Source organism: Eschrichtius robustus, chromosome 10 (assembly GCF_028021215.1).
Source record: "Eschrichtius robustus isolate mEscRob2 chromosome 10, mEscRob2.pri, whole genome shotgun sequence".
In the NCBI taxonomy this organism is placed as follows: Eukaryota; Metazoa; Chordata; class Mammalia; order Artiodactyla; family Eschrichtiidae; genus Eschrichtius; species Eschrichtius robustus.
The window spans coordinates 88,973,375-89,117,553 of record NC_090833.1 but is presented as its reverse complement, the minus strand read 5'-3'; the positions used below and the strand labels follow the sequence as shown (position 1 = coordinate 89,117,553).

At 39.2% G+C, this 144,179-nt stretch overlaps 1 protein-coding gene, 1 long non-coding RNA gene and 1 pseudogene across 3 annotated transcripts; 2 read left to right on the top strand and 1 right to left on the bottom strand.

Annotated features, from left to right (window-relative positions):
- The first annotated feature begins 8,544 nt into the window (after positions 1-8,544).
- On the top strand, positions 8,545-14,423 carry CTSV (cathepsin V). 2 transcript variants are annotated; one of them, XM_068553047.1, is made up of 8 exons: positions 8,545-8,649; positions 9,826-9,962; positions 10,595-10,717; positions 10,814-10,960; positions 11,059-11,283; positions 11,737-11,902; positions 12,601-12,718; positions 13,469-14,423. In XM_068553047.1, the coding sequence occupies exons 2-8, from the start codon at positions 9,837-9,839 to the stop codon at positions 13,566-13,568; spliced, it is 1,005 nt and encodes a 334-aa protein (XP_068409148.1). In that variant the 5' UTR covers positions 8,545-8,649; positions 9,826-9,836; the 3' UTR covers positions 13,569-14,423. The 2 variants fall into 2 exon arrangements, with proteins under 2 accessions (XP_068409148.1, XP_068409149.1); XM_068553048.1 differs by lacking the exon at positions 8,545-8,649 and adding an exon at positions 8,677-8,817.
- A 42,875-nt stretch (positions 14,424-57,298) lies between these two features.
- On the top strand, positions 57,299-92,236 carry LOC137770089 (uncharacterized). The gene is made up of 4 exons (XR_011075123.1): positions 57,299-57,686; positions 61,078-61,201; positions 62,290-62,384; positions 89,877-92,236. It is a non-coding gene; the product is annotated as an uncharacterized lncRNA (long non-coding RNA).
- A 12,403-nt stretch (positions 92,237-104,639) lies between these two features.
- On the bottom strand, positions 104,640-108,323 carry LOC137770028 (homeodomain-interacting protein kinase 3 pseudogene; annotated as a pseudogene).
- Positions 108,324-144,179: the final 35,856 nt, after the last annotated feature.

The window sequence follows — 144,179 nt, the reverse complement described above, 5'->3', positions numbered from 1 at the left end:
CCTGACATAAAATGGACTCAGTAAGAATTCCTAGAATGAATACCACAACATCACTTCCTGAATATAGCCATTGTGCTGTTATTATCCCAAGGCTCCTGCCCTTCCATTCCAATACCTTATACAGTATCTGTAGGAGGAACAGAGTGGAGAAGAAATGGAGCCAACACCCAGTCCTACAGATCTGGCTAAAGGGCTGGCAGTAAAGGCAAGACTCAGTCATTCGTGTCACTCTAGATGCAGGCCTGGCACTCTAGGCCAGTGTTGTGTGCATGAGGCCTAAACTCCTCAAGAGCCTTTGTCTCATGCCTACCACTCAATTTCCTCAAATGAAACTGGAGGCATATTTTACAAGTCTATTGCCCTCTTAGAGAATTTCAAATCCACTCATAGGTTCACGTGAGTCCCTGGAGGGGAGACTAGGACAATAACGTAGAAAAATGGAAGAGATTTGGCAGAGGACTGTGCTGAATTGGAAGGGTGCCAGATCCCATGGTTTTATGGTGATTGAGGACTGCTTCCCAGAATCAAGTTACAAACTTCTCTACTGCCTTACAGTAGGGTTCTAGATGAATGGTAAAAGCAATGACATGATCAACAGACAGTATCTCAGTGGCAACAGAGGTCACTGCAATGTTAGTGTGCCTTTGGACTGAATGTCATTTCTCAAGGACATGTTCATTTTTGAGGGAGAAATTCTGTAAGGGGCTGCTTATATCAATACTCATGTTATCTCATTTAATTTTTAATACAGTCTTATGAGGTGATTAGTATTATCCACATTTTATAGTGGATGAAACCAAAGCTTGGAGACGATAAGTTATTTGTACAAAGTTTATGACTACCAAAGATGGGATTGGAGTTATCTATATTTTGAAGGCAGTGCAATTGGGTAGTAAATTGGGTCAAGAGGTAATGAAAGTTGTTGCTTTTATTGGTTTGTCATTTTTCCACTGACTATTTTAATAAAGACACGATTGTAACATAGAAAGGTTTTAAAGTAGAAGTTTTGGAATATTCTGTAATTTGGTTATCAAAGTTTAGTATTTTCAGCAAAACATTCTTATTTATCAGTTCTCTCCTCCATCTCAATCAAAATAGTAAACAGGAAGAAAAGAAAGTATAAATGATTTTCATAGCTTCTCCAATCCAAAAGAAAAACCAGAAAGATAAAACAGAAATGAAAGTTCACAAGTCCGCAATTTGCTACCTTTTCATTAATTGGACAAAATGATCAAACTATCAGTTTTCAAGTGGCAACTCCCCATTGTGCTTACAGAACGGTTTCGCTGTCTATTGGATTCAATGTCTAGATCTTCAGAGTGTTCAACAGGGGGAAATGCAACATTATACCAAATGAATTTATTATGCTAGTACAGTGTATTCTTGGAAATCACTAGATCAAACACTTGATTAAGATGAGTCTTACGTCCATGCTTGTTTTTACCGTTTCTCTCATGTACCTCTCACTATTTCTTTTTCCTTAATGTCCCTTTAGGGTACCTCCTTGGGATCAGGCAGGTAATGATAGCTACTTTGCTCACTATCCAAAGAGGCCACCTGCAGTGACCTCCTGGACTGCCTTGGTAGATTCCAGCAGAGTTCTGGAATCTACCAGGACTCTGAGGATGAGGTGGTGAGGCCTCAGGGCACCTTTGCTGACTAGCTCCTGGTCTTGGAGATGCTTTAAGGAAAGAAGTAGTTCTAAGCTCCCTGTGGCATTTCTAAGCATCTCAAGGACAATGAAAAGGGTCTAGGATTTCTGTGTCCTGGGAGCAAGAGAAGTTCCCCAAGTCCACCTGAGACCCACTGATTTCTGGACCAAGTACAAGGGTCCCCAGGAAATTGTAGCCAAACTGGCAATAATTCCTCTCTTAGCCCAATAATTGTCGTTCTGCAGTGATGCTTATTGCATGTCTGTCACACACTGGGGACCCCAACACTATAAAACAAAGTCTCTGTCCTCAAGATGATTTTGTTGGGGAGATGAGATATGAAACTTAGCTTTGCTTCTCCTCCTTGTGTAACTAAAACACTTGTTTTCATATCAAATTATCATTTAGTTCCATTTCCCTTTTTGAACTTGGAGAAAAAAACTCTTCTTTTACCACTTCCCAAATTTTCTTGGTCAAATTCCACTCACTTTCCATAGAGTCATGCAACTATCACTGGACACTATCACTGAGCATTGCATGACAATAACTTTTTACAATGAGCCCATGGAAATTTTTTTTAATTTATTTTTTTCTTATTTTTTACTTTACTTTACTTTTATTTTATTTTGGCCGTGCCACACGGCATGGGGGATCTTAGTTCCTTGACCAGGGATTGAACCTTGGCCCTCAGCAGTGAAAGCACGGAATCCTAACCACTGGACAGCCAGGGAATTTCCGCCCATGGAAATTTAGAAACTGGGAAAATGTGTGTTAGGGGTAGGATGCTATGCAGAGGGGTGGGTGCATTTAAATTTTATTTATTTATTTTTGGCTGCATTGTGTCTTCATTGCTGCGTGCAGGTTTTCTCTAGTTGCGGCGAGCAGGGGCTACTCTCATCGCGGTGGCTTCTCTTGTTGTGGGGCATGGGCTCTAGGCGCAAGGACTTCAGTAGCTGTGGCACATGGGCTCAGTAGTTGTGGCTCCAGAGCGCAGGCTCAGGAGTTGTGGCTCATGGGCTTAGTTGCTCCGTGGCATGTGGGATCTTCCCGGACCAGCGCTCGAACCCGTGTCCCCTGCATTGGCAGGCGGATTCTTAACCACTGTGCCACGAGGGAAGCCTATGAGGGTGGGTGCGTTTAGAAAACACACATGCCATATCCACAGTGTAGATGCTAATTAGCCTTGGAATGGCCAACTTGTGTGATCCTTGTTCTCTGGACAAGAAACCTGGCATGATGGGAAGGAAACACTCAGGCAGAGCAACCAGACTGCAAGCTTACTAATTCAACGTGTGTTGGAGCTACAAGACTGGGGGGACCTGTGCATTCTGCCATCTGCCTGATTTCTCCTCCAATAGTGGGAGAACACCATCTGAGCAGGGGATGCTGTTAATAAAAAAATGCATTTAAAAGAAGCAGTTGTTGCTTCCTTCAACCAGAACTGTGTGTTCTATACAGAACTCTAACGTGCTATTTTATCTGGCCATGTTAGCAACGATCCCCAAGAAAGATCAGATTCCATGTTCATAGGAGTGGGTTAGTTCTCAAAAGTGGAAGCTGGGTTCCTCAGTGGATCCTATGGATATAAGGATGAAGTTTAGATGTGATTGAGACCACAGCGACAGAACTGATTTGATAACAATGAAACCGAGAGAGAGAGGTAGCAATCACTGGGGTTTTTTTTTTGGGGGGGGGGACGGGGGGAGGGGTGGACACTCAGGACACAAGAAAAAAGCATATGTAAATCACCAGAGTGGAGTCAGTAACTCAGTAAAATTACCAAAGTTTTTATTGAAAAAATTTCCCTGGTTTTGGTTTTTGAGGTGATCATATAGGGAACTGGCAATACTTAATTATATGGTTCCATTTCCTTTTTGTGGCCTCAATTTTTTTAAAAGGAATATTTCATGTGTGTGTTTTTAGAATTGGTGAATGAATGAACCTCACTTTTTTAATACCTGAGCTTCTCAAAATCATGAATCACTGAAGCATTGTCATCGGAAGTAGGCTTAAAAATCTGACAATGACTTGATCATAGGTAAGATGTAGAACTTTTGTCTCTGAGAAATGATCAAACAAGGAAACACCCAGGAAGCACAGGCAAAACACCCTCCTAGAAGCTGATGGGGTGGGAAGAGGCCCAGCCCAGGGCAGGCAGCATGCCTTCTGTGTGGCTCACCTGTCTTTTCCTCCTTTCACATGACACCAGGTAAGCCAGCATCGGCACTGAAGTCCAGAGCCTGGCCCTGGGGAGCTTTGGTTCCCTATCTCACCGTGTCCTCAGTGCTCATGTTTCACTCTCCTGGTGCCTTCTGGTACCCCAGAGTCCAGTTTGCCAAGTGAGTGATGGGGGCTGGGGGTGAGAGACAAAGGCAAAGTCTCCAAAGCTCAGCTTCCTTTTCTAAGCTCTGCTGGCCTGAAGCACATTTATTTCTTCACTTTAGAGAGGAATCTGGCACCACTCTTGATTTTGTATACCTCACTGGTATGACCATATTCATCTGTAAAATGGGGCATACAATAGCACCCATCTCCTGGGGCAGTGGTTCTCCAAGTGGGTCCCCACTGGTAGCATCTATATCACTTGGGAACTTGTTAGAAAAGCAAATCCTGGAACACCATCCCAGACCCACTGAATCAGACACTTGGGGGATAGAGGTCAGCAATCTGACCCCCAGGTGATTCTGATGCACCCTCAAGTTGGAGAACCACTGTCATAAGGCTGTTGGGAACAGTAAATGGAGGAGTATGTATAACATTCTCAGAACAGTACCTGGCATCTGTGTTATTTAGCTATTAGAATCATCATTATCATCACAGGAACCTTTTCTAATCATGCTTTAATTACCAGGAGTAGCAGGTACTCACACATGGAGATGCCTTTCCTGTGGAACACTGCTCTCCCCATACCCTCCCCCCCATGAATATGTATGCAAGTTCTATTAACAGCACAAAGGTCTTGACCACTTCACATAATGATACAGGTGTCAGGGGAAAGACTTTATGCAAGTAAAGACTTTATGCAAAGAAAGACTTTATTAATGGGGATGACTGCAACAGGGAGATGCTCAAAGCCTAAACCAGAAATACCTCAGGGCAGGAGTGGGTGAGCAGTGCTTTTATATGCAGAGACCATGGAATAGGTGGTTGTGGACAGAGTAAGGAGGGAAGGGGAGGTAATAAAAACTGCTGCGTGGGAGCCCTGGAACCTAAAAAACTGTGTCAAACATTGCACTAGCAGGAGAGTCAGGGCAGGAGCTGTTGTCTGTAATCAGGCACATGAGCAAAGAAGTTACAGAGCAGGAAGGTCATATAGAGGGCTTAGCTGTACTAGTGAAGCCAGCCTAAAGATATGTTAAACACAAGTTTGAAACACAGTCAAGAAGCTGGTTCTTACTTATACCATGTGCAGTAGGCTAAATAATGGTCCCCAAACATATCAGGTCTTAATTCTTAGAACCTGTAAATGTTACCCTATATTGTAAAGATTTTGTAAATATGATTAAGAATTGTGATATGGAGCAATTACCCTGCATTATCTGGGTAGGCCTAAATGCCCAAGTGTTCTTGTAAGAGTGAGGTGGGGGGAAATTTGACACAGACTGAAGAGGAGAAGGCAATGTGACCACAGAGGCAGAGATGAGAGTGATGCAGCCACAAATCAAGGAGTGCCTGGGGGCCCCACAAGCTGGAAGAGGAGAGGAACAGGTTCTCTCCTAGAGCCTCTGGAGGGAGTACAGCCCTACCAACCCCTGGTTTTTGGCCCAAGTGATGCTGATTTTGGACTTCTGATCTCCATAACTGTGAGAGAATAAATTCTTGTTGTTTTAAGCCACCAAGTTTGTGGGAATTTGTTACAGCAGCCATAAGAAACTAATATGCCTTGTTTCATGAAAAGACTTTTTCAGATTTTAGGAAGAGATCCTTTATAGTCTTAGGGGTGGGGAAAAAAATCCCTCAAGTTCAGCTCCTATGTTACCTACTGCACCAATATGCTTTGCCATAATCTCATTTAAATATATTGATCATGGCTGTGTTCATATGCTGTAAAATCAAGATTACTGTAGTTAATTTCAGATTTTAAAATGGAAAGGCTGAGCTTCAGAAAAGCTGCCAGGAAAGTTACATGTAGAATGTGTCTAAGTAAATGCACAAACTCACAAGGAGCGGTCAATGAGCACAAAGTAAGAGTTTAATTCTTGTAGATTGATTTACTAACTTAACAAATTGGCTGACTGTTTAACCCTATAGGAAAAGCAAGTTTACAGCTTAGAAAAATAAATTATTTCTTAAATGGCTTCATATGAACATCTAATCATAAACATACTCTTTTCTATAAAATTATAAATGGTAATAAACCACTTTACAAATGGACTGGACAATGTTTCTAAGAGTGATTCGTGGCTCACTAAAGTTAAACAAATTGGAGGGGGTTGTTATATTGGGGAGAGGTGTTTAGTGGCCTCAGGGTCTTGAATACCACCACACAAGATTTGTTCATTCCCCCATGGTTTAAAACTTACAGAGATGGGGTAAAGAATTTATATCCTATTTCATTAGTGAGCAAAAGAAATCTAGACAAATGCACACAAAAATATACTTTTGCGGGTACTGCATTTTAAATAGGAAGTGTTAAGTTCTACCAACGCATTTTATCAAAGGCAAAGCTAAGGCTTGGTTACTTGGCTAAAACGTGACCATTTTAATAATTAACACTCATCTAAGTTACTTTGCAAAGAAATGGGAATAGAAGAAAAGGAACACAATGGTTAGTAATAACCTCTCTGTAATGCTATTATTTAACAGATAATGTATAAGTAGATTTCATGAGTTGGAGCAATAATCCACTCTCTTGTTTAAATGGCTTTCTCCTGAATTTAGATATTTCTTGATTTAATTTTAGGGTTTGAGCATATTTCTAAAAAAGGAGTCCATTTTTCCTTCCACTGTGTTTGTATAACATTCCAAGAAACAAAGGAGACACTACTCTTGGGAGCAGCACCAGCCACACAGGCTCCAGTCACAGATGGTCATGAAGTAGCAGGTTTTTCCACCCTCCGCAATCTTAAAGAGCTGCGACCCAAGGGCAACTGTAAAACCCACATGTTAGAATAACTTAGATTTCTTGTGATAGACTAAGTAAACAAACGGACAATGGCTAGACTTTATATGACAATAGAACGCTGACCCCCAAAAGAAAATTCTGTAGCAACCACCTCAGAACAGTCAGGACTTCCTGAATGACTAACAACTTATTTTTGCTTCCACTTCCAGGACAAACCAGAGAAATCCAACTATTCTTCCCAAACCAATCACAAAGGGTATTCCATTTCTAGTTATTCCTCTTCCACCTTCCTCATAACAGCCTCTAATCAGGGTTTATGGAAACTTCTCTGTTTTCTCATTATAAAGCTTGTCCTCACCCAGACAAGAATTGTCTCCCTCCTCATAGCAAATTGCTCCCATGTAGGTGGTTTTCATTTATTTCCATGTGTGAATGATACTTGTGTTGACTGCAATGACTACTTCTAAAAAAAGACTACTTCTAAAAAAAGAAAAGAAAAAAAAAAAACCTCCAGCCATATGCAATACAATGTACTTCTGTAACCACCTGAGAACTTCTGGCCCCTAGTTGTGTTTGAGAGGAAAGGGATTCTACTTGAAAGGACACAAAATAGAAATTTTTAATAAACTGATTTTTAAAAATATTTGTCTGTGCTTCTATGAAGGTTACCAATTTAATTTTAACTAAGAATTTACAAATCGACAAGCACTATGACTCCATTTTTGTTTTATATACATATATATACAGAGAGAGAGAGAGAGAGAGAAAGATGCCTATAAAGGAGTTATGGTTGAGGGCACGGGGATGTTTACTTTCTAAAATATATTTTCTATAACGAATGTGTTTCTTATATAATTTTTTAAAGTCACTTTTAAAAAAGTTTCTGAATTAATTTCCTTAAATCTTTAGCTCTCTATTTTTTCCTCCATCTAAAACATTTCTTCGAACCATGTAAACCTAAATCCTGACATTAAATGTGATTAAACTACTCTTTTTAGAAGTACATTTCTTATATCTGAAGAGAAGCACTTTGGATATTGAGGAAGACTTAATGATCCATAATGCAGAGAGTGAGGAAGCAAAAGCGGTTTCTGCTCTTTCTCACCCGCTCTTCTTTTAATTAAGACAAATTTTTCTGTAAATAACTCGTTTCTGTTGGTTTTGAGGAAAGCTTGAGAGGCGAGAAGAACCCCTGACCGGGGAAGACAGGAAAGGGACATTACAAAATGCCATGCCTTCTCTGGAGACCCACCCAGCCCGTCCCCTTTCCCTCCTGGAATTTGGGTAGCGACCAGCGCGTCACGGGCTTTGAGGAACTGCCATTCCGCTCCGATTCTTCTCAAACTCAGCTGGTACCACCCTCAACCCGGGAGGTAACGCCTCTGCCGGAGGGCTCCGCATTCCTCCAGCCCTCCCCACCTTTGCTGTGGAATAAGCGGGAACCCCTAAACTAGACAGTTCTCAGCCCTCCCACAGACTTTCACCAAAAACTCCAGGACTAAAGGAGGCACAGGGTTACGCTGAAAATCCGCTTGGGGCTCCCTGTAGCTTCTTTTCGTGAACCACCGGCCGAGTGCAATCGAGGTAATTAATTGATCCAGGTCCCCAGAGACGCCGGACTCCTCCTCAGCGCTGCCCAGGGACCCCCAGCTCTTCGTCTTCGGTTCCATTGAGGCTAGCACTGCCTTCCCTGGGACAAGTTGGGACAGAGTCGCATCACGCGCGCAGAGCACTCACGCCCGGAGGCCCTGCCCACTGGCCAGCTCAGCCAATCGCGGCGCGGGCAGGCGGTGGGGGCGGGGTCGGGCGGGCCGCAAACCAGGGCCTTAAAGGCAGAGTCAGGCATGACCCGGCCAGAAGCTTCGGCCTCGGAGACCTGGGGAGAGCTACGTGCGTCCGTGGAGTGCGCGTGCGCAGCTGTGGCAGCTGCAGGTCAGCGACCTAGTCTGGGGCCGAGGCGGGTCAGGGACAGGGACTGGAGGAAGGGATATCCAGGGACTCGGGCGAGGGGGCAGGCGCGACCCCCAGGAACGACAGCGTCTGCCCGCCGGGAGTTGATGAGGCTGGGTCGGCGCTCCCTCAAGCTTTGGCAGCCTTGAGGTGGGGAAGGGGGCAGGGCTATTTGGGAAACCCAGGGCAGAGCTGACACAACCCGTGGGGGGGGGCGGTCCTAGGCCGGTCAGCCTCTGGGAGGTGGCAGGCACAAGTCCGGGTCGGTCGCGGCAGTGTGACCCCCGAACTCCGGGCTAAGGGGCCCGTCACTCCCTGCGCCGCCGTAAACAGCCTCTGGAAGGGACGGGCGTGTGCGGAGGGCTGGGAGCTGGGCAACAAGTCCCTGGCCTGCCCCCGCCTACAGCGCGGGTGCGGGCCCAAACCAGGCGGGTTCTTTGAGCCCCAGCAGTCTGGCCCTAACCGGGCACGAGAACTGGGGGTTCTGGGCGCCGTCGTGCCACGAGATCGCGGGCCCGGTCTGGAGGGCGAGGGAGGATGTGTGGGCTACACAGGACAAGGGTAGGGACGGTAGAGCGCTGTGTGCACTCCTGCCCACCTTCTCCTGGGAAGGTTTTTTAGAAAGGTTTCAGTTTAGGTAGCAGAGATTCGAAGGCATATCTCACCCCCTGCTGTTTATTAGCCAAGAAGAAAGGTGTGAGGTAACCATCTAACTCTTTGAGATCCATGTCTGTCCCTACTTAGGATCAGGCGTCCTGATAAATAAAATTCTTGGGTCACCTCCATACGTTCAGTAAATAACCTGGACCAACGGCTTCCTAGTTGTTGCCTTAAGATTCCGATACATAAGTTGTGGCAGAAATTCTTATCAAAACCTAAATTATCATTGCACTCATAGTGAAGTCTGTTTCAATTCCTATAGCCTTGTCAGCCTGTTTTTCATTTTGATGGCTGAATCAAATACCTCCACTGTGTAAGTCTTTGACCTGTTTTTCTCCACCCATATCTTTAGCCTTCTTTCACAGACTTTCCATAAATATTTGAGAAGATCATTTAAATGTTCTTAGTCCACCATAGTGGCTATAACATCCAGGAGAAAGTAGGATGGCTTTTTTAAAGCATTGGCCTCATCAAATACTAATTCTTTTTCCTTCCTAGGTTTTTGAAACATGAATCTTTCACTCTTCCTGACTGCCCTTTGCTTGGGAATAGCCTCAGCTGCTCCAAAACTTGATCAAAATTTAGATGCACACTGGTACCAGTGGAAGGCAACACACGGGAGACTGTATGGCATGGTTGGTAACATCTGAAAATGTCCAGAGGGACCCCACAGACAATGGTCCATGCTGTTGGAGTTTATAGCCAGAGAGTAGTTTCTGGAGTAGTTGTTTTAGCTTTTATCAAGGCAGTAACTTAATGGCACCTATTTCTGAACACAGCATGGGCATATTTTCCTGTGTCAGAGTTTGGAGAACAGCTCCCAAAAGTATAAAGCCATCCCTGACAATAGTTTTTCTTTTTCTCTGTCTGCAAATCCATTTGGTGAACATGCGTTGGGTTTTGTTTTTTTTTAATTCCTTTATTTTCTTTATTTTTTAAATTTATTTTTGGCTGTGTTGGGTCTTCGTTTCTGTGTGAGGGCTTTCTCTAGTTGCAGCAAGTGGGGGCCACTCTTCATTGCGCTGCGCGGGCCTCTCACTGTCGCGGCCTCTCTTGTTGCAGAGCACAGGCTCCAGACGCGCAGGCTCAGTAGTTGTGGCTCATGGGCCTAGTTGCCCCGCGGCATGTGGGATCTTCCCAGACCAGGGCTCGAACCCGTGTCCCCTGCATTGGCAGGCAGATTCTCAACCACTGCGCCACCAGGGAAGCCCCCATGCGTTGGGTTTTAAATAGAAGTAAAAATGACCAGTTTTATGTTTGCATCTAGAATGAAGAAGGATGGAGGAGAGCAGTGTGGGAGAAGAATATGAAAATGATTGACCTACACAATCAGGAATACAGCCAAGGGAAACATGGCTTCACCATGGCAATGAATGCCTTTGGTGACATGGTGAGTGTGGCATGAGTTGCTGAACTTTTTGTGCCTCCTCTTCTCAGTACTTTAGCAAAATAACTTCTTCAACATTTTATTTACTTTTCCTTAAAGACCAGTGAAGAATTTAAGCAGGTGATGAATGGCTTTCAAAACCAGAAGCACAAGAAGGGGAAAGTGTTCCATGAACCTCTCTTTCTTGAAGTCCCCAAATCTGTGGATTGGACTAAGAAAGGCTATGTAACTCCTGTGAAGAATCAGGTATGACAGTATTCAGATTCAGATCTTCTTAAGAATGTTTAGGTATATGGGCTGTTGTTGGTCTTTGTCTTGTAAACTGATGGCTTTTTTATTTTCAGGGTCAATGTGGTTCTTGTTGGGCTTTTAGTGCCACTGGTGCCCTTGAAGGACAGATGTTCTGGAAAACTGGCAAACTTGTCTCACTGAGTGAGCAGAACCTGGTGGACTGCTCTCGGCCTCAAGGCAATGAGGGTTGCAGTGGTGGCTTAATGGATAATGCCTTCCAGTATGTTAAGGACAATGGAGGCCTGGACTCAGAGGAATCCTATCCATATCTTGGAAGGGTAAAAGGAGCTCCTTATCTTGTCATTACAGCTCTGCTTTTGAACACTTTCAGAGATAACAGACATCTTATTCAGCATTCATATTTTAGATGTAAACTGTCAGAACTGTCATTATAAATTATCAGCTGTTGCACAGGTCTCTGATTAGATGGTTAACATAGCTTGTCTTACTTCTATGTAACATGGAGAATATGTACACCATTCTGCATATAATGCATATTTCTCCATAGTGAAAAATTTCTTATGGCCAGGTAGACCTAAGTGGTCTTACTGAAGAAATATCTACTAATTTTTCAATTTCAAACCAATCAATAGCATTTTGCTGGGCTGCTTTATAACAAAATTGACTTAGAAATTATTAAGCTGCAAACTGCTGAGTCTTATGGTCCTATAATTCTGTTCCTCATAAGGTGGATGGTAGTAATCAGGTCTCTTTCCCCTTTATCTTTAAAGGAAACAAATAGCTGTAACTATAAGCCCGAGTGTTCTGCCGTCAATGACACTGGCTTTGTGGACATCCCTCAGCGGGAGAAGGCCCTTATGAAGGCAGTGGCAACTGTGGGGCCCATCTCTGTTGCTATTGATGCAGGCCATACATCCTTCCAGTTCTATAAATCAGGTAGGTGTTTGTCTTTTATTATAGAAATTCAGGCAGGCAAAAGTGGAAAACACCACCATGATTGACTCTGGTATGGAGTCCTGTTTTCTAGGACTGTAGAATTTTGAGTGTATGCCTTTAATAACAATGATGTTTCCATTTGACATTACACTTTAAGCATTTTCTCATGATGACAAACTTCATAAATATTTTTAAATGGCTATGTAATGTAATTCTTTGTATACAACCTAATTTATGTAACTATTCTTCAATTGTTGGTCCCTTTTTCCAAAAGTTTTTTACTATTGTAGTTAGATCTGTAAAGAACCCTGTGGTTCAAGTATTTTTTTGTTTTGTGCTGTTTTCTTAGCTGGCATTCAAGGAGTAGAGAGGATTATGCTAATTAATATTAGTAGTTAGTAGTTGAATGCCTAAATCACCTTAACCTTGATAACTAGGTCTTATTATTGGAAATATTTTTTAGGTAGAAAATATATCTAAGATTTTGTTGAATTTTGTTGCTTTCTAGTGAGTTAAATTTTTCTTTTTCCTTTTCATCAGCCGTTACTATTTTTGGTCAGATATTTAAGTCTTATTTGGAATTTGTTTATGACATTTCACTGAATTTTGAGATGCTTCTCTTAACTGGTTGATAGCTTGGGTTACTGTCATGTGTCACTTGGAACTCCTCACCCTAACATTGAATTTTACTCTCCCAGGTATTTATTATGATTCAGACTGCAGCAGCAAAGACCTGGATCATGGTGTTTTGGTGGTTGGCTATGGCTTTGAAGGAAAAGATTCAAATAACAATAAATTTTGGATTGTCAAGAACAGGTATAAAACTCCAAATGTTATATTTATATTTTAAATTGAAAAGGGAATCCTTATTTGGAATCAGTATTTGATTTCAGGTCCAAAAAAGCTCAATTTTGAAATCCCAGAAGTCTTTCTCCCACTTAAACACAGAAATACTGATATGTGATTATAAGATTCTGTAGCAAGTTTGTTGGGGTATTATGTATTTGTAACACTGCATTTCTAAATTCTGAAAATTTTCTTAATTCAGAAACACATCCAGCCCCAGGGGTTTCATATAAAGGATTTTGCACCTGTAGAGTTGAGGGCTGGTTTCCTTTTTCTGTCTCTAATTTTTGAACAAGGAGTAGTGGTCAGAAACATCTGCCTCTGCTCATTCTTTAAGTCTGAAAGATTGTCCAAGAGTCCAGTGGCCTTGTGCATCCTTTCTGATATCATTTGATATCCTGCCATTGCATTCTACTCCCAGCTCTCAGAGGTCTTTGAGGGTTGTGAGGATCAATTTTCACAGCTAAAGTTCTTTAACTGAGATGAGCCTGAGGAGACAGACTGCTACATTGGAATGCCAGTTCTGCTTCAGTTTCCTATCTTAAAAATTTAAGATAAGGACCCACAGGAGTTAATATACTTATAAATATATGTAACAGAACTTAGAATAGTACCTGATACATGCTAAGCACTATTTTAATTATTAGTTGTTATTATTATTAATGAAGGTAATGTGTACTTGATGCTTTGTATAAAATGGAAAACATGTTCTTCTTTCAGTTGGGGTCCAGAATGGGGCTGGAATGGGTACGTAAAAATGGCCAAAGACGAGAACAACCATTGTGGAATTGCCACAGCAGCCAGCTATCCCATTGTGTGAGCTGATGGATGGTGATAATAGAGGACTTGAGGACAGCATACCTGGAGGAATTTTATCTTAAAACTGACCAAACCCTTATTGTATAAGATAAGATACTTGAACCATTGAGGATCCAAGTTGTGATTTGAATTCTGTGACATTTTTATAAGGGTTAGATGTTACCACTACTTTAATTACTGTTATAAATAGCTTTATAATGTTGAAGACTCATTGCTTAACTCTAAGACTTTTGAATTTTTATTTTTTAAAAGGATACATAAAACTTTACCTTTTACAATAAATTTTAATCCAATACGTAAAGGTGGAACTTTCTCTTTTTAATGCATTAACTTGTAGTAGTTGGGGTATATAATTGGGCTATAAAGACATAACTGAATGTGCCAATGGTTCATTAGGAGAAAGACACTGGGTGGCTCTGAAGATATTCTAGTTCTAAATATGCAGATTTTATGTCAACCATGTTACCTAGTGTTCCCAAAAGTAAATTTAATGGTTGTGATTAACAAATTTCAGGTGCTTGTTAGTAACTGGAGAAATCTGTTCAAGATTCATAAGAAATGAGGTTGGCCTAGAAAAATAGTCCTCTGGCCTCAGAAGATTGATGAGCGATCACTAGGCCAAACTTGGGCTTAGCTAACTAATCTCTGAATTAAAAAACTCAGAAAGGAACAAAACAGCCTAAGCATATGGTTACACAGATAGTGAATACAAATAAAACAGTATTTTTGTATATTTAAAAGATGGGAAGGAAATATGCCAAACTTCTGGGTGAATTAGGGATGATTATTTTCTTTAACCTGTTCTGCAGAAACCATGTATTTTTATTAGAAAAATAAAAGTAAAAATATACCTACATTCTGCAAGCTAAAGAAGCACGTGTATATGTTTTTAAAAATCTCATGTTCCCAATCAAGGAAAAACAAGGAATAAACTGCAGAAATATTTAATCCAGCCATAATCCCTTGTGAAGGGAATGAGTGATGGAGCACAACTGGAACTTTATATCCCACAAAACCTTCACTAGCCTTTGTCCACAGCCATTTTTGCAAAATACAGTGTACCGCATGCAGTCAGGGATTCCTTCATCTTACATTACAGCAGCAGGCTAACTCAGAGTGCTGTGTACAGCATCCTGGAACAACTAAAGACTAAGGAAACATCTAGGTGCTAAATTGAATGAAAGTATGGTGGCTTTTTATTTAATAAAAGTTTCAAGTCTGTCAAATCAGAAGACCCCCTGCAGTCTAAATTATATTTTAGTATATTTGGTGTTTCTCTAACTTTCAAATATATTAAGCTTGCAAAAAGTTCCAAACCACATCTATCATCTAACAGGATTTTTCAAAGGAGCCAATAGACTTGAAATAAGTAGAACTGGAAACAAATTTGATCATCACAAAAATCTGAGGTACAAACTTAACTACCAGTATTACTTATAGTCCAGATATCTAAATAGTTCCTTATTATAGTTAAATTGCAAAGGAAATAAGGAAAGGTGAGAGAGAATTCAGCAAATGTGAGGAAGGAATTGGCTTATATGGGTATGTAGCTCTAAAACTTGGGCACCTTAGGGGAGGGAAAGGGCTCTGTAATAAGGAAACCTCCATTCATAGCACGTATTTCAATCAGTATCTCCAAGGTATGTTTACAAAATCTTAAAAGCAATTATAGCCTGCCTATTTCTGTTAATGGTTGGTGATTGATGAAAGTTAGAGTAATAAGACCACATTAGGTGTTTTGCCTGTAAAACTTTAATTTGGCCATGTTTCCTAATCTCAGTTACCTTTTGACTGATATAAAAGTCTGAAAAGCAAAAAAAAAAAAAACTTCTGGGATTTAAAAAAGCAAATATTAGTGGTATCCCATCACTTCACTTTAAGCATGGAATTTCACAAATGTCCGTGATCATCTCTATTTTTAAATAAGTTAGTAAGAAACTATTACCAAGAGCTGCTCCATGGTCTCATTCCTTAGTACTACTTTTTAAAACTTTTGTAGTTCATATATTTACTCATTCAAGTTTTCGTCACTTTTTTTGTTTTCTTATTTATTTATTTTTGGTTGTGTTGGGTCTTCGTTTCTGTGCGAGGGCTTTCTCTAGTTGCGGCAAGTGGGGGCCACTCTTCATCGCGGTGTGTGGGCCCCTCACTATCGCAGCCTCTCTTGTTGTGGAGCACAGGCTCCAGACGCGCAGACTCAGTAATTGTGGCTCATGGGCCTAGCTGCTCCGCGGCATGTGGGATCTTCCTGGACCAGGGCTCGAACCCATGTCCCCTGCATTGGCAGGCAGATTCTCAACCACTGTGCCACCAGGGAAGCCCAGTATTCGTCACTTTTATGTGACAGCACTGTATGGGCTCTAGGGACACAAGAATAAAGCAAATAGTCACAGTTCCTCCCTTATGGAGCTCACATTCTCATGCTGCTGAGCCGATGCATAACCTCCATCCCTGCCACAATGGCCACTTTGTTCATGAGCCCATTGGCAATGACAGGAGTGGCTGGGAAAAGAATCTGACTGGTATTCACAGAACAGGTTGTCCTATTCACTTGATTTACTGAGGTTACCCTTAGGTGAGCATTCACATGGGACACAAATATACTCATGCTTTTTGCCCATTCAGAGAGCTCTATCCACATACCTCTTCTCCAGACCTCTTTGTCAGCAACTTTCCAATTATGTTCCTTCCAAGTCTCAGACCAGCCAGCCAAACCATGGCCACAGCCCATGAATCAGTATATAATCACACATCTGGCCAGTTTTCCTTCCAAGCAAAATGAACAACCAAATGCTCAACGTTCTGCTCACAGGGAGAATTATCCTTCACCCCTGTCCTTCAGGGGTGTCCCAGAAAGGGGCTTTAGTGCTGCAGCTGTCCACTTCACTTGGTGCCTGTATATCATGCAAAACCATCTGTGAATCAGGCCGAGTTTTTTCTTCCTCAGGCAACTCATTGTAGAGAACTCCACATGAGGCCGTAGGTGCAGGCTGGGAGAGAGAAGGCAGAAGTAGGGGCTACAGGCATTTGGGCAACTCCTTAACGTAACTTACTTTTGCCTTTAGGGCCTGCTCAGGCCGTCTCATATATACCACTTCTACTTGATGATGGAGTGCTGTTTTTTGGCTTGATGGGTCGGGTAATACCCAGTTCATGATGAGCAGCTCATGAACTTGGTAGCCCATGGTTAAGCATTCATTCTCTACTAAGACCCAGTAGCAAGCTAAAAACTGTTTCTCAAAAGAAGAGTAGTTATCCACAGAGGATACCATAACTTCGCTCCAAAAGCCTAAGGGTCTGCATTATGATTTGCCTACTGGAGTCTGTCAATGGCTCCAAACAGCATCTCTCTTTGCCACTGACACTTAAAACACCATTAGATATATTGGATCATCTGGCCCAAGTGGAAGAACAGCTTGCATGGCAACCTGGACTTGTTAGAGAGCCTTTTCTTGTTCTGAGCCCCACTCAAAACTAAGCTTTCTGGGTTGCTCAATCAATGGACCAAAGTAGCATGCTCAAATGAGGAATATGTTGCTTCTAAAATCCAAAGAGGCCCACTAGGCATTGTGCCTCTTTTTTGGTTATAGGAGGGGCCAGATGCAACAACTCACCCTTCATCTTAGAAAGGATATCTTGACAAGCTCAACTGAAAACCTAGAAATTTTACTGAGATGGGAAGCCCCTGAATTTTTGTAGTGTTTATTTTCCACCCTCTGACATGCAAGTGTCTTACTAATAAGACCAATAAGTCTAGGGTAGTTGCTACTTCTTGCTCACTAGTTCCATTTAGCATAATGTCACCAATGTAATGGATCACTGTGATGTCTTGTGGAAGGAAAAGACAAAGACAATCATGATCCATGCAGTCTAAATTATGACATAGGGCTAGAGAGTTGATATACACCCAAGGCAAAACAATGAAAATGTATTCTTGACCTTGCCAGCTGAAAACAAACTGCTTCTAGTGATCTTTACTAATAGGTATGGAGAAAAAGCATTTGCCAGATCAATATACTGCATACCAGGAACTAGGGAATGTATTAATTTGCTCAAACTATTTCACCACATCTGGAACAGCATCTACAATTGGAGTTACCACCTGGTCATGTTTATGATAATTTATTGTCATTCCCCAAGATCCATCTGTTTTCTTCACAGGCCAAATAGGCAAGTGGAATGGGAATGTGGTGAAAATCACAATCCCTGCATCCTTCAGGTTCTTGATAGTGGTACTAATTGCTGCAATCTTCAAGGAACGAGTCATTACTTTTGGTTTATTATTTTGCTTGACAGAGGCAGTTCTAGTGGCTTCCACTTGGCCTTTCCTACCATAATAGCCCTCACTCCACATGTAAGGAACCACTGTGGAGATTCTGCCAGTTGCCGAGTATGTCTATTCCAATTATCTGTTCTGGAACTGGGGAAATAACTACACTGGAACCACTGTGAGATGGACCAGAGCAAAAACTCCATTGATCATTTGACCTCTGTAAGCCCCTACTCTAACTTGCAGACCACAGTGACATTTTTGGGTCTCCTGGAATTAGTGTCAGTTCAGATCCAGTATCCAGTAGTCCCCAAAATGTCTGATTATCTCCTTTTCTCCAACGTACAGTCACCTTGGTAAAGAGCTATTGATCCCTTTGGGGAAGGCTGGGAGAAAGATTAACAGTATAAATTTTTGGCAGTGTAGTGGGGTCCCAGTATTCCCTTCATTTAAGGGTTTGGGGATCTGTAAAAGTTCTCAAGTCTGGGAATCGATTGAGGTGCTGTGACTCTGGTTTATTATTATTATTTTTTTATTATTATTAAAGTTCACTTACTTGACCTAGAACTCTTCCACTTACACAGATCAAATAAAAATTTAGTAGACTGCCCATTTGTTTCTCTTCTAGGGACACCATGATCTCTATTGAACTCTAATTAATGATATTCATGCTAAATTATTTAAGAGGAAGTACTGATATTTTTCTGCAAAATACTATTTTTTTCATTTTATGGTGCAAAATATACATAATATAAAACTTACCATTTTAACCACATATAATTCAGTGGCATTAAATATATTCATGATGTTGTACAAACATCACTACTATCCACTTCTAGATCTTTCTCACCATCCCAAACAGAAGCTCTGTACCCATTAAACAATAACTCCCCATTCTCCCCTCCTACCAGCCCCTAGTAATCTCTATTCTACTTTCTGTCTCTATGAATTTGTCTATTCTAGGTACCTCTATAAGTGGAATCATACAATATTTGTTCTTCTGTGTCTGATTTATTTCACTTAGCATGATGCTTTCAAGGTTCATCCATGTTTTGCATGTATCAGAATTTTATTATTCTTTAAAGCTGCATACTGTTCTGTTGTATGCATATACCGCATCTTGTTTATCCACTCGTGTGTTAATGGACATTTAGGTTGTTTCCACCCGTGGACTATTATAAAGAATATGGTAATTCTATATTTGACTTTTTAAGGAACCGCCAACTGTTTTCCACAGCAGCTGTAACATTTTACATTCATACCAAAAATATGACCTGGATGAAAGAAAGCTAAACCATGGTACCAAAATACTGTTGTTACTATCAATTTGCACTTGGTTCCCAGTGGCAAATAAGCAGGGTGTGTCTCTGACTAGATCTCCCTCAGTGATTTTTATCAGCCATTTAAATCAACACAGTAACAGCAATGACACATAAGGAAGCTTATGGGAACTTTCTTCTAACATAAGTATACACACAAATCCATCCCACCCCACTAAACCACCCCAAACACACATGAAATACAAATAAAAACAATGTTTGCTGGGATTTCCCTGGTGGTGCAGTGGTTAAGACTATGAGCTCCCAATGCAGGGGGCTGGGTTCGATCCCTGGCCAGGGAACTAGATCCCACATGCATGCTGCAACTAAGAGTTCGCATGACACAACTAAGGATCCAGCGAGTTGCAACTAAGGAGCCCACGTGCTGCAACTAAGGAGCCCAAGAGCCGCAACTAATGAAGACTGTCAGCCACAACTAAGGAGCACACGTGCCACAACTAAGGAGCAGGTGAACCGCAGCTGGGGAGCCCGCGAACCACAACTAACGAGCCCACCTACCGCAACTAAGACCCGGCACAACCAAATAAATAAAATTTTTTTAAAAAGTATCTAGATAAGGTAAGAATATTTTAAAAGAAAAAAAAAACGTTTGCTATGGAAATGCAGCTCTGAAACGAATCCCCTGGGCCCCAGGTCACCACCAACCCCTCCTATGAGGAAATGATTGACAAAGCTGCAGTGACAAACTTTTCAGGGAGGGTCTATTAAACAAAACTCTTGACTGCAAGTGACAGAAATCAACTTTAAACTGGCTTATGCAAGAGGACTTCTTGGCTGCAGACATGGCTGGATCTAGGACTCAGAGAATGTCTCCAGCACTTTGTTGCTCCTGCCTCCAGGATCCACTTCCTCCATGTTGGTCATGCTCCGAGTCAGGCTCTCCCTTTTACCCTCTGTGGAGGAAAGTGTTTTTCCCAGTTATTTCCAGGGCTGTTGTTGCTAGGCCCTGCATGGGTTACATACCTTCCTCAGAATGTGGGGGTGGTCTACCCACCAAAATCACATGAATTGGCATTGGAAGAGTGGTGGTTCCACAGAAAAACCAGGGTGTCTTCACCAGGCAGGCAAGAATAACATACGCCCATGATAGAGAGTGTATACTCTGAATTAAAAAATCAGTATTTAAAAAGAGAGAGAAAGATAAAATATATTTTTTAAATAAAAATTAGTAATAATAAAAATACAAAAAAAGAAAAGAAAAAGAAAGAAAATAGAAAGAGAAAAGGATTTCCAAACCCCAGACAGACTAAAACTAATAGAATGAAACTTACAGTCATAAATGTAAAGTTCGATGCTGAGATTAAATATGTACACATGTTAAATTTTATTAAAAAGTATATGTACATATATATAAGGCAAGTATAGAATAAAAGAGAAATGGTTTAATAATACCCTTTTAAAAATACTAGTTTTTGGTTACCAATAATTTTGATATGATTAACAACATGATTTGAGCACCCCAAAAGTTTGCAATAATGGAATTAAAGGTCTGGATAAAGAAGATAATGACTAATTTCTACTTCATGGCATTATGTCTGGTATATTGTCTTCAGGCCTGGGAGCCACATTTTAAGAAGGGTGCTGGTGAGCATCCAGAGAAGGATCAGTATCTAGCTAAGAACTGTGTCTTTGGTGAAGGGAAATGCTTATTGCTATGAGGCAGGAGGTGTAATCCAGAAAGAAGACAAGAAGATGACATTATGGAGAGAATTCCTGCTTTGCATAAGAAGGATGGTGTCTTCAAATAGGTCGACCAGGTAGGCCTAATAGGCTTCCTGCAAAGCCCCATGGCCCCACTCAGAAACTGCAGGTCATGCTGCAGACCTCAGGTGACTTTCTAGACCAGTGTTAGAAAGGGCTCTCAAAGATCAGAAGTTTCTGGAACTCTGGTACCACCTGATTTTGCAGAGAGCAACAGTCTCTGGCAGGTAAAAATGAGGCATCTACAGCCTCCAGGGACTTTGGGGGATCTGGGCATCATGGCAGGTGTTTTTCCTGGTCAGCTAGGTACACTGCCCAGGCTGCAGAGCAGCACTTCCCACACATGAATCATCTCTTCTGCATGGTCTCCGAGAGCAGGAGTGGCCTGAGCACCTGCAGAAGGGCAAGGCAGCTGCAGCTGTGGACACAGATTATGACTTTAGCTCTGGACCACACCCAAGCTTGCGAAGGAAGGAGTACACTACCGGTATTTCTAAGAAACACACTGGTTATTTGTTTTCATGTTATTCAGTCTATTTTTCTTGGAAAAAAGTGAATACAATTTTTTAAAAATTATGTCTACTAGTTCTATCAATTACCGAGAGTGGGTATTGAAGTCCCCAACTATAATTGTGGATTTGTCTATTTCTCCATTCAGCCTTGTCAGTTTTTGCTTCATGTATTTTGATGTGTACACATTTAGGATCATTGTGTCTTCCTGGTGAATTGATCCTTTTATCATTATGTAATATTCCTCTTTGCCTCCAGTAATTATCTTTGCTCTCAAGTCTACTTCAACTGATGTTAATTTGGCCCCCGTGCAACCATTTAAATTAAAGTTTGCATGGTATGTCTTTTCATCCTTTTACTTCCAACTTACCTCTATCCTTGTATTTGAAGTGAGTTTCTTGTAAACAGCATATTGTTGGATCATGTTTGTTTGTTTGTTTTTTAATCCACTGTGCCAATCTCTGTCTTTTAATTAGTGTATTTAGACTATTTACATTTAAGGTAATTCTGATATTTTAGAGCTGAAGTCTGCAATTTTATTGTTTGCTTTCTGTTTGTTTCCTATGTTTCTTGTTCTTATATCTCTTTTCTTACCTTCCTGTGGGATATTTGAATATTTACTAGGATTCTGCCGTGATTTACCTAGAGTTTTTTGAATATAGCTTTGTATAATTTTCTTAGTGATTGCTTTAGGTATTCCAATATATATATATGTAACTTATCACAGACTACCAATATTGATGTTTAACCATTTCTAGTGAAGTATAGAAAACTTATTTCGATTTGAGTCCCTTTACCCTCTCACTTTTTGAATATAATTGTTGTATTTCCTCCTTATACTTTGAACACCATGTGGGATGATGTTTTAATTTTTGTTTCACCAATCAAATATGATTTAAGAAACTCGTGAAAGACTGGATAATCTTTTACATTTACCCCTATTTTTACCCATTCTCATGTTCTTTCCTTTCTGAAGTTCCAAAGGTTTCTGTTAGGGAACTTCCTTTAACCATTTTTTAAGAGTATGTTTGCTAGCATAAAATTCTCTTAGTTTTACTTCATCTGATAATATTGTGATTTCGCCTTCATTCTTGAAGGATATTTTCACTGGATAAAGAATTCTGGGTTGACATTTTTTTTTCTTTCAACACTTGAAAAATGTTTTCTACTTTCTTCTGGCCCCAGGGTTTCAGATAAGAAGTATGTTGTCATTAAAATTGGTGTTCCCCTATAAGTAATGTGTTGCTTCTCTGGATGTTTTCAAGACTTTTTCTTTGCCTTTAGTTTTCAGAAATTTAATTATGATGTGCCTTTGGCATGGATTTCTTTGGATTTTTCTTCTCTTGGAATCATCCAGTTTCTTGAATCTGTAGATTTATATCTTTTCCCAAATTTGAGAAGTTTCAGACACTATTTTTTCCAAATGCTTTTTCAGTGTTACTCTCCCTCTTGTCTCTGGGTTTCTGGTGACATATATGTTAACCCTTTTGTTACTGTCCTACAAGTCCTTGAGATGCTGTCTTTTTTAAAGTCTATTTTGTTGTTGTTGTTGCTGCTGTTTCTCACATTGGGTAAATTCTACTGGTTTGTCTTCAGATTCTTTGAATTTATCCTCTGTTATGTCCACCCAACTATTGAGTTTATACAGCAAGTTCTTCATTTTGATTACTGCATTTTTTCAGTTCTCTAATTTCCATTTGCTTTCTTTTTAGAATTTTTATTTCTTTGGTTAAACTTTCTATTTTTCAGTTGTTTCCAAAAAATATGTAACTGCTTGTTGAATCATTTTTAAGATGGCTGCTTTAAAATCCTTGTCAGATAATTATGTCTGATATATCTTGGGATTGGTGTCTGTTCATTGTCTTTTCTCATTTGTGTTGTGATTTTCCTGGTTCTTGGTAAGATGAATGTTTTTTTGTTATATCCTAGATATTTTGTGTATTATATTATAAGATTATGGATTCCATTTAATATTCATTTTAGTAGTCATTGTGCAAGAGCCAGGTGGGTATATTTGTTCAGCTTCCTGCCAGGCTCTTACAAACCATCCTGGCCAAAATGTGACACTGACTCACACTGCTTTGTTGCAGATGGGTAGGACGAAAGTTCAGGTCCCTCATCACCTCATTGTCACCTTCCTGGCAAAGGTGGGGCACTGACCCACACCACCTTATTGCCGCTGAGTGGTGTTGTATGACCAGCTCACTGCTTGGCTCCACTGCCTCCAAGGTAGGGAAGGAGGGTGGGCAGAAGGCTGACTGACACCACTTTGTTACTGTGGGCAGGGGTGAAGCATCAGCTCCCCACAGGGCCCCTCTGATATCAGGGGAGGGGAGAAGTAGACTGTCAGCTACCCCTCCTTGCACTACTCCCTTCTGCCTCATTGATGCCAGGTGAGGTGGAGGGTTAGCTTCCCAATAGGCCTTGATGACAGGGGTGGGAAAGGTGAAGCCTAGTTGTAACTAGCTCTACCTTGTACAGCCTTGTGAAGTTTCATTGCTGCCACGTGGGGGTGGAAGATCGGTTCAATGCTTGGCCCCACTGATGCTCTCCTGGAGGAGCAGGGGGAAATCAGACCACTGCTTGCTTCCAGGAAAGTATGGAATCCCAGCCCCTTTGACACTACTGTCTCTCTCTCATTGTTTGTGTCTGGGTTTCAAAAATATGGTGGTTTTGCTTTCTGAGATGTCCTGCTTTTATTCTCCTCCCTAATTTCAGTTTAAATCTACTCTTTTCATCATCTCTGTTTTCGCTATCATGCTTGATTTTGATTCCACTGTAAGCAATTTCTCTCATTGTGGGGCCTTGTCCTAAAAGTGAACCCCAGCAGGTCAATTCAGAGTTTATAGGAGCTATACTGCTCTTTCCCTTTTAGTCCATATTAACATAGGCTCCTTGCACCCAAGTGGTACTGGAGACAATTAACTTCCTTTTAGAGCTGCTGTTCTCAAACTGTCCCATCTCATTGTTTTCCTTTCTTTCTCTTGCACAGATGCTACTAGTATGCAGGTCGTTTGTCTCCACATCCATATTTTGGAATTTGTGGGGATATCTTGTCATCTGTTTTCCTTTTTTTGGTAAATTTGTCCCTGATATTTGATGTTTAGTTTTGTTTTTTATTTTTATTTATATTTTTTTCTTCTTATTTTTTATTTTTTTATTTTTTTATTTTTTAAACATTTTTATTGGAGTATAATAGCTTTACAATGGTGTGTCAGTTTCTGCTTTATAACAAAGTGAATCGGTTATACATATACATATGTTCCCATATCTCTTCCCTCTTGCAGCTCCCTCCCTCCCACCCTCCCTATCCCACCCCTCTAGGTGGTCACAAAGCACCGAGCTGATCTCCCTGTGCTATGCGGCTGCTTCCCACTAGCTATCTATTTTACATTTGGTAGTGTATATATGTCCATGACACTCTCTCACCCTGTCACATCTCACCCCTCCCCCTCCCCATATCCTCAAGTCCATTTTCTAGTAGGTCTGTGTCTTTATTCCCGTCTTGCCACTAGGTTCTTCATGACCTTTTTTTTTTTCCTTAGATTCCATATATATGTGTTAGCATACTATATTTGTTTTTCTCTTTCTGACTTACTTCACTCTGTATGACAGACTCTAACTCCATCCACCTCACTACAAATAATTCCATTTCATTTCTTTTTATGGCTGAGTAATATTCCATTGTATATATGTGCCACATCTTCTTTATCCATTCATCCGATGATGGACACTTAGGTTGCTTCCATGTCCTGGCTATTGTAAATAGAGCTGCAATGAACATTTTGGTACATGACTCCTTTTGAATTATGGTTTTCTCAGGGTATATGCCCAGTAGTGGGATTGCTGGGTCATATGGTAGTTCTATTTTTAGTTTTTTAAGGAACCTCCATACTGTTCTCCATAGTGGCTGTATCAATTTACATTCCCACCAACAGTGCAAGAGGGTTCCCTTTTCTCCACACCCTCTCCAGCATTTATTGTTTCTAGATTTTTTAATGATGGCCATTCTGACCGGTGTGAGATGATACCTCATTGTAGTTTTGATTTGCATTTCTCTAATGATTAATGATGTTGAGCATTCTTTCATGTGTCTGTTGGCAATCTGTATATCTTCTTTGGAGAAATGCCTATTTAGGTCTTCTGCCCATTTTTGGATTGGGTTATTTGTTTTTTTGTTATTGAGCTGCATGAGCTGCTTGTAAATCTTGGACATTAAACCTTTGTCAGTTGCTTCATTTGCAAATATTTTCTCCCATTCTGAGGGTTGTCTTTTGCTCTTATTTATGGTTTCCTTTGCTGTGCAAAAGCTTTTAAGTTTCATTAGGTCCCATTTGTTTATTTGTGTTTTTATTTCCATTTCTCTAGGGGCTGGTTCAAAAAGGATCTTGCTGTGATTTATGTAATAGAGTGTTCTACCTATGTTTTCCTCTAAGAGTTTGACAGTGTCTGGCCTTACACTTAAGTCTTTAATCCATTTTGAGTTTATTTTTGTGTATGGTGTCAGGGAGTGTTCTAATTTCATACTTTTACATGTAGCTGTCCAATTTTCCCAGCACCACTATTGAAGAGGCTGTCTTTTCTCCACTGTATATGCTTGCCTGCTTTATTGAAGATAGGGTGACCATATGTGCGTGGGTTTATCTCTGGGCTTTCTATCCTGTTCCCTTGATCTATATTTCTGTTTTTGTGCCAGTACCAAACTGTCTTGATTACTGTAGCTTTGTAATATAGTCTGAAGTCAGGGAGCCTGATTCCTCCAGCTCCATTTTTCTTTCTCAAGATTGCTTTGGCTATTCGGGGTCTTTTGTCTTGCCATACAAATTGTGAATTTTTTTGTTCTAGTTCTGTGAAAAATGCCAGTGGTAGTCTGATAGGGATTGCATTGAATCTGTAGATTGCTTTGGGTAGTAGAGTGATTTTCACAATGTTGATTCTTCCAATCCAAGAACATGGTATATCTCTCCATCCATTTGTATCATCTTTAATTTCTTTCATCAGTGTCCTATAATTTTCTGCATACAGGTCTTTTGTCTCCTTAGGTAGGTTTATTCCCAGATATTTTATTCTTTTTGTTGCAATGGTAAACGGGAGACTTTTCTTAATTTCACTTTCAGATTTTTCATCATTAGTATATAGGAATGCAAGAGATTTCTGTGAATTAATTTTGTATCCTGCTACTTTACCAAATTCATTAATTAGCTCTAGTAGTTTTCTGGTAGCATCTTTAGGATTCTCTATGTATAGTATCATGTCATCTGCAAATAGTGACAGCTTTACTTCTTCTTTTCCAATTTGGATTCCTTTTATTTCTTTTTCTTCTCTGATTGCTGTGGCTAACACTTCCAAAACTATGTTGAATAATAGTGGTGAGAGTGGGCAACCTTGTCTTGTTCCTGATCTTAGTGGAAATGGTTTCAGTTTTTCACCATTGAGAACAATGTTGGCTGTGAGTTTGTCATATATGGCCTTTATTATGTTGAGGAAAGTTCCCTCTATGCCTACTTTCTGCAGGGCTTTTATCATAAATGGGTGTTGAATTTTGTCGAAAGCTTTCTCTGCATCTATTGAGATGATCATATGGTTTTTCTCCTTCAATTTGTTAATATGATGTATCACATTGATTGATTTGCGTATATTGAAGAATCCTTGCATTCCTGGAATAAACCCCACTTGATCATGTTGTATAATCTTTTTAATGTGCTGTTGGATTCTGTTTGCTAGTATTTTGTTGAGGATTTTTGCATCTATGTTCATCAGTGATATTAGCTTGTAGTTTTCTTTCTTTGTGACATCTTTGTCTGGCTTTGGTATCAGGGTGATGGTGGCCTCATAGAATGAGTTGGGGAGTGTTCCTCCCTCTGCAATATTTTGGAAGAGTTTGAGAAGGATAGGTTTTAAGTCTTCTCTAAATGTTTGATAGAATTCACCTGTGAAGCCGTCTGGTCCTGGGCTTTTGTTTGTTGGAAGATTTTTAATCACAGTTTCAATTTCAGTGCTTGTGATTGGTCTGTTCATATTTTCTATTTCTTCCTGGTTCAGTGTCAGCAGGTTGTGCATTTCTAAGAATTTGTCCATTTCTTCCAGTTGTCCATTTTATTGGCATAGAGTTGCTTGTAGTAATCTCTCATGATCGTTTGTATTTCTGCAGTGTCAGTGGTTATTTCTCCTTTTTCATTTCTAATTCTATTGATTTGAGTCTTCTCCCTTTTTCTCTTGATGAGCCTGGCTAATGGTTTATCAATTTTGTTTATCTTCTCGAAGAACCAGCTTTTACTTTCATTGATTTTTGCTATTGTTTCCTTCATTTATTTCTGATCTGATCTTTATGATTTCTTTCCTTCTGCTAGCTTTGGGTTATTTTTGCTCATCTTTCTCTAATTGCTTTAGGTGCAAGATTAGGTTGTTTATTCGAGATGTTTCCTGTTTCTTGATGTAGGCTTGTATTGCTATAAACTTCCCTCTTAGAACTGCTTTTGCTGCATCCCATAGGTTTTGGGTCATCGTGTCTCCATTGTCATTTGTTTCTAGGTACTTTTTGATTTCCCCTTTGATTTCTTCAGTGATCACTTCGTTATTAAGTAGTGTATTGTGTAGCCTCCATGTGTTTGTATTTTTTACAGATCTTTTCCTGTAATTGATATCTAGTCTCATAGCATTGTGGTCGGAAAAGATACTTGATACGATTTCAATTTTCTTAAATTTACCAAGGCTTGATCTGTGACCCAAGATATAATCTATCCTGGAGAATGTTCCATGAGCACTTGAGAAAAATGTGTATTCTGTTGTTTTTGGGTGGAATATCCTATAAATATCAACTAAGTCCATCTTGTTTAATGTATCATTTACAGCTTGTGTTTCCTTATTTATTTTCACTTTGGATGATCTGTCCATTGGTGAAAGTGGGGTGTTAAAGTCCCCTACTATGATTGTGTTACTGTTGATTTCCCCTTTTATGGCTGTTAGTATTTGCCTTATGTATTGAGGTGCTCCTATGTTGGGTACATAAATATTTACAATTGTTATACCTTCCTCTTGGATCGATCCCTTGATCATTATATAGTGTCCTTCTTTGTCTGTTGTAATAGTCTTTATTTTAAAGTCTATTTTGTCTGATATGAGAATTGCTAGTCCAGCTTTCTTTTGATTTCCATTTGCATGGAATATCTTTTTCCATCCCCTCACTTTCAGTCTGTATGTGTCTCTAGGTCTGAAGTGGGTCTCTTGTAGACAGGATATATATGAGTCTTGTTTTTGTATCCATTCAGCCAGTCTGTGTCTTTTGGTGGGAGCCTTTAATCCATTTACATTTAAGGTAATTATCGATATGCATGTTTCTATTCCCATTTTGTTAAATATTTTGTGTTTGTTATTGTAGGTGTTTTCCTTCTCTTGTGTTTCTTGCCTAGAGAAGTTCCTTTAGCATTTGTTGTAAAGCTGGTTTGGTGGTGCTGATCTCTCTCAGCATTTGCTTGTCTGTAAAGTTTTTAATTTCTCCATCAAATCTGAATGAGATCCTTGCTGGGTAGAGTAACCTTGGTTGTAGGTTTTTCTCCTTCATGACTTTAAGTATATCCTGCCACTCCTTTCTGGCTTGCAGAGTTTCTGCTGAAAGATCAGCTGTTAACCTTATGGGGATTCCCTTGTGTGTTATTTGTTGTTTTTCCCTTGCTGCTTTTAATATGTTTTCTTTATATTTAAATTTTGGTAGTTTGATTAATATGTGTCTTGTCGTGTTTCTCCTTGGATTTATCCTGTATGGGACTCTCTGTGCTTCCAGGACTTCATTAACTATTTCCTTTCCCATTTTAGGGAAGTTTTCAACTATAATCCCTTCAAATATTTTCTTAGTCCCTTTCTTTTTCTCTTCTTCTGGGACCCCTATAATTCGAATGTTGGTGCATTTAATGTTGTCCCAGAGGTCTCTGAGACTGTCCTCAGTTCTTTTCATTCTTTTTTCTTTATTCTGCTCTGCAGTAGTTATTTCCACTATTTTATCTTCCAGGTCACTTATCCGTTCTTCTGCCTCAGTTATTCTGCTATTGATCCCGTCTAGAGTATTTTTAATTTCATTTATTGTGTTTTTCATCGTTCCTTGGTTCCTCTTTAGTTCTTCTACGTCCTTGTTAAATGTTTCTTGCATTTTGTCTATTCTATTTCCAAGATTTTGGATCATCTTTACTATCATTATTCTGAATTCTTTTTCAGGTAGACTGCCTATTTCCTCTTCATTTGTTAGGTCTGGTGTGTTTTGACCCTGGTCCTTCATCTGCTGTGTGGTTTTTTTGTCTTCTCATTTTGCTTATCTTACTGTGTTTGGGGTCTCCTTTTCACGGGCTGCAGGTTTGTAGTTCCCGTTGTTTTTGGTATCTGTCCCCAGTGGCTAAGGTTGGTTCAGTGGGTTGTGTAGGCTTCCTGGTGGAGGGAACTAGTGCCTGTGTTCTGGTGGATGAGGTTGGATCTTGTCTTTCTGGTGGGCACGTCCACGTCTGGTGGTGTGTTTTGGGGTGTCTGTGGCCTTATTATGATTTGGGGCAGCCTCTCTGCTAATGGATGGGGCTGTGTTCCTGTCTTGCTAGTTGTTTGGCATAGGGTGTCCAGCACTGTAGCTTGCTGGTCGCTGAATGAAGCTGGGTCTTGATGTTGAGATGGAGATCTCTGAGAGATTTTTGCCGTTTGGTATTACGTGGAGCTGGGAGGTCTCTTGTGGACCAGTGTCCTGAAGTTGGCTCTCCCACCTCAGAGGCACAGCCCTGATGCCTGGCTGGAGCACCAAGAGCCTTTCATCCACACGGCTCAGAATAAAAGGGAGAAAAAAATAGAAAGAAAGAAAGAAAGAGGATAAAATAAAATAAAATAAAGCTATTATAATACAAAATAAGAAAAAATTATTAAGAATAAATTTATTAAGAAAAATATTTTTTTAATTTTAAAAAATAGATTTATTAATTTTTTATAAGAAAAAATTTATTAAGAAAAAATTTTTAATTTTTTAAAATAAAAAATATGAAAAAACTTATTAAAAATTTTTTTTAATTTCTAAAAATAGAAAATATGGAAAAAATTATTAAGAAAAAATTTATTAGGAAAAAAAATTTTTTTAAGTAAAAAAAAAAAAAAAAAACGGACAGACCTAACCCTAGAACTAATGGTGAAAGCAAAGCTATTGGGACAAAATCTCACCCAGAAGCATACACATATACACTCACAAAAAAAGGAAAAGAGGAAAAATTAATATATCCTGCTCCCAAAGACCACCTCCTGAATTTGGGATGATTCGTTGTCTATTCAGGTATTCAACAGATGCAGGCACATCAAGTTGTTTGTGGAGCTTTAATCCGCTGTTTCTGAGGCTGCTGGGAGAGATTTCCCTTTCTCTTCTTTGTTCATACAGCTCCCAGGGTTCAGCTTTGGATTTGGACCTGCCTCTGCATGTAGGTCGCCTGAGGGCGTCTGTTCCACGCCCAGGCAGAACGGGGTTAAAGGAGCATCTGCTTCGGGGGCTCTGGCTCACTCAGGACAGTGGGAGGGAGGGGTACGGAGTGCTGGGCGAGCCTGCAGCGGCAGAGGCCGGCGTGACGTTGCAGCAGCCTGAGGCGCGCCGTGCGTTCTCCCCGGGAAGTTTTCCCTGGATCACAGGAGCCTGGCAGTGGCAGGCTGCACCGGCTCCCGGGAGGGGCGGTGTGGAGAGTGACCTGTGCTCGCACCCAGGCTTCTTGGTGGCGGCAGCAGCAGCCTTAGCGTCTCCTGCCCATCTCTGGGGTCCGCACTGATAGCCGCAGCTCTCACCCGCCTCTGGGGTCCGCGCTGATAGCCGCGGCTCGCGCCCGTCCCTGGAGCTCATTTAGGTGGCGCTCTGAATCCCCTCTCCTTGCGCACCGTGAAACAAAGAGGCAAGAAAAAGTCTCTTGCCTCTTTGGCAGCTGCAGACTTTTTCCCAGACTCCCTCTCGGCTAGCACCGAAGGCAGAGCCTCCGCTCCCAGCCCGCGCCCACCCCGGCGGCTGAGCAGACAAGCCTCTCGGGCTGGTGAGTGCTACTCGGCACCGATCCTCCATGCGGGAATCTCCCCGCTTTGCCCTCTACACCCCTGTGGCTGTGCTCTCCTCTGTGGCTCCGAAGCTTCCCCCCTCCGCCACCCGCAGTCTCTGCCTGCGAAGGGGCTTCCTGGTGTGTGGAAACCTTTTCTCCTTCACAGCTCCCTCCCACTGGTGCAGGTCCCATCCCTATTCTTTTGTCTCTGTTATTTCTTTTTTCTTTTGTCTACCCAAGTACGTGGGGATTTTCTTGCCTTTTTGGAGGTCTGACGTCTTCTGCCAGCGTTCAGTGGGTGTTCTGTAGGAGCAGTTCCACGTGTAGATGTATTTCTGCTGTATCTGTGGGAAGGAAGGTGATCTCTGTGTCTTACTCGTCTGCCATCTTGCCCCTCCCACCCTTTAGTTTTGTTTTGATACCTAGATGCTCTTTTTTTTTTAATATGATTTTTAAATTTATTTATTTTTGGCTGTGTTGGGTCTTCGTTGCTACACGCGGGCTTTCTCTAGTTGCAGTGAGCGGGGCTACTCTTCATTGCGGTGCAGTTTCTCACTGCATTGGCTTCTCTTGTTGCGCAGAACGGGCTCTAGGCATGCAGGCCTCAGTGGTTGTGGCACGTGGGCTCAGTAGTTGTGGCTTGCAGGCTCTAGAGTGCAGGCTCAATAGTTGTGGCACACGGGCTTTGTTGCTCGGCGGCATGTGGGATTTTCCTGGACCAGGGCTCGAACCCATGTCCCCTGCATTGGCAGGCAGTTTCTTAACCACTGCACCACCAGGAAAGCCCACTCTGTCTTTTTTTATGTAGCAGTTTAGAGTGATTAAACAACTTTTCTACCACTGTTGTTGTCTTCCCAGAATCCTCTCTTTCTTTCCATTCTTCATTTTCTATTGTCCATTCTTCTCAGAACAGTCAGTGTGATGTTCTCTCTGCATTGTTTCTTCATGGATAAAGTGGTATCACACGTGTTCACATGTTATCCAAATAGAAGAGAGAATTCTCATTTTGAGTCAATGACTGATTTAAGCCAACCCTCCTACAGGTTCAATGATGATAACTGCTGCAAAGGAAACTTCAGCTAGTCTTTTATAGCCAACAGTGTGGAAGGATGAGATGTGTTTTTCAAATTTAAAATTTCTGTAATGGCATTGACGTTTCATAATTAGACATAATATAAATATGCATGCAGTTAAAACAAATATATAACTCTTGCCACATGACTGAGACCAAGAGATAGATTCTTCCCTACTAATGTTTATGTGAATTTTTTAAATCAGAGGCTTTCTGGTTCCACAGTTTCCAAGGAATAGAGATTAAAATGAGTCTAAAAAAATCATCTTTTAAAATGAAATAGAAAATGTTTATCAAGAAATTAATATAATCTCTGTAATTGAGAATCAAAGGATAATTCAAAATACCTTATTAAAGGAAGCCTATCCTTCTTCTAGAAATGCCCAATTTTCCATTGGTGCTCAAGCTTAAAAAGAATTTATCATGCAAAATCTGCATAAGGAAATAATGAAAAACTTACTGGGTAAAGGCTACTTATATGGCCTCATTATGATTACTAAAAGATGAATATGCTCAAATTCTCAATAACTAAGGCTGCTTCCCTCCAATAACTCAGCAAATAGTTTTTATTTTTAAAAACTCAGATATAGTCACTTTTCTCATAGCCTTTAAAATCCCTCTCTTCACAGGAACTGTAGAATTTTAAAACACAAATTGACTTATCTTCATGAATTTAGGTCCTTTTTTTTTTTAATCAGTCATCAATTTTATACACATCACTGTATACATGTCAATCCCAATCGCCCAATTCAGCACACCACCATCCCCACCCCACCGCAGTTTTCCCCCCTTGGTGTCCATACGTTTGTTCTCTACATCTGTGTCTCAACTTCTGCCCTGCAACCTGGTTCATCTCTACCGTTTTTCTAGGTTCCACATACATGCATTAATATACGATATATGTTTTTCTCTTTCTGACTTACTTCACTCTTTATGACAGTCTCTAGATCCACCCACGTCTCAACAAATGACTCAATTTCGTTCCTTTTTATGGCTGAGTAATATTCCATTGTATATATGTACCACATCTTCTTTATCCATTCGTCTGTCGTTGGGCATTTAGGTTGTCTCCATGACCTGGCTATTGTAAATAGTGCTGCAATGAACATTCGGGTGCATGTGTCTTTTTGAATTACGGTTCTCTCTGGGTATAGGCCCAGTAGTGGGATTGCTGGGTCATATGGTAATTCTATTTTTAGTTTTTTAAGGAACCTCCATACTGTTCTCCATAGTGGCTGTATCAATTTACATTCCCACCAACAGTGCAAGAGGGTTCCCTTTTCTCCACACCCTCTCCAGCATTTGTTGTTTGTAGATTTTCTGATGATGCCCATTCTAACTGGTGTGAGGTGATACCTCATTGTAGTTTTCATTTGCATTTCTCTAATAATTACTGATGTTGAGCATCTTTTCATGTACTTTGTGGCCGTCTGTATGTCTTCTTTGGAGAAATGTCTATTTAGGTCTTCTGCCTATTTTTGGATTGGGTTGTTTGTTTCTTTAATATTTAGCTGAATAAGCTGTTTATATATTTTGGAGATTAATCCTTTGTCCGTTGATTCATTTGCAAATATTTTCTCCCATTCTGAGGCTTCTCTTTACTTCTTGTTTATGGTTTCCTTTGCTGTGCAAAAGCTTTGAAGTTTCGTTAGGTCCCATTTGTTTATTTTTGTTTTTGTTTCCATTACTCTAGGAGGTGGATCAAAAAAGATCTTGCTGTGATTTATGTCATAGAGTGTTCTGCCTATGTTTTCCTCCAAGAGTTTTATAGTGTCTGGTCTTACATTTAGGTCTCTAATCCATTTTGAGTTTATTTTTGTGTATTGTGTTAGGGAGTGTTCCAATTTCATTCTTTTACATGTAGCTGTCCAGTTTTCCCAGCACCACTTTTGAAGAGACTGTCTTTTCTCCACTGTATATCTTTGCCTCCTTTGTCATAGATTAGTTGACCATAGGTGCGTGGGTTTATCTCTGGGCTTTCTATCTTGTTCCATTGATCTATGTTTCTGATTTTGTGCCAGTACCATATTGCCTTGATTACTGTAGCTTTGTAGTATAGTCTGAAGTCAGGACGTCTGATTCTCCAGCTCCGTTTTTTTCCCTCAAGACTGCTTTGGCTATTTGGGGTCTTTTGTGTCTCCATACAAATTTTAAGATGATTTGTTCTAGTCCCATAAAAAATGCCATTGGTAATTTGATAGGGATTGCATTGAATCTGTAGATTGCTTTGGGTAGTATAGTCATTTTCACAATATTGATTCTTCCAATCCAAGAACATGGTATATCTCTCCATCTGTTGGTATCATCTTTAATTTCTTTCATCAGTGTCTTATAGTTTTCTGCATACAGGTCTGTTGTCTCCCTAGCTAGGTTTATTCCTAGGTATTTTATTCTTTTTGTTGCAATGGTAAATGGGAGTGTTTCCATAACTTCTCTTTCAGATTTTTCTTCATTAGTGTATAGGAGTGCAAGAGATTTCTGTGCATTAATTTTGTGTCCTGCAACTTTACCATATTCATTAATTAGCTCTAGCGGTTTTCTGGTGGCAGTTTTAGGATTCTCTATGTATAGTATCATGTCATCCGCCAACAGTGACAGTTTTACTTCTTCTTTTCCAATTTGTATTCCTTTTATTTTTTTTCTTCTCTGATTGCCGTGGCTAGGACTTCCAGAACTATGTTGAATAATAGTGGTGAGAGTGGACATCCTTGTCTCGTTCCTGATCTTAGAGGAAATGCTTTCAGTTTTTCACCATTGAGAATGATGTTTGCTGTGGGTTTGTCGTATATCATGTTTATTATTTTGAGGTAGGTTCCCTCTATGCCCACTTTCTGGAGAGTTTTAATCATAAATCGGTGTTGAATTTTATCAAAAGCTTTTTCTGCATCTATTGAGATGATCATTTGGTTTTTATTCTTCAATTTGTTATTATGGTGTACCACATTGATTTATTTGCGTATATTGAAGAATCCTTGCATCCCTGGGATAAATCCCACTTGATCGTGGTGTATGATCCTTTTAAAGTGTTGTTGGATTCTGTTTGCTAGTATTTTGTTGAGGATTTTTGCATTTATATTCATCAGTGATATTGGTCTGTAATTTTCTTTTTTTGCTAGTATCTTTGTCTGGTTTTGGTATCAGGGTGATGGTGGCCTCATAGAATGAGTTTGGGAGTGTTCCTTCCTCTGCAATTTTTTGGAAGAGTTTGAGAAGGATGGGTGTTAGCTCTTCTTTAATGTTTGATAGAATTCACCTGTGAAACCATCTGGTCCTGGAATTTTGTTTGTTGGAAGATTTTTAACCACAGTTTCAATTTCATTACTTGTGATTGGTCTGTTCATATTTTTTCTTTCTTCTTGGTTCAGTCTTGGAAGGTTATACCTTTCTAAGAATTAGTCCATTTCTTCCAGGTTGTCCATTTTATTGGCATAGAGTTGCTTGTAGTAGTCTCTTAGGGTGCTTTGTATTTCTGTGGTGTCTGTTGTAACCTCTCCTTTTTCATTTCTGATTTTATTGATATGAGTTCTCTCCCTCCTTTTCTTGATGAGTCTGGCTAATGGTCTGTCAATTTTGTTTATCTTCTCAAAGAACCATCTTTTAGTTTTATTGATCTTTGCTATTGTTTTCTTTGTTTCTATTTCATTTATTTCTGCTCTGATCTTTATGATTTCTTTCCTTCTGCTAACTTTGGGTTTTGTTTGTTCTTCTTTCTCTAGTTTCTTTAGGTGTAAGGTTAGATTGTTTACTTGAGATTTTTCTTGTTTCTTTAAGTAGGCTTGTATAGCTATAAATTTCCCTCTTAGAACTGCTTTTGCTGCTTCCCATAGGTTTTGGATCATCGTGTTTTCATTGTCATTTGTCTCTAGGTATTTTTTGATTTCCTCTTTGACTTCTTCAGTGATCTCTTGGTTATTTAGTAACGTATTGTTTAGCTTCCATGTGTTTGTGTTTTTTACGTTTTTTTCCCTGTAATTCATTTCTAATCTCATAGCATTGTGGTCAGAAAAGATGCTTGATATGATTTCAATTTTCTTAAACTTACTGAGGCTTGATTTGTGACCCAAGATGTGGTCTATACTGGAGAATGTTCCATGAGCACTTGAGAAGAATGTGTAATCTGCTGTTTTTGGATGGAATGTCCTATAAATATCAATTAAATCTATCTGGTGTATTGTGTCATTTAAAGCTTGTGTTTCCTTATTTATTTTCATTTTGGGTGATCTGTCCATTGATGTAAGTGAGGTGTTAAAGTCCCCCACTATTATTGTGTTACTGTCGATTTCCTCTTTTATAGCTGTTAGCAGTTGCCTTATGTATTGAGGTGCTCCTATGTTGGGGGCATATATATTTATAATTGTTATATCTTCTTCTTGGATTGATCCCTTGATCATTATGTTGTGTCCTTCCTTGTCTCTTGTAATAGTCTTTATTTTAACGTCTATTTTGTCTGATATGAGTATAACTACTCCAGCTTTCTTTTGATTTCCATTTGCATGGAATATCTTTTTCCATCCCCTCACTTTCAGTCTGTATGTGTCCGTAGGTCTGAAATGGGTCTCTTGTAGACAGGATATATATGGGTCTTGTTTTTGTATCCATTCAACAAGCTTGTGTCTTTTGGTTGGAGCATTTAATCCATTCACGTTTAAGGCAATTATCGGTATGTATGTTCCTATGACAATTTTTTAATTGTTTTGGGTTGGTTTTTGTAGGTCTTTTTCTTCTCTTCTGTTTCCCACTTAGAGAAGTTCCTTTAGCATTTGTTGTAGAGCTGGTTTGGTGGTGCTGAATTCTCTTAGCTTTTGCTTGTCTGTAAAGCTTTTGATTTCTCCATCAATTCTAAATGAGATCCTTGCTGGGTAGAGTAATCTTGGTTGTAGGTTCTTCCCTTTCATCACTTTAAGTGTATCATGCCACTCCCTTCTGGCTTGTAGAGTTTCTGCTGAAAGATCATCTGTTAACCTTCTGGGTATTCCCTTATGTGTTATTTGTTGTTTTTCCTTGCTCTTTTAATATTTTTTCTTTGTATTAAATTTTTGATAATTTGATTAATATGTGTCTTGGCTTGTTTCTCCTTGGGTTTATCCTGTATGGGACTCTCTGCGCTTCCTGGACTTGGGTGGCTATTTCCTTTCCCATGTTAGGGAAGTTTTCAACTATAATCTCTTCAAATATTTTCTCGGGTCCTTTCTCTCTCTCTTCTCCTTCTGGGACCCCTATAATGTGAATGTTGTTGCGTTTAATGTTGTCCCAGAGGTCTCTTAGGCTGTCTTCATTTCTTTTCATTCTTTTTTCTTTAGTCTGTTCCGCAGCAGTGAATTCCACCATTCTTTCCTCCAGGTCACTTATCCGTTCTTCTGCCTCAGTTAGTCTGCTATTGAATCCTTCTAGTGTAGTTTTCATTTTAGTTATTGTATTGGTCATCTCTGTTTGTTTGTTCTTTAATTCTTCTAGGTCTTTGTTAATCATTTCTTGCATCTTCTCAATCTTTGCCTCCATTCTTATTCTGAGGTCCTGGATCATCTTCACTATCATTATTCTGAATTTTTTTTTTTCTGTAAGGTTGCCTATCTCCACTTTATTTAGTTGTTTTTCTGGGTTTTTTTCTTGTTCCTTCATCTGGTATATAGCCCTCTGCCTTTTCATCTTGTCTATCTTTCTGTGAATGTCTAGGTCCTTTTTGGGGAACCTATTTTTCAATCACATCAATCTACATAAATGTCAAGTAAATGACTAAATTCTGAACACTTTTAATATGAATATGACTTTCCATATTATTTGTTTACATCTCTGATAATATGTTGTTAGAATAAGTACACACACACACACAGACACACACACACACATTTCCAAACTATTTCATTTAATGCAATCCAAGCATTTTTTTTATTAAATTAACAAGAAAAGTTTAACATTCATGTGGAGACGCAAAAGATCTAAATAACCAAAACAATTTTATAAAATAAAAATAAAGTTGGAGGGTTATATTATCTGATTTTAAGAATTACTATAAATCTATAGTAATCAAAATAGTGTGATATTGGCATAAGGATGGGCATACAGAGCAATACAGTAGAATAGGAAATCCAGAAATAAACCAAAACATTATGGTCTGGTCAATTAATTTTCTATACAGGTGCCAAGGTACTTCAATGAACAAGGATAGTCTTTTCCATAAATAGTGATGGAATAAGTGAATATTTGTAGAGGGGAAGTGCTTAATCCTTACCCCATACTCCATATTATGCATAAAAATTAACACAAAGTGGATCATAGTCCTTACTTTAGAAGTTAAAAATATAAAGTTTCTAAAGGGTGAAATTGTTTTTATGAGTGTGAGGTAGGCAAGGATTTCTTTAACGTTAAGCAAAAAGAAAAAAAATCTATAAATTAGACTTCATCAAAATGAAACCTTCCGCTCTTTGAGAAAATCTCTTAAGAAAATAAAAAGCTAATCATGTGATGAAATGTTTTATATCTTGATTATCAATGTCAAATCCTGGTTATGATACTTCACTCTTGCCTTGCAAGATATTACCATTGGAGGAAAATGGGATATCTCTGTACATTTCTTACAACTGAATATTTATCTACAGTTACCTCAAAATAAAATACTTAATCTAAAAAGAGCACACCACAGACTGAGAGAAAACATTCTCAAAATATATATCTGACAAAGAGTCTGTATACAAAATATATTGTAAAATTTTAGAGCTAAAGAATAAGATGAAATCTCAATAAAAGGCAAAAATTTGAACAGACCCTTCATAAAAAAGTTGCATATAAATAATGACAGGAAAATACATTCAATATAATTTTCTAGCCAAGAGATGCAAGTGAAACCCCTAACCAATAGAGTGGCTAAAATTAAATGACTGATACTTTTCTGGTTCCAGACTAGATATAAGCACATGCTCCTATGTTCCCCCCACTATTTACAAAACAAACAAACAAAAAACCAAAATAACCCTAGATAAAATTTATAAAGCAACCAACAAAATACTCTGAAGGTAGAGAGAAGAAGACAGATTGTATAAAGATCTTGAGACTAGAGAAAAGCCAGTGGTGATTTCCTGTAGGTTTTTTGTTTGTTTGTTTTTGTTTTTTTGCCTCATATATCATAGCCTGGGCACTGAAGAGACCTGTGACCTGGAAAAAATAATGGGCACAGACAAAAAGAAAAACTTCCAGAAAAAGCCCACTCTCTCTAGCAAAAGGACCAGGAAAAAGGACAGAAACTATTTACCATTCCTTCCCAATTTAGGAAAACAGAAAAAAGCACACACACACACACACACACACACTCCCCTTAATTGTCACTGGGCACTGCAGCTGCAGAGACTGTAGACAGAGTCTTGTCTTCCATCCCCACCCTGCAATAACAGGGAGGCACCCCCTTGTCAGCCATGGACCCTGTGTATGAAGTCCTGACATTCATTCCTGACAAGTAATAATGAAGCAGCACTTTCCATTTACAACCATGGAGACTGTGGGCAAAGACTGATTTTCTATCTTTTCCCTTCAATAACTAGGTGGAACCCAACCCTCTTCAGATGACCAGAGACTGTGGGAACAGACTTGTCTTCCATGCCTGACCTGAAATAGCAAGGTGGTATCCCTTCCTCTCCACATGGAAGGCTGCAGCTGCAGAGAATATCAACAAAGTTCTGTCTGTGCTTACCACCCTTCAGAAAAAGGGATGCCCCTCCCAACTAGATAATGGGAAGGGGGGCACTATAGAGAGAAGTGAACTAGAGAGAGAAATTTTCTTAATCTGTGCATGGAGTCCTGGACAGAACTCTGAACAGCCCATGCATAAAACCAACAAGAAACAAGAAAAGGTTTCAGAACTGAACACTGGTGTGGAATTCTGCCCAGGTTTCAAATGGGTCTCTGGACAGCACACAGTGGAACAAATCTGGATAGCCCTGCAAGGTCTTTGAAAACTAAATTAATTTTTGAACCACAGCCCACAAAATTGGAACAGGAAGTGCATTTTAAACCAAAAAGTTTGCCTGCTAAAATGGAAGATTTAAATAGGAACCAGAATCTCAACCCCAAATTGCACATCACGTTGACAGGTTAAAAAATCTCAACTTAAATGAGAAATGTAAATCATAGACTAGCAACACTGATATGACACAGATGTTGGAATTATCTGACAAGGGTTTTAAAGTAGTTGTCATTAAAATGCCACAATAAGCAATTGTGAACTATCTTGAAACAAATGAGAAAATAGAAATTCTTAGCAAAGAAAAAGAACACATAAGGAAGTGGAAATCTGTCAAAGTGAAAAATGCATTAACTGAAATAAAACTTCACTGGATGGGCTCATTACCTGAATGAAGATGAAAGAAGAAAGAATTAGTGAATTCAAGGAAATATCAATAGAAATTATCCAATCTAAATGACAGACAGAAAACAACCTTAGGGACCTGTGGAACAAAACCCAAAGGTCTGACATTGATGTCATCAAAGTCCCAGAAACAGAAGAGAAAGAGTATGGAACTGAATAAATACTTGAAGAAAGAGTAACTGCGAACTTTCAGTATGTAGAAAAAGGCAAAAAACTAATGTCTGAAGAAGCTGAGCAAAGCCCTGACAAGAAAAATCCAAATAATTCCATATTGAGATATATCAGAATAAAATTTCTGAAAAATAAGCACAAAGAAACATCCTTGAAATCAGCCAGAGATAAATGAGGCTTAACGTATAAGAGAGTAATGATTTGAATGACAGAGGATTTATCATCAGAAACGATGGAAGCCAGAATGAATGGCACAACCTTTTTAAAGTGCTGAAAGAAAGAACTGTCAACCCAAAGTTTTATATCCAGAAAAAATATTCTCTGAGACGAAGATGAAATAAAGACATTCCAAAAGAATCAAAAGTAAGAGAATTTGTCATCAGCAGATCTTCTCTAAAAGAATGGCTAGTAGAGAAGGGAAGATGGCGGAAGAGTAAGACGCAGAGATCACCTTCCTCCCCACAGATACATCAGAAATACATCTACACGTGGAACTGCCCCTATAGAACACCCACTGAACGCTGGCAGAAGACGTCAGACCTCCCAAAAGGCAAGAAACTCCCCACGTACCTGGGTAGGGCAAAAGAAAAAAGAAATAACAGAGACACAAGAATAGGGACGGGACCTGCACCAGTGGGATGGAGCTGTGAAGGAGGAAAGGTTTCCAGACACTAGGAAGCCCCTTTGCTGGCAGAGACTGTGGGTGGTGGAGGGGGGAAGCTTCGGAGCCACGGAGAAGAGCGCAGTAACAGGGGTGCAGAGGGCAAAGCGGAGAGATTCCCGCACAGAGGATCAGTGCCGACCAGCACTCACCACCCCGAGAGGCTTGTCTACTCAGTCACTGGGGTGGGGGGGGTTGGGAGTTGAGGCTCGGGTTTCGGTAGGATTGTAGGGAGCAGACTGGGGTTGGTGGCGTGAACACAGCCTGAAGGGGTTAGTGCACCACAGCTAGCCAGGAGGGAGTCTGAAAAAGGTCTGGACCTGCCGAAGAGGCAAGAGACTTTTTCTTCCCTCTTTGTTTCCTGGTGCGCGAGGAAAAGGGATTAAGAGCGCTGCTTAAAGGAGCTCCAGAGACGGGCGTGAGCCGCGGCTATCAGTGCGGACCCCAGAGACAGGCATGAGACGCTGAGGTTGCTGCTGTAGCCACCAAGAAGCCTGTGTGCGAGCACAGGTCACTATCCACACCGCCCCTCCCGGGAGCCTGTGCAGCCCACAACTGCCAGGGTCCCGTGATCCAGGGACAACTTCCCCAGAAGAATGCACAGCGCGCCTCAGGCTGCTGCAACGTCACGCCGGCCTCTGCCACTGCAGGCTCGCCCTGCATCCGTACCCCTCCCTCCCCCCGGCCTGAGTGAGCCAGAGCCCCCAAAGCAGCTGCTCCTTTAACCCCGTTCTGTGTGAGCGAAGAACAGAGGCCCTCAGGCGACCTACTCACAGAGGCGAGGCCAAATCCAAAGCTGTACCCCAGGAGCTGTGCGAACAAAGAAGAGAAAGGGAAATTTCTCCCAGCATCCTCAGAAGCAGTGGATTAAAGCTACACAAACAACTTGATGTACCTGCATCTGTGGAATACCTGAATAGACAACAAATCATCCCAAATTGAGGAGGTGGACTTTGGGAGCAAGATATATTTTTTCCCCTTTTCCTCTTTTTGTGAGTGTGTATGTGTATGCTTCTGTGTGAGATTTTGTCTATATAGCTTTGCTTTCACCATTTGTCCTAGGGTTCTGTCAGTCCGTTTTTTGTTTTTTTACTTTAAAAATTTTTTTCCTTAACAATTGTTTTTTATTTTTTATTTCAATAGCTCTATTTTATTTTCCCTTACTTTATCTTACTTTATTTTATTTTATCCTCTTTCTTTCTTTCTATTTTTTCTCCCTTTTATTCTGAGCCGTGTGGATGAAAGGCTCTTGGTGCTCCAGCCAGGCATCAGGGCTGTGCCTCTGAGGTGGGAGAGCCAACTTCAGGACACTGGTCCACAAGAGACCTCCCAGCTCCACGTAATACCAAATGGCGAAACTCTCCCAGAGATCTCCATCTCAACACCAAGACCCAGCTTCACTCAACGACCAGCAAGCTACAGTGCTGGACACCCTATGCCAAACAGCTAGCAAGACAGGAACACAGCCCCATCCATTAGCAGAGAGGCTGCCTAAAATCATAATAAGGCCACAGACACCCCAAAACACACCACCAGAAGTGGATGTGCCCACCAGAAAGACAAGATGCAGCCTCATCCACCAGAACACAGGCACTAGTCCCCTCCACCAGGAGGCCTACACAACCCACTGAACCAACCTTAGCCACTGGGGACAGATACCAAAAAAAACGGGAACTATGAACCTGCAGCCTGTGAAAAGGAGACCCAAAACACAGTTAGATAAGCAAAATGAGAAGATAGAAAAACACACAGCAGATGAAGAAGCAAGGTAAAAACACACCAGACCTAACAAATGAGGAGGAAATAGGCAGTCTACCTGAAAAAGAATTCAGAATAATTATAGTAAGGATGATCCAAGATCTTGGAAATAGAATAGACAAAATGCAAGAAACATTTAACAAGGATAGAAGAACTAACGAGGAACCAAGCAATGATGAACAACAGAATAAATGAAATTAAAAATACTCTAGAAGGGATCAATAGCAGAATAACTGAGGCAGAAGAACGGATAAGTGACCTGGAAGATAAAATAGTGGAAATAACTACTGCAGAGCAGAATAAAGAAAAAAGAATGAAAAGAACTGAGGACAGTCTCAGAGACCTCTGGGACAACATTAAATGCACCAACATTCGAATTATAGGGGTCCCAGAAGAAGACGAGAAAAAGAAAGGGACTGAGAAAATATTTGAAGAGATTATAGTTGAAAACTTCCCTAAAATGGGAAAGGAAATAGTTAATCAAGTCCTGGAAGCACAGAGAGTCCCATACAGGATAAATCCAAGGAGAAACATGCCAAGGCACATATTAATCAAACTATCAAAAATTAAATATAAAGAAAACATATTAAAAGCAGCAAGGGAAAACAACAAATAACACACAAGGGAACCTCCATAAGGTTAACAGCTGATCTTTCAGCAGAAACTCTGCAAGCCAGAAGGGAGTGGCAGGACATATTTAAAGTGAGGAAGGAGAAAAACCTACAACCAAGGTTACTCTACCCAGCAAGGATCTCATTCAGATTTGATGGAGAAATTAAAAGTTTTACAGACAAGCAAAAGCTGAGAGAGTTCAGCACCACCAAACCAGCTTTACAACAAATGTTAAAGGAACTTCTCTAGGCAAGAAACACAAGAGAAGGTAAACACCTACAATAACAAACACAAAACATTAAGAAAATGGGAATAGGAACATACATATCGATAATTACCTTAAATGTAAATGGAGTAAATGCTCCCACCAAAAGACACAGACTGGCTGAATGGATACAAAAACAAGACTCATATATATGCTGTCTACAAGAGACCCACTTCAGACCTAGGGACACAAACAGACTGAAAGTGAGGGGATGGAAAAAGATATTCCATGCAAATGGAAATCAAAAGAAAGGTGGAGTAGCAATTCTCATATCAGACAAAATAGACTTTAAAATAAAGACTATTACAACAGACAAAGAAGGACACTATATAATGATCAAGGGATCGATCCAAGAAGAAGATATAACAACTGGAAACATTTATGCCCCCAACATAGGAGCACCTCAGTATACAAGGCAAATACTAACAGCCATAAAAGGGGAAATCCACAGTAACACAATCATAGTAGGGGACTTTGACAGCTCACTTTCACCAATGGACAGTTCATCCAAAATGAAAATAAATAAGGAAACACAAGCTTTAAATGATACATTAAACAAGATGGACTTAATTGATATTTATAGGACATTCCACCCCAAAACAACAGAATACACATTTTTCTCAAGTGCTCATGGAACATTCTCCAGGATAGATCATATCTTGGGTCACAAATCAAGCCTTGGTAAATTTAAGAAAATTGAAATCATGTCAAGTATCTTTTCCGACCACAATGCTATGAGACTAAGTATCAATTACAGGGAAAGAGCTGTAAAAAAATACAAACACATGGAGGCTAAACAATACACTATGTAATAACGAAGTGATCACTGAAGAAATCAAAGGGGAAATCAAAAAATACCTAGAAACAAATGACAAAGGAGACACGATGACCCAAATCTATGGGATGCACCAAAAGCAGTTCTGAGAGGGAAATTTATAGCAATACAAGCCTACCTCAGGAAACCGGAAACATCTCAAATAAACAACCTAACTTTGCACCTAAAGCAATTAGAGAAAGAAGAGCAAAAAAACCCCAAAGCTAGCAGAAGGAAAGAAATCATAAAGATGAGGTCAGAAATAAATGAAAAAGAAATGAAGGAAATAATAGCAAAGATCAGTAAAACTAAAAGCTGGTTCTTTGAGAAAATAAACAAAATTGATCAACCATTAGGCAGACTCATCAAGAAAAAAAGGGAGAAGACTGAAATCAATAGAATTAGAAATGAAAAAGGAGAAATAACAACTGACACTGCAGAAATACAAACGATCATGAGCGATTACTACAAGCAACTCTATTTCAATAAAATGGACAACCTGGAAGAAATGGACAAATTCGTAGAAATGCACAACCTGCTGAGACTGAACCAGGAAGAAATAGAAAATATGAACAGACCAATCACAAGTAATGAAAGTGAAACTGTGATTAAAAATTTTCCAACAAACAAAAGCCCAGGACCAGATGGCTTCACAGGCGAATTCTATCAAACATTTAGAGAAGAGCTAACACTTATCCTTCTCAAACTCTTCCACAATATAGCAGAGGGAGGAACACTCCCCAACTCATTCTACGAGGCCGCCATCACCCTGATACCAAAACCAGACAAAGATGTCACAAAGAAAGAAAACTACAGGCCAATATCACTGATGAACATAGATGCAAAAATTCTCAACAAAATACTAGCAAACAGAATCCAACAGCACATTAAAAGGATCGTACACCATGATCAAGTGGGGTTTATTCCAGGAATGCAAGGATTCTTCAATATACGCAAATCAATCAACGTGAAACACCATATTAACAAATTGAAGGAGAAAAACCATATGATCATCTCAATAGATGCAGAGAAAGCTTTCGACAAAATTCAACACCCATTTATGATAAAAGCCCTGCAGAAAGTAGGCATAGAGGGAACTTTCCTCAACATAATAAAGGCCATATATGACAAACCCACAGCCAACATTGTCCTCAATGGTGAAAAACTGAAACCATTTCCACTAAGATCAGGAACAAGACAAGGTTGCCCACTCTCACTACTATTATTTAACATAGTTTTGGAAGTGTTAGCCACAGCAATCAGAGAAGAAAAAGAAATAAAAGGAATCCAAATCGGAAAAGAAGAAGTAAAGCTGTCACTGTTTGCAGATGACATGATACTATACATAGAGAATCCTAAAGATGCTACCAGAAAACTACTAGAGCTAATCAATGAATTTGGTAAAATAGCAGGATACAAAATTAATGCACAGAAATCTCTTCCATTGCTATACTCTAATGATGAAAAATCTGAAAGTGAAATTAAGAAAACACTCCCATTTACCATTGCAACAAAAAGAATAAAATATCTAGGAATAAACCTACCTAAGGAGACAAAAGACCTGTATGCAGAAAATTATAAGACACTGATGAAAGAAATTAAAGATGATACAAATAGATGGAGAGATATACCATGTTCTTGCACTGGAAGAATCAACATTGTGAAAATCACTCTACTACCCAAAGCAATCTACAGATTCAATGCAATCCCTATCAAATTACCACTGGCATTTTTCACAGAACTAGAACAAAAAAATTCACAATTTGTATGGCAAGACAAAAGACCCCGAATAGCCAAAACAATCCTGAGAAAGAAAAATGGAGCTTGAGGAATCAGGCTCCCTGTCTTCAGACTATACTACAAAGCTACAGTAATCAAGGCAGTATGGTACTGGCACAAAAACAGAAACATAGATCAATGGAACAGGATAGAAAGCCCAGAGATAAGCCCACACACATATGGTCAACTTATCTTTGATAAAGGAGGCAAGCATATACAGTGGAGAAAAGACAGCCTCTTCAATATGTGGTGCTGGGAAAACTGGACAGGTACATGTAAAAGTATGAAATTAGAACACTCCCTAACACCATACACAAAAATAAACTCAAAATGGATTAAAGACCTAAGTGTAAGGCCAGACACTATCAAACTCTTAGAGGAAAACATAGGCAGAACACTCTATGACATAAATCACAGCAAGATCCTTTTTGACCCAGCTCCTAGAGAAATGGAAATAAAAACACAAATAAACAAATGGGACCTAATGAAACTTCAAAGCTTTTGCATAGCAAAGGAAACCATAAAGAAGTCCAAAAGACAACACTCAGAATGGGAGAAAATATTTGCAAATGAAGCGACTGAGAAAGGATTAATCTCCAAAATTTACAAGCAGCTCCTTCAGCTCAATAACAAAAACACGAACAACCCAATCCAAAAATGGGCAGAAGACCTAAATAGACATTTCTCCAAAGAAGATATACAGATTGCCAACAAACACGTGACAGAATGCTCAACATCATTAATCATTAGAGAAATGCAAATCAAAACTACAATGAGATATCATCTCACACCAGTCAGAATGGCCATCATCAAAAAATCTAGAAACAATAAATGCTGGAGAGGGTGTGGAGGAAAGGGAACCCTCTTGCACTGTTGGTGGGAATGTAAATTGATACAGCCACTATGGAGAACAGTATGGAGGTTCCTTAAAAAACTAAAAATAGAACTACCATACGACCCAGCAATCCCACTACTGGGCATATACCTTGAGAAAACCATAATTCAAAAAGAGTCATGTACCAAAATGTTCATTGCAGCTCTATTTACAATAGCCAGGACATGGAAGCAACCTAAGTGTCCATCATCGGATGGATGGATAAAGAAGATGTGGCACATATATACAATGGAATATTACTCAGCCATAAAAAGAAACGAAATGGAGGTATTTGTAGTGAGGTGGATGGAGTTAGAGTCTGTCATGCAGAGTGAAGTAAGTCAGAAAGAGAAAAACAAATACAGTATCCTAACCCATATATATGTAATCTAAGGAAAAAAAAAAAAAAGGTCATGAAGAACCTAGTGGCAAGACGGGAATAAAGGCACAGACCTACTAGAGAATGGACTTGAGGATATGGGGAGGGGGAAGGGTAAGATGTGACAAAGTGAGAGAGTGGCATGGAGATATATACACTACCAAACGTAAAATAGATAGCCAGTGGGAAGCAACCACATAGCACAGGGAGATCAGCTCTGTGCTTTGTGACCACCTAGAGAGGTGGGATAGGGAGGGTGGGAGGGAGGGAGATGCAAGAGGGAAGAGATACGGGAACATATGTATATGTATAACTGATTCACTTTGTTATAAAGCAGAAACTAACACACCATTGTAAAGCAATTATACTCCAATAAAGATGTTAAAAAAAAAAAAAAGAATGGCTAAAGGAAGTTCTTCAGACAGAAAGGAAATAATAGCAAAAGAAATCTTAGAACATCCAAAATGGAGGAAAACCAATAGGAAGAGTAAATATATAGTTAATACAATATACTATTCTTTCTGTCTCCTGAGTTTTTCAGTTTTTAGTGGGTCAAAGCAAAAATGATAACATTGTCTAATGTGATTCTCAATGTAAGTAGAAGTAATATTTAAGACAACTGTATTACAAAGAGGGTAGTTTAAGGGACCAGAAAGCTCATAAAGTTTCTACATAATCTTTGAAGTAGTAAGACATTGATACCAGTAGAAAGTGATATGTTTCAGAGATTGGAAGAATGGATTACAAAAAACAAAGACAAAACAAAAAAAGACCAAACTATATGCTACATACAGAAAACTCACTTGAAATGTAATGATGTAGGTATGCTAAAAGTAAAAGTACCAAAGAGATATAACATGCAAACTCTAAGCCAAGAAAACTGGAATAACCATATTAATATCAGACAAAGTAGATTTCAGAACAAAAAAAAAAAATTACCAGGGACAAAAAGAACATTACATAATTATAAAATAAAATAGTCACTTCATGAAGAAGAGATAATAATTCTAATTATATATGCATTGAACAACAGAGATTCAAAATACAGTACAGGCAGCAAAATCTGACAGAACTGAAAGGAGAAATAGACAATAGACTATAATTATAGGTGGGGATTTTAACACCTCAGTGATTGATAGAAGCAACGAACAGAAAGTCAGCAAAGATATAAAAGAATTGAAGAACACCATCAATCAACAGGATCTAGGGAATTCCCTGGTGGTCCGGTGGTTAGCACTCAGTGCTCTCACTACCATGGACCCAGGTTCGATCCCTGGTCGGGGAACTAAGATCCCGCAAGCCATGTAGCATGGCAAAAAAAACCCCCAAAAAACAGGATCTAATTGAAATTTATTGAATAACAGCAGAATACATCATTTCAAGTGCACCTGGAACACAAAGATAGGCTATGTCCTGGGAAATAAAACAAATATGTAAAATATTAAAAGAATTAAAGTCATACAAAATATATTCTCTGACCATGGGGGAATCAAACTTGAAAGCAATAACAGAAAAGTAATAGGAAAATCTCCTGACCTTGGAAATTAAACAACACTATTCTCAACATTCCAGTGGTCAAAAGGAAGCTTCATGAAAAAAAATACATAAGTGAAAGTAAAAATATAGCATAACATCTATTGGATGTAGGTAAAGCAGTGTTTATCAGGAAATTTAGAGTACTAAAGTTTTATATTAGAAAAAAAATGTCAAATCAACAATCTAAGTTTCTACCACAAAAAAATAGAAAAAGAAGGGAAAATAAACAGAAAGCTAGAAGAAGGGGAATGATAAAGATAAGAACAAGGATTAGTACAATTGAAAACATGAAAACAAAAGAGAAAATCAAAGCCAAAACTTTGGGTTTTTTGAAAATATAAGTGAAATTGATAAACTTCTAGCAAGACTGACAATGACAAAAGGAAGATACAAATTACCAACATCAGGGATGAAAGAGAATTCCTACAGAACCCACAGATATTAAAAAGGATAATAAGAGAATAATATGAACAAGTCTATACATAGAAATTCAACAAATTAGACAAAATGGTCCAATTCCTTGAAAACTACAAACACAAAACTCACCCAAGATGAAATCGATCATTTAAGTAATCTTATATTAAATAGATTGAACGAGCAGAAACACACACACACACACACACACACACACACACATCTGCAAAAAAGGAAATTTCCAGATCAGTTGTCTTCACTGGTGAGTCTACCAAACATTTAAAGATGAAATAATGTGTGGAATCTAGTCAAACTCATAGAAGCAGACAGTAGAATTGTGATAACCCAGGGCTGGGAGGAGGAGGAAATGGGGAGATGCTGGTGACAGGGTACAAAGTTTCAGTTATGCAAGATAAGTTCTGGAAATCTAATGTATGGTGGGCAATGTGACTATAATTAACAATATTTGAAATTTGCTATGAGATTAAATTGTAAGTGTTATCACAATAAAAAAAAGAAAAAGAAAATGGTAACTATGTGAGGTAGTGGATATGTAAATTAGCTTCTTTGTGGTGATCACAATATATATGTATAACAAAGTACCAAGTTATACACCTTAAATATAAATGATTTTTATTTGTCAATTAAACCTCAATGAAGCTGGGGGTGATATAACACCAATTCTACACAAACTCTTCCAGAAAACAAAAGTGGAGGGAACACTTCCCACCTCATTTTATAAGGCCAGTATCAAAGTCAAAGACAGTACGAAAAAAGAAAACTATATCAATTTCCCTTATGAACATAGACACACAAGTTCTCAACAAAATATAAGTAAATCATATCCATAAGTATATAAAAAGAAAGATACACTACAACCAGGTATGGTTTAGTCGACAAATGCAAGTCTGGTTCAATATATGAAAATTTACCAGTGTAATCTGCAATTTTGACAGGGTAAAGAAGAAAAACCACATGATCCAATCAGTTGGTACAGAAAAAGCATTGGAACAAAGCCAACATTTACTCAACAACAACTCTCAGCAAACTAGAAATAAAAGGGAACTTCCTCAATCTGATAAAGAACTACAAAATTACTGAAGCTAACATTACACTTAATGATTAAAGTCCTAATGCTTTTCCCTTAAAATTACTACCACGGCAAGGGTGCTCACTTTCCCCAAAACAACTTACATAGTACTGGAAGCCCTGGCTATTTCAATAATTTGAGAAAAGAAAAAGCAAGGCAAGTCATACAAATTGGAAAGGAAAAAATAAATCTACCCTTATTTGCTGATTGCATGATTGTCTACATAGAAAATTCAAGGAATTTACCAAAACATTCCTAAAACTATAGAGTATAGCAAGATCATGGAATACAAGATCAACACACAAATATCAGTTATATTTCTATACATTAGCAATGAACATTGGAAACTGAAATAAAAAACATATTATTATTTACAATTGTTCCAAAAAATTAAAAAGAATTTGACAAAACGTGCAGGATCTGTATGCAAAAAATACAAAATGCTGACTAAAAAGTCAAAGACAAATGGAGACACATGCCATGTTCATAGATTAGAAGCCTCAATACAGCTCAGGTTCCTGGGGTTTTGGAGTAAGTTATGCCTTTACCTCATGATAATCATCCTCCATTTGAAAAGCAGCTTCTGATTTGCCATTGGGTCCTGATGGAGACTGAACATGGGATACCAAGTGACTATGTGACCCAAAATATCTATCATCAACTTGTATAATCTACTTCACTGAATCAAAATATTGGATATGTGTAAAGCTATTCCTTTGTTAAATGGGATGGTAAATATAAGACCAGACTAAAACAGGACCAGAAGGTATAAGCAAACTGTATAATCAAGTGGTTCACAGTCACATGGTACTTACATTAGGGAACTGTTGACCAAAACCGCCTGCATATTTGGCCAGGTATAATGATAACCACTTGCATGAGATATCTCGCAATAAGAGATCCCGATAAGGAACACAGTGCTGTCACAAAAACTAACTGGGAGAATTCAGGAGGGGCCTAAAAGAGGGGGTAGACGCCAGTCCATGTCCTACCAACCTCCCAGAATCCTTCTCACTGGAATCCATCTTGGCTGAGATGCATGGGCCACCAGGAAGGACCATGAGTCAGACCGAATATGGGCCAAGAAAGATGATTGGCCAGAGACAACCCGGAAACTAATCACATTACCATAAAACCTGAGACTGTGAGCCACGTGGCAGAGAAGTTCTTCTGGGTTCCCTTACCCTGCTGCTCTCTGCCCGGGCACCCCTTCCCAATAAAGTCTTCTGCTTTGTCAGTACACGTGTCTCCTCGGACAATTCATTTCTGAGTGTTAGACAAGAGCCCACTCTTGGGCCCTGGAAGGGGTCCCCTTTCCTGCAACACTTACTCCTATTGACTCACCACATGACCTTCAATGCTCCTTGGAGTCCCATGGGGAGTCCACTATAAACATTTAACAGAGGAGGAAAGAGTACTCTCCTTGGGTGACAGATGTGTCTGCAAGGGATGGTGGCCCTGAAAGGCTGTAGTGAAGAGAAATCCTCCCTAGTGGGCAGAGTTTGGGGAGGTATATCTGATTGTCCACTTTGTGTGGAAGGAGATATGTTTAGAATCATAATAATTCAATATGAATGGCTCAATGAGCTCACTGGTAATCCGGGGCTGGTAAAGAATATAACTGGAAAATTAACAAGGAGACCTGGAGGAGACTATGTGGATGCACTTCTAGGAACCAAACAGAGTGGTAGGATGTAAATAGTCACTACCGGACAGGACATGAGAGGGTGAAAAACAAGTGAAGTTTGGGTATTTATTCCTTTGGCCTTCTATACTAAGCCATTCTAATGTTCCTCTTCTTAAGACCATAGCTCCTCTTGGGGCAGTCTTTCCTGCCAAGTTGTAGTTATACTCCCTGCACGCCTTTTGGTGATAATGTCTCCCTACAGTCACTAGTCACAGGGTGTGTCTCACCAACTGGGCCCTTATTTTATTAGATCTCCTTCAGTGTCCTGTTGTTTCTTAACAATTGACCACAGCAACCCTGATCATAAACTCCACAAGAGTAGGGACTTTTATCTCTTATATTGTTTGTTAAAATCCCAACACCTAGAATGATGTGTCACACAGCAGGCTTTCAATAAATGTTTGTTGAACGAATATATGTATGGTCCACTTTCTCTCCATTAGAACACGAATAGCAATTCCTTAAGCATCACTAATAATTACTTATCAAAAATGCATGCTATCTGGTGTTGGAATTGATGCGAGGAAACAACATAAACTGATACAGCCTTTCTCAGGACTATTTGTTAGCATCTATAAAATGTTTAACATGTACACTTTTTTTTTTTTTTGCCACGTGGCTTTCAGGATCTTGGTTCCTGGACCAGGGATGGAAACCGGCCCTTGGCAGTGAAAGCACAGAGTCTTAACCACTGGCCCGCCAGGGAATTCCCACTTGCACACATTTTAACTGAGCAAGTCTATCATTTTGGCTTTTGTGCCAAAGAAATAATCACACATATATGCAAAAGATGTATGGGCAATGATGTTTGCTATATATTATTTATAAAAGTGAAAATTGGAAACAAACTGAACATCAATAACAAAAAGATAGATTAAATAAACATGATATACCCCTACAATGCAGCTAAGGAAAAGAATGATTTAGCCTGACCAGACAACTGGATCAGGAGACAACTTGTACAAAAACAAGTTGTAAATAAGTAGTAACCATGCTTTTTGAAAAATGCAGTTAGCTGTAACATAAAGTCTAGAATTCAGCATCAGTTAATACTGGTTTTATATGGAAGATGGGATGGAGGGTAGAGGTAAATTCCATTATCCAGCATGTATTTATAATTTAAAAATAAACATTTAAATATACTTACATTAAAAAATAAACAGGAACAACTCAAGTGTTTAAAAAATAACAAGGCTTATTTAATAGCCTTGCTCAGCACATAATGTAAGGGTGATAAAATATCACGTTGCAAAGCTTATTGCCACACTAATAAATGTAGTTGGGTTGACCATCTACTATACTGTCACACTTAGCTTTCACAGTATGAGTTCAAGGATATTTATCTAGAAAGCTGCACTTAACAAAAAAGGGTATTTGATTATTAATAAACCAATTGCATTTTTTATGGATAATACGTTTTTTTGTCCTTCCCAAAGAGTCCACATGACAGAGTAGGGTTCATTTTTGCAAAGATGGAAAATTCAGTCTAATTAAGGGGACACACCTGAAGCAGGAGACAGATGGGCCCCAAGCTGAACAGTTTATCCCCTGTGGACAGAAACTCCACAATGGAGGATTATGGAGGAGGCTGGGATGATGGATGGAGGCTGGGATCTGCGCAGATAAGAGATAAAAGACCACATATTCCTCATTCTCAAAGTCAAGGAGACCTCCCTGACTACACACAGCGCAGAAAGGCTCCTTGGAGGTCAAAAAGGGAGGGGGCGCCACCCCACAGTAAGTGATGCCAACCTACCCATAGGCCTTTTCGCTAGAACCCATCCTGGCTAAGAGATGCCGCATGGGAGGACCCTGAGATATACCATATACGGACTCAGAACCAGGCAAAGCAAGATGATTGGCCAAAGGAAACCCGGAAGAAATGCCCCATAAAAGTGATTCAAACTACCGGGAGGGCGTGACTCTATCTGAGGCCGCCCGTGTGTCTCTCCACATATATGTACTGTTTTTCCTCCTAATAAACACTTCCCTTGTTTCACTACTTTCCGTCTCTATGTGGAAATTCATTTCTGCACAGCTGACAGGCCAGGGCCTTGTCACTGGCCACTGGTCCCTGGTGGTCAGGTAACTAGGATTCAGTGCTCTCACTGCCACTGCCCGACTTCAATCTCTGGCTGAAACCGAAATCCTGCTTAAAAGCCTCTGCAGGCCGAGGCCACCTGAGGTCATATTCATGACCATTGGGAACTGACCAACGTAGAAGACTCCTTTCCCAGCTGAGGTAAACCCAGACTCCTTTCACGCTGGCCCGGGGCCTGGAGGGTGTGGGTGCGGTGGCAGGAGCTAACCTCACGGGAGACGTGCCTAGATCCCGGCTGCGTCTGTCCCCCAAGACTCAGGCATCGGAGCACGCCAGCAGACCCGTCCTGGGCGGCTGAGGACGCGCCCAAACCCGCGCCGCCAGAGCCGCTCTGGCAGAGCTGCGCCGGAAGACGCCTCCAGATCCAGCCAAGCAAGGCAGGAGGACGCGTCCAGACGCAGGACTGCGGAGGATTCCCCAAGTGAGGTGGAGCTAGGCCGGAGGACGTGCCAAGGGAGCCGCGTCGGTGGCGGCGGGACCTGGGGAGCAGCGAGGAGAGCTCTTTAGCGCCCGCTGAACTGTGCCCGCCGCCCCCTCCGCTGGCCCCGAGCCCAGTCCACACCCACAGCACGCACTCTGAGGAGGCTGAGCTGCCCGGGGAAGGGGGTTCCCAGGCGTGGGCGGGGACGAAAGCTTCCCAGGAAAGCTGCTGAACCTCTATGCCCGTGTTCACTTAAATTGCGCTAACTTCTTGATGGCTGTATTCCTTTTTTCACCGTATGAATAAGACCAAACTTTAACAATCATTGTCATAGAAAAAATGATTGATGTGAAATAATATTGACCAGATACGTGCTCAATATATGTAATTTAGTTAAAAGATGTTCCTATAATATTATGCTCATATGTGCCTAATTTGGTTAAAAAAAAACAACAACAGGATGCTCACTAAGGCTGCAGTAGGGTCACCTCTGAGAAATGAGTGCTTTTCTTGATAATCATTTTCTTATTTTGCACTGTGTGTATTTTCGTACATTATGCATTTTTGAAATTTGCTCTTTTCCCTTTCCTGAGATAAATTCTGTTGGTCACAGATACTTTCTTTTATGGTACTGTTGTGCTTAATGTTCAAGTGTCTTATTTGCCTTATTCCCCAAAGATATTTGTATCTTGACTACTTTTGGCAACTTAGAGTTTTAACAGGGCATTGAGGGAAAGAGAATGCCTATCCTTTTCTTTGTATTACTAAAAATTTGAAAAACAGTGATGGAATAAAAGCTATGTCTTAAGGCAGGACAAGAAATTTTAAGCATACATATTCCTTGCCCCTATTAGGCCAGCCCTAAAGTGCTGTATGCATCTGCATTATACATTAACCAGACCTCCTCAAAGGCGGGAATGCCTGCTCCACCATAAAGATCAATGTTTTCTTTTTCTCCTTCTGATACCAGTAACATAACTTCTTAGAAGATTAATTTTTCCTTTCCTAATCCTGTAAGGGGTCATAGTGACCTACTTCTCCCCTTTTACGTGCAGGTCTGGACTATGTATCTTTAGTGAACTTTCTGTAAAATATAAGTGTGTCATTTTGATGTACCATCCTTTGTCTCAAAAATGTATATGACTATGACTTTGACTTCTAACAGGTGGAATAGTCCTCAGTTTTCTGAAAGACTGTTTCCAGGTCTGTAATCCACAGGTTGGCTTGAATAAAATTCTTTTTCCTTTAGATCAGCTATTAATTTTTCCTAGACAACAGAAAAGTAGAAAATGGTAAAATGAGTATCCATAAATAGCTATGCCCTCCATCAACTTAAGAAACCTAACCTTTTGCTGTATTTGCTTTAATTAGTTTTTGCTCAAATTTTATAAAATGAACTAACAAGATGACTTCAGTGCTAACCGTGTTATTATGCATGCCTTTACAAAATCAATACATTTCCAGTCAATCAATATAATTCCATGTAACAACTGAGTAACTAATATTCGCTGACATTATTATGCTCAATTCCTAATTGCCATTCCACATTCAAATTTCCCAAATTGTTCCCAGCGTCTTTGGCAACTGTTGTTTTCCCCTTCGGAGTGTGATGGAAGACCATGCGATGTAGTATTTGGCAGTAAAGTTCAAATTAACCCATAACGCCTGGGGTCTCTGAGAGAACCTGGGCAGAAGGGAACATATAGCACACCTTGCAACAGTCTAATACAGAAGAAACGCTGCAAAGAAATGGCAAGGCACAGAGACTTATGGGAAATGTAGTCTTGAATCTGGTTGGGTCACCGTGCAGCCCTCTGGGTAGTGTCTAGGCTACATTTGCGCGTGTGCAGGGCCAGCTGCGCGTTCCTGTTTCCGCACTTTCATCCCTGGTCGATAGTTGGTGCTGAGTCCTTGATTGTCCTCCTGTAGAGTGGATTTAGGGGGATGGAGACTCCGCGCCGCACGGGAACTTCTGGAGAGGAGTGGGCTTGTGACCCAGAGAGCGGGAGCAGAAAGTCCCGGGGGCCCCCAGGTTCAACCCCGTGTTAGACTCAGATGCGGCTGAGCCCTTATCAGAAGCAAGTGCTCGATGCAGGCCGGAGTGTACGGGGATCGTTTGCCTGGCCCCACCTGCAGCCGGACCGGAGAAAAGCCCCCGCGGCGGCCTTGGTAGGGAGCGTGGTGCTTGTTTGTTCATAATGCGGATGGTGAGCGTGCCAGAAAGCGCAGGCGGCGGGTCTGCGGTGGAGCCCGAGCTCTGGAGCCAGAAAGACCCAGGTAAATTCCAGCTCTGTCACCTTTAAGCAGGGGCGACAGAAGGAACCTGGATAAGAAGCAAGTTTCTCATCTGTCAGTAAGGACATTAATAATGACTGCTTCATGGCATTGTTTTAAAACTCATAAGTCATCACCTGTAAATCAGGTAGGCTAGTGCAGAGTACTAAGCCCTGAGTACGTGACAACTGCTGTTATATTTAGAAGACACTTCATTCTTTTTATTGGTTGGTGTATGTATAAACCTCAACCATTCTGTGAAGTCTGTATAACCATCTGCATTAAAAATAACCGAAGCTCAGGTTAGTGGACTGATGGCTTAGGTCACAAGCTAGCAATGAGGGAGTCTGGATTCAAGAGCAGGTGTGCTTTACTTCCAATCTCAGGCTTTGTCTAAATATCACATCTGCCAGAAATCAGCATTGCAGCCTTCACAGCACCTAACAGAGTAACTTGTCCCCAAATCTCCAGGGATATAGTAGTAAGTGAATGTAGATGGAATCCTACCATATGTCAGATGTACTCTGAGATTTCTGTTGTTTCCTCAGATCCTTTGAGTCAGACAGAGCCTCCTATCCCCTCATGCACTTCAGGCTGTGTTTTCAGTCTAAGATTATAATGAATTCCAAGAGAGTCAGCTTTCTGGCCTTAAAATTGTGGCCTAGGACTAGATTCCAGCTCCTGGGAAATTCATTTTAGAGCACAGCAGCTCTTGTGAAGTAGGAAGCAGGGGGACTCTGGTAAAGGAGTCTTACCTGGAAGAGAGCACCCCCTGACCTAGACATCTCTCCAGAGCTACAGAGTGGAGGCAGAAGAGCCCAGGAGCAGGTCTGCACAAGATCAAGAAGTAGTTCTTGATCCTTCTGCCAGGAATGAGCCAGACTTGGTAATGCCACCACATTCAGAAGCCACCACATGGTGTGACAGTTGGGAGTTTGGGCCAGTCTTGAAAAGAGCAAGGTGAGCTGGGATGGCCCAGGGGCAGGCTGCTCAGGAAAGGCCACTTTGTTGGAGAGCTAGTGAGGTTGAGGTCTGGGAGTAAAGGATAACCAGGCAGAGGGAGGAAATGCTGTCTCCACTCTCCCTAAATTGCCCTTTTACAGATGCTGCTGTCACACATGTGACACTATCCTGACTTCACAGAGTCCCACAGTGATGGTTCCTGAAACGTTTCTATGGTCATCTACCTCTGACTCATTTAAAACTTTAAAGAAATTAGACCTGAGAGTGTCAGTGAATTGTCCAGGGCCAATTATTGTGACAGATCCAGGAGTCAAAGACAGTGCCATTCACTCCGTCTCCAGTCCATGTTTCAGTAGTTTGTTCCTTTCTATTGATGAGTAGTCATCTGTTGTGTGGCTATTCCACAGTTTATTTACCCATTCACCAGTTGATGCATATTTGGGTTATTTCCAGCCATAAATATTCATATACAGGTTTCTTTGTGTGAGCATATGTCTTCAGTCTCTTGGGTTAATGTGAAGGAGTGAGTGGATTTCCTGGGTCTCATAATAATTATATGTCTAATGTCGTAAGAAAATGTCAAATTGTTTTCCAAAGTGGCTGTCCTAGTTTGCATTCCCATCAGCAATGTGTCAGGGTCCTGGTTACTCTGTATCTTCACCAGCATTTAACAATATCAGGTTTTTTATTTGAGCCATTATTTTAGGTTTGTAATGGTATTTCATTTTAGTTTTAATTTGAATTTTTCTAATGCCTAATAATAAGCATGTTTTTGTTCGTTATCCATTACTCTTTGGTGAAGGTGCCTATTTGATTGGAGACTTACATATGTTCTATAAAAAATATTTCCTCAGATACATGATTTGTAGATATTCTTTCTCAGTTTTATTTTTTTTCATATTCTTAACAGTATTTTTCAAAGAGCAGAGGTTTTAAATTTATCAATTTTTCATAACTTTTTCAGTTTCTTTTATGAATGTATTAGTCTATGTGGGCTGCTATAACAGAATATCACACATTGGGTGGCTTAAACAACAGAAATATTTTATCTTATAACTCTGGAGGTTGGAAGTCCAAGATCAGGATGTCATCAGTGTTGGTTCCTGGTGAACCAACTCTTCCAGGCTCACAGAAGGCCACCTTATTGCTCTGTTCTCACATGGCCTTTCCTCTGTACACACACAGAAAGAGAGAGATCTCTAGTGTCTCTTCCTCTTCTTATAAAGACATTGGTCCTATCAGATTAGGACCCCACCTATTTTAACTTCATTTAACCTTAATTACCTCCTTAAAGACCCTATCTCCAAATACAGTCACATTGGGGGTTAGGGCTTCAACATATGAATTTTGGGGGACACAATTCAGTAAATAACAATGATGTATGCTTTTTTGTCCTATCTAAGAAATATTTGCCTAATATGGCCAAAAGCATTTTACCTTTTTATTCCCCTTATATATGTTTGAAAATTATAGCACCATTTGTTGGGAAATATGTACTTTGTTCATTGGATTGCCATGGTACCTCTGCTGGAAATCTTTTGAGTATAAATATGAGCTCCTGAAATACAGCTCTGGTTCTGAGTATTCCTTCCAGGGCTTACATGCATCTATTCATTGATTCCCCCATTACCCCAGCAGAGGACTCTGGCAGAGGATGTGTGTAACCTAGAGAGTGCTCAGGTGTATAAGCCATTGGTGTATAAGAAATGATTATAGGAACCCTATTTATAATGACTTTATCTTTAAAAAGACACTAAGCTTTGGGACTCCTCTGGTGGTCCAGTGGTAAAGAATCCGCCTTCCAATGCAAGGGACATGGATTCAATCCCTGGCTGGGGAACTAAGATCCCACATGGCGCGGGGCAACTAAGCCTGTGCACCACAACTACTGAGCTCACACACCTCAACTAGAGGGCCCACGTGCTGCAAACTACAGAGCCCACTTGCCCTGGAGCTTGCACACCACAACTAGAGAGAGAAAACCCAGAGGCCGCAACTAGAGAGAAGCCCACGTGCCACAACTAGAAAGCAGCCTGCAAGCCACAATGAAAGATCCCACATGCTTCAGGGAAGATCCCCCGTGCTGCAACTAACACATGGCACAGCCAAAAAATAAAATAAAATAAATAAATAAAATGTTTTTTAAAAAAGGCACTAAGCTTTCTTGGTAGTATATTAACTGAGAGTATAAGTACATATTTTAGAAATACATACAAATGAATTAGGGCATGAAAATAATATTTGTGCTAATTGTGTGATGCCCCCAAAGTATAAGACAAAATTAAGGCTGTAATAATTTATAATTTTATTTATTATTTTACAATATTTTGCTTTAAACTCTCAGCAGTAAACATCACAAGAGTTTTCAAAAGTATTTTCTATGTTACCTGTTTCTAAACCCTTCAGATTAATCAGAAATGTGCTATTACAGGCATGAGTGTCATTCAAGGATGTGACTGTGGATTTAACCCAGGAGTGGAAACACCTGGGCCCTGCTCAGAGTATCCTGTACAGAGATGTGATACTGGAGAACTACAGCCACCTCCTCTCAGTGGGTGAGCAGACCTTACCATGTGAATGCCTCAAGAATGCAATCCTGTTTATTCTCTTGTTCTTAACTGCTACTTTTATCATATGTGTCATATCCTGTTGTTTCTTTTGATTGACTCTTCTCCTGGTTAAGGGTCATATGTGCCTTCTTTTCATACTTCATAATTTTTTATTGGTTGCTAGTTATGGATTTTAATTTGTCGGATGCTGTATTTCTTGGTATTTTAAAATATCTGGGGACTTTCTCTGGAATAAAGTTAAGTTATTTGGAATTAGTTTTATCCTTTCAAGATTTAAAGCTTTGTTCTCTTGGATTCAGAGCACTTTATAGTCTAGGGCTGACTTTGCTCCTGTACTAAGGCAGATCTTTCAGGTTATTCTACTGAGTTCTCCATGAATTAAGAGATATTTCTACTCTGGCTGGTAGGATAACAAGCTTCCCATCTCTGTCTGTGCTTTGGTGATTTATCATCCTACTCCTTCCCAGAGATTCTTTCCCCAGTCTCAGATAGTTTCCTTACATGCATGCACAAGTCTCTACTCAGCCAAAGACTCAAGGAGATCTTTCTGCAGATTTCTACAGCTCTTCCTTACTACAGCTCTTTCCCCTCCAGTATTTTGTCTTGCAGATTCTAGTTGCCTTGGCATTCCTAAATTACTAACTCTGTCTCCTCAACTTATGGAGAGTGTCAGGCTCTCTTTGGTTTCCCTTACTGTGTTGTGGCATAGAAATTTTCTATACTGTGGCAATAATGGGACTCACCTAATTTGTTTCCTTTTTCTGAAGAATTCCTGTCCTGCACTGCCTATTGTTCCATTTTGTATGACTTTCTACTTGTTTGACATGAGGAGGTAAAGTGATAGTCCCCATGAAGTCCCTTGTATAAAACCCCACACATGGACTATTTTTAGAATTTAATTATTTAGTCCTAAGATTCAGGGATTTAAGAAGATTCATTCCTTCTGTCACCTCCTCAAAAAGGTCAAATGAGCACCTTCATTGTACAGTTCCTGAAGCTGTACCTTCCTTTATATTCAGAAGTATTGAAGCCCATGTAGCTGATCCAAATTATAAATTCTTTTCCACTTACAGAGTATTGCTTTAGAAAACCAGATGTGACCTTCAAGTTGGAGGAAGGAGAAGATCCATGGTTATTAGAGGAAGACTGTCTAATAGGAGCTACTCAGGTGAGTTACTGAGTACTAGAAGAAGGTATCCAGGGAAAAGTAAATCCAAAGTGATCAGTTATAGGTAGGAATTTTAATTTTAATTTTATTTATTTATTGGCCATGCCACATGGCTTGCAAGATCTTAGTTCCCCAACCAGGGATGAAACCTGCACCCTTGGCAGTGAAAGCGTGGAGTCCTAACCCTGGAACACCAGGGAATTCCCTAGGTGGGAATTTTTAGAGGCCTGTGTCTTTGGTAGTTTACAAAGAATAGATCCAGTGCAATGTGGAAGATGAAGGTATAACATAACCAATGCAATACTAGCATACTGATTTTCTGATCTTTAAAGGCTGGGAGTCCAAGTGTATCATTTACAACTGACAAACCAAGTTATAGGATTTTTATTTAATTGTAAAATGATAAACACTAAGAAATATTAGAAAAGGCACTAAAATTGGGCATTAAAGGATGGTTAAGGAGAGAGAAAAAACACTGATTTCATCATTGGTTCTATAATATGGAATTACTAGTTACTGTCTAAGTAAGTAGAAGATTAAAAAATACATAAGTTTATAAAAGTACCTACTAGAGCAAAAACACAATCTTCCTAATTTTTAGAAGAAAAATTAACAGAGCCATGAAAACAGAACTATTTACTAAAAAGACTTTTTTATAACATAACTGAACATAAACTAAAACAAATATATCTGCCACTCAACTTACTTAACGTAGTTAAGTTACCTATTAAATAAGTGCTATCAGATTGTACCAAAGAGTTATACCTAAAAAATAATGTAGAAAGTTTGAAATATAAAACAGTAAATTTAATAAGCCAATAAATGTACAAATAAATCAAGGTTCATTTACCTGGCTGCTAAAGTTCGAATTTAGGCAAAATAGTATGAAATCAGAAAAAGGGCACTTGAATGATGTTTTTTAAAGACCATTTTAAAAGGACAATAAATGTTTTGATTATCTGTGCATGAAATAAGTTATCAGGATCCATAAAACAACAATTGTAAGAGGTATAACGTAAAAGAGAAACATATTAGATATAGTAGATCTTAATATACCTTTCTGGTTTTATACCAGATATAGTGGAGAACAAATGAAGTTCTAGAACAAGGGTTGGCAAACTACAGTCCTTGAGCCAAATGCAACCTGACACTTCTTTTTCTAAATTAAATTTTTTGGAACTCAGCCACTCTAGTTCTTTTACGTATTGTCAGCACTGTCTTCATACTACAAAGGTGTAGTTGACTAGTGACAAGGACCATATGGCTTGCAAAGCCTAAAATATTTATTATCTTGCCTTTTACGAAAAAACGTTTGCCAGTCCATACTCTAGAACAATGGTATTCAACAGAGGATGATTTTACCCACCATAGGACATTTAACAATGTCTAGTGACATTTTTAGTTGTCACAACTAAGGGGAAGATACTACTTTTATCTCATGGAGAGGCTGGGGATGCTGCTAAACATCCTGTAATGCACAGGACAACCATCACCACCCCCACCACACACGTGCACAACCAAGAATTATCTGGTCCAAAATGTTAATAGTGACAAATACGAGAAATTCTGGCCTAGAATGCATACATAGCGTATTTTATAAAGTGAATGCAATACATATCTAGATATATCTTTCAAACTGTGTCCTCTGGAAATAAAGAGTAAACCAGTGCTGATGGTATGTGTAGAAAATATAAAAGTACATTACAGCAACAAAAAACTTCAATAAATTCCTCGGAGTAGAAATTTCACAATTCAGTAAAACTAGAAATTGCAAATAATGTGAACAAACTAAAATTCAGTAATTAAAAAAACCTTTAAAAATCTATTTGTTCAGCTAAATGAGGAAAATTGTGGAGCAGGAAGCTCCAAGCTCATTTCCCCACAGCAATATTGAAAAAAAAAAAAAAAAAAAAACCATGCAGGAAGCTTTCTGAACCAACTTTGTCATAGCTGTGGAAAACAAAGTTTTATAGCAACCAAGCCAATATCTGATTAAGAAAAATCCATCTTAAAACTAATAGAAAAGTTTTGTAGCATTTTTACTCATTCCTTCCCTAACCCCTCCAGGGCATGATGGTAGTTTTGGCGTTGAAGCAGTGGCAGTCTGGTTCCCAGTTCCCTCCTTTGAGCCAGGGATCAGAGCAGACCTTATTTATTTATTTATTTGTTTTTAACATCTTTATTGGAGTATAATTGCTTTACAATGGTGTGTTAGTTTCTGCTTTATAACAAAGTGAATCAATTATACATATACATATGTTCCCATATCTCTTCCCTCTTGCATCTCCCTCCCTCCCACCCTCCCTATCCCACCCCTCTAGGTGGTCACAAACCACCGAGCTGATCTCCCTGTGCTATGTGGCTGCTTCCCACTAGCTATCTATTTTACGTTTAGTAGTGTATATATGTCCATGCCACTCTCTCACTTTGTCACAGCTTACCCTTCCCACTCCCCATATCCTCAAGTCCATTCTCTAGTAGGTCTGTGTCTTTATTCCCAGAGCAGACCTTATTTACAAGTTATTGTGTACATCTGTTTTAACCTGGGGGAATACAAGATACTTGTATGTTTCATATAACTTGAAACTCAGGCAGAAAAGTGGTAGGCACTGCTATTAATAGTTACAAGATTCACAGATGCCTGGAGCAAGAGATTACAGGTGGAAACATATAATAGGCCATTTAAGGTCTGGAGGAGAAGCTAGAGTGAGACTACATGAGAAATTAGTACATTCAAAAGCAGCCCATGTATACAAGGGACTTTAGAAAGCCACCTGCATACCCAGGCAAGATGCATGCTCAGAAAGCTCTAAGAAGACTTTAAGCTTTCACTTGAGTTGATCTCTAGGCTCAGAGCAAGCTTGACTAAGTGTTGAATGACTGCTCCAGCACAAAGCCAATTTGCAAAGCCTATGAGAGCTCTTGGCATTCAAGAAATCTCTATTAAAACATTAGCTAAACATGAGCTAAGGGAACAGATTTCAGTGATGAAACACAGCAAAGAATAGTTTGTGCAAAAATAAGTGGAAAAGTCTCAAAACAAATGGAGTACTACAGTCTTCAACAATAAAAAAATAAACAGCAAACCCTGATGAAAGAGTTACTATATTATAATAGTCAAATGAACAGTTTTCAACAAGAAAAAAAATTACAGTGATACAGAGAAACAAGGAAGCATGACCCCTTCAGAGGAACTAAATAAATTGCTAGAAACCATCCTCAAGGAAGCCCAGGAACAAAGAATTTAAAACAACTGTTTTAAATATGCTCAAAGATCTAAAGGAAAGCATGGACAAACAACTTGAGGAAATCAGGAAAATTATGTAAGAAAAAATGTGAATCAATAATAACAAATTATCGAAAGAAACCAAACAAATTATGGAGATGTAAAGTACTATAACTGAAATGAAAAATTCACTAGAGATATTCAACAGCAAATTTGAGCAGGCAGAAGAAAGAATCCATTATTCTGAAGATAGGATAATTGAAATCATGAACTCTGAGGATCAGATAAGAAAAAAATGAAGAAAAGTGAATAGAGTCTAAGGGACTTGTGGAACACCATCAAGGGAACAATATGGTAGTCCCAGAAGAAGAGAGAGAAATGTGCAGAAATATTATTTTAAGAAAGAATGGCTTAAATTTTCCAAAATTTGTTGAAATACATGAATCTACAAATTCAAGAAGGTGAACAAACTCCATGTTGGATAAACTCAAAGAAACTCACCCTGAGACACATTATAATGAAACTAGCAAAAGACAAAGAGAATCTTCAAATCAGCTGGAGAGAAGCGGTTCATTTCATGTCAGTCTTAGCCTATCAGTAGTGATGTTATTGGCTCAGAATGCCTGAGGCAATCACCTGGGCCCATACTACTTGTGGCAAGCTCCCACAGATATTTCCCTGACCAAATGCAGTGTTGCAGCGGGACTAACCCTTGTGGTTCTTATTATGATTGCAAGATGCACCTCAGCAACAACTATCAGAGAACTTTGAAAAAACAAGCTTTATGACTCACACGTCCTGGAGGGTACACAACACACCTGAGAGCCACACAACATGGTCACAGATCGAGAGAATGGACCTGGGGTTCTGAATTTATTGGGGTCAAGTGTGGGTTGCCTGGGGTTTCAAGGTTCACTCTTTATTGGCAAATTTGAAACTTAAGACTGGGAATTTAGGCACAGGAAGGGAAAAACAAGGTCACTCAAGTGGTCAGTTATCTAGGTTACTCAGGGGTTTCTAAAAGGGGAACTTCATGGATGAAGGAGGTCTGATTCCTCGTCTAGTTTTTTAGATAATACCTGGGTCATATAGCTGGCAATATGCTTGTTTGAAATTGATGCCTTGGCAATCAAATCTTAATGTTAGGCATTTACATTACAATAGAAAAGGCTTAATGTCAGGCACTTACTACATATAAGTGATCCTCAATGAAATTATCAGGTGATTTCTAATCAGAAATCTTGGAGGCAAGAAGGCACTGGAATTATATATTTAAAGTGCTAAAAGAAAAAAATGGTCAACCTAGAATTCTATACCCAGCAAAATGTTCATTTAATAATGAGGGAGAAGTTAAGATATTCCCAGATAAACAAAAACTGAGGGAGTTCATTACCACCACACATGCCCTGCAAGAAATGATAAAGGAACTCCTTCAGACTGAAATGAAAAAAAGACAGATAGTAACTGGAATCCATATGAAGAAATAAGAACTCCATTAAAAGTAAGTATGTGGACAAATACATGAGCCAGTACTGAAAGATGAATGGATAAAAAAAAATTATAAGTCTTTGTTATTGTACATACAATCTATAAAGATGTAATTTGTGACACCAGTAACATAAAGGAGAGAGTTGGAGCTGTTTGGGAGTAGCATTTTGGTATGTGATTGAAGTTAAATTGGTATCAATTCAAATTAAATTGTTACAACTTTAGGATATTATATGTACTATACCCATGGTAACCATAATAAAAATACCTATAAAATAAGTGTACACAAAATAAAATGAAAAGGAATCAAAATGTGTCACCACAAAAATTAAACACAAATGAAGGAAGTAATGGAAGAAATGAGGAACAAAGAAGCTATAAAACATACAGAAAGCAGATAGCAAAATAGCAGAGGTAAGTCCTTGCTTATTAGTAATTACTTTCAAAAATGGATTAAACTTTAATCAAAGGGTAGAGATTAGCAGAATGAATTTTTAAATGATCCAACTATATGCTGTTTATAAAAGACTTATTTAGATCTAAAGACACAAATTTGTTGAGAGGGAAGGAATGGAAAAAGATATTCCCTGAAAATAGTAGCCAAAAGAGAATTGGGGTGGCTATACTAATATCAGACAAAATAGACTTTAGGTCAGAAACTGTTACAAGAGGCAAAGAAGGGCATTATATTATTATTTTTTTTTAGTTGATAATTTTCTTTCAATTGCACAGCATAATTTATTTTCCCTTATTAAAGTAATAACTGAATCCAAACAACCCAGCTTTCTAGAATTTCCATGATAATTTCCAGATATTTCAGAGTAAATTTTAAACCTCACAGATATTGCTAACAATGATATTTTGGGGTACAAAAACAATATGTCATCATTATTTTTCCTTAAAAGTTTTACTAGTTAGTGTGTTCACCATCCCATCTCCTCCCAAACACACACACCATCATCATCTCTACCATCACCAGTAACAGATATTAAAAGCATGTTATATACACAGTATTGGCCAAATTTTCCCCAAGGCATAATCCATTCTCAGATTATAAAATCTCTTGTTGCATTAAAACAAAGTAGAGATTGGGGGATCCAAGGTGGTGGAGGAGTAGGAGGACGTGGAGTTCATCTCTCTCCACAGATGCATCAGGAATACATCTACAGATGCAACAATTCTCACAGAACACCAGCTGAACACTAGCAGAAGACCTGGGACACTGAAAAGGACTATAAAGATCCCTGCATAACTGGGTGGGACGAAAGAAAGAAGGGAGAAGGAGAAGAGGAAGCGGGATGGGACCGGCACCCCAGGGTGGGGGAGTTGAAGCAGAGGAGAGATTCCTGCATCTGGGGAAGCCCCGCCCCCCAATGGGGAAATCAGTTGGGATAGAAGGGAAGCATTTAAGGCTGTTGGAGGAGGGTGAAGCAGCCAATCTGTCACAGACAGGGCAGAGTGAGAACTACACAGATGGCCTGTGCCACAGCCCTACTGTGCCACAGACTGGGGTGTGTGTTCACTGGTGTGCAAGGTGGCTGGGAAATGGAGTGTAGGGATTGGAGAGCAGGCCTGGGGCGAGGACTGCTGTTTGCTGCAGGGAGACGAACTGAGGGGGTGGGAGGGAGGAAATCTGCAACAGGAAATGCCTACGGAGGAAGACCAGACTGCCGTGGAAGCAGGGTGCTACTGCTGAGTCACACGCAGGGGGTGGAGCCATTATTGTAGCCTCTCTCTCCCCATATGCCAGGATCTGCTGATGGACAATAGAAAAAGCCCTCCTAGGGCTGGTCCTCACACACCTGCCACCAGGTGCAAAAAAAAGGCCTTCACTAGGGTCATATTGCTTACACCCATGGCCACCAGCTTCCCTGCACATTTGGCACTGTTGGGTCTCCCACAATCCAAACAGCCCTACCACCTCCATGCCCTGTCCTCACCAGGGCAGACACCAGTGCTCCAGGGCAGCCCCAGGAGCAGACCCTTCGTGGCCCACACGCAGAGGTGGGGATAAAACCAAAGCTGAACCTCAGGGGCAGGGCGACCAAGGAAGAGGATTGAAAATCTTCCTATCAGCTGCACAAGCTGAAGATTAAACCCCCACGATCAGCTAGGTAGACCTGCATCTATGGAATATTTGAGTAGACAATGAGAACTCCCATAAAAGAAAATGGTCACGCTCTGGCAGCTGTGGACTTTGGAAGCAAGCACACATGGGTGTTTGACCAGATCAGAGTCTGAGTGGTCCCCATGGGGCCCACAACAGGTCCAGAGACCAGCCCAGAGGCAATGGAAGGCCTCTTGGGGAGGTGGAGGTGGGCTGTGGCTCACAGCGGGGGCAAGGACACTGACAGCTGAGACCCCAGGAAAACATTATTATTACTATTACTTTTATTATGTTTTGATTTGTTCTGTTGTTCTGTTTTTTCTCTTTTTTTTCTGGTTCTTATTGTTTTATTTTTTTTTATTTACTTTTTTGGGATTTTCTTGTTTTTTAATATATTATATTTATTTTTTTTACATATTTCTACTTCTACTTTGCTTTTCAGTTCTGTGTTCTTTTCCCTTTTTTCTTCTTTTTCTTTAATATATTTTTTATATTTCTATTTCTACTTTGCTTTTCTGTTCTGTGTTTTTTCCTCTTTTTTAAAAATCATTTTTGTTGGTTAGTTTTGTTTCTTTGCTTTATTCTTCAGCTGGCACTCTGCTCTGGTTTTGTTTTTTGGCTTTCTGTCTTTCTTAGTTTTGTTTTTAATTGTTTGATTTCGTTTTTGGATTCTTTTGTTTGTCTGGTTGTCCTCTTGCCTTTTGTTTTATTTTGTTCTCTTTTTGTTTCTTTTGTGTGTGTGCATGTTTCCTTGTTTCAGTTTCTGTTTGTTTGATTTTACTTTTACTATTTGAGGTTTTGTTTGTCTTTTTTTCTTTTCTTTTTTTTTTTTTCTTAATCCCCTTTATTGCCATAATGAGTGACTTGCAGGGTCTTGGTTCCCCGACTGGAAGTCAGGCCTGAGCCTCTGGGGAGGGAGCGCTGAGTCCAGGATGCTGGACCACCAGAGAGTTCCTGGCCCAAGGGAATATTAATCAGTGAGAGCTCTCAAGGAGACCTCTATCTGAGTACAAGACCTGGCTCCACCCAACTGCCTGCAGCTCCCAGCGCTGGACACCTCACACCAAACAACAAACAAAACAGGAACACAAACCCACCTATCAGCAGACAGGCTACCTAAAGTCATACTAAGGTCACAGACAACCCAAAACACACCACTGACAAGGTCCTGCCCATCAGAGGGAAAAGACTCAGCTCCACCCACCAGAACACAGGCACCAATCCCTCTCATCAGGAAGGCTACACAAGCTACTGGACCAACCTCACCACCAGGGGCAGTGAACACAAGCAAGAGGAACTACAACCCTGCAGCCTGGAGAAAGGAGACCTCAAACACAGTAAATTAGAAAAAGTGAGAAGACAGAGAAATATCTTGCAGACAAAGGAGCAAGATAAAAACCCATAAGACCAAATACATGAAGAGGAAAGAGGCAAACTACCTGAGAAAGAATTCAGAGTAATGATAGTAAAGGTGATCCAAAATCTCAGAAATAGAATGGAGGCACAGATGGAGAAGATACAAGAAATGTTTAATAGGGACCTAGAAGAACTAAAGAACAGACAATCAGTGATGAACAACACAATAACTGAAATGGAAAATACACTAAAAGGAATCAGTAGCAGAATAACTGAGGCAGAAGAACGGATAAGTGAGCTGGAAAATAGAGTGGTGGAAATAACTGCAGCAGAGCAGAATAAAGAAAAAAGAATGAAAAGAAATGAGGACATTCTCAGAGACCTCTGGGACAACATTAAGTGCACCAACATTCGAATTACAAGGGTCCCAGAAGAATAAGAGGAAAAGAGAGGGTCTGAGAAAATATTTGAAGAGATTGTAGTTGGAAACTTCCCTAACATGGGAAAGGAAATAGTCAAGTCCAGGAAACACAGAGAATCCCATACAGGATAAACTCAAGACACCGAGACACCTATTAACATATTAACGCCGAGACACATATTAATCAAGCTAACCAAAATTAAACACAAAGAAAAATATTAAAAGCAACAAAGGAAAAGTGATAAATAAAATACAAGGGAATCCCCATAAAGTTAACAGCTGATCTTTCAGCTGAAACTCTGTAGGCCAGAAGGTAGTGGCAGGATATATTTAAAGTGATGAAAGGGCAAAACCTACAACCAAGATTACACTACCCAGCAAGGATCACATTCAGATTTGACAGAGAAATCAAAAGCTTTACAAACAGGCAAAAGTTAATAGAATCCAGCACCATGAAACCAGCTTTACAACAAATGCTAAAGGAACTTCTCTAGGCAGGAAACACAAGAGAAGGAAAAGACCTACAAAAACAAACCCAAAACAATTAAGAAAATGGTAATAGGAACATGCATATCAATAATCACCTTAAATGTAAATGAATTAAATACTCCAACCAAAAGACACAGACTGGCTGAATGGATACAAAAACAAAACCCGTATATATGCTGTCTACAAGAGACCCACTTGAGACCTAAATAGACATTTCTCCAAAGAAGACATACAGATGGCCAACAAACACATGAAAGGATGCTCAACATCACTAATCATTAGAGAAATGCAAATCACAACCACAATGAGGTATCGCCTTACACCGGTCAGAATGGCTATCATCAAAAAATCTACAAGCAATAAATACTGGAGAGTGTATGTAAAACAGGGAACCCTCCTGCACCGTTGGTGGGAATGTAAATTGATATAGCCACTATGGAGAACAGTGTGGAGGTTACTTTAAAAACTAAAAATGGAACTACCATATGACCCAGCAATCCCACTACTGGGTATATACCCTGAGGAAACCATAATTCAAATAGATACATGCACCCCATTGTTCATCGCAGCACTATTTACAATAGTCAGGACATGGAAGCAACCAAAATGGCCATCGACAGATGAATGGATAAACAAGATGTGGTACATATATGCAATGGAATATTACTCAGCCATAAAAAGGAATGAAATTGAGTCATCTGTAGTGATGTGGATGGAGCTAGAGTCTGTCATACAGAGTGAAGTGAGTCAGAAAGAGTAAAACAAATACTGTATGTTAACACATATATATGGAATCTAGAAAAACAGTACTGATGAACCTAGGGCAGGGTAGGAACAGAGACACAGACGTAGAGAACAGACTTGTGGACATGCGGGGAAGGGGAGGGTGGGACGAACTGAGAGAGTAGTAGTAACATATATACACTACCATGTGTAAAATAGATAGCTTGTGGGAAGCTGCGGTATAGCACAGGGAGATCAGCTCAGTGCTCTGTGACGACCTAGAGGGGTGGGATGGGGAAGGTGGGAGGGAGGCTCATGAGGGAGGGGATATAGGTATACATATAGCTGATTCACTTTGTTGTACAGCAGAAACTAATTCAACATTGTAAAGCAATTATAATCCAATAAAGATATTAAAAAATAAAGGTTAAAAACATAATGGAGAAGAAAATGAAAAAGATTATATATATGTATAACTGAATCACTTTGCTGTACATCAGAAATTAACACAACATTGTAAATTAACTATACTTAAATAAAATTATTTTAAAAAATAAAAAAAGTAGAATATGACACAAAGTAAAATTAAGTAGCATTTGCCTGTATTGTAAACATTTGGAACAAACATGCTGGGTTTCTGGGAGGCACTTGCTTGCAGGAAACAACTAAGTCATTGTCTGGGAATAATTAAAAGACATATTAACGAGTTTATTGATATGGATAGGACAGATCCAATTGAGGTGATGGATTGTTTGCCATTATACTGTTGTATCCCCTTTAGCAGAAGAAGGAGAGATTACATAAAAATGTATCCATCTTGTGAAATTCTCCTTATAACAAGGAAAAGTGTGGTTTACCCTGTATCAGGTCCTTTATGTGATAAAGTTTATTCCACAAGAGGGAATGTATCTAGTCTTACCAAGAGGAAAAGGCAAGAAGGACATTATATTATTTATCAAAGGGTCAATTCACCAAAAAGATATAACAATTTTGTAAACATATAACTGAACATCAGACCCCAAAATATCAATATATGAAGCAAACATTGACCCTAATCTCTGGTAGAAAACCCCAGAGATTACAGCCATGTGCATGCCTGCATGTGCACACAGACACACACATGCACACACAGCTAATTCAGGGAAGTTGCTAATAAACCAATCCAAGACAGTTGCAGGATCCAAATTAAGACACAAAAATCAGTTGCATTTCTGTACACTAGAACAATGAATAATCCAAAAGGAAATTAAGAAAACAATTCCATTTACATAGCATCAGAAAATAAGTAGATAAAACACTTAGGAATAAATTTAACCAAGAAGGAAAAGATTTGTGCACTGAAAACTACAAAGCATTGCTGAAAGGAATTAAAGAAGACAAAAATAAATGGAAAGGCATCTTATGTTAATGGACTGGAAGACCCAATATTATTAAGATGACAGTACTACTCAAAGTGAAATACAGGTTCAATACAAACTCTATCAAAATCCCAGCAACATTTTTTGCAGAAATGGAAAGACTAATCCTAAAGTTAGTTTGGAATCTCATGGGACTCCAAATAGCCAAAACAATCTTGAAAAAAAAAAAATTCGGAGGACTCACACCTGATTTCAGAACTTACTACAAAGATAATAGTAATCTAAACACTGTGGTACTGACATAAGGACACATAGAGAACAGAATTGAGAGCCTAGAAATAAGTCTTCATTTATATGGCCAATCTGTTTTTGACAAAGGAACAAAAACCATTCAGTGGGGGAAAGGCAAGTCAACAAATGTTACTGGGAAACTGTATATCTACATGCAAAAGAATGAAGCTGGACCCTTATGCCACACACAAAATAAACTCAAAATAGATTGAAGACCTACATGTAAGATCTAAAACCATAAAACTCTTGGAAGACAACATAGGGAAAAATCTTCATGACAATGGGTTTGGCAACTGGATATGACAGCAAAAACACAGATGGTAAAAGGAAAAAATTAGGTAAATTGGACTTAATCAAAATTTAAAACTTTTGTGCATAATAGGACACTATTGACAGGGTGAAAAGGCAACTCACAGAATGGAGAAAATATTTGCAAATCATGTATCTAATAAGGGATTAATATCCAGATTATTTAGAGAACTTCTAAAGCTCAACAACGACAACAACGTAACCTGATTATAAAATGAAAAAAGGACTTGAATAGATATTTTCCAAAGAAGATAAACAAATAGAAAATAAGCACATAAGCTGGCAAGCACCATTGTGGAATCCTCCCTCTAGCTTATGAGCCCTAGAACCCAGCCCTACCCTGGCCCAACAACCTGTAGATGCCATTGCTGGGAAACCTCAATGGTTTGAGGCAACTTGACTGGGCAAGGACGTGGCCTCACACATTAGCAGACAGGCTGCCTTAAGAACCACTGAACCCATGGCCCCCTCTGGACATGACCCTGCTGACCAGATGGCCCAGAACCCAGCTCCACCCACCAGTGGGCAGGTACCAGCCCTAAAATCCCCTGGGCCCCAGCCCTGCCTTCCAGGGCCTGCTTTAGCCTCTGGACCAGCCTCACCTACCAGGGGGCAGATACCAGATGCAAGAAAACCAGAATCCTGCAGCCTGTGAACCCAGCCTGCCCATCAGCAGGCTGGACCCTGCCCTGACCCAGCTGGGCCCTGTCCTGCCAACTAGCAAGCCAACACAAGCTTTGGGACACCCAGACCCCTTACCCAACTGTGTCAGGAACCACTCCCCCCTCCACCACCAGTGATCTGGCATCAGCTCTGGGACTCCTGGGCCCTGCAACCAGACTCCAGGACCTGGCTCTGCCCACCAGTAGGCTGGCAGTAACCCCAGGACCTGGCTTCATCCAGCAGTGGGTGGGCAACAGCCCCAGAGTCTTCTGGACCCTGATGCCACCCACTAGTGAGCCACACTAGCCCTGAGGTCCCCTGGGGTTCTGCAGTCAGCCACCTCATGACCCAGTCCTGCAACCAGCAGCTGGCAGGCTTTGCACAAGGCAGGGCCTGGCAACCAACCAGACTGGGGGCAAACCAAGCCTAGCAGACCACCCAGATAGCCCACCATGATAGAAGGACCCACGCAGCCCTCATAAGGGGAACCCCTAGAGGGGTTGGGTGACAATAGAGGAGTCTGCTGCTGGGACCCATAAGACATCTCCTACAAAAGGCCACTTTTCCAATGTCAGAAAACATAACCAATCTACCAGATAGATTAAAATATAAACAGTAACTTAGGCAAAATGAGTCAACATAGGAATATATTCTAGACGAAGGAACAAGATAAAACCCTAGAAGAACTAAGTGAAGTGAAGATAGGCAATCTACCCAAGAAAGAATTCAGGGTAGTGATTGTAAAGATGATCAAATAACTTGAGAGAAAACGAAGTTAGAAGTTTTTAACAAAGAATTAGAAAATATAGAGAACAACGAAACAGAGATGAAGAATAAAATAACTGAAAAGAAAAATACACTAGAAGGAATCAACACTACACTAAATGATACAGAGGAGAGGATCAGTGAGCTGGTAGACAAAGAAGTGGAAATCACTGATGCTGAACAGAGAAAAAAATGAAAAGAAATGAGGACAGTTTAAGAGACCTCTGGGACAACATCAAAGGCACTAATAAGGATCCCAGAAAGATAAGCAAGAGAGAAAGTGGCTGAGAACATATTTGAAGACAAAATTGCTGAAAACTTCCCTAACCTGTGGAAAAAAACAGACATCCAAGGCCAGGGAGCAGTCCCATACAGTATTAACCCAGAGAGGAACACACCATGACACATTGTAATTAAAATGGCAAAAGTTAAAGATAGAGAATGTTAAAAGCAACAAGGGAAAAGCAACAGATAACATAAAAGGGAACTCCCATAAGGCTATCAGCTGACTTCTCAGCAGAAACTCTGTAGGCCAGAAGGAAGTGGCATGATATTTTTAAAGTGATGAAAGGGAAAAACCTACAAGCAAGAATACTCTACCCAACAAAGTTCTCATTCAGATTTTATGGAGAGATCAAAAACTTTATAGATAAGCAAAAGCTAAAAGAGTTCAACACCACCAAAACGGCTTTACAAGAAATGTGAAAGGAAATTCTGTTAGCAAAAAAGAAAAAGCCACAATCAGAAACATGAAAATTATGAAAGGAAAAAGCTCATCATTAAAGGCAAACATACAGTAAAGGTAGGAAATCATCCACACACAAAGCTAGTAGGAAGGTTAAAAGACAAAAGTGGTAAAATCATCTATATCCATAAATAGCAGTTAAGGAATACACCAATTAGATATGAAATATGATATCAAAAACAGTAATCACGAGGGGAGGAGTGTAAAATGCAGGGTTGTAAACTTGCATTTGAAGTTAAGAAATCAGCAACTAAAAACAATCACATGTATATACGTTGCTATATAAAAACCTCTTGGTAACCACAAACCAAAAATCTATAATACATACACACACAAAAAAGAAAAAGCAATCCAAACATAACATTAAAGAGAGTCACCAAATCACAAGAGAAGAGAACAAAAGGAGAAGAAAGGAATGAAAAAAAAACTACAAAAACAATCCACAAAATGGCAATAAGAATATACATATCAATAATTACTTTAAATGTAAATGGACTAAGTTCTCCAATCAAAAGGCATAGAGTGGCTAAATGGATACAAAAACAAAACCTGTATTTATGCTCCCTACAAGAGGCTCACTTCAGATCTAAAAACACACACAGACTAAAATGAGGGGATGGAAAAGTTACTCCATGAGAATAGAAATCAAAGGAAAGTTGGGGTAGCAATACTTATATCAGACAAAATAGACTTTAAACCAAAGACTATAACAAGAGACAAAGAAGGATATTACATAATGATCAAGGGATCAATTCAAGAAGAAGATATAACAATTGTAAATATATATGCATCCACCATAGGAGCATCTAAATATATAAAGCAAATATTAGCATACATAAAGGGAGAAATTGATAATAACAGTAATAATAGGGGACTTTAACACTCAACTTACATCAATAGATCATCCAGACAGAAAATTGATAAGAAAACACTGGCCTTAAATGACACATTATAGACTTTATAGATACATATAGAACATTCCATCCAAAAGCAGCAGAATACACATTCTTTTCACGTGCACATGGACCATTCTCCAAGACAGATCATATGCTAGTCCACCCAAACAAGCCTTGGTATGTTTAAGAAAATTGAAATCCAACCAAACATCTTTTCAGACAACAGTGCTATGAGACTAGAAATCAACTACAAGAAAATAACTGCAAAAAGCACAAACATGTGGAGGCTAAACAATATGCTACTACACAACCAATGGATCACTGAAGAAATAAAAAAATACCTGGAGACAAATGAAAACAGGACAATCCAAAACCTATGGGACACAGCAAAAGCAGTTCTGAGAGGGAAGTTTATAGAGATAAAAACTTACCTCAAGAAACAAGAAAAATCTCAAATAAACAACCTAACCTTACACCTAAAGGAGCTAGAAAAAGAAAAACAAACAAACCCAAAGTTAGTGAAAGGAAAGAAATAATAAAAATCAGAGTAGAAGTAAATGAAATAGAGATTTAAAAACAACAGGAAATATCAATGAAACTAGGAGCTGGTTCTTTGAAAAAATATACAAAATTGATAAAACTTTAGCCAGAGTCATCAAGAAAAAGAGAGAGGGCCCAAATCAATAAAATAAAAAAATTTAAAAGTTACAACTGACACCACATTAATACAAAAGATCATAAGAGACTACTAAAAACAATTATATGCCAATGAAATGGACAATTTAGAAGAAATGGACAAATTCTCAGAAATGTACAATCTCCCAAGCCTGAACCAGGAAGATATAGAAAGTATGAACAGATCAGTTACCAGTAAGTATATTAAATCAGTAATTTTAAAATTCCCAAGAAACAAAAGTCCAGGACCAGATAGTTTTATAGGTGAATTCACCATACATTTAGAGAAGAGTTAACATCTGTCTCTCTCAAACTATTCCAAAATATTGCAGAGGAAGGAACACTTCCAAATTCATTCTATGAGGCCAGCATCACCCTGATGCCAAAACCAGACAAAGATATCACAAAAAAAGAAAATTTTAAGCCAATATCACTGATGAGTAATAGGTGCAAAAATCCTCAGCAAAATATCAGCACACTGAATTCAGTAATACATTAAAAGGATTATACAGCATAATCAAGTTAGATTTATCCCAGGAATGCAAGGGTGGTTCAATATTCACAATCAATGTGATACACATTGACAAATCAAAGAATAAAAATCATATGATCATCTCAATAGATGCAGAAAAAGCTTCTGACAAAGTTCAACATTCATTTATTATAAAAATTCTCCACAAAGTGGTTATAGAAACAACATATCTCAACATAGCAAAGGATATATATGACAAGCCCACAGCTAACATCATACTCAGTGGTGAAAAGCTGAAAGCATTTCCTCTTACATTAGGAACAAGACAAGGATACCCACTTTTGCCACTTTTATTTAACATAGTATGGGAAGTCCTAGCTACAGCAGTCAGACAAAAATTAGAAATAAAACAAATACAAACTGAAAAGGAAGAAGTAAAACTCTGCAGATGATGTTATACTATACATAGAAAATCCTAAAGATGCTACCAGAAAACTACTGGAGCTCATCAAAGAATTCTGTAAAGTTGCAGGATACAAAATTCATATACACATATCTGTTGCATTTCTATACACTAACAATGCACTGTCAGAAAGAGAAATTAAGTAAACAATCCCATTTACCATTGCATCAAAAAGAATAAAAAACCTAGGTATAAACCTGTGTAAGGAGCTAAAAGACCTATACTCGGAAAACTATAAGACACTGATGAAAGAAATTGAAAATGATACAAACAGAGAAATATATACTGTGTTCTTGGATTGGAAGAATTACTATTGTTAAAATGTCCATACTACCCAAGGCAATCTACAGATTCAGTGAAATCCCTATTAAAATACCAATGGCATTTTTTACAGAACTAAAACAAATAATCCTAAAATTTGTATGGAAACACAAAAGACTCCAAATAGCCAAAACAACCTTGATAAAGAAGAACAGAGCTGGAGGAATCTTGCGCCCTGACTTCAGACTATACTACAAATCTACAGCAGTCAAAACAATGTGGTACTGGCACAAAGACACATAGATCAATGGAACAGCAGAAAGAGCCCAGAAATAAACCCATACAATTATGGTCAATTAATCTACAAAAAGGAAACAAGAATATACAATGGAGAAAAGAGTCTCTTCAATAAGTGGTGCTGTGAAAACTGGGCAGCTACCTGTAAAAGAATGAAATTATAATGTTTTCTGATACCATATACAAAAATAAACTCAAAATGGATTAAAGTCCTAAATTTAAGACCAGAAATCATAAAACTGCTAGAGGAAAACATAGGCAGAACACTCTTTGACATAAATCATAGCAATATTTTTTTGGATCTGTCCCCTAAAGCAAAGGAAATACAAATAAACAAATGGGACCTAATTAAAGTGAAAAGCTTTTACACAGCAAAGGAAACCATCTTAAAACGAAAGGACAACGTACTGAATGGGAGAAATATTTGCAAATGATATGACTGATAAGGGGTTAATATTCAAAATATATAAACAGGTCATATAATTCCATCAAACAAACAAGCAACCCAATTTACAAATGGGCAGAAAAGCTGAACAGAAAGTTTAACAAAGAGGACATGCTGATGGCCTACAGGCACATGAAAAGGTGCTTAACATCACTGATCAGGGAAATGTAAATCAAAACCACAATGAGGGACTTCTCTGGTGGCACAGTGGTTAAGAATCCACCTGCCAATGCAGGGGACACAGGTTCGAGCCCTGGTCTGGGAAGATCCCACATGCCACAGAGCAACGAAGCCCACGTGCCACAACTACTGAGCCTGCACTCTAGAGCCCGCAATCCACAACTCCTGAGCCCACGGGCAACAACTACAGAAGCCCATGCGCCCTAGAGCCCATGCTGCGCAACAAGAGAAGCCACCGCAAGGAGAAGCCCGTGCACCTCAATGAAGAGTAGCCCCCGCTCACTGCAACTAGAGAAAGCCCGTGTGCAGCAACGAAGATCCAACGCAGCCCAAAATAAATAAAAATTTTTTAAAAACACACAATGAGATAGCCCCATAGTTATCAGAATGGTTATTATCAAAAAGACAAGAAGTAACAAGTGTTGGCAAGGATCTGGAGAGAAGGGAACATTGTACGTGGTTGGTGGCAATATAAATTGGTGCAGCCACTGTGGAAAACAATATGGAGATTTCTCAGAGAATAAAAAATATAACTACCATATGACCCAGCAATTCAACTCCTGGGTATATACCTGAAAAAAACCACTAATTTGAAAAGATACATGCACCCCAATATTCATAGTAGCATTATTTACAATTGCTAAGATATGAAGCAACCTAAGTGTTCATCCACAGGTGAAGGGATAAAGAAATGTGGTATATGTATACAATGGAATACTACTCAGCCATAAAAAGGAACAAAATTTTGCCATTTGCAACAACATAGATGGACTTGGAGGGTATTATGCTAAGTGAAATAAGTCAGAGGAAGACAAATACTGTATGATATCACTTATATGTAGAATCTGAAAAATACAGCAAACTAGTGAATATAACAAAAAAGAAGCAGACTCACAGATATAAAGAACAAACTAGTGGCTACCAGTGGGGAGAGGGAAGAGAGGAGGGGCAAGAGGGTGTAGGAGATTAAGAGGTACAAACTATTATATATAAAATCGATAAGCTACAAGGCTATATTGTATACCACAGGGAATATAGTCAGTATTTTATAATAACTATAAACAGAGTGTGACCTTTAAAAATTGTGAATCACTGTGTTGTACACCTGTAACTTATATAATATTGTAAATCACCTATACTTCAGTTAAAAAAAATAGAGAATCCAAAATAAATAAATTAGTTAAATTTTAATTTAAGAAAAGTAGCCAACTCAAACAAATAGAATGTCTAGAAATGAAAGGTATAAAGATCATGATTAAAATTGTGATACAGTGTATCTTTAATATTACTTTGTCACTCAATTAATGCTAATGAGGATGTCATTCATTTCTTTTTCTGGTTACATTTCTTTTTTTTTAAACATTTTTATTGGAGTATAATTGCTTTACAATGTTGTGTTACTTTCCACTGTATAACAAAGTGAATCAGCTATATGTATACATATATCCCCATATGCCCTCCCACCCTCCCTATCCCATCCCTATAGGTGGTCACAAAACACCGAGCTGATCTCCCTGTGCTATACAGCTGCTTCCCACCAGCTAGCTATTTTACATTTGGTAGTGTATATATGTCAATGCTACTCTCTCACTTCGTCCCAGCTTACCCTTTCCTGTCCCCGTGTGCTCAAGTCCATTCTCTACATCTGCATCTTTATTGCTGTCCTGCCCCTAGGTTCATCAGAACCTTTTTTTTTTTTTTTTAGATTCCATAACTATGTGTTAGCATACGGTATTTGTTTTTCTCTTTCTGACTTACTTCACTCTGTATGACAGACTCTAGGTCCATCCACCTCACTACAAATAACTCAATTTCGTTTCTTTTTATGGCTGAGTAATATTCCATTGTATATATGTGCCACATCTTCTTTATCCATTCATCTGTTAATGGACACTTAGGTTGCTTCCATGTCCTAGCTATTGTAAATAGAGCTGCAATGAACATTGTGGTACATGACTCTTTTTGAATTATGGTTTTCTCAGGGTATATGCCCAGTAGTGGGATTGCTGGGTCGTATGGTAGTTCTACTTTTAGTTTTTTAAGGGCCCTCCATACTCTTCTCCATAGTGGCTGTATCAATTTACAGTGCAACCACCAACAGTGCAAGAGGGTTCCCTTTTCCCCACACCCTCTCCAGCACTTATTGCTTGTAGATTTTTTGATGATGGCCATTCTGACAGGTGCGAGGTGATACCTCATTATAGTTTTGATTTGCATTTCTCTATTTTCTTTTTTATAAATTTATTTATTTATTATTTATTTTTGACTGCATTGGGTCTTCGTTGCTGCGTGCAGGTTATCTCTAGTTGCGGCGAGCGGGGGCTACTCTTCGTTGCGATGTGCGGGCTTCTCATTGCGGTGGCTTCTCTTGTTGTGGAGCACGGGCTCCAGGCACACAAGCTTCAGTAGTTGTGGCTCGTGGGCTTAGTTGCTCCACAGTGTGTGGGATCTTCCCAGACCAGGGCTCAAACCCATGTCCCCTGCATTAACAGGCGGATTCCTAACCACTGTGCCACAAGGGAAGTCCCTGAATTTCTGTATTGATTAGTGATGTTGAGCACCCTTTCCTGTGTTTGTTGTCAATCTGTATATCTTCTTTGGAGAAGTGTATATTTAGGTCTTCATCTTCTTCTTGGATTGGGTTGTTTGTTTTTTTGATATTGAGCTGCATGAGCTGCTTGTATATTTTGGATGTTAATCCTTTGTCAGTTGCTTCATTTGCAAATATTATCTCCCATTCTAAGGGCTGTCATTTCGTTTTGTTTATGGTTTCCTTGGCTGTGCAAAAGGTTTAAAGTTTCATTAGGTCCCATTTGTTTATTTTCGTTTTTATTTCCCTTTCTCTAGGAGGTGGGTCAAAAGGATCTTGCTGTGATTATGGCAAAGAGAGTTCTTCCTATGTTTTCCTCTAAGAGTTTTATAGTCTCTGGCCTTACATTTAGGATTTTAATCCATTTTGAGTTTATTTTTGTGTATGGTGTTAGGAAGTGTTCTAATTTCATTCTTTTACATGTAGCTGTCCAGTTTTCCCAGCACCACTTATTGATGAAGCTGTCTTTTCTCCAATGTATATTCTTTCCTCCTTTATCAAAGATAAGGTGACCATATATGCGTGGGTTTATCTCTGGGCTTTCTATCCTGTTCCATTGATCTTTATTTCTGTTTTTGTGCCAGTACCATACTGTCTTGATTACTGTAGCTTTGTAATATATTCTGAAGTCAGGGAGCCTGATTCCTCCAGCTGTTTTTCTTTCTCAAGATTGCTTTGGCTATTCGGGGTCTTTTGTGTTTCCATACAAACAGTGAAATTTTTTGTTCTAGTTCTGTGAAAAATGCCATTGATAATTTGATAGAGATTGCATTGAATCTGTAGATTGCTTTGGGTAGTATAGTCATTTTCACAATATTGATTCTTCCAATCCAAGAACATGGTATATCTCTCCATCGGTTTAATTCATCTTTAATTTAGAAATGCACAACCTGTCGAGACTGAACCAGGAAAAATTGAAAATATGAACAGACCAATCACAAGCACTGAAATTGAAACTGTGATTAAAAATCCTCCAACAAACAAAAGCCCAGGACCAGATGGCTTCACAGGCGAATTCTACCAAACATTTAGAGAAGAGCTAACACCTATCCTTCTCCCACTCTTCCAAAATATTGCAGAGGGAGGAACACTCCCCAACTCATTCTATGAGGCCACCATCACCCTGATACCAAAACCAGACAAAGATGTCCCAAAGAAAGAAAACTACAGGCCAATATCACTGATGAACATAGATGCAAAACTCCTCAACAAAATACTAGCAAACAGAATCCAACAGCACATTAAAAGGATCATACACCATGATCAAGTGGGGTTTATTCCAGGAATACAAGGATTCTTCAATATACGCAAATCAATCAACGTGATACACCATATTAATAAATTGAAGGAGAAAAACCATATGATCATCTCAATAGATGCAGAGAAAGCTTTCAACAAAATTCAACACCCATTTATGATAAAAGCCCTGCAGAAAGTAGGCATAGAGGGAACTTTCCTCAACATAATAAAGGCCATATATGACAAACCCACAGCCAACATTGTCCTCAATGGTGAAAAACTGAAACCATTTCCACTAAGATCAGGAACAAGACAAGGTTGCCCACTCTCACCACTATTATTCAACATAGTTTTGGAAGTGTTAGCCACAGCAGTTAGAGAAGAAAAAGAAATAAAAGGAATCCAAATCGGAAAAGAAGAAGTAAAGCTGTCACTGTTTGCAGATGACATGATACTATATATACAGAATCCTAAAGATGCTACCAGAAAACTACTAGAGCTAATCAATGAATTTGGTAAAGTAGCAGGATACAAAATTAATGCACAGAAATCTCTTGCATTTCTATACACTAATGATGAAAAATCTGAAAATGAAATTAAGAAAACACTCCCATTTACCATTGCAACAAAAAGAATAAAATATCTAGGAATAAACCTACCTAAGGAGACAAAAGACCTGTATGCAGAAAATTATAAGACACTGATGAAGGAAATTAGAAATGATACAAATAGATGGAGAGATATACCATGTTCTTGGATTGGAAGAATCAACATTGTGAAAATGACTCTACTGCCCAAAGCAATCTACAGATTCAATGCAATCCCTATCAAACTACCACTGGCATTTTTCACAGAACTAGAACAAAAAATTTCACAATTTGTATGGAAACACAAAAGACCCCGAATAGCCAAAGCAATCTTGAGAACGAAAAATGGAGCTGGAGGAATCAGGCTCCCTGACTTCAGACTATATTACAAAGCTACAGTAATCAAGACAGTTTGGTACTGGCACAAAAACAGAAATATAGATCAATGGAACAGGATAGAAAGCCCAGAGATAAACCCACGCACATATGGTCACCTTATCTTTGATAAAGGAGGCAAGCATATACAGTGGAGAAAAGACAGCCTCTTCAATAAGTGGTGCTGGGAAAATTGGACAGATACATGTAAAAGTATGAAATTAGAACACTCCCTGACACCATACACAAAAATAAACTCAAAATGGATTAAAGACCTAAGTGTAAGGCCAGACACTATCAAACTCTTAGAGGAAAACATAGGCAGAACACTCTATGACATACATCACAGCAAGATCCTTTTTGACCCAGCTCCTAGAGAAATGGAAATAAAAACACAAATAAACAAATGGGACCTAATGAAACTTCAAAGCTTTTGCACAGCAAAGGAAACCATAAACAAGACCAAAAGACAACACTCAGAATGGGAGAAAATATTTGCAAATGAAGCAACTGACAAAGGATTAATCTCCAAGATTTACAAGCAGCTCATGCAGCTCAATAACAAAAAAACAAATAACCCAATCCAAAAATGGGCAGAAGACCTAAATAGGCATTTCTCCAAAGAAGATATACAGATGCCCAACAGACACATGAAAGAATGCTCAACATCATTAATCATTAGAGAAATGCAAATCAAAACTACAATGAGATATCATCTCACACCGGTCAGAATGACCATCATCAAAAAATCTAGAAACAGTAAATGCTGGAGAGGGTGTGGAGAAAAGGGAACACTCTTGCACTGTTGGTGGGAATGTAAATTGATACAGCCAGTATGGAGAACAGTATGGAGGTTCCTTAAAAAACTAAAAATAGAACTACCATACGACCCAACAATCCCACTACTGGGCATATACCCTGAGAGAACCATAATTCAAAAAGAGTCATGTACCAAAATGTTCATTGCAGCTCTATTTACAATAGCCAGGACATGGAAGCAACCTAAGTGTCCATCATCGGATGAATGGATAAAGAAGATGTGGCACATATATACAATGGAATATTACTCAGCCATAAAAAGAAATGAAATGGAGTTATTTGTAGTGAGGTGGATGGAGTTAGAGTCTGTCATACAGAGTGAAGTAAGTCAGAAAGAGAAAAACAAATACAGTATGCTAACACATATATATGGAATCTAAGGGAAAATAAAGGTCATGAAGGACCTAGTGGCAAGACGGGAATAAAGGCACAGACCTACTAGAGAATGGACTTGAGAATATGGGGAGGGGTAGGGGTAAGATGTGACAGGGTGAGAGAGTGGCATAGACATATATACACTACCAAATGTAAAATAGATAGCTAGTGGGAAGCAACCGCATAGCACAGGGAGATCAGCTCAGTGCTTTGTGACCACCTAGAGGGGTGGGATAGGGAGGGTGGGAGGGAGGGAGCTGCAAGAGGGAAGAGATATGGGAACATATGTATATGTATAACTGATTCACTTTGTTATAAAGCAGAAACTAACAGACCATTGTAAAGCAATTATACTCCAATAAAGTTGTTTAAAAAAAAAAAACCTTTAAAAAAAAGAATAAGAATTAAGATATCCTACCATTGTAATATGTATTTGGCTTTTGGATCTATATTTTGGCCTTTTGTTCTCCAATGGGAGAGTATTTATCCAGAAAGAAACTTGATGAAGGTAATGAATATGGGAAATATTCTGTGTCAACCCAACCCTCGTAAACTCACATTGTGGAGAAACCCTCGGAAAGTAATACAAATGTGAAAATTTTCTATGGGAACTCAAACCTTATTGAACATCAGAAAATCATACATTGAAGAAAACCTAGAATTTAATGTGGGATAACCATTAGCCAAAAGCCAACTTTCTTAGTGGGGCAGAAAATATGTATCTTAAAACATACACAAAAGAAACCTGAAGGTAATAGATGTGGGAGATTCTATCAGATATCAATGCTCAACTTGACTTACACATGGATAATTCCCATATGTCACATACTGACTGATTTGATACCAAGAACCATTTCCTCATCCTCCTAAGCTCACAGCTCTTTTAAATTTCACAATCACTCTTTCATCCATGTGAGGTCATGTCACTTACATCTGACTAGTGGCATGTGGGGTCAGTGACAATTTCTGTAAAAGACATCCCTTGAAATTGCCCATGTTCTCTGCTATTCCTTGTCAAAATGAAATGGAGATTATCCCTAGGAAGACCTTCGGACTCAGGAGCAGAAAATGGATAAGTATGAGATAGAAGAAATTAGTGTCCAAGAGTGACTCCAATATGTGTACATAGTTGGGTTTTGGGTGACATGAAAATAAACCTGTTGGCTGCTGAGCTCCTTCAGGTTTGGGTCTCCTTATTATGTAACCATCCCTCAGTCAGTGCATCCTATGAATATGACCTCTGCTTGAAGTCATCACTCAGTGTGTATCAGAAAAATCACACAGGAGAACTCCTAACAACATCCTTAAGGATCATAAGCTTTAATCTGCAATTCTTCATTATTAATGAGATATAAATACCAGGGGAAAATCCAACATTTCGATGTATATAGGAAAGCCTTTCCAATAAATTATATCTCATTGAATATCAGATAATTAAGACTATAAGGGTTTTGCCGGTGTCAGAGTTTTCAACAAACCTTCAAACTTCGTTATCAGTGATTACTGTGAGGGAAATCTATCGACTTGGGTAAGGTGAGTAAAAACCTTTACCTAGAAATTATATCAGAACTTTTGTTTCATATGTAATATAAAATCTTTTAATAACATGACAAAGTATTTGCAGACATTTACTGGGTAGGAAGCTTGAAGAAAATATGTAATCAGAATTAGAGCATTAAATGTATATGTGAATAATCTCTGAGCTCTGTAGTGTTTGTGTATGTAAGTATGGATGTGTGCCTGCCACTTAACAGCTGTCCATTTGATACATGTTTTAGAGCCACATCCTAGTAGTAGGAATTATGTGCCCTTTGATTAGTAACTATTATGACATAAGCCTTGATTTCCCATTTAGTTCTCAATAATAAATACATTGTTTATGGGAGATGTTTGAAAAATTCAAAATGTCATTCTGCATCCCATTTCTCTTGTCTTCTGGAATGTGTGTATAGGAAAAGCCATTGTTACTGAACTACCTCTTCAGCAAAGAAGACAAATAACATTTTCTGTAAACTTTTGCATTGTCTCAGGGTCAACAATGCATTTAGTATAAAGAGTCATTATATAAAGTATAAAAAAGTCAAATACACAGTTATTTGAAAAACAAGCCTGACTAATTTTTAAGAGCAGCTGGGAACACTAGTGCCCAATAAGAAAAATATCTCTATCTTCCATATTCCTGATATGCTTTAGTGCAATGCCTACATAGATTGGATTGTGTGAATTCTAATTCTGTGTAAGCCATGCAGCATCTGCATTTGTACTTTTTTATGATTGTGTCATATAGTGTCCTATGCTCTTTTCTTCCAGGTGTCAATGACATGATATAGTGACTGAGAGCATGTACTCACAGCTAGATGACCTGTGCTCAAATCCCAGATCCTTGTGGGATATTTTGGGTAGGAATCCAAAACTCTGTATTTTAGTTTCCCCATCTGCAAAATGGAGATAATATCACCTACTTCATATGATTATTGTGAGAATTAAAGAAATTAATCTATCTAAACCAAATATAGAATGCCTGGCACATGACATGTTATATACATGTTAGGTATTATTATTACCACCACCATCATCAATATTTCTGAATTTACTTTGAAAAAAACGGTATGTGGTTTTAACAGATTGAGTTGGTTGGCTGTCCAAGACCAATCTCCTACTTCTTCTTCACTGTCAGAGTCACCTCTTCTCCAGGTGATGCAGAGATTAACCTGGGCTAATCATGGAAATACACACTTCTACATTTGACCTGTTTAGAGTGTTCTTGTGACTTAGCTATGTCCAGTGTGATCTTTGAGGAAGTTTTGTGAAACTAGTGGGGAAAGGTTTCCTCCATGATTAAATAAACTATTCATTGTACCATTGTGTGAAAGAAGTATTTCTACTTCATGAGCTTTTATATTACCAGCACAGGTAGGTTCCTTTGGAAATTTAGCATGGTGTCTGATGTGTCTTCCATATAAAATGTGTGAAATACATTAAATTGAATTACCCACTGACCCCTGTATGTCATCTTTCCGTATATTTTCATAACTCCAAAAAGAAATCCCATACCCATTAACCATCACTCCTAATTACCCTCTCCCCTCAGCCCCTGACAACCAGTAATCTATTTTCTATCTCTATGGATGTGCATATTCAGATATTTCATATAAATGGAATCATACAATATATGACCTCTTGTGTCTGGTTTCTTTCACTTAGTATACTGTTTTCAAGGTTCATCTATGTTGTAGCATGTATCAGAACTTTATTCCCTTTTATGATCAGATAATATCCATTGTATGGATATATCACATTTTAAAAATCCATCATCAGTTTATGGACATTGGATTTTTGTAATAAGTTATTTTGTAATAACTTATTTGTGGTGATACTGCAAATGTCTACTCAGTACTGCTACATATTTTTCTAATAATAGATCCTGCCCTGTGCAGCAGAGTTGACCAATAACCCTTATGGGCCAATAAGAGTACCTTATCCTCCTGCCTCTACACTGATTACATTTAATCCAAGATGTGCCAGTGTATTAAAAGTCCTAGGAAGGACTTTTTAAATACAGTAGGAGAAAGTAAGTTCTCATTTAGTGGTAATAACAAGCAGAGGTCAGACAGAGAGAGTTCTGATACTCACAAGGCTATGCAGGGTTTGACTCCTTGAGGACTACAAATATCCATGGTCTTATTATGGTTTCTTTATGTGGTAAACATGAATAAGTTGTATGTTTCTGAACTCTTTTTCTCTCTAATTTTAAAAAATTTTGACGTGACTTTGGATTTATGGTAAAGCTGCAGGAATGCTGGATACTCTTCACACCGATTCCACAAATGTTAACATTTTACTACAGTTACTTTTTCTTTCCCTCTCTCTCATATAGATGGATGGATGGAAGCATGGATGGATAGGTGGATGTAGAGTCATAATTTTCCCTGAAGTGTTGAAGAAGAAGTGCAGACATGATGTCTTTCTGTTCCTAAATACATCAGTGTGTATCTCCTAAAAACAAGGAATCGTCTCATGTAACCTCAGTATATTTCTCAAAATCAGGAAATTAACACTGATAAAATTCTGTTGTGTAATATACCGATTTTATTGATATTTTACCAATTACTCCAATAATGTACATTTGGGAAAAGAAAATCCAAGTTCATGCACTGCATTCTGGTGTCATATGTAGTTAGTCTCTCTTAATGGAACAGTTCCTCAGCCTTTCTCTGTATTCTGTGACACTGGCATACTTGAAAATTTGGTTATATATTTTGTTGAATGGCCTTCAGTTTGGGGTTGTCTGATGTTTCATTATGATTAGGTCCAGGTTATGCACCTTTGGCAGCAATACCACAGAAGTGATGCTGAGTTCTCAGTATATCACACCAGGAAGCACGCTGTCAACTAGTCCCAGTACTGGTGATGTTTGCTAAGTTTCTCCATCAGGTTACCATTTAACCTTTTGTAAAAGTAACTATCTGCAGGAAGATAGTTTTAAGCTATAAATATCCTGGTAATCCTCAAATTTTCACCCACTAGTTTTGCCATTTATTTATGCTGCTAACCCAAATCAATTATTGTATTGGCTGCCAAATAGTGACTTTTAAAATTCCATCTAATTTTATCAATAGATTTTCTATGGTAAGAAAAGGTTTTCCTTTCTCCCTGTGTTAGTCTGCTCAGCCTACCATAGTAGAATACAACACACTGGGTGGTTTAAACAACAGAAATTACTTTTCTTACAATTGTGGAGTCTAGAAGTCCAAGATCAATGTGCCATAAGAGTTGGTTTCTGGTGAGACCTCTCTTCCTGGTGTGTAGATGGCCACCTTCTCACTATGTGCTCACATGGCCTTTCCACTGTACAGAGTTGTCTCTTACTCTTATAAAGATACCACCCCTATCGGATTTGGACCCTACCCTTATTACCTCATTTAACCTTAGTTACCTCCCTAAAAGTCTTATCTGCAAATACAGCCACAATGGGGGTTAGCTTCAACGTATGAATTTTAGGGGCACACGATTTAGTCCATAACACTCCTCTATTTATTTATTTGTGTGTATGTATACATATGTCAGTATGTCAGTGTAGACTCATGGATTCTTAATTTACCAGGTTACAATTCTTAATATTAATTCCTCTGATGCTCAAATTGTCTTATACATGTAACTGTAAGCCAACTTACAGAGGCCCTTCAAGTTGGCTCCTGCATCCTTTTCTCATGTGTTTCTGATTTCTTTGTTTTTACTGAATTGTTTGTTTATACTTGTATTGCCATGATAATGTTTAATTATTCTGCCTTTGTAATCCTTTGTAATCCTTCATTTAAAAAAAAAAAATTTAGTATTTTTCCTTAGAAATAATATTTAGAGATTTCATTGACCCTTAAAGAAATCTTTTTAGTTTCTGATTAGTTTTGCATTAAATATAGCCTCAATCAGATAGCCACAAGATCATTCCTTGGAGACCAGGACACACAGGCCAGTGATTTGTGGATCTGACGTTACCTGCTCTCCCCCTTGCTGGGGATGTGTCCAGAAGACAGCCTGTAGAACCACATCATCCACTGGAGAATGTGATCTGGACCTTAGTCATTAATGCTCTCTTCTCACTTCCCAGTACAGTAAGTCCCCTACATACAAACAAGCTCCGTTCCAAGAGTGCGTTGGTAAGTCCAATTTGTTCATAAGTCTAACAAAGTTAGCTTAGGTACCCAACTAACACAATTGGCTATACTATAGTACTGTACTGTAATAGGTTTATAATACTTTTATAATACTTTTCACACAAATAATACATAAAGACAAACACAAAAATAAGGAAAACATTTTAAATCTTACAGTACAGTACCTTGAAAAGTACAGTAGTCAGTATACAACAGGCGGCATACAGGGGCTGGCATCGAGTGAACAGGCAAGAAGAGTTACTGACTGGAGGAGGGAGAGGAGATGGGAGACGATAGAGCTGAAGGATCATCAGCAATAGGAGGCAGAGGGCAAGCTGCAATTTCACTCATACCTGACGCTGATGGCATAGGTTCTGGTTCCTTGCTGGATTCAATTCTATCTACCCTCTTCAAAAAATGATCCAGTGATGTCTGGGTAGTAGCTCTTTTTTTCTCGTCATAGATGACATGGTAGCACTTGATTGCATTCTGAACGGCTGCTGCAACCTTTGTGTACCATTTTACATTCAGGTCCTGTGCCTCAAAAACTAACTGCCTCCTCAAATAAAGAAAATCCCCTTGCCATTTCCTGCGTCTTGAAGCTCTTCAGTTCTTCAGTTATTCTTCCTCTTGTCTCTCTTTGTCCTTTCTCTGGGCCTCCAATTCTATCAGGTCTTCATTAGTAAGCTCCTTGTGTTGCACAGCAAGGAGGTCAGTGAAGTCATCCTCTTGCAGATCTAGCTCCAGCTTGTACACAAAAGCACAACCACTTGTAGAGGATGCACGCCCGTGACAATGTACACCAGACACGTGAACTAACTTACATGACTGGACATGCAAATGCATGTTCGCATCTTTGAAAATTCTCAACTTGAAGGTTCATATGTAGGGAACTTACTGTAGTGGGTGGAGAGGCAGCTGCAGCTAATGTTTTCTTGACTTGGATGCTGGTTACAGATTTCACCTTATAATTATTCAGTGAACGGTACATGTATGGTCTGTGTATTTTATCACATAAAAGGACACTAATTTCCCAAATCAGCTGATAACAAACTGTAGTACTCTTCTGCCTCCCCTCCCCATCCTGTGCTTCTTCCAGCCACCATGTGGAGTCCCTGGAGTTCTTCCTGCCTTCCATGCCTGTAGTTTGGTTTTCTGGAATTAGGATTCCTATTTTCTGGAATTGGGGCTCCTCCTTCCCTGTGGACACTGAGACAGAGTCAACCCTGGCTCAGGGGATTAGGAAGGTCATGGAGCAGAACTCCCTGCACTTTTTGTGTGGGTAGGGAAGAGACTGACTAATCCCCACATGGCAAGTTGGCCCCCTGCCCCTGTATACCAGGGGTTGGGGAAGCTGTTCTCCCTCTTTTACCATCTCCCCAGTTTAGCCCATCCTCTCCGTCATTATGGAAGTATTGTTTAGTTAAGGCTCAGGCCAAGGCTACCAACTTGTATGCTCCCATTTTCCTTTCTGAGGCTTCTACTGTTTCTCTAACTTTATAGATTCCCAGTGAAAAGCCTAAGCTCTCCCACCCTCCATCCCTTGTTGGAAAAGTTATGGGGGTTAGGGAAGAATAGGAGTTCAGATCCTATCCCGATGTTCTGCCACAGCCCCAGGCAGCCAGGGTAGACCCACACCATTGCCCAGCTCCCCACCCCATTTCCTTCTGCTCTGCCCTGCTTGTCCCTGACATTGCCAGAATCACCAGGGGAATCCAGAGTCTGGGTCTGAATTCTGGCTGGTTCCCTATTAGCTGTGTTACTTTAAATAAGTCACTTCACCTCTCTAACTTGCATTTCCCTCACCAGCAAACTGGGGATAGTAATGTCCACTTCATTGGCTGGTGGGAGGGTTATCTATTGATAAAATATTCTATGAACAAGATTAGTACAGAATATTATTAATACTATTATTGTTTACTAAGTATTGTGCTAAGCACTTTACAGTTGTTAACTCCTTTAATCTTCACAGCAGCCCTTTGAGATTCACCACCATTATGATTCACATTTTACAGATGGGGACAATGAGGCATATGGAGGTTCTGTGATGGGAGTTGGTTGCACTGCTCTTTGGTGTCAGAGCTGCATTCAAAACAAGGTCATCTCCAGAGGCCACAGGCTCTACTTTTGCTCCAGAGGGCTTCCTGCTGTTACTACTTAAACATCTTTTTAAAAATATTTATTTATTTATTTATTTATTTATTTGGCTGCGTCGGGTCTTAGTTGCAGCACGAGAGCTTCTCTCTAGTTGTGCTGTGCGGGCTCCAGAGCGCATTGGCTCAGTAGTTGCAGCACGTGGGCTTAGTTGCCCCGCAGCATGTGGGATCTTAGTTCCCCAACCAGGGATCGAACCCAAGTCCTCTGCACTGGAAGGCAGGTTCTTAACCACTGGGCCACCAGGGAAGTCCCTATTACTTAAACATCTTAGACTTATTTGGGAAATTGGATGATCCCCTGTTTAGGGATGAGGGAGCAGAGGCACAGATAGATTAAGTACATGGTCACAACTATTTAGTAGAGAAGCCGAAATCTCTGATTCTCTTTTATATATGATCAGAGCTGTCATTATTAGCTAGACAGACAACTTGCCACATGTATCATATAGGACTCAACAATACCAAGCCTTCTTAAAAGAAACAGATTACTAACAGTTTATGGTTAAAAACACTAGCAGAACTTTTTAGATGCTAATGCTAGTCACTTAGTATCAAAGTTAACTTTCTTGGTCATGTTTTGATATGGTCTTTTTTCTGATTATAAAGTGATATATATTCATTGTAAAAATGTTGCCAATTCTGAAAATTTAAATTCTGGAATTAAAGCCTTTAATATGCATTCTACCTTTCCTTTAAACAAAATAACAATTATAATCACAGTTAACACTTGGGTATATATTTCTCCAAGCCAAGCAATCTAACTAACTAACTAACTAACTAACTTTCTCTCTCCTTCGTTCCCTTTCTCCCCATCCCTTCCTTCTCTCCTTCCTTTTCTCCTGTCCTTTCTACTTTTATCTTTCTCTGCCTGTCTGTCTCCATCTCTTTGTCATTCTCTGCTTTCCTATCTATCTATCTAAGACAAGAGATAAGAATAATTTGCAGCTTGAGCCCAGAGCTAGGGAATAAAAGATGTGAAGTAACAAAGTTCTAAAGAGAGTTTACCGTGATCCATAAGCAGAAAAGGCCAAATGCCTCCCTTCCTAAGAGGAGTCAAAACCAACCTAAACATCACCTCATCCATCCTCTCTCTTTGCCCCACTCTCAGACAAGATAAAGTGGGTGACTTAAAAGAGAAGGGCCCCTTATCCTGTACAGAGCTCAGTATTGCTCTCCTCACGGAAAAGGAGACAGGAGCTTCCACTCTCTCCCAGGTCCCCTCCAGAGGAGTTTCGAAGAGAACCATTGTGCACAATGAACAGAAGCACCTGCAAGAAGAGAAGCCTCTCCTCTCAAACTCTGGATGGACACTCTGGATGGATACTGGCAGAGAGAATGGGAAACGTTTCGGGAAGCTGGATATGTATCTGACGGTTTCTAGAAGCTACATTGACATAGATTCCAGAACTCATTAATAGTATGGAAATGTCTGAAGACAAGAGATCTATTGGTGTGGGCCAAAGCCAGTAGTATTGATGAACAATGAGGTCACGCACCTGGAAAGACAAAGTTGGGAGGCTTCCCACTTCTTCATGGTCCTCAGTGTGGGCATTAGGAACTTCAACATAATGTGAATGTGACTCCATATAAAAGGTTACTTGAAAAAAAAAAAAAAAAAGGTCACTTGGCTGAGAAATGGGGAAGGAATCATTAAGTGCCCAGGATACCTCCAAGCCAAGCAAGGACTATACACAGGGGCCAGAGAAGACTTGCTGCCCTTCTCTGTGTGACCTCGGTGATGGATAGGGCAGGTGAACTTCAATGCTGCTCCAGAAAACCACACATACAATACAGGTGGCAATCACCATGTCCTATGTGACCACCAGTGGTGGATGGAGCCAGAATGAACCAGAGAGAGGAGGACCACCTTCCCACCACTGAAGTGTTGTAGAGGATGTCCTCAATTCCCTATAGCTGTCTCTCATTTCTCTCTTCCTTTTCCACTAAACCAACACATCTTTTGTGGGCTATCAGTATTAATATTATAGATTATTAATAATAATGCAGCCATGAAAAACAGCTTGTAAGTAATTTAAAATAATTTCTTTAGGATAATTCTCAGGAGTAAAGTTAAAAGCTATGAATATTTTTTATGATTTATAAGATATGATTTACTTTGCTATTCATTTTATTTTCCAAAAGAGAAAAACATACCAGCTCTGGAGAAAATTAAGGAGATTTTATTATTTCTTAAAAGAATGCCATAAGTCTATGACATAAGCAATAAATCAGCAGGCGATTCCCTACTTCACTTCCTTTCCTCTTTCTTCATTTTCTAGAAGTCTGGTCAGGCCCCTAGCCTAGGAGTAAATGACCCATGCGCTTTGAACCCAATGACTAAGTTTTAAAAAACAAAACACATGGTATTGATTATAAATTTTCTACAAGATGTGATTTATAAAATTGGACTTTACTATTAATACTAGTTTATGTAGATAACTTCTATCCTAGAAATTTGAGAAAAACCTAATGTAATTGTGAAATCCATGGAGAGTTGAAGCAAAGAATAAAAATGCACAAACTCTTGTTACCAGACATACGTGGTGGTGATTTGTGCTGTTATTCCAGATTTAAATCTCCATCCCCATCCAATGGATAGTCCTAGAGGGGCTCCCTGGCTTTTATAAACTGCAACACATAGTAAAACAAAGTAATAAGCTAGTAGAACTATCATTTAGCAATTACTTCCTGATTATAGCAAAAATAATAAAATATTTTGAAAATTCCTAATTCCAATACCCGGAGGTGATCGCCTTTAGTATTTGTGTGTATTCCCTTTTAGCACATGGTCTTTGCGTCACAATTTATTTTTCTGAGATCTGGACTTATTTTTTTCAAATAGCATTGAAAAAAATGGTTCTTACCAATGTATTGTTGATATTTTTGATGACTAGAAGTGTATGCTTTTAATTTTGGTTTATGGTTAACTATTGGCACAGATATACCCTAATTTAGCTCATTGTTAATAGGATAAAACCCAGCTTATTTAACTGATTGCCTGCTTTGCCATTTTCACTGCCATCTAAAGCTGCAGATCTCTATTATGTCCACTACTTAGCATTCATTTTAATTATAAGTCACTACCTTGATGATTTTTCTCAGTGATGTACATTCCTTAGCTCCAAGCAGGATAGTTTTATACAAGGATCTTTACCCCTAAGTTGAGGACAAAACCGTCTGCTGTGAAGGGAGCAGATATCAGTCATTCTGTAGTAAAGGTTGCAAGAAAGGGGCTGGCAGACTCCTCTGGACCTTTCTCTAAAAGACTTCAATCCAACTCTACCCTCACAGAGACAAAGTGGGAATAATGAGAAGCAGAATCCATACAAGAGAACAGAACCCCAAGTGGGGCTTAAAAGTCAGCCTGGAACCCTGCATATTCTCCCCTCAATCCTGATCTCTAATCAGGATAACAGTATAGATTGGAGTGGCTGTCAAATAGGGTTTGGGGATAGACCACACTATTTCTTAACACTCCTGGGGGTCTCTTCTGAGGAATGGTTATAGACAATTTGGGATCATTTAAGTTAGACATCAGTTTGAAAACTCTGATAGAAGGCTTGGACCTCACCTGAGAAACATGCACAGACCCACTTGCAGCCAGAAATTTGCATGAATTTCAGGCAGCTAATGAGTTTCTTGCAGCTCATTAGTGGGTCTCAGGTTAGGAATGTACTGGATATGGCTCAGAACGCTTATTTGCTTGTTCCCTGATTCTAAAGGATTTAAGTTTGCTCAAGTGGGGAGGGCATGGATCCAGAATGCAGAGGAGCAGAGAAAGAAGCAGGCAGCCCCTACCTCTGGCAACACTCCCTTGCTTCCCTCTATCCCTCTACCTGGTTTACACCTAAGCTGTCTGTCAATTCAGCTAGCAGATCTGAGATAGTAAATGGTGGAATTAGTAACTTCATCACTAGCTGACCAGGAAGGTAATCAAATCTGTTTAGTAGAATACCTATTATGTTTAATTATTTGCAGAGTTATATAGGCAGGTGAAATTTAGTATCATTCTGTCAAACCACTAGCCAGTCAGGCAATGAAAATAGACCTCAGGCGAGGACTGAAGCTCCTTATTAATCATGTCACTACACACAACAGTGTGATGATCCTCTGTCAACAGGCTTCTTTTCTGTCTGCAGTGGTGTGAAGAAAGAAAATCCAACTCCTCCTGGGTCTCCAGATGAAAATACCACTTGTTGGAACAAAGTCCAGAGACTAGTAGGAAAGATCTACAGTACATAATAAGCACCTGCCATGTCCTAGGCACTGCTAGGCCCTGGGGACATAAGAACTGAACCAAGTTCCTATCCCCATGGAGTCTCCATTCCAGTGGAGGAACTGGTAGAAGCTTATAAATAAATATATGCTGTTTGGTAATCATAGGTGCTGTGACTGAAAATAAAACAGGATAAGGAGAGAGCCCCTTCTAGGTCTCTCTGAGGACCTCTTTGAGGAAACATCATTTGGCAAAGACCTGAATAAACTGGGTGAAGAAGACTTGTGGACACCTGGACAGAGGGAATGTGGCCCCTTCCTCAGGCAGGAGAGCACTTGGTATGTCTAAGGAATGGCAAATTCATCATGGCTGGGGTACAGGTATAAAGAAGGGGCTGGAGACGGGGCAAAGAGGGGGCTGGATCAGACCCATAGGACTTTGTAAGCCATTGAAGGGACCATAGATTTATAATCATCATCTTGGAAAGCTTTTGAGGCAGATGAGCTTTGTTATCAGATTTACATTTTTCAGTCTTCACTCTGACTGTGGGGTGAATAATAGACTGCAGTGGGCCAAAGATAAAAGTAGAGAAAAAAGTTAAAGCCCGTCACAATTCCGGTAATTCTCAAGGCAAGAACTGCTATGATTTGGGCTACACACAGCAGTAGTGAGAGAGTGATGGATTGTAAGTGAGTGGTGAGAAAAAGACAGGAGTCAAGGATGTTTCAAAAATTTGAGGCCTAACCAGATGAATAGACATGCCATTACCGGAAATGGGAACACTAGGGATGGATTAGGTTTGGGCAGAAAAAGTATATGGATTTAGAAATGTCTTACATACCTCCTACATATCCAAGGGGATGTGTCAAGAAGGAGTGTAGAGATTTGTGTATCTTATTAGGGAAAGTCATGGCTGGGTATAAACGTTTGGACTCTATGAGTATCTAGACAGAACTTATGGCCATTTGCCTGAATAAGTCACCTAGAATAGCTACGGAAGAGACATGGAAGAGGAACATATAGAAATTGTTTGCATTTCTTTGCACTAACAATGAAATATTAGAAAGGGAAAGTTTTTTAAAATCCCCTTTAAAATCACATCAAAAAAAAACTTAGGAATAAACCTGACCAAGGAGGTGAGAACTATAAAGCATTAATAAAGAAAAATGAACATGATTCAAAGAAATGGAAAGATATTCCATGCTCTTGGATTGGAAGAATTAATACTGTTAAAATGGCCACACTACCCAAAGCAATATACAGATTTAATGTGATCCCTATTAAATTACTCATGACATTTTTCATGGAACTAGAACAAATAACCCTAAAACTTATATGGAACCATAAAAGATCCAGAATTGCCAAAGCAATCCTGAGGAAAAAGAACAAAGTACAAGGCATAACCCTCCCAGACTTCAGACATTGCTACAAAGCTACAGTAATCAAAACAGCATGGTATTGGCACAAAAACAGACATATGGATCAATGGAACAGAATAGAGAGCCCAGAAATAAACCCACACACCTATGGTCAATTAATCTTTGACAAAGGAGGCAAGAATATACAAGGGAGAAAAGACAGTCTCTCCCGCAGGTGGTGTTTGGAAAGTTGGACAGCCTCATGTAAATCAATGAAGTTAGAATGCACCTCACACCATACACAAAAAATAAACAACAGCTTAAATACTTAAATATAAGACATGACACCATAAAACTCCTAGAAGTGAACACAGGCAAAACATACTCTGACATAAATCGTACTAAAGTTTTCTTAGGTCAGTCTACTAAGGCAATAGAAATAAAAGCAAAAGTAAACAAATGGGACCTAACCAAACTTATAAGCTTTTGCACAGCAAAGGAAACCATAAACAAAACAAAAAGACAACATACAGACTGGGAGAAAATATTTGCAAATGATGCTACTGACAAGGGCTTAATTTCCAAAATATATAAACAGCTCATACAACTCAATAACAAAACAAAACAAAAAACCCAATCAAAAAATGAGCAGAAGACCTAAATAGACATTTCTCTGAAGAAGACATACAGATGGCCAACAGGCATATGAAAAGATGATCAATATCGCTAATTCTTAGAGAAATGCAAATCAAAACTACAATGAGGTATCACCTCATACCAGTCAGAATAGCCATCATCAAAAAGTCTACAAATAAATGCTGGAGAGGGTGTGGAGAAAGGGAACTCTCCTACACTGTTGGTGGTAATGTAAATTGGTACACCCACTATGGAAAACACTATGGCCATTATGGTTTATTACAGGATATTGAATATAGTTCATATATATGTAGGTATATGTATATATATACATATATATATACATATACCTACATATATATACACACACATATATATACACAGACACAATGGAATACTACTCAGCCATAATAATGAATGAAATAATGCCATTTCTAGCAATATGGATGGACTTAGAGATTATCATACTAAGTGAAGTACGTCAGAAAAAGACAAATACCATATGATATCACTTATCTGTGAAATCTAAACTATGACACAAATGAACTTATTTACAAAACAAAAACAGACTCACAGACATAGAGTACAGATTTGTGGTTGTCAAGGGGAAGAGGGAAGGGATGGATTAGGAGTTTGGGATTACCAGGTGCAAACTATTACATATAGAATGGATGAACAACAAGGTCCTACTGTATAGCACAAGGAACTATATTCAATATCCTGTAATAAACCATAATGGAAAAGAATGTGAGAAAAAAGTACTGTTTAATTTTCAAATATCTTATTTTACTGATATCTTTCTGTTGTTGATTTCTAATTTAATTCCATTATAGTTGAATAATATATATTGCATGATTTCCATTATTTTAAATTTTTAAGTTTTTTATGGCCCAGAATATGGTCTATCTTGGTTAGTTTTCTATCTGCACTTGAAAAGAATGTTTCATATGCACTCTTGTTGGATAGAGTATTCCATGAATATCAATAAGGTCGTCTTAGTTGATAGTGCTCTTCAGGTCATTTATATCCTTACCTGTTTTCTTATTTGTTCCATCAATTATTGAGAGAGGAGTGCTGAATTCTCCAACTATAATTTTGAATTTATCTATTTCCTTTTTAGATCTACTAGTTTGTACCTCATGTATTTTGAAGCTCTGCTGTGAGCATACACATTTAGGACTATTATGCCTTCTTGTAGAAGTGACCCTTTATCATTACAAAATGTCACTTTTTATTCCTAAATCACCTTCATCATTCTCAAGTCTACTTTGCCTGAAATTAATATAACTAGTCCAGTTTTCTTTTGGTTGGTATTTGCATGGTATACGTTTCTCCACCTCTTTACCTTTAATCTAAGCTTCTTACTTATGTCATATTTCTTCTGCCTGAGATCTCCCTTTAACAGTTACTGTAGGCAAGTACCCAGGCAGTTTTTCCTCAGTTTCTTTCTGCGCGCGTGTGTGTGTGTGTGTGTGTGTGTGTGTGTGTGTGTGTGTGTGTGAGGGGAGGGGAGGAGAGGGGCCTGAAAGTCTTTATTTCTTCTTTACTTTTGAAGGATATTTTTAATGAGCATAGATTGCAAGGTTGACAGATTTTTCTTTCAACACTTTAAAGATTGTCTTCTTGCTTGCTTAGTTTTTCATTAAAACTCTATGATAATTCTCATCCCTGTTCTTGTTAAGTAATGTGCTTTTTCTTCTGGCTGCCTGCAAGATTTTTTCATTGTCTTTGATTTTCTCTAATTTGGATGTGATATGCATAAGTGTATGGCTTGGGTTTTGGGGTTTTTGTTGTTGTTGTTGTTGTTTCTTCTTTATGTTCTTTGAACTTCTTGGATCTGTGGTTTGCTGTAATAATTTTGAAAAGTTCTTGGCCATTATTTTTTCAAATATTTCTTTTGCCCTGTTCTTTCATTTTTCTTCTTCTGGGATTTCAATTATATGTATGTTAGACCAATTGATATGTCCCCCAGTTCTTGAATGTTCTAATTTGCTTTTTCCCCCTACTGTTTATTCTCTTAGTATTTTAGTTTCTATATTTTTTAAGTTTCCAATCTTTAAGATGACCAAAGGTTTTGCTTGGCTATATGATGAGACCACTGAAGTTATTCTTCATCTCTGAAAGTCAACTGTCTCTCCTCCTTCTGTTTAATCCTTTTGTTCCCTAAGTGGAAAGGATATGGATGGATTTCACAGAACTTCTGTTCCCCTTCACTAGACAGCATGTGGGGGTACTTTCTCCTGATTCTCCCCTGTCTTCCCTGTGAAAGCTTGGTGCAGTTCCTGGAGGAAAAGCTTGCATTGGAAACTTCTTTATGACTGCAGCCCCCAGAAGCCTCACACTAACACTCATCCTCCAGCAATTTGTCAAAGTTTCTAGTTTAATCTTTCTACCAACTTATATGGGTCCCAGTGACTTTTGTCTCAGTTAAGCAAATATTTGAGTCCTATGTCTCCCTGAAGGTGCCTATCCCTCTTCAGATTTTAAAAAGACGGTTATTTTGTCCTTTGTCCTCAGTTCTATCATGTATTCATGAAAAGTTGTTAATTTATTGTCTGTGCAGCTTTATTTTGTAAGGATGGAAGGGAAGTCGTTCAGCTCTCTACATCCCTGACCTGAAATTAGAAGTCTTCATCATTTTTTTTAATGTGCATCAATGCAATGAGTGTGATAAAGTGATGACTCATTGTTACTTTAACTTGTATTTCCTTGACTAATTATAAAGTTGATCATGTTTTAATGGGCTTTATTGATCATTTGAATTAGCTCTCCTAGAATTTCTTATTCACGTAATTTGCCAGTTTTTTAAAATAAATTTATTTATTTATTTTGTTAGTTTTGGCTGCATTGAGTCTTCATTGTTGTGCCTGGGCTTTCTCTAGTTGCAGTGTGTGGGGGCTACTCTTCATTGCAGTGCACAGGCTTCTGTTTGTAGTGTCTTCTCTTGTTGCGGAGCACAGATTCTAGGCCCACGGGCTTCAGTAGCTGTGGCACGTGGGCTCAGAAGTTGTGGCTCACGGGCTCTAGAGCGCAGGCTCAGTAGTTGTGGTGCACGGGCTTTGTTGCTCCGTGGCATGTGGGATCTTCCCGGACCAGAGCTCAAACCCGTGTCCCCTGCACTGGCACATGGATTCTTAACAAATGCGCCACCAGGGAAGCCCAATTTGTTAGTTTTTAAAGGATTTTTTTACCTTTTATTTTCAATTTGGAAGACCTCTTTTAATCTTTTGTCTTACATATGAACTGTGAATAAAGTTTCAACAGTCTACCAGTCCCTCAAAGGTATACAACTATTGTATAGATAAATATTTTTCCTTTTTTTTATATTTTATGCATTTTTGTCTTTGTAAAAAGGTTTCCAAAGTTTCTACATTGTACATAGGTTTTCACTTTTATTGTCTTTGTCACTCACTAAAATATAAAATTCATGTGGAAAGGGACTCCAGCTATCTTATCATTGTATCACTAATACGTGGAACAGCATCTAGCATATGGCAACAGCTTAATGAGTGTATTGTGAATAAATAAAAGATAAAATTATTTCTATTTCTGTAAAATTTATGCATATGCATTACAATTGAATCAACTAAAATGGTCTGAAGTGGGGAAAAGACATTTTCCCCTCAGAATATGGCATATGTCCTTCAAATTAACAGTGTAACAGGACCTCCAACCATTGTTCAAGTATCCCAAAACTCAAGATTCATGAATAGATCCAATAAGATACAGAGTTTTCTAATAGTTCAGTCACTGATGATTTTTGTACTAAAGTTTTGCATTAGATATCTCCTATATGTCACCTGAACATCACATCAAAACTCTTTTGCTGTGTACTGGAAACTTCATCTGGTAAATCTTCACCTGACCAAGATTTTTCCCACTAGTCTAACAGATGCTTTTTTTTTTTTTTAACATCTTTATTGGAGTGTAATTGCTTTACAGTGGTGTGTTAGTTTCTGCTGTATAACAAAGTGAATCAGCTATATGTATACATATATCCCCAAATCCCCTCCCTCTTGCGTCTCCCTCCCATCCTCCCTATCCCACCCCTCTAGGTGGTCACAAAGCACCGTGGTGATCTCCCTGTGCTATGCAGCTGCTTCCCCCTAGCTATCTGTTTTACATTTGGTAGTGTATATATGTCCATGCCACTCTCTCACTTCATCCCACCTTACCCTTCCCCCTCCCCATGTCCTCAAGTCCATTCTCTGGGTCTGCATCTTTATTCCTATCCTGCCCCTAGGTTCTTCAGAACCTTTTTTTTTTTTTTTAAGAATCCATATATGTGTGTTAGCATATGGTATTTTGTTTTTCTCTTTCTGACTTACTTCACTCTGTATGACAGACTCTAGGTCCATCCACCTCACTACAAATAACTCAATTTCATTTCTTTTTATGGCTGAGTAATATTCCATTGTATATATGTGCCACATCTGCATTATCCATTCATGTGTCAATGGACATGTAGGTTGCTTCCATGTCCTGGCTATTGTAGATAGTGCTGCAATGAACATTGTGGTACATAACTCTTTTTTTAAAAAAATATTTATTAAATACCATGTTTTATTTTTAATCAAATGTTTATATCATTGAGCTTCCTCAATATACTCTTGTGAATTTTCACATATATGGATACTGGCTGAGTTTGGTTGGACTCAGTGGAAATCCAGTATATGCAGGTGATGCTGCAATGTAAGAATGTGGTGGGAAGATTGGTTTGTACTGAGTCTGATGAATGGTTGGGGATGGTAACAGACGAGGATTTATGCCCACTGGGACTTGGTGAACTATGCCACTCGGATGGGAGATATTATAAGTTGGATGCTGTAACACAGGTCTTGAGGTACATGGAGAGGCTAAGAGGTGAGCCACTGGTGCAACACTGCTGAGGGTAGCTGATGATGGGTATGGAAGTAGAGTAGGCTGTCCTCCGAGGTGCATATTTCCAGCCAGATGGGCATGCACAGCTGTGCGATTAGGACTTCCATGAGAAAGAGTGAATGGATTACTGGTAACACTAGTAGGGATATAAGCTTGCTGTCTTCGATGTCCAAAGTTTCCATTCCACTTTTGATGCCCAGATCCAAAGTGCTGAACCTGACTGAAATTCAAATGCTGCTGCTGGAATGCTGATGTCAATTTTTGCTGATGATTACCTACTGCGGAAGGCTGGTTTAATCTTCCAGGAGCAGATCGTCCTTTTATTAATGGCTGGCATACAGAATCTGTGTTTGCCATATGCTCATCAGCATTTAATCCATTTTCTAGTCCCATTGGTGGCACCACAACAGTACAAACAGCTGGTTTGGTTTCTGTGTCAGCAGAGGTTACCAGTTCTGTGTTTTGATGAGTATCCACCACAAAACTGCTCTCTGCAAACGGATTGTCATGTCCTGAAGAGTCTGATGTTGGAGAGCCATCCACAGTATCACAACTACTTTCCTGTTCTTCATCTGACATACTGTTCGGTCTCTTGCAAGGGGATGGGCTGGACTGCCCTGAGGAGCTGGTGCTCAGAATACTATCAGGACTACTTAATGAACAAATCCGATCAATATTCAAAGTGCTCTGGCACGCTTCACAATCCAGATTACCTTTACATTCTCTGAGCGAATGTCACTGCTACGTCTCTTCCTCATCAGTGTCACTGCTAATGGTGACCACACTCACCGCAGGACTCGGGGGGTCAGCGATGATGATGGTTTGCCGCTGTTTATCTGAAACTGATGAATCAGAGTCCTGCCTGATAGAAGTTTCACAACAATTTCTTGCCTCTCCTTCTGAGTTATGATTGTCCTCTCTATGCAATGTGCTTCCTTGACATCTTTCCCATTTACTATCTTTGGAGAAATAAATGCTGATTGTGGGATATTGGTATTCTGCAATGAATTACTCCTGTTCTGGCACAGTTTATTTTTCTTGGTGGTGGCAGGCTGAGGCCACACAACATGTGCAATGCCCACACTAATTGGCTGAGGGGCTGATAAGGTGATCTGATTGGTTAGAAGAGGTTGTGGCATCACTGAGCTGTAATGACTGCTGTGTGAAATCATTTTCCCCCAGTCTCCGAGCCTTTGTGAACCAGCCATACCCTCAGAAGCTAATGTAGTTGTAGCAGGAGCCATGGGTGTTATCTATTGCCAGGCAGGTACCAGCATCTGCTGTGTTCTACCAGACCATGTCTGAGAAAGAACTCCTGGTTGGATCTGTAGTGGCTGCATGGCTGGGGCCTGCATTACAAGGGGTACTGTATTATCTGCCCTTATTGAATAACTAGTGGGTTTACCATGTGTTGCAGGAATACCTTGAATAGCTGGTGGACAGGTAATCAGTGTCTGCTAAAAAGCATCACCACAACCGAAATGAGCAGTTCCAGCCTGCAGAGGAATCCCATGATGCACAACTGAATGAGCAGATGTGGTTAATGCCTGACTTCTTAATGTGCCAATTTTAGTAAAATTTGCTGTCAGATTAGCACTACTGCTTGGAGCAACTGGTCTCAAGAGTGAAGTTTTATTGTGATTATTTGTGTCACATGAGTTTGGATGGGACTTACAAATATCCATCATATGAAAACAGGACTTCACATGGTTGCTATGCGGGAAATGTAGATGTTTCATGTTAACAAAAGCATGGTTCAAAGTCTCTGCTGGAGTAATTCTTAAATCTGCATCAATCAGCATCATTTTTTTCAACAGACTAACAAATTCTCTTCTATCAGCTTTCTCAGCCAAAAGATCACTTCCTTCCAAATCCATCACTGTGTTCACATGTACTATATCATCCAGACTGTTGAATATGTACATTCTGGCTTCTTTAGACTTCATTCCTGTCTCAGCCTCATGTTCTTCCAGTGTCTTTAATCTCCAACCAGAATGAGAGATATCTGTTTCTCTGCAAAAAAATCTTGTGGATTTTGTACCCACATTTAACAACTGTTCTCCTGGTCAACCTTGAGTCTGAGAAATGTATCGAATCTGATCATACTCCAAGGCTCCTGGGTAGAGAGGCCATCCAAGGAATAATTCTGCAATCACGCATCCCAGTGACCACATGTCTATGGCTTCACAAAATGGCATCCCCAATATAATCTCTGGAGCTCTGTAGTACCGAGATTGCAGATATGTTGAACAGTCTTTGATACGTGACTGGCAGACCCAAAGTCTATTACTTTAACCCTATATGGCTGTCAAACAGGATCCACCAACATAATATTCTCTGGTTTGAGGTCTATGTGAATTAAACCAAGACTTTTCAATTTTTTCAGTGCAGTGGCCACTTGCTGAAGAATGGGTTGAATTACTTTTAGTGGCAAAGGACTGAACTTATTTTGTTTCAGAAAGTCATACAAGTTTTGTTCCAGTATCTCAAAGACTAAACAAGTATGGTTACGGTGCTGAAAGCATTCATAAGCTCGTACAAAGTTATATTCATCAGCATTTTCAGTACTGAGCCTTGCTAATATGTTCACTTCTATCTGACCTTGACATGCATAAGAAGGGTGGGTCTTCAAAATTTTGATTGCTACAATTTCATTTGTCCCTTTTTTCCAGCATTTGACTACCTGGCCAAAAGTACCTCGACCAAGAAAATCAAGGACTTCATAAGTATTTTTCATGGAGCATAAGACTTCATGCTGTACTAAATGATAGTCACCTTCTCCAGTGGTACAGTTCTGTTTTGTTCCTGTGGTAGTTGTCACAACTGTCACTGGATTTCCCATGTTGGTTTGCAACATTGCAGGAAGTATTGACAACTCATCCACAATCTGCATTGCGCTATGATTATCCAACTCCTCACTCTTGTGCTTCAATCCACATCGCTGGGGGCCTTCTCGGAAATTTAACCTGTGTCACCACGCCCCAGTCTGAGGTGCCTCCACTTGAGTTTGCTGCGCCTGAGCTGCTATAACCTTTGTAGCACCTGCAGTGCTTTTTAAAACAACAGCACTTGTCTGCAATGAAAGGTTGCGTCCTCGAGGTCTGTTAAATGGTATCTTTGTCTGAAAAGCACTACCCTTAGCAGGAGGATGAGAGTTTCCAACGTTTCTACCATTCACATAGGTCCGTGGATAGTTTCTTTCCTGGAATACACAACTGCTTGGCTCTACTTTGAGTTTCTTCACACTACAAAAGGCACTTGGCTGAGTTTGATAAATATACGGTGGGTAGACCAAGACTTGTGAGGCCATACCTTCCTAGAGGCCTGCGCTCTCCCCTCTTCGGGCGGCCGCAGCCCTGAGCATGTCCGGGGTGGGTGCGGGGCTGTGTCGGGGACAGGGAGCCAGGCGCTTCAGCAGGTGGCACCACCTAGCCCGGGCTCAGCCCCTCTCCGTGGCCGCTGCCATCTTGTCTTGGCGGCTGAGAGGAAACGGTGAAACACCTTCCCCCGAACGCTGCTGCTGCTGATCTGGCTGCTGAGCGCCGGGCCCGTGTCCCTCATCTTCCTTCCCGGGGATTTGGGGAGGGGACGGCTTGGCTAGGGCGAAGGGGTGGTGAAGAGGTCGGGCGGCCGGCCTCCCACTGCAGGGGCCTACGGGCGGTGCGCAGTGCGGGGCCCACGGCGGTTGGGGCCCATTCCTGACGCCCCCGCCGAGAGAGGAGAAGGAAGACAACAGGGAGCGGCGACAGCGGCGGCGGGGCCCGTGGCTCCGTCTCCTCAGGTCGCCGCGCTGCCGGCAGTCGTCACGGAGGCGGCTGCCACCGGCCGCCCCACTCTCGGGCCCCTCCTCCGCGCCTGCCGGCCTCTGTCGCCGCCTCCGCAGCGCCACCACTCGCCCGGCCGCTCTGCGCGCCAAGCCCGGGCGGCCACATGACTCTTTTTGAATTATGGTTTTCTCCGGATATATGCCCAGTAGTGGGATTGCTGGGTCATACGGTAGTTCTATTTTTAGTTTTTTAAGGAACCTCCATACTATTCTCCACAGTGGCTGTATCAATTTACATTCCCACCAACAGTGCAAGAGAGTTCCCTTTTCTCCACACCCTCTCCACAATTTATTATATGTACACTTTTTGATGATGGCCATTCTGACCAGTGTGAGGTGATACCTCATTGTAGTTTTGATTTGCGTTTCTCTAATGATTAGTGATGTTGAGCATCCTTTCATGTGTTTGTTGGCAATCTGTGTATATTCTTTGGAGAAATGTCTATTTAGGTCTTCTGCCCATTTTTGGATTGGGTTGTTTGTTTTTTTGATATTGAGCCGCATGACCTGCTTGTATATTTTGGAGATTAATCCTTTGTCAGTTGCTTCTTTTGCAAATACTTTCCCCCATTCTCAGGGTTGTCTTTTCATGTTACTTATGGTTTCCTTGGCTGTGCAAAAGCTGTTAAGTTTCATTAGGTCCCATTTGTTTATTTTATTTTTATTTCCCTTTCTCTAGGAGGTGGGTCAAAAAGGATCTTGCTGTGATGTATGTCATAGAGTGTTCTGCCTATGTTTTCCTCTAAGAGCTTTATAGTGTCTGGCCTTACATTTAGGTCTTTAATCCATTCTGAGTTTATTTTTGTGTATGGTGTTAAGGAGTGTTTTAATTTCATTCTTTTATGTGTAGCTGTCAGTTTTCCCAGCAGCACTTATTAAAGAGGCTCTCTTTTCTCCATAGTATATTCTTGCCTCCTTTATCAAAAAAAAAGGTGACCATATGTGCGTGGGTTTATCTCTGGGCTTTCTATACTGTTCCATTGATCTATATTTCTGTTTCTGTGCCAGTACCATACTGTCTTGATTACTGTAGATTTCTAGTATAGTCTGAAGTCAGGGAGCCTGATTCCTCCAGCTCCGTTTTTCTTTCTCAAGGTTGCTTTGGCTATTCAGGGTCTTTTGTGTTTCTACACAAATTGTGAAATTTTTTGTTCTAGGTCTGTGAAAAATGCCATTGGTAATTTGATAGGGATTGCACTGAGTCTGTAGATTGCTTTGGGTAGTATAGTCATTTTCACAATATTGATTCTTCCAATCCAAGAACATGGTATATCTCTCCATCTGTTTAAATCATCTTTAATTTCTTTCATCAGTGTCTTATTGTTTTCTGCATATAGGTCTTTTGTCTCCTTAGGTAGGTTTATTCCTAGGTATTTTATGCTTGTTTTTGCAATGGTAAATGAGAGTGTTTCCTTAATTTCTCTTTCAGATATTTATCATTAGTGTATAGGAATGCAAGAGATTTCTGTGCATTAATTTTGTATCCTGGGGGAAGGGGAAGGGTAAGCTGGGACAAAGTGAGAGAGTGGCATGGACATATATACACTACCAAATGTAAAATAGATAGCTAGTGGGAAGCAGCCGCATAGCACAGGGAGATCAGCTCGGTGCTTTGTGACCACCTAGAGGGGTGGGATAGGGAGGGTGGGAGGGAGGGAGACACAAGAGGGAAGAGATATGGGGATATATGTATATGTATAACTGATTCACTTTGTTATAAAGCAGAAGCTAACACACCATTGTAAAGCAATTATACTCCAATAAAAATGTTTAAAAAACTTTTGTATCCTGCTACTTTACCAAATTCATTGATTAGCTCTAATAGTTTTTTGGTAGCATCTTTAGGATTCTCTATGTATAGTCTCATGTCATCTGCAAACAGTGACAGTTTTACTTCTTCTTTTCTGATTTGGATTTCTTTAATTTCTTTTTCTTCTCTGACTCCTGTGGCTAAAACTTCCAAAACTATGTTGAATAATAGTGGTGAGAGTGGATAACCTTGTCTTATTCCTGATCTTAGTGGAAATGGTTTCAGTTTTTTACCATTGAGAACAATGTTGGCTGTGGGTTTCTCATATATGTCCTTTATTATATTGATGTAAGTTCCCTCTATGCCTACTTTCTGGAGGGTTTTATCATAAATGTGTGTTGAATTTTGTCAAAAGCTTTTTCTGCATCTACTGAGATAATCATGGTTTTTATCCCTCAGTTTGTTAATATGGTGTATCACATTGATTGATTTGTGTATATTGAAGAATCCTTGCATTCCTGTAATAAACCCCACTTGATCATGGTGTATGATCCTTTTAATGTGCTGTTGGATTCTGTTTGCTAGTATTTTGTTGAGGATTTCTGCATCTATATTCGTCAGTGATATTGGTTTGTAATTTTCTTTTTTTGTAGTATCTTTGTCTGGTTTTGGTGTCAGGGTGATGGTGGCCTCGTAGAATGAGTTTGGGTGTGTTTCTTCCTCTGCTATATTTTGAAAGAGTTTGAGAAGTATAGGTGTTAGCTCTTGTCTAAATGTTTGATAGAATTCACCTGTGAAGCCGTCTGGTCCTGGGCTTTTGTTTGCTGGAATATTTTAAATCACAGTCTCAATATCAGTGCTTGTGATTGGTCTGTTTATGTTTTCTATTTCTTCCTGGTTCAGTCTCAGAAGGTTGTGCTTTTCTAAGAATTTTTAGATTTCTTCCAGGTTGTCCATGTTGTTGGCATATAGTTGCTTGTAGTAATCTCTCATGATCCTTTGTATTTCTGCAGTGTCAGTTGTTACTTCTCCTTTTTCATTTCTAATTCTATTGATTTGAGTCTTCTCCCTTTTTTTCTTGATGGTTTATCAATTTTGTTTGCCTTCTCAGAGAACCATCTTTTAATTTTATTGATCTTTGCTATTGCTTCCTTCATTTCTTTTTCATTTATTTCTGATCTGACCTTTATGATTTCTTTCCTTCTGCTAACTGTGGGGTTTTGTGATTTGTTTTTGTTTTGTATTTCTTTTTCTAATTGCTTTAAGTGTAACGTTAGGCTGTTTATTTGAGATTTTTCTTGTTTCTTGATGTAGGGTTGTATTGCTATAAACTTCCCTCTTAGCACTGCTTTGCTGCATCCCATAGGTTTTGGGTCATCATGTTTTCATTGTCATTTGTTTGTAGGTATTTTCTGATTTCCTCTTTGATTTCTTCAGTGATCTCTGGGTTATTTAGTAGTATATTGTTTAGCCTCCATGTGTTTGTATTTTTTACAGTTTTTTTCCTGTAATTGAAATCTAGTCTTATAGCGTTTTGGTTAGAAAAGATACTTGATACAATTTCAATTTTTGTAAATTTCCCAAGGCTTGACTTGTGACCCAAGATATGATCTATCCCTGAGAATGTTCCATGAGCACTTGAGAAGAAAGTGTATTCTGTTGTTTTGGGATGGACTGTCCTATACATATGAATTAAGTCCATCTTGTTTAATGTGTCATTTAAAGCTTGTGTTTCCTTATTTATTTTCCTTTTGTTTGATCTGTCCATTGGTGAAAGTGGGGTGTTAAAGTCCCCTACTATGATTGTGTTACTGTCGATTTCCCCTTTTATGGCTGTTAGGCTTTGTGTTATGTATTGAGGTGCTTCTATGTTGGGTGCATAAATATTTACAATTGTTATATCTTCTTCTTGGATTGGTCCCTTGATCATTATGTAGCGTCCTTCTTTGACTCTTGTAATAGTCTTTATTTTAAAGTCTGTTTTGTCAGATATGAGAATTGAATTCCATTTGCATGGAATATCTTTTTCCATCCCCTCACTTTCAATCTGTATATGTCCCTAGGTCTGAAGTGGTTCTCTTGTAGACAGCATACATATGGGTCTTGTTTTTGTATCCATTTATGGATACAGTCCATAGTCCAGTCTATGTCTTTTGGTTGGAGCATTTAATCCATTTTCATTTAAGGTAATTATCAATATATATGTTCCTATCACCATTTTCTTAATTGTTTTGGGTGTGTTACTGTAGGTCTTTATCTCCTCTTGTGTCTCTTGCCTAGAGAAGATCCTTTAGCATTTGCTGTAAAGCTGGTTTGGTGGTGCTGAATTCTCTTAGCTTTTGCTTGTCTGTAAAGGTTTTAATTTCTCCATCAAATATGAATGAGATCCTTGCTGGGTAGAGTAATCTTGGTTGTAGGTTTTTCCCTTTCATCACTTTAAATATGTCCTGCCACTCCCTTCTGGCTTGCAGAGTTTCTGCTGACATATCAGCTGTTAATCTTATGGGGATTCCCTTTTATGTTATTTGTTGTTTTTCCCATGCTGCTTTAATATTTTTTCTTTGTATTTAATTTTTGGCGCGTTTCTCCTTGGATTTATCCTAAATGGGATTCTCTGTGCTTCCACGACTTGATTGACTATTCCTTTTGCCATATTAGGGAAGTTTTCAACTATAATCTCTTCAAATATTTTCTCAGTCCCTTTCTTTTTCTCTTCTTCTTCTGGGACCCCTATCATTTGAATGTTGGTGCGTTTAATGTTTTCCCAGAGGTCTCTGAGACTGTCCTCAATCCTTTTCATTCTTTTTTCTTTATTCTGCTCTACAGTAGTTATTTCCACTACTTTATCTTCCAAGTCACTTATCCGTTCTTCTGCTTCAGTTATTCTGCTATGGATTCCTTCCAGAGAATTTTTAATTTCATTTGTTTTGTTCTCCATCATTGTTTGTTTTCTCTTTAGTTCTTCTAAGTCCTTGTTAAACCTTTCTGGTATTTTCTCCTTTCTGTTTCCAAGATTTTGGATCATCTTTACTATCATTACTCTGAATTCTTTTTCAGGTAGACTGCCTATTTCCTCTTCATTTGTTTGGTCTGGTGGGTTTTTACGTTGCTCCTTTATCTGCTATGTATTTCTCTGTCTTCTCATTTTGCTTAACTTACTGTGTTTGGGTTCTCTTTTTCACAGGCTGCAGGTTCATCATTCCCATTGTTTCTGGTGTCTGCCCCCAGTGAGTAAGGTTGGTTCAGTGGGTTGTGTAGGATTCCTGGTGGAGGGCACTGGTGCCTGTGTTCTGGTGGATGAGGCTGGATCTTGTCTTTCTGGTGGGCAGGACCGCATCCTGTGGTGTGTTTTGGGTTGTTTGTGGACTTATTATGATTTTAGGCAGCCTCTCTGTTAATGGTTGGGGCTGTGTTCCTGTCTTGTTAGTTGTTTGGCATGGCGTATCCAACACTGGAGATTGCTGGCCGTTGGGTGGAGCTGGGTCTTAGCATTGATATGGAGATCTCTGGGAGAGCTCTTGCCAACTGATATTATGTGGGGCTGGCAGGTCTCTGGTGGACCAATGTCCTGAACTCGGCTGTCCCACATCAGAGGTTCAGGCCTGACACCCAGCCAGAGCACCAAGACCTTGTCAGCTGCATGGCTCAGAAGAAAAGGGAGAAAGAAAAACAAAAAATGAAAGAAAAAAATAAAATAAATAAAGTTGTTAAAATAAAAAACTTCTTAAATATTATTAAAATAAAAATGTAATAAAAAAAAAGAAGAGAGCAACCAAACCAGTAAACCAATCCACCAATGAAAACAAGCACTAAAAACTATACTAAAAAAAACCCAGACAGAACCCTAGGACAAATGGTAAAAGAAAACCTATACAGAAAAAATCACACAAAGTAGCATACACATACACACTCACAAAAAGAGAAAAAGGAAAAATATATATATATTTAAATATGGCGCAGTGGTTGAGAATCCGCCTGCCAATGCAGGGGACACGGGTTCGAGCCCTGGTCTGGGAATGATCCCATATGCCATGGAGCAACTGGGCCCATGAGCCACAGTTACTGAGCCTGCATGTCTGGAGCCTGTGCTCCGCAACAAGAGAGGCCACGGTAGTGAGAGGCCTGTGCACTGCGATGAAGAGTGGCCCCCGCTTGCCACAATTAGAGAAAGCCCTCACACAGAAACGAAGACCCAACACAGCCAAAACTAAATTAATTAATTAATTTTTTTAAAAAAAGAAGGAACTCCTATTTCAAAAAAAAAAAAAAGGAAGAGAGCAACCAAATCAATAAACAAATCTACCAATGATAATAAGCTCTAAATAATAAACTAATATAAACATAAAACTAGAAAGGAATTAGATGCAGAAAGCAAACCCCAAGTCTGCAGTTCCTCCCAAAGTCCACCACCTTAATTTTGGGATGATTCGTTGTCTAATCAGGTATTCGAGGGATGCAGGGTACATCAAGTTGATTGTGGACATTTAATCCACTTCTCCTGAGGCTGCGCAGAGTGATTTCTCTTTCTCTTCTTTGCTCGCACAGCTCCTGTGGTTCACCTTTGGATTTGGCCCCTCCTCTGCATGTAGGTCTCTCTCTGGCATCTGTTTTTCACCCAGACAGTAGGGGGTTAAAGGAGCAGCTAATTCGGAGGCTCTGGCTCACTCAGGCCAGAGGGACGGAGGGGTATGGAATGTGGGGTGAGCCTGCGGCCACAGAGACCAACATGACGTTACAACAGTCTGAGGCCCGCCATGTCTTCTCTTGGGGACGTTGTCCCTGGATCATGGGAGCCTGGTAGTGGCAGGCTCCACAAACTCCTGGTAGGAGCCTGGATAGTGACCTGTGCTTACACACAGGATTCTTGGTGGCTGCAGTAAGAGCCTTAGCGTTTCATGCCCATCTCTGGCGTCCGAGCTGATAGCCATGGCTCGCGCCTGTCTCTGGCGCTTGTTTAAGCGGTGTTCTGAATTCCCTCTCCTCACACACCCCAAAACAATGGTCTCTTGACTCTTAGACAGATCCAGAGTTTTTCCCGGACTCCTTCATGGCTAGCTGTGGTGCACTAGCCCCCTTCAGGCTGTGTTCACAGAGCCAACCCCAGTCCTCTCCCTGGGATTTGACCTCTGAAGCCTGAACCTCAGCCCAGCCCCCACCTGCCCTGGCGGGTGAGCAGACAAGCCTCTCAGTCTGGTGAGTGCTGGTTGGCACTGATCCTCTGTGCTCAGTCTGGTGAGTGCTGGTTGGCACTGATCTCTCTGCTTTGCCCTCTGCACCCCTGTTGCTGTGCTCTCCTCTGTGGCCCCGAAGCTTCCCCCCAACCCACTCTCCATCTCTGCCAGTGAAGGAGCTTCCTAGTGTGTGGAAACTTTTCCTCCTTCACAGCTCCCTCCCAGAGGTTCAGCTCCCATCTCTATTCTTTTGTGTCTGTTTTTTCTTTTGCCCTACCCAGGTATGTGGGGAGTTTCTTGCCTTTTGGGAAGTCTGAGATCTTCTGCCAGCGTTCAGTAGGTGTTCTGTAGGAGTTGTTCCACATGTAGATGTATTTTTGATGTATTTGTGGGGAGGAAGGTGATCCCTACGTCTTACTCCTCCGCCATCTTGAAGGTCCTCCTGGTCTAACAGATTCTTACATAATTTATTCCCTGTCTACAGCTAGATGGACCAAACATGAATATTTCTTCATAAGGGGCTAATCAGAAATTTTTCATGGGATTTTTGAACATTGAAGCACTGAATAAAATGGGAGAGAAATGAGTGTTGGAAAAAAATGAGGGACAGACATAAAACTAAGAGATAACAACAGTTGATATCTAGTTCTAGTTTTAACTAATGCCAAATTTCTTATTTCTATAATATGACTTTTTAGTCCTTCCTCTGATTTTGTGAGTCAATAAATAATATGACTTTTTAGTCCTTCCTCTGTCTTTGTGAGTCAATAAATTCATCTTTTCCCCGAAGCTCATTGAGTTTCTGCCATTAGAATTTAAGATCTTGAAATATCACAGAAATAGATGAAAAATTCCATTAATCCCCCCCACTTCTTTTTAAACCAGGAGTCCTTGTCCTCAAATTCTGAGATTCAAGTCCCAAACTCTCCTGTAGCAACCACTACCATCTTCTACCATCTGACTTTGTATGTGTGCAATGCAAGTATGTGTACAAGATATGGGGTGGGGGGGAGCACTGTTTACATAGTGGAATTGAGAAACGAAAATGATACAGTTATTTTGATGAACCAACAGCATTTCTATCTTAGTATGACACCAGGGACACAATGCTAAATTAAGTTATATTTTAATCACTAATTTTAACTCATAATGATTTTTATCTCTGCTGTTTCTAGTGTACTTGCTAAAATGTGATTTCTATTTTTTAATTTTTATTTTATATTGGAGTATAGTTGATTAACAGTGTTGTGTTAGAGAACTCAAGATGGTGGAGGAGTAAGAAGCAGAGTTCACCTGCTTCCACAGAAACATTGAAAATACATCTACAAGTGGAATGGTTCACACAAAATAGCTACTGAGCACGAACAGAAGACCTCAGACATCCAAAAAGATAAGAAAACATCCACGTAACCAGGTAGGACAAAAGGGAAAAAAATAAAGAAGGAACCAGCTTAGGGCCCTGTGCCCCAGGGAGGGAGCTGTGATGGAGGAAAAGTCCCCACAACTTGGGAAGTCTCTCCACCAGCAGGGTGATCAGCCTGGATGGAGGGGGGGTTTCAGAGCCTAAGAGGAGAGATCAGAAATGGTTTGTGGAAGGCAAAACAGAGAGTAGCTTGCACAGAGGGTCAGCACCACCACCTGCACTCCCCAACATGAGACACTCCTCTGTTGGTGGGGGGTGAGGGTTGGATGCTGAAACTCAGACTCTGGAGCTCAGTCCCAGGGTGAGGACCAGAGTTAGGTGCAGAAACAGCTTGAAGAGGTCAGGCTGTGGCAACTGAGGATGTACTAGGAAGAAGCCTAAGCCCCCCAGAGAGGCAAGGTACCATTACTGGGAGGTGCACGAGAAGAGGAGCAGGACCACCATAAGAGCTCCTTTCCCTGTGAGCACTGCCAGGCAACAAGACACCACCCACAGGAGCTCTGGGGGCAGGAGTGAGTCATTGTCACCATCTTGGGCTCCAGAGGCAGGTACTGGCCACCACTTCCAGACCACAGGCAAATGCCAGGCCCTACCCCTGCTGACCCAGAAGGGTGCAGACAGCTTCACCCACTAGGAATTCTACCAGCAAGCCACAAGACCTGCCCCCACTGACCCAGAAGGGCATGGACAGCTCCCGCCACTAGGAATTCCATCACAGAGCCACAGGACCCGTCCCCACTGACCCAGAAGAGCACAGAAAGCTCCCACCAGTAGGAATTCCACTAGCTGGCTCCAGGACCTTCCCTGCTCTCCCTGGAGCACGTGGATAACTCCCCCCACTAGGAAGTCTGCCAATGGGTGCCAGTACCTGCCCTGCTGTCCCGTGAGGGCATGGATAGCTCCCCCACTTGGAAATCTTTCAGCAGGTGCTGGGACCTGCCCGCACTGTACCAGGAGGGCACAGATAGCTCTCCCTACTAGGAAAGCCACTCAGAGGAGGAGCTGAAACCAGAGCCGAAGCCCAGGGCCTGTGTGACTAAGGAAGCAGAGTTGAAGTCTCACAGCTGCATGAACTGCGGAGTTACACCTCCACTGATGGCTTCCTAAATTCATCGCCTGCAAAACATCTGAAAGGACAACAAGTGCTCCTGCAGCTGGGACAGGTCTGGCTTTAGTAGCTGTGGGCTTTATGGGCACATACATGTGGGGGTTGGGCCAGGCCAGAGTCTGAGCTGATTCCATAGCGCCCACAGTGGGTCCAGGTGCATGACTACTGCAGTCCTGGGACTGAACCTCAGTACATCTGCACCGGTGGCCTGGTGAAAAAAACACCTGAGGGTCACCAGAGCCAATTGCCGGCATACCCACAGTTAAGGCAGGACAGAGAGCAGTGCCAACAACAGTGTACTTTCTGAGCCCACAAAATGGGCAAAAGGGGACACAACAGAGCACATTCACAGATGAACAACTCCAGAGGAGGAATACTTAGTGGCTTCTCCCAGTGGGAGTGCTCCAATCCCACTTACCTCACATTGCAGATCAGAATCACAACAAAGAAACAGATCTGGGGACCTCTACTCCAACAACTAGGGAGCAGACCCCACCCCTGATAGGGCAGTGACAACCACAGAGCAAAGGGGAGGCCCACTTAAGATCTAGGGCAAGCTCTGGTCACAACACCAATCAAACCCCCTATCAAGGGGATAACTGCACAAACCTCTGGACCAACCTCACCCACTAGGGGCAGAAACCAGAAGCAAGAGGAACCTAGATCCTGCAGCCTGCAGAAAGGAGACCACAAACAGTAAGTCTGACAAAATGAGATGACAAAGAAATATGTTGCAGATGAAGGAGCAAGATAAAAACCTACAAGAACAATTAAATGAAGAGGAGATAGGCAATCTACCTGAAAAAGAATTCAGAGTAATGATAGTAAAGATGACCCTTGCAAGATCTTGAAAAAAAGAATGGAGGCACAGATCAAGAAGATATAAGAAAATTTTAACAAAGACCTAGAAGAACAAAAGAACAGAGATGAACAAGACAATAACTGAAATGAAATATGCACTAGAAGGAATCAATAGCAGAATAACTGAGGCAGAAGAACGGATAAGTGACCTGGAAGACAGAATGGTGAAAATCTCTGCCATGGAAAAGAATAAAGAAAAAAGAATGGAAAGAGATTAGACAGTCTCAGAGACGTCTGGGACCACATTAAATGTACCAACATTTGAATTATAGGGGTTCCAGAAGAAGAAAAAGAGAAAGGGCCTGAGAAAATATTTGAAGAGATTATAGTCGAAAACTTCCCTATCATGGGAAAGGAAATAGCCACCCAAGTCCAGGAAGCACAGAGAGCCCCATACAGGAAAAACCCAAGGAGGAACACACTGAGACACATATTAATCAGACTAACAAAAATTAAATACAAAGAAAAAATATTAAAAGCAACAAGGGAAAAGCAACAAATAACATACAAGGGAATCCCCATAAGGTTATCCTCTGATTTTTCAGCAGAAACTCTGCAGGCCAGAAAGCAGTGGCATGATATATTTAAAGTGATGAAAGGGAAAAACCTACAACCAAGAATCCTCTACCCAGCAAGGCTCTCATTCAGGTTCAACAAAGAAATCAAAAGCTTTACAGACAGGCAAAAGCTAAGAGAATTCAGCATCACCAAACCAACATTACAACAAATGCAAAAGGAACTTCTCTAGGCAGGAAACACAACAGAAGAGAACAGAAAAATAAATCTGTAATAGGTATGCACGTGAAAAAGAAAAAGGAATCCAAACAACAAGAGAGAAATCAAAAGAGGAAAGGAAGAAAAAAGACCTATAAAAACAAATCCAAAACAATTAATGAAATAGCAGTAAGAACATACATATCAATAATTACCTTAAATGTAAACAGATTAAATGCTCTGACCAAAAGACACAGCCTGGCTTAGTGGATAAAAAAACAAGACCTGTACATATGTTGTCTACAAGAGAACAACTTCAGATCTAGAGACACATACAGACTGAAAGTGAAGGGATGGAAAAAGGTATTCCATACATATGAAAATCAAAAGAAAGCTGGAGTAGCAATCCTCATATCAGACAAAATAGACTTTAAAATAAAGACTGTTACAGGAGACAAAGAATGACACTACATAATGATCAAGGGATCAATCCAAGAAGAAGATATAACAATTGTAAATATATATGCACCCAACACAGAAGCACCTCAATATATAAGGCAAACATTAACAGCCATAAAAGGAGAAATCGACAGTAACACAATAATTGTGGGGGACTAAAAATAATAATAATAGTGGGAAACTTCAACTCCCCCCTTTCATCAATGGACAGATCATCCAGACAGAAAATCAATAAGGAAACACAGGCCTTAAATGACACATTAGAACAGAGGAACTTAATTGATATTTATAGAGCATTCCATCCAAAAGCAGCAGAATACACATTCTCCAGGATTGACCACATGCTGGGCCACAAAGTGAGCCTCAGTAAATTTAAGAAAATTGATATCATATCAAGCATCTTTTCTGACCACAACACTATGAGATTAGAAATCAACTACAAGAACAAAAACTGTAAAAAAAACACAAACACATGGAGGCTAACCAATAGGCTACTAAACAACCAATGGATCACCAAAGAAATCAAAGAGGAACCCAAAAAATACCCTGAGACAAATAAAAACAAAAACATAACCATCCAAAACCTATGGCATGCAGCAAAAGCAGTTCTAAGAGGGAAGTTTATAGCAATACAATCTTACCTCAGGAAACAAGAAAAAATTTCAAATAAGCAACCTAACCTTACACCTAAAGCAACTAGAGAAAGAAGCACAAACAAGACCAAAGTTAGTAGAAGGAAAGAAATCATAAAGATCAGAGCAGAAATAAATTAAACAGAGATGAAGAAAACAATAGAAAAGACCAATGACACTAAAAGCTGGTTCTTTGAAGAGATAAACAAAATTAGTAAACCTTTAGCCAGATTCATCAAGAATAAAAGGGAGAGGGCTGAAATCAATAAAATTAGAAATGAAAAAGGAGAAGTTACAAAGGACACCACAGAAATACAAAGAATCATAAGAGACTACTACAAGGAACTATATGCCAATAAAATGGACAACCTAGAAGAAATGGATAAATTCTTAGAAAGGTACAATCTTCCAAGACTGAACCAGGAAGAAATAGATAATACGAAGAGACCAATCACAAGTACTGAATTTGAAACTGTGATTTTAAAACTCCCAACAAACAGAAGTCCAGGACCAGATGGCTTCACAGGCAAATTCTATCAAACATTTAACGAACAGTTAACACCTATCCTCCTGAAACTACTCCAAAAATTTGCAGTGGAAGGAACACTCCCAAGCTAATTCTAAGAGGCCACCATCACCCTGATGCCAAAACCAGGCAAAGATACCACATAAAAAGAAAACTATAGGCCAATATAGCTGATGAACATAGATACAAAAATCCTCAACAAAATACTAGCAAATTGAATCCAACAATACATTAAAAGGATCATACACCATGGTCAAGTGGGATCTATCTCAGGGATGCAAGAATTTTTCAATATTTGAAAGTCAATCAGTGTGATACACCACATTAACAAACTGAAGAATAAAAACCATATGATCATCTCAGAACATGCAGAAAAAGCTTTTGATAAAATTCAACACCCATTTATGATAAAAAGTCTCCAGAAAGTAGGCAGAGAAGGAACCTACTCCAACATTATAAAGACCATATATGACAAGCTCACAGCTACATCATGCTCAATGGTGAAAAGCTAAAAGCATTTCCTCTAAGATCGGGAACAATACAAGGATGTCTACTCTCACCACTATTATTCAACATAGTTTTGGAAGTCCTAACCACAGCAATCAGAGAAGAAAATGAAAAGGATTCCAGATTGGAAAAGAAGAAGTAACACTGTCAATGTTTGCAGATAGCATGTTACTGTACATAGAAAATCATAAGGATGTTACCAGAAAACTACTAGATCTCATCAATGAATTCAGGAAGTTTGCAGGATACAAAATTAATACACAGAAATATTTTCCATTTCTAGACACTAACAATGGAAGATCAGAAGGAGAAATGAAGGAAACAACCCAATTTACCATCACATCCAAAAGAATAAAATACCTAGGAATAAACCTACCTAAGGAGGCAAAAGACCTGTACTCTGAAAACTGTAAGATGCTGATGAAGGAAACTGAAGTTGACACAAACAGATGGAAAGATATACCATGTTCTTGGACTGGAAGAATCAATATTGTCAAAATGACTATACTCGAACTTCCCTGGTGGTCCAGTGGTTAAGACTTCATGCTCCCAATGTAAGGGGCCCAGGCTCAAACCCTGGTCTGGGAACTAAGATCCCTCATACTGCAACTAAGCCTATGTGCTGCAACTACTGAGCTCGCCTGCTCTAGAGCCCGCACGCCACAACTACTGATCCCACACACTCTAGAGCCCACACACCTCAACTAGAGAAGCCTGCATGCTGCAATGAAGATGCAGCACAGCCAAAATAATAAATAAATAAATAAAAATTTAAAAAAATGACTATACTACCCAGAGCAATCTACAGATTCAATGCAATCCCTATCAAATTACTAAAGGCATTTTTCACATAACTAGAATGAAGTATTTTAAAAATTGTATAAAAACACAAAAGACCCCGAATAGCCAAAGCAATCCTAAGAAAGAAAAACAGAGCTGGAGGAATCAGGCTCCCTGGCTTCAGACTATACCACAAAGCTACAGTCATCAAGACAGTATGGTACTGGCACAAAAACAGACATGTAGACTAATTGAACAAGATAGAAAGCCCAGATATAAACCCACGCACCTATGGTCAATTAATCTATGACAAAGGAGGCAAGAATATACAATGGAAAAAAGACAATCTCTTCAGTAAGTGGTGCTGGGAAAACTGGACAGCTACATGTAAAAGAATGAACACCATGACAAAAATAAACCCAAAATGAATTAAAGATCTACATGTAAGACCAAATAGTATAAAACTGTTAGAGGAAAACATAGGCAGAACCCACTTTGATATAAATTGCAGCAATATATTTTTGGATATGTCCCCTTGAGTAATGGAAATAAAAACAACAATAAACAAATGGGACCTAACCAAACTTACAAGCTTTTGCACAGCAAAGGAAACCATACACAAAATGAAAAGACAACCCACAGAATGGGAGAAATTATGTGCAAATGAAACAACTGGCATAGATTAATCTCCAAAATATACAAACAGCTCATGCATCTCAATATCAAAAAAACAAACAATCCAATCAAAAAATGGGCAGAAGATCTAAATAGACATTTCTCCAAAAAAGACATACAGATGGTCAAAAAGCACATGAAAAGATGCTCAACTATGCTAATTGTTAGAGAAATGCAAATCTAAACTACAGTGAGGTACCACTTCATACCAGTCAGAATGACCACCAAAAATCTATAAACAACAAATGCTGGAGAGGGTGTGGAGAAAAGGGAATCCTCCTACACTTTTGGTGGGAATGTAAATTTGTACAACCACTATGGAGAACAGTATGGAAGTTCCTTTAAAAACTAGAAATAGAACTGCTATATGATCCAGCAATCCCACTCCTGGGCATATATACAGAGAAAACCATAATTCAAAAAGATACATGCACCCAAAGGTTTATTGCAGCACTGCTTACAATAGCCAAGACATGGAAGCAACCTAAATGTCCATTGACAGAGGATTGGATAAGGAAGATGTGGTACATATATACAATGGAATATTACTCAGCCATAAAATAAAATGAAATCATGCCATTTGCAGCAACATGGATGGACCTAGGGATTATCATACTAAGTGAAGTAAGTCAGACAAAGACAAATATTATATGATACCACTTATTGGTGGAATCTAAAAAGATGATACAAATGAACTTATTTACAAAATAGAAACAGACTCACAGACTTCAATAAAAAACTTATGGTTACCAAATGGGAAAGGTGGAGGGGGAGGGGTAAATTAAGAGTTTGGGATTCACATATACATACTGTATACGCACTACTACTATAAAATAGATAATCAACAAGGACCCGCTGTATGGAACAGGGAACTCTACTCAATGTTCGGTAATATCCTTTATGGTAAAAGAATTGAAAAAAATGGCTATATGTATATATATAACTGAATCACTTTGCTCTACACCTGAGAGTAACACAACATTGTAAATCAACTATACTCCAATAATATAAAATTTAAATTTAAAAAGTAACTACACTTATCTCCCTTACCTATAGAGTGAGTGTAATATATCCCCACCTCATTGGGTTCTGTGGAAGTTAAACTTGCAGGATGCCATAAATAATTTCAAACTTTCCCAATGGTTGGTAAATACAAAGTGCTCACCACAAACCCTGACAAACAGTAAATGCTTTAACAGGGAGCATCATCCTTCAATGAACCTGATATACACAGATGACATCAAAGCCTGCAGGGAGAGGCTGCATCCACAAAATCAAAAGACCTCCCTTCAAGGAGATGCATGATGCATAAACCTGCAGATTAGTTGAATGCTCACCAAAGAGGAACTGATTCAACCCATATCCTGTCTTTGGTATCCATTTGCAAACAACCTTCTCCATCTTAAGGATTTCTTCAGAAGTATGTGTTTCCTGGTGCGATTTGCATCCTGGTTTCCCTCTGCCTCAATTGATAGTACCTTTTAAAGGGAAATACTGTAATTTTGATGTCCTTCCTTATCCGGCTTCTTATTCATCTTCCAGATTTAGCTGGTCAAGTGCTCTTATCCCCAGATCATCCTGGTCCATGACAGTGTGGAATCTGGAGCAGTTATCATTAAAAATATTTTTAAAATATTTTTCTCTATCATCTCCATGTTAAGAGTAGGCTTAACTAATATTTTTAATTTGTTCTGGAGAATTTGTAATAAGGTGAATGCTAAAAATGATTCTGGGCAAATTGAGTCTGGCTTAAAATGTGTGACGACCCCGGAATTTTCAGGGAGCGTTCTGGCCTCACCAGAGGAGGCTGGAGCCCGGATCTGGGTCACCCCTTCCCCGGATCTGAAGGCTCTTCTGCACGTGCGGCCTGAGCCCCGAAAAGTCGGAGTCCGGCAGCTTCTAAGACTTGAGTTTTGCCAGCCGACTTGCACTTCTGCGGCTCGGGCCTGGGCTGGGAGCAGATATTCTTGGCCAGGCTCTGCAGTGCTGATAGTAGAAATACATCTACACGTGGAACTGCTCCTACAGAACACCCACTGAACGCTGGCAGAAGACGTCAGACCTCCCAAAAGACGCCCTCAGGCGACCTACATGCAGAGGCAGGTCCAAATCCAAAGCTGAACCCCGGGAGCTGTACGAACAAAGAAGAGAAAGGGAAATCTCTCCCAGCAGCCTCAGAAGCAGCAGATTAAAGCTCCACAAACAACTTGATGTGCCTGCATCTGTTGAATACCTGAATAGACAACGAATCATCCCAAATTCAAGAGCTTTATTTTATTTTATTTTATCCCCTTTCTTTCTTTCTTTCTTTCTATTTTTTTCTCCCTTTTATTCTGAGCCGTGTGGATGAAAGGCTCTTGGTGCTCCAGCCAGGCATCAGGGCTGTGCCTCTGAGGAGGGAGAGCCAACTTCAGGACACTGGTCCACAAGAGACCTCCCAGCTCCACGTAATACCAAATGGCGAAAATCTCTCAGAGATCTCCATCTCAACATCAAGATCCAGCTTCACTCAACGACCAGCAAGCTACAGTGCTGGACACCCTATGCCAAACAACTAGCAAGACAGGAACACAGCCCCATCCATTAGCAGAGAGGCTGCCTAAAATCATAATAAGGCCACAGACACCCCAAAACACACCACCAGACGTGGACGTGCCCACCAGAAAGACAAGATCCAACCTCATCCACCAGAACACAGGCACTAGTTCCCTCCACCAGGAAGCCTACACAACCCACTGAACCAACCTTAGCCACTGGGGACAGATACCAAAAACAACGGGAACTACAAACCTGCAGCCCGTGAAAAGGAGACCCCAAACACAGTAAGATAAGCAAAATGAGAAGACAAAAAAACCACACAGCAGATGAAGGAGCAGGGTCAAAACACACCAGACCTAACAAATGAAGAGGAAATAGGCAGTCTACCTGAAAAAGAATTCAGAATAATGATAGTAAAGATGATCCAAAATCTTGGAAATAGAATAGACAAAATGCAAGAAACATTTAACAAGGATGTAGAAGAACTAAAGAGGAACCAAGCAACGATGAAAAACACAATAAATGAAATTAAAAATACTCTAGACGGGATCAATAGCAGAATAACAGAGGCAAAAGAACGAATAAGTGACCTGGAAGATAAAATAGTGGAAATAACTACTGCAGAGCAGAATAAAGAAAAAAGAATGAAAAGAACTGAGGACAGTCTCAGAGACCTCTGGGAAAACATTAAATGCACCAACATTCAAATTATAGGGGTCCCAGAAGAAGAAGAGAAATAGAAAGGGAATGAGAAAATATTTGAAGAGATTACAGTTGAAAACTTCCCTAATATGGGAAAGGAAATAGTTAATCAAGTCCTGGAAGCACAGAGAGTCCCATACAGGATAAATCCAAGGAGAAACACGCCAAGACACATATTAATCAAACTGTCAAAAATTAAATATAAAGAAAACATATTAAAAGCAGCAAGGGAAAAACAACAAATAACACATAAGGGAATCCCCATAAGGTTAACAGCTGATCTTTCAGCAGAAACTCTGCAAGCCAGAAGGAAGTGGCAGGATATACTTAAAGTCATGAAGGAGAAAAACCTACAACCAAGGTTACTCTACCTAGCAAGGACCTCATTCAGATTTGATGGAGAAATTAAAAACTTTACAGACAAGCAAAAGCTGAGAGAGCTCAGCATCACCAAACCAGCTTTACAACAAATGCTAAAGGAACTTCTCTAGGCAAGAAACACAAGAGAAGGAAAACACCTACAATAACAAACACAAAATATCTAAGAAAATGGGAATAGGAATATACATATCGAAAATTACCTTAAATGTAAATGGATTAAATGCTCCCACCAAAAGACACAGACTGGCTGAATGGATACAAAAGCAAGATCCATATATATGCTGTCTACAAGAGACCCACTTCAGACCTAGAGACACATACAGACTGAAAGTGAGGGGATGGAAAAAGATATTCCATGCAAATGGAAATCAAAAGAAAGCTGGAGTAGCAATTCTCATATCAGACAAAATAGACTTTAAAATAAAGACTATTACAACAGACAAAGAAGGACACTATATAATGATCAACGGATCGATCCAAGAGGAATGTATAACAATTGTAAATATTTATGCACCCAACATAGGAGCACCTCAATACATAAGGAAAATACTAACAGCCATAAAAGGGGAAATAGACAGTAACACAATCATAGTAGGGGACTTTAACACCCCACTTTCACCAATGGACAGATCATCCAAAATGAAAATAAATAAGGAAACACAAGCTTTAAATGATACATTAAACAAGATGGAATTAATTGATATTTATAGGACATTCCACACAAAAACAACAAAATACACATTTTTCTCAAGTGCTCATGGAACATTCTCCAGGATAGATCATATCTTGGGTCACAAATCAAGCCTTGGTAAATTTAAGAAAATTGAAATCGTATCAAGTATCTTTTCCGACCACAACGCTATGAGACTAGATATCAATTATAGGAAAAGATCTGTAAAAAATACAAACACATGGAGGCTACACAATACACTACTTAATAACGAAGTGATCACTGAAGAAATCAAAGGGGAAATCAAAAAATACCTAGAAACAAATGACAATGGAGACACGACGACCCAAAACCTATGGGATGCAGCAAAAGCAGTGCTAAGAGGGAAGTTTATAGCAATACAAGCCTACATCAAGAAACAGGAAACATCTCGAATAAACAACGTAACCTTGAACCTAAAGCAATTAGAGAAAGAAGAGCAAAGAAACCCCAAAGCTAGCAGAAGAAAAGAAATCATAAAGATCAGGTCAGAAATAAATGAAAAAGAAATGAAGGAAACAATAGCAAAAATCAATGAAACTAAAAGCTGGTTCTTCGAGAAGATAAACAAAATTGATAAACCATTAGCCAGGCTCATCAAGAGAAAAAGGGAGAAGACTCAAATCAATAGAATTAGAAATGAAAAAGGAGAAGTAACCACTGACACTGCAGAAATACAAACGATCATGAGAGATCACTACAAGCAACTCTATGCCAATAAAATGGACAACCTGGAAGAAATGGACAGATTCTTAGAAATGCACAACCTACCGAGACTGAACCAGGAAGAAATAGAAAATATGAACAGACCAATCACAAGTAATGAAATTGAAACTGTGATTAAAAATCTTCCAACAAACAAAAGCCTAGGACCAGATGGCTTCACAGGCGAATTCTACCAAACATTTAGAGAAGAGCTAACACCTATCCTTCTCAAACTCTTCCAAAATATTGCAGAGGGAGGAACACTCCCAAACTCATTCTACGAGGCCCCCATCACCCTGATACCAAAACCAGACAAAGATGTCACAAAAAAAGAAAACTACAAGCCAATATCGCTGATGAACATAGATGCAAAAATCCTCAACAAAATACTAGCAAACAGAATCCAACAGCACATTAAAAGGATTATACACCATGATCAAGTGGGGTTTATTCCAGGAATGCAAGGATTCTTCAATATACGCAAATCAATCAACATGATACATCATATTAACAAATTGAAGGAGAAAAACCATATGATCATCTCAATAGATGCAGAGAAAGCTTTCGACAAAATTCAACACCCATTTATGATAAAAGCCCTGCAGAAATTAGGCATAGAGGGAAATTTCCTCAACATAATAAAGGCCATATATGACAAACCCACAGCCAACATTGTCCTCAATGGTGAAAAACTGAAACCATTTCCACTAAGATCAGGAACAAGACAAGGTTGCCCACTCTCACCACTATTATTCAACATAGTTTTGGAAGTGTTAGCCACAGCAATCAGAGAAGAAAAAGAAATCAAAGGAATCCAAATCGGAAAAGAAGAAGTAAAGCTGTCCCTGTTTGCAGATGACATGATACTATACATAGAGAATCCTAAAACTGCCACGAGAAAGGTACTAGAGCTAATCAATGAATTTGGTAAAGTAGCAGGATACAAAATTAATGCACAGAAATCTCTTGCATTCCTATACACTAATGATGAAAAATCTGAAAGTGAAATTAAGAAAACACTCCCGTTTACCATTGCAACAAAAAGAATAAAATATCTAGGAATAAACCTACCTAAGGAGACAAAAGACCTGTATGCAGAAAATTATAAGACACTGATGAAAGAAATTAAAGATGATACAAATAGATGGAGACATATACCATGTTCTTGGATTGGAAGAATCAACATTGTGAAAATGACTCTACTACCCAAAGCAATCTACAGATTCAATGCAATCCCTATCAAACTACCACTGGCATTTTTCACAGAACTAGAACAAAAAATTTCACAATTTGTATGGAGACACAAAAGACCCTGAATAGCCAAAGCAATCTTGAGAACGAAAAATGGAGCTGGAGGAATCAGGCTCCCTGACTTCAGACTATATTACAAAGCAACAGTAATCAAGACAGTTTGGTACTGGCACAAAAACAGAAATATAGATCAATAGAACAGGATAGAAAGCCCAGAGATAAACCCACGCACATATGGTCACCTTATCTTTGACAAAGGAGGCAAGCATATATAGTGGAGAAAAGACAGCCTGTTCAATAAGTGGTGCTGGGAAAATTGGACAGGTACATGTAAAAGTATGAAATTAGAACACTCCCTGACACCATACACAAAAATAGACTCAAAATGGATTAAAGACCTAAGTGTAAAGCCAGACACTATCAAACTCTTAGAGGAAAACATAGGCAGAACACTCTATGACATAAATCACAGCAAGATCCTTTTTGACCCAGCTCCTAGAGTAATGGAAATAAAAACACAAATAAACAAATGGGACCTAATGAAACTTCAAAGCTTTTGCACAGCAAAGGAAACCATAAACAAGACCAAAAGACAACCCTCAGAATGGGAGAAAATATTTGCAATTGAAGCAACTGACAAAGGATTAATCTCCAAAATACACAAGCAGCTCATGTGGCTCAATAACAAAAAAACGAACAACCCAATCCAAAAATGGGCAGAAGACCTAAATAGACATTTCTCCAAAGAAGATATACAGATGGCCAACAGACACATGAAAGAATGCTCAACATCATTAATCATTAGAGAAATGCAAATCAAAACTACAATGAGGTATCATCTCACACCGGTCAGAATGGCCATCATCAAAAAATCTAGAAACAATAAATGCTGGAGAGGGTGTGGAGAAAAGGGAACCCTCTTGCACTGTTGGTGGGAATGTAAATTGATACAGCCACTATGGAGAACAGTATGGAGGTTCCTTAAAAAACTAAAAATAGAACTACCATATGACCCAGCAATCCCACTACTGGGCATATACCCTGAGAAAACCATAGTTCAAAAGGAGTCATGTACCAAAATGTTCATTGCAGCTCTATTTACAATAGCCAGGACATGGAAGCAACCTAAGTGTCCATCATCGGATGAATGGATAAAGAAGATGTGGCACATATATACAATGGAATATTACTCAGCCATAAAAAGAAATGAAATGGAGGTATTTGTAATGAGGTGGATGGAGTTAGAGTCTGTCATACAGAGTGAAGTAAGTCAGAAAGAGAAAAACAAATAGAGTATGCTAACACATATATATGGAATCTAAGGGAAAAAAAAAATAGGTCATGAAGAACCTAGTGGCAAGATGGGAATAAAGACACAGACCTACTAAAGAATGGACTTGAGGATATGGGGAGGGGGAGGGGTGAGATGTGACAGGGTGAGAGAGTGTCATGGACATATATACACTACCAAATGTAAAATAGATAGCTAGTGGGAAGCAGCCGCATAGCACAGGGAGATCAGCTCAGTGCTTTGTGACCGCCTGGGGGGGTGTGATGGGGAGGGTGAGAGGGAGGGAGATGCAGGAGGGAGGAGATATGGGAACGTGTGTATATGTGTAGCTGATTCACTTTGTTATAAAGCAGAAACTAACACACCATTGTGAAGCAATTATACTTCAATAAAGATGTTTAAAAAAATAATAAAATAAATATTAGTGCCCATAAAAAAATAAAATAAAATAAAATGTGTGACTAGGATTCCACTGACGGATTCTCCCTATATGGTAAGGATGGGACCCAGCAGGGAGGTGATGAGAAGTAATTAATCTGACTCCTCCTAGGGGAAAAGAAAAGTTACCTTGGGGGAAGCCTTTGACAGGGCACACTTGTAACATTCAGGAAGATACAATCACGGGTTTATGCTCTCAGAGTAACTAACCCTTCCCTGGAAGGGGTGGATGTGTACTTAGGTGTCTCCTGGGGCTGTCAGAGTATTATTTTATAGGAAAGTCGGTGATTAGTTATCATGGTCTCAGTGAATCATTGAAGCACGGCTTGCAGGCCAGTTGATTGAAAGCCCATGTCCAATGTAATTACCAACTTGTCCATCAGATCTCTCAAAATAGAACACGGAGCCTTGCATGGGGCTAGTTAAACTATTTATACTGGCATTAATTGTGATTACCAACATTGACAACATGCATTCAAAGAGAAATTTATTTTAATATCTCCTCAAGAATTCCATGATGGCATTAACATAAAAAATATATACTTTTAGTATTTGCTTCCATATCTTGGTTATTGTAAATAATGCTGCTATGAACATTGGGGTGCATGTATATTTTCAAATTGAGGTATCATAAAATACAAAGAAATATTAAGTACCTGCTTTATGTTTAAAATACGTTCAGTCAAAATGTGTAACAGAGGCACCTAATAACAAAACTTTAAAGCAGTTCTGTGTTTAATTGGAAAGCTTATACACAGATAAATTATGACATGAATTAAATCATTTCGATATGCATAAACAAAGTGTAAGATGAGAAAGTTTAAAAATATGAAACACAAACATAGTTGCAATGAATTGAGTTTGGAGAATTTTAACTAATTTTTCAAGTCAGACTAAAATAGTAAGTATACCATCCATTGATTCTACAAGTGTGTATATGTGATATCAATGTGATAATATACAGTACCAGGAAAAAAAGGACCTAAGAATTGAATCTATGCACACACACACAAGCTAGAGGTTACAACACTTTATCCAAAATTGCTTTTTTTTTGTTTTGTTTTTTTGTTTTTTTATACTGCAGGTTCTTATTAGGCATCAATTTTATACACATCAGTGTATACATGTCAATCCCAATCGCCCAATTCAGCACACCACCATCCCCACCTCACCGCAGTTTTCCCCCCTTGGTGTCCATATGTCCATTCTCTACATCTGTGTCTCGACTTCTGCCCTGCAAACTGGCTCATCTGTACCATTTTTCTAGGTTCCACATACATGCATTAATATACGATATTTGTTTTTCTCTTTCTGACTTACTTCACTCTGTATGACAGTCTCTAGATCCATCCACGTCTCAACAAATGACTCAATTTCGTTCCTTTTTATGGCTGAGTAATATTCCATTGTATATATGTACCACAACTTCTTTATCCATTCGTCTGCTGATGGGCATTTAGGTTGCTTCCATGACCTGGCTATTGTAAATAGTGCTGCAATGAACATTCGGGTGCATGTGTCTTTTTGAATTACGATTTTCTCTGGGTATATGCCCAGTAGTGGGATTTCAGGGTCATATGGTAATTCTATTTTTAGTTTTTTAAGGAACCTCCATATTGTTCTCCATAGTGGCTGTATCAATTTACATTCCCACCAACAGTGCAAGAGGGTTCCCTTTTCTCCACACCCTCTCCAGCTTTTGTTGTTTGTAGATTTTCTGATGATGCCCATTCTAACAGGAGTGAGGTGATACCTCATTGTAGTTTTGATTTGCATTTCTCTAATAATTAGTGATGTTGAGCATCTTTTCATGTGCTTCGTGGCCGTCTGTATGTCTTCTTTGGAGAAATGTCTATTTAGGTCTTCTGCCCATTTTTGGATTGGGGTGTTTGTTTCTTTAATATTGAGCTGAATGAGCTGTTTATATATTTTGGAGATTAATCCTTTGTCTGTTGATTCATTTGCAAAAATTTTCTCCCATTCTGAGGGTTGTCTTTTCGTCTTGTTTATGGTTTCCTTTGCTGTGCAAAAGCTTTGAAGTTTCATTAGGTCCCATTTGTTTATTTTTGTTTTTATTTACATTACTCTAGGAGGTGGATCAAAAAAGATCTTGCTGTGATTTATGTCAAAGAGTGTTCTTCCTATGTTTTCCTCTAAGAGTTTTATAGTACCCAGTCTTACACTTAGGTCTCTAATCCATTTTGAGTTTATTTTTGTGTATGGTGTTAGGGAGTATTCTAATTTCATTCTTTTACATGTAGCTGTCCAGTTTTCCCAGCACCACTTATTGAAGAGACTGTCTTTTCTCCATTGTATATCTTTGCCTCCTTTGTCATAGATTAGTTGACCATAGGTACGTGGGTTTATCTCTGGGCTTTCTATCTTGTTCCATTGATCTATGTTTCTGTTTTTGTGCCAGTACAATATTGTCTTGATTACTGTAGCTTTGTAGTATAGTCTGAAGTCAGGGAGTCTGATTCCTCCAGCTCCATTTTTTTGCCTCAAGACTGCTTTGGCTATTCGGGGTCTTTTGTGTCTCCATACAAATTTTAAGATGATTTGTTCTAGCTCCGTAAAAAATGCCATTGGTAATTTGATAGGGATTGCATTGAATCTGTAGATTGCTTTGGGTAGTATACTCATTTTCACAATGTTGATTCTTCCAATCCAAGAACATGGTATATCTCTCCATCTCTTGGTATCATCTTTAATTTCTTTCATCAGTGTCTTATAGTTTTCTGCATACAGGTCTTTTGTCTCCCTAGGTAGGTTTATTCCTAGGTATTTTATTCTTTTTGTTGCAATGGTAAATGGGAGTGTTTCCATAATTTCTCTTTCAGATTTTTCATCATTAGTGTATAGGAATGCAAGAGATTTCTGTGCATTAATTTTGTATCCTGCAACTTTACCATATTCATTAATTAGCTCTAGCAGTTTTCTGGTGGCAGTTTTAGGATTCTCTATGTATAGTATCATGTCATCCGCAAACAGTGACAGTTTTACTTCTTCTTTTCCAATTTGTATTCCTTTTATTTCTTTTTCTTCTCTGATTGCCGTGGCTAGGACTTCCAGAACTATGTTGAATAATAGTGGTGAGAGTGGACATCCTTGTCTCGTTCCTGATCTTAGAGGAAATGCTTTAAGTTTTTCACCATTGAGAATGATGTTTGCTGTGGGTTTGTCATATATGGCCTTTATTATGTTGAGGTAGGTTCCCTCTATGCCCACTTTCTGGAGAGTTTTTATCATAAATGGGTGTTGAATTTTGTCAAAAGCTTTTTCTGCATCTATTGAGATGATCATATGGTTTTTATTCTTCAATTTGTTAATATGGTGTATCACATTGATTGATTTGCGTATATTGAAGAATCCTTGCATCCCTGGGATAAATCCCACTTGATCGTGGTGTATGATCCTTTTAATGTGTTGTTGGATTCTGTTTGCTAGTATTTTGTTGAGGATTTTTGCATCTATATTCATCAGTGATATTGGTCTGTAATTTTCTTTTTTTGTAGTGTCTTTGTCTGGTTTTGGTATCAGGGTGATGGTGGCCTCATAGAATGAGTTTGGGAGTGTTCCTTCCTCTGCAATTTTTTGGAAGAGTTTGAGAAGGATGGGTGTTAGCTCTTCTCTAAATGTTTGATAGAATTCACCTGTGAAGCCGTCTGGTCCTGGACTTTTGTTTGTTGGAAGATTTTTAATCACAGTTTCAATTTCATTACTTGTGATTGGTCTGTTCATATTTTCTATTTCTTCCTGATTCAGTCTTGGAAGGTTATACCTTTCTAAGAATTTGTCCATTTCTTCCAGGTTGTCCATTTTATTGGCATAAAGTTGCTTGTAGTAGTCTCTTAGGATGCTTTGTATTTCTGCGGTGTCTGTTGTAACTTCTCCTTTTTCATTTCTGATTTTATTGATTTGAGTCCTCTCCCTCTTTTTCTTGATGAGTCTGGCTAATGGCTTATCAATTTTGTTTATCTTCTCAAAGAACCAACTTTTAGTTTTATTGATCTTTGCTATTGTTTTCTTTGTTTCTATTTCATTTATTTCTGCTCTGATCTTTATGATTTCTTTCCTTCTGCTAACTTTGGGTTTTGTTTGTTCTTCTTTCTCTAGTTTCTTTAGGTGTAAGGTTAGATTGTTTACTTGAGATTTTTCTTGTTTCTTTAGGTAGGCTTGTATAGCTATAAACTTCCCTCTTAGAACCGCTTTTGCTGCATCCCATAGGTTTTGGGTCGTCGTGTTTTCATTGTCATTTGTCTCTAGGTAGTTTTTTATTTCCTCTTTGATTTCTTCAGTGATCTCTTGGTTATTTAGTAACGTATTGTTTAGCCTCCATGTGTTTGTCCTTTTTACGTTTTTTTCCCTGTAATTCATTTCTAATCTCATAGCGTTGTGGTCAGAAAAGATGCTTGATATGATTTCAATTTTCTTAAATTTACTGAGGCTTGATTTGTGACCCAAGATGTGATCTATCCTGGAGAATGTTCCGTGCGCACTTGAGAAGAACGTGTAATCTGCTGATTTTGGATGGAATGTCCTATATATATCAATTAAATCTATCTGGTCTATTGTGTCATTTAAAGCTTTTGTTTCCTTATTTATTTTCATTTTGGATGATCTGTCCATTGGTGTAAGTGAAGTGTTAAAGTCCCCCACTATTATTGTGTTACTGTCGATTTCCTCTTTTATAGCTGTTAGCAGTTGCCTTATGTATTGAGGTGCTCCTATGTTGGGTGCATATATATTTATAATTGTTATATCTTCTTCTTGGATTGATCCCTGGATCATTATGTAGTGTCCTTCCTTGTCTCTTATAACATTCTTTATTTTAAAGTCTATTTTATCTGATATGAGTATAGCTACTCCAGCTTTCTTTTGATTTCCATTTGCATGGAATATCTTTTTCCATCCCCTCAGTTTCAGTCTGTATGTGTCCCTAGGTCTGAAGTGGGTCTCTTGTAGACAGCATATATATGGGTCTTGTTTTTGTATCCATTCAGCCAGTCTATGTCTTTTGGTTGGGGCATTTAATCCATTCACGTTTAAGGTAATTATCAATATGTATGTTCCTATGACCATTTTCTTAATTGTTTTGGGTTTGTTTCTGTAGGTCCTTTTCTTCTCTTGTGTTTCCCACTTAGAGAAGTTCCTTTAGCATTTGTTGTAGAGCTGGTTTGGTGGTGCTGAATTCTCTTAGCTTTTGCTTGTCTGTAAAGCTTTTGATTTCTCCATCAAATCTAAATGAGATCCTTGCCGGGTAGAGTAATCTTGGTTGTAGGTTCTTCCCTTTCATCACTTTAAGTATATCATGCCACTCCCTTCTGGCTTGCAGAGTTTCTGCTGAGAAATCAGCTGTTAACCTTATGGGAGTTCCCTTGTATGTTATTTGTCGTTTTTCCCTTTCTGCTTTCAATAATTTTTCTTTGTCTTTAATTTTTGCCACTTTGATTACTATGTGTCTCGGCGTGTTTCTCCTTGGGTTTATTCTGTATGGGACTCTCTGCGCTTCCTGGACTTGGGTGGCTATTTCCTTTCCCATGTTAGGGAAGTTTTCGACTATAATCTCTTCAAATATTTTCTCTGGTCCTTTCTCTCTCTCTTCTCCTTCTGGGACCCCTATAATGCGAATGTTGTTGCGTTTAATGTTGTCCCAGAGGTCTCTTAGGCTGTCTTCATTTCTTTTCATTCTTTTTTCTTTAGTCTGTTCCGCAGCAGTGAATTTCACCATTCTGTCTTCCAGGTCACTTATCCGTTCTTCTGCCTCAGTTATTCTGCTATTGATTCCTTCTAGTGTAGTTTTCATTTTAGTTATTGTATTGGTCATCTCTGTTTGTTTGTTCTTTAATTCTTCTAGGTCTTTGTTAATCATTTCTTGCATCTTCTCAATCTTTGCCTCCATTCTTATTCCGAGGTCCTGGATCATCTTCACTATCATTATTCTGAATTCTTTTTCTGGAAGGTTGCCTATCTCCGCTTCATTTAGTTGTTTTTCTGGGGTTTTTTCTTGTTCCTTCATCTGGTACATAGCCCTCTGCCTTTTCATCTTCTCTATCTTTCTGTAACTGTCCAAAATTGCTCTTTATTTGGACTTTTTTTTCACTATAACACATAGTGTTAGAATTACAGAGCTATGCTTCTCAAATTTCAATCTCCTAGAGAATTATACAAAATCAGGACCTTCTTCGTATCAGAATTTCCATCACTTAATGGTTTTAATCCATGTAGATCCTCTCTTTTAATCTGAACTCATTTCATGGACCTGAGTTAATAACTCTTGATTTATGACATACTCTCATTATTGGCTCATGAATTACTTCCTCTTTTTTCCCCTTCCTCTCTCCTTCCCTCCCTCCCTTCCTTTTTTCCGTCCCCCTTCCTTCTCTCTCCCATTCTTTGCCCATCCTTTCCTTATCCCTCTTATTTCTTCCACCTGTCACCCAACACACAAAAAATATAACCTTGATAATAACTTAAAATACTTGTGATGCCTTCTTCATTCCAATCCCCTGCCTTCACTGCCCCAAATTGTTACCTTAAATCTGTACCTATTATTTTATTGCCTTAAGGTTGATGGGATATATATATATTCTTTAAGAGAATATCATAAGGTTTAAATAAAAGTGTATTATACTCTTTGTAAAAAAAAAAAGAGAGAATTAAATTGGGTGAAACCTGCAACTTTAGGCAATATTTTACCTCTTATCATGGAAATAAGAATCCCCATGCTGTATTTTTGCTGTATACTGGACAGAGAGAATCTCCAAGGGTGGCATGTGAACACATTTGTGATTTATATCTTTGTAGAAAAGAGAAGTAAAGTAAGCATCACAAATGCAGCCAGAGTCCAGAGTCCAGTAATGACAGCCATGGACACCCAAACCTGAATGCTTTAGCCTGAGGGATATCAGCCCAATTTAGCGCCCTAAGTAACCCTTTCCCCAACATCCATGTAGTTGTAAGAGCTCCACCTAAGTTGTCAAGGGCACTTGTTTCACTCTCCTTATTCACAGAGATGTGAAAATATGAGGCACTTACCAAATGTAATTCTTCTGCTATCAGTCACAAACACGGGAGCATTTGAGAGCAGGAGGCTGGAGGGGAGTGATAGGGGTGTCCGCCAGTTATAGGGAAGGAACTCTGGAAAAAAACATTTCCAAGACAGCTGTGATTATCACCTCAGTTGCAGTCTCAAAGGGAGTACCCGCCTGACAGGTTCACAACAATTACAGCCATTTCAATAACTCTCAAGTTCTTTTTCTGAATTATCTGAAGTAACCTTAAAGACAAAAATGCTACCAACTATTCAGTGTCTTGTGGGATCAGTCTCTTAACCATTAAGCTCTATTGGCTCCAAATGGGGCCTGGGAGATTATTTTTTCCCAACATAACATTTACAGATGAAGTTTCTAACTGAAACTTAGAAATATTAAGTAAAGTTTGTGCAGCCTTTTCTGCCAAACCTGGAGTTGTTAAAAGTCTTCTAGCCTCCCACTGTAATATTCTTAAAGTGCTTTATACTCATTGATCCCAAAAGTTGATTTCTAGAAAAACATTCCAAGAAGTGATCATGAGCACAAATAATTACTTTAAATATTTTTTACTATAACACTAATTTTGACAAAAATAATAGAAAACACATGAAATAAGGACATGTTCTAATGAATTATAATGGTATACATAGTGCTGTTATTTTGTTGTTATTGTTGATGATGATGATATATTAGCTAACATCTTGTTCAGAGCCAGTGACAGTTTTAAGCACTTTATCTATACTAGTATATCAATTCTCATAGGTATAATTATAATCCCCCTTTCAAGATTAAAAAACAATTAAACTCAAATGATTAAGATTATCCCTTAAAGTCACACAGTATATGAATAATGGAGTCTAGATATGAACCTAGTCAGTTTGACTATTGTTTAATAAATAATCTATTATGAAAATTTTCAAAAACCACAAATGTAGAAAGAATAGTATAAAGAACTTTGATATACCCATAACCTAGTTTCAATAATAATCAATTTTTTCAATGCTATTTCATTTATATCTTCAACTATTCATTTTCATTTTTATTTTTATGGTAATATTTTAAAGCAAATACCAGTCATTATGTTATTTCACCCATAAACACTGCTGTAAACTTAAAAAAGGAATTTTTTACATAATAACCATGTCATTTTCATACTTAATGAAGTTAATCATAATTTCTTAATGTCATCTATAGCGAATCCATACTCAAATTTCTCTGATTGTTTAAAGATCTCTTTATATAGGTGGTTTGCTTGATTCTGGATCCAGAGTTGTAAAGAATGGAGTCATGGAAGATTTGAAAGCAAAGACCAGTCAAAGCTATTACTTAAGAATGGGTAGCAAATATGATAAATTGAAGCTATTGACCATTACATTACTCTTCATTTCTTTGTATGGATCCAAATTTCTGTCTATTATTCCTTTCCTTTTGCCTAAAGAGCTTCCTTTATTATTTCTTGTAGAGCTGGTCTGTTAGCAATTTGGGTTTCTCTGTTTGGAAAAGTCTATATTTAACTTTTATTTTTTAATGTTTTTTTCTGTTTAATTTTGAAATACAAGCAGCCCTCATTTTACATGATTCCAATATGCATGTGTTTCATTCACCAAGATTTAGTTAAATAATACCAGTCCCCCAAAACACAGTCTGAATTTCACCTATCATGGTATTTTGGCTGGGAATGGTTACATGAGGTACCAACTTAGCTGCTGGCTCATCAGTCCACAAATCACCACATAAGTAACAGATAGATATCTTGATCTGTGACCTAATGCCACTTTTTTCAAAGTCTGACAGTGATTTGTCACAACAGATTTATCATTCATTCACAGACAGTGAAGTGTATGGTTGTGTTACCTACTTTCCCAGTGATAATCCCACAGGACAGTTTATAAAAATAGAGAAATGACCAACAAATATGAAAGTGTAGCAACAGAGATGAAAAGTAAGTATGCTGCAACTGAAATCTGAATCCAGTGTAAGTGAAATTATAGAAGAACTAGCTGCCAGTGGGAATATTGGCACTGCCATTGTTCTAGACTCTAGACACACAGCCAGAGGAACTTAGTGAAGGAGAACTTATCAACATAAAAGAGCAAAATGACTTTGACAAAAAGGATGTGAAGATATCCTAGAGGTAGTGATGTCAGCAAAAACTTCTTGTTAAAGGTACTCTGGGAGATATTTCAGGACATTGAAAGTGCAAAGGGCAATATGTTGGAAGTTGATCCATATGACAATTTGCCAAGGATAGAAAAGATACTCACTCCGCGTCCTAAGTTATATAACAAGAGGAAAGCAAGCACTGTTGGAAACTACTCTTGATAAGATTTTTACAAGTTAATGGAACACTTTAAGTCTCCATGTTTCTAATGTTTTAAATTACCATGTGCTACATAAATATTGATTTTACTGTTTTCACATTTCCCTATGCATGTATAACTGATAGGAAGAGTTTCAGTGTTTTGCCAAGAAATTTTAAAGATCACAGAACAATTGTAATTTTTCCCATTGATTATTAAGATTGCTTTGCACAGATTCAACTTGCACAATAATTTTTATGATTCTGCACTTCTTTGCAAAGCAAGAACTTCCTGTAATTACAGACTCATAAGAAGTTACAAAAATTGTACAGAAGGCCTTGTGAACACATCACCCAGCTTCCCTCAATGGTAACATCTTATGTAATATTATATTATCAAACCTTGAAACTGACATTGGCCAACACAATTAACTAGACTACAGACCTCACAAGTTTTTTTCATACACTCATTTTAAAATATGTTTTGTGTATAGGCCTGTGATGTTTTTATCACAAGTACAGACTCATATGATTGATATGACCACCACCACAATCAAGATGCAGAGCTGTTATCACTAAAGAACTCTTGCTTCCTACTATAGTCATTCCTTTGCTGCCCACCCGTAACCCCCTTGCAACTATCTCTTCTTTATCTGTGTAATTTTGTCATTTGGAGAATATTGTATAAAGTAGTCATACAGTAGCTCTTTGAGATTGGCTTGCTTTGTTTCTCAGCATAATGCACTTAAGATACAAGTGTATCACTAGTTTGTTATTTCTGTGGGCTAGTAGTATTTCCATTGTATGAATGTGCCACCGTTTCTTTAACCATTCACCCATTGAGGGACGCTGGGGATTTGTGCAGTATTTTGATGCAAAGATATGTGTGTAAAATATGTGTGTGTGTGTATGTGTCTGTATGAACATAAGTTCTTTCTTTATTTATTTTTTAAAATAAATTTATTTATTTTATTTATTTTTGGCTGCCTTTGGTCTTCATTGCTGTGCACGGGCTTTCTCTAGTTGTGGCGAGCGGGGACAACCCTTCGTTGCTGTGTGCAGGCTTCTCGTTGCAGTGGCTTCTCTTGTTGTGGAGCGTGGGCTCTAGGCGTGCGGGCTTCAGTAGTTGTGGCACGTGGGCTCAGTAGTTGTGTCTTGCAGGCTCTAGAGCACAGGCTCAGTAGTTGTGGCGCACGTGCTTAGTTGCTCCGCGGCATGTGGGATCTTCCCAGACGAGGGCTCGAACCCGTGTCCCCTGCCTTGACAGGCGGATTCTTAACCACTGTGCCACCAGGGAATCCCAAACATAAGTTCTTTAGTTCTCAGAACTATGGTTATGATGTGCTTTGGCATAATTTTCTTTCCTTTGATCCTGTTTGAGGATCACTAGCTTCGGTAATCTGTTAGGTTTATGCTCTTCGCCAAATTTGGGAAATTGGTGTTTTGCTTTGTTGCCACCAGATGTGAGTGGCAATTCCCCTTTGAGCCCTTCTGAACCCATTAAGCCCTCACTGGGGGAAGGGAAGTGGAGTGCCAACTAGCACCTCCTCATATTGCCTCATTCCACTTTGCTGCTGTGGAGTGGAATAGAGGTTCAACTTCCTGCTGGACCCAGCTGGTCTCAAGAGAGGTAGGAAAGCAGAGGGGTAACTCATACCTCCTCCTTGCCACCTACATGGGAGAGGATGTTTAGCTCCCCACTGGCCCCAGTGACCATACTTCAGTAGAGATATTTGAGGGCCAACAAGGACAACCTAGTTTTACCTTGCTGCTATGTGGGGTAAGGGGAGGGTTGGAACTTAAGCTCCCTGCTTGGTCTCATTCACACCAGCTGCAAGAAAGTAGATAACCCTAGCTGTTGCTGGGCGGGGGTGGAAGTGCAACTCCCATTTGGCCTCACTGACACCACATGGGGGAGTTTTTCTGTTCATATTTGATTGGAGTAGGGTAAGTATTCTGTTCTGTTAGATCACCCTTTTCCCAGGTCTTTAGCTAGAGGAAGAAGGCTTTTTTTGAAAAAGGCTTCCATTGCAGACTTTTTTTGAAAGAGGTTTCTATTGCAGACTTCTTCGGCTCCCCATCTAATATATATGAGAGGCAAAAAGAAAACCCAGGGTACTCACCACTGCATCATGTCTCAAGTCCCTAGCCCGTCCTCCTCCTTTCTACCATTCAGAATCTTCTTTTATTTATTTGTTGTATTATGTCCAGGGCACTTAGTTCTAAGAGGGATGACTGGGAGGAATGGGGCTACTCCATCTTGGCCAGAGCTGAAAGTCCTTTTGTCCTTTAAAATTTGAGTTGCTTTCCTTCTTATTGCATTGTGGGAGTTCTTTTTATATCCTGGATTCAAATTCTTTATCAGATATGGGATTTGCAAATATTTTCTCCTAGTCTGTGGCTTGTTGATTGTTTTCTTACTGATGTTTTTGAAGGGCACACACTCTTAACTTTGATAAAGTTCAATTTATCAATTTTTGTTTTATAAATTATGTATTTGGTATGATATCAATGAATTCTTTGCCTAGCCCAAGGTCATGAAAATTTTCTCCTATGTTTTCTTCTTAAAAAGCTTGTAGGTTTAGCTTCTATATTTAGGTCTATGATCCATTTTGTATTGCTTTTTGGTTATGATATAAAGGTTTTTGTTTGGTTGGTTTGGGGTTTCTTGGGGTGCCAGGGAGATGCAAGAAGGTTGCATGTGGATAGTCCATTGTCCCTGCACCAATTGCTGAAAATACTATATTTACCCCATTGAATGGTCTTGGGACCTTAGACAACAATCATTCGACCATAAATGAAAAGTTTATTTGTAGTCCATTGATCTACATGCCTATCCTTGTGCCAATACAGCATGATAGTCATGACTATGGCTTCACAGTAAGTTTGGAAATTGGAGAGGTAAGTTACTCAACTTTGTTCTTTTATAAAATTATCCTGTCTATTCTAAGTTCTTTGTGTTTCATCTATAGTTTAAGATTAGCTTGTCAATTTTTACCAAGAAAAAATCCTACTGTTATTTTGATAGAAATTGCTTTGCATTTATAGATCAACTTGGCAAAATTTCTATCTTGACAATATTGAGATTCCAATTCATGAACATGAAATGTCTCTATATTTATTTAGTTTTGCTTTAACTTCTCTCAGCAGTTTTTTGTATTTTTAAGTGTACAAGTCTTACACTATTGGTTAAATTTATTCCTAAATATTTTTTAGATACTATTATTAATGGAATTATTTTCTTAGTCCATTTTCTGATTTTTCTTTGCCAGTGTGTTGAAATGTAGTTGATTTTGGATATTGATCCTACATCCTGTGACCTCTGTAAACTTGTTTATTAGGTCTAGTGTGTGTGTGTGTGTGTGTGTGTGTGTGTGTGTGTTCCTTGAGATTTTCTACATATAAGATTATGTCCATCTGTGAATACAGACAGTTGCACTGCTTCCTTACCAATAAGGATGTCTTCAGTTTCTTTTTACTGACTTATGTACTGCCTAGA

Coding starts and splice junctions, on each gene's coding strand:
- CTSV (XM_068553047.1), top strand. CDS start 9,837: ATGAATCTTTCACTCTTCCTGACTGCCCTTTGCTTGGGAATAGCCTCA. Junction 11,903..12,600: donor CTTCCAGTTCTATAAATCAG/GTAGGTGTTTGT, acceptor TTACTCTCCCAG/GTATTTATTATGATTCAGAC. Junction 12,719..13,468: donor TTTTGGATTGTCAAGAACAG/GTATAAAACTCC, acceptor TTCTTCTTTCAG/TTGGGGTCCAGAATGGGGCT.